Source organism: Dasypus novemcinctus, chromosome 10, assembly GCF_030445035.2.
Source record: "Dasypus novemcinctus isolate mDasNov1 chromosome 10, mDasNov1.1.hap2, whole genome shotgun sequence".
Taxonomy (NCBI): Eukaryota; Metazoa; Chordata; class Mammalia; order Cingulata; family Dasypodidae; genus Dasypus; species Dasypus novemcinctus.
Genome location: NC_080682.1, coordinates 14,808,295 through 14,948,988, shown reverse-complemented (window position 1 = coordinate 14,948,988; position 140,694 = coordinate 14,808,295). Strand labels below are relative to the sequence as shown.

The following is a 140,694-nucleotide window of genomic DNA, read 5'->3' as shown; positions in this document are numbered from 1 at the left end:
AAGGAACAACTAATGAAAGAAGGTCAAACAAAGCTCCTAAGTCAATTCAAAGTGATGAAAGAAAATATGGATATTGAGGTAAAGGATATTAAGAAGACAGTATGTGAATATAAAATTGAATTTTAAAGTTTAAACAGAAATAGTAGGGATGAAAATCACAATAATGGAGATTAAAAATAGCTTAGAGACAAACAACAGCAGGTTTGAAGAGAAAGAAGAAAGAATAAGCTAACTAGAAGACAGAACAAATGAAATCATACAGTCAGAAGAAAAGATACTGAAAAAAAGAAAGAATTCAAGTGTCTCAAGGAATTGAGTGACAGCACAAAATGTACAAACATACATGTTAAGGATGTCAAAGAAAGAGAAGGGAAGGGAAAATGGACAGAAAATATTTGAGGAAATAATTTTCCCAGCCCTTACAAAAGACATATATCCATTCTAGAAGTGGAATGCACTCAAAACAATAAACCCAGTAGACTTACCCTGAGACCTTTACTAATAGAATTTTCAAATTCCAAAGATAAAGAGAGAATTCTGAAAGCAGCAAGAGAAAAATGATTCATCACATACAAGGGATCCTCAGTAAGACCATTTCTATCAGAAACCATGGAAACAAGAAGGGAGTGGTGTGGTGTATTTATGGTCCTGAAAGAGAAAATCTGCCAGCCAAAAATTCTTTACCTAGCAAAACCGTCCTTCAAAAATGGAGAGTCAAAAAATATTTCAGATAAACAAAAACTGAGAGATTTCATTAAAAATTACCTGCCCTGTAAGAACTAATGAAGGGAGTTCTCGAGTTTGAAAGGAAAAGATAGGAAAGAGTGGCTTGGAGTAGTGTGAAGAACTGAAGATCTTCAGTAAAAGGAAATAAAAGGGTAAATGCCAAATAAATTCATACTGTATCCTCAACACATAACTCTACTCTTTAGTACAAAAACAATATAAAGAGTGGAAACAAAGACATAGGAGCAGAGAACATGTAGGCTATTAGGTTAAATTGGTATATTTCAAATTAGCAGTATGTTATAGACATAAGTTATGTAGTACAAACCCCAGGCTAACCAAATTCAGGTAACACATTAGAAAGGTAACAGGCAGATACTTCACAAAACATCAACTATACAGAAAAAGAGGCTGCCAAAAGGAAAGAAGAGGCAAAAAAGTTTGGACATATGAAAACCAAAGGACAAAAATGGCTCAATTAAATACTGCTTTTACAGAAATAACACTGTATGTCAATGGATTAAGATCCCTAGTCAAAAGACACAGACTGGGAGAATGGATAAAAAAGGACTTTCCAACTATGTTTTGTTTACAAGAGATTCATCTTACACCCAAAGACACAAATAGATTGAAAGTGATAGGATAGAAAAAGATAATCCATGCAAATAGAAACCATAAAGAAGAAACAGCAATCGTAAATATTTATGCAGGTAACCAGAGTGCCCCCAAAAGCCATGAGGCAAACATTGGCAAAACTGAAGGGAGAATAGATACATATGTGGGGAATTGTGGGAAGATGGCATCAGAGTAGGTAGGCAGGGCTAAACTCTCACAAAACAATGGAGAAAGAGCAAAAAGCAGTCCAATGGGTCAGCAGACTAGGAGAGTGCTACACAATTCCCAGGAGGGTAAGAGACAGAGAGACAAAGAACCTGAAACAACAAATGTGAGTTACCAAACTCCTACATCAACTAGGAAGGGATCCCCTATGCTACCTCCAAGATATAGAGCTGGGATAAAACACTGAGATCACTAAAGCCCATTGAGAGGAGAACAGACATCTTCTTTCCTATCAGCTATTAAGAGGAAAAGGGAGGGAAAATCAGAGGGCTTTTTTCAGTGAATTCAGTCAGCAGAGTCTGTTTTGAATCTTGGCTCTGGCCAGACAAAACAAAGGAAAAGCAGAGATTAAAATATATCCCTGGAAAGGTGCCAGTCTGGAAATTGCATGGACAAAAACTACTACTGGTTCTCTCTGAACCCTAACTCCAGGGAGAAAATCTGCACCCCATTAATGACTCCCTGACCAATTTTGATAACTTAAGATGGCAATTTTAAATACTTAGTATAACTTGATTGAAATATCAAAGAACAGCTATGGAAAAAAAAAAAAAAACCAATAGGCAAGAGAGAGTAATTGCCCATCAAAGTAAATTCACCAACATATTATAGCAATACTAAGAAACAGGAAGAGATGGCCCAGCCAAAGAAATAAACCAAATATCCTGAAGAGATAAAAATTCAAGACAATCAATGATAATCACAGAACTCACCTAAGTCAATTCAAAGAACTGAAAGAAAATATGACTAAAGAGATAAAGAATATTAAGAAGACAGTGGATGAGCATAAGGAACTATTTGCAAGCCTGCAATGAAAAATAACACTTTATGGAAATGAAAGACATGATGATTGAGATTAAAAATACATTAAAGGCACATAAGAGCAGATTTGAATTACTCAAAGACAGAATTGGCAATTTCAAAGACAGAACATCTGAACAGGAGAAGACAAGAGAACAAAGAGAAGAGAATGGAAAAAATAGAACAAGGTCTCAGGGAACTGAATGACAATGGGAAATGCACAAACATACGCATTATTGGTGTCCCAGAAGGAGAAGAAAATGGAAAATGGACAGAATGAATATTTGAGGAAATAATGACCAAAAACTTCCCAACCCTTATGAAACAAAATATCAATATCCAAGAAGGACAACACACCCCAAACAGAGTAAATCCAAATAGAACTACCCCAAGAACACCTATTATTTAGGAACAAATAACAGAGGTAAAGATAGGATTTTGAAAACAGCAAAGCATCAAATACAAGGGACCTTGATAAGAATAACTGTCAGCCTTTCACCAGACCATGGAGGCAAGAAGAATGCAGTATGGTGTATTTAAGGTAATGAAGGAGAAAAATTGCCAACCACAAATTTTATATCTGGCAAAACTATCCTTCAAAAATGAGGGTGAGTTCAAAGTCTTCAAGACAAACAAAAACTGATAGACTATGTTACCAAAGACCAGAATTACAAGAGTTACTAAGGGAGTGCTGCAGCCTGAAAAGAAAAAACAAGGGTGAGAGACTTGGAGAAGAGTGTAGAAATGAAGATTATTAGGAAGGGTAAGTTCAAGGGTAAATATACAGACAATATATATTTATTTATAATAATAAATTATTTTAAAAAAAGAAAGCCAAAGGACAAAATGGATGAAGAAAGTAATGCCTTTACAGAAATAACATTATTAATGGCTTGAACTCCCCAAACAAAAGACCTAGACTGATAAAATAGTTTAAAATATATATATGACCCTTCTATATGTTGTCTAAAAGAAATTAACCTCAGATGTAAGGACACAACCAGGTTAAAACTGAAAGGTTGGGAAAAAAATATTCCATTAAAATAGTAACCAATAAAGAGCTGGAGTAGTGATATTAATATCAGACAAAATTAGATTTTAAATGCAAAACCGTTATAAGGGATGAATAAGGTCATTACATATCAATAAAAGGGGCAATTCATCAAGAAGAAATAACTATACTACATATTTATGCACCTAACCTGAGTGCCCCAAGATACATGAGGCACATACTGACAAAACTGGAAGGAGAAATAGATGTCCCTACAGTAATAGTTGGCAACTTAAATACACCACTCTCAGTATTGAATAATACATTTTGACAGAGGATAGAGAACTTGAATAATACGAAAAATGAACTAGACCTAACAGACAGCTTTGCACTCCAAAGCAGCAGGATATGCATTCATGTCAAGTGGTCATGATCCTTCTCCAACATAGACCATATGTTGGATCACAAGACAAGCCTCAATAAATTTAAAAAGATTGAAATTATACAAAACAATCTCTGATCATATGGAATGAAGCTGGAAATAAATAACGGGCAAAAAAGGAAATATTCATAAATATATGGAGGTTAAAAGTGCACTGTAAAATAATCCGTGGGTCAAAGAAGAAATTGCAAGAGAATTCAGCAAATATCATAGGACGAATGAAAATGAGACTGCAACATACCAACACCTATGGTACACTGCAGAAGCAGTGCTGAGAGTGAAATTTAGAGGCCACAATGCTTGTAATAAAAAGGATAAAAAGAGCTAAAATTGAAGATCTAACCGCACACCTGGAGAAACTAGAAAAACAACAGAAAACTAATCCAAACCAAGTGGAAAGATAGAAATTGTAAAGATCAGAGCAGAAAAAAAATGAAACCAAGAACAAAAAAAAAGAGAAAGAATCAACAAAACCAAAATTGGTTCTTGGAGAAGATCACCAAAATTGACAAACTCTTCGCTAGACTGAAAAAGAAAAAAGAGAGAAGACACAAATAAAATCAGAAATGAGAGGGGGGCATATTACTACTGACCCCAAAAGAATAAGAAAGATCATAAGAGGATACTATCAACAATTGTATGCCAAAACACTAGACAATGTAGACAAGATGGACAAATTTGTAGAAATATATGACCCAAATATACTGACACTATAAGAAGTAGAAACCTCAATAAACCAATCACAAGTGAAGAGATTGAGACAGTCATCAAAACCTCCCAAAGACGAAAAGCCCAGGACCAGATGGCTTCACAGGTGAATTATACCAGTCATTTAAGATGCTCTGATACCAGCCTTGCTCATGCTCTTCCAAAAAAATTGAACAAGAAAGAAATGAACCAAACTCATTCTATGAAGTCAACATCACCCTAATACCAAAGCCAGATAAACATACTACAAAAAAAGAAAATTACAAACCAATATCTCTAGTGAATATAGATGCAAAAATCCTTAAAAATAATACTTGCAATCCGTATCCAAAAGTACATTAAAAGAATTATACAGTACAATCAAGCATGTTTTAACCCAGGAATGCAAGGGTGGTTCAAGACAAGAAAATCCATTATTGTAATAAAATATATTGATAAGTTGAAGAAACACTACATGATCCTCTCAAGTGATTCAGAAAAGGCATCAGACAAAATACAGTCTCATTCTTGATTTAAAAAAAAAAAAAAACCACTCCAAAAGACAGGAATAGAAGAAACTTTCTCAATATGGTAAAGTGCATATAAGATACACATACAGCTAGCATTGTATCAACAGTGAAAGCTTTCCTGCTGAGATCAAGAACAAGACAAGGATTCCCAATGTCACCATTGTTATTCAATATTGTGCTGGTCCTTGCTAGAGCAAGTAGGCTAGATAAAGAAATAAAAAGCACTCAGATAGGAAAGGAAAAAGTAAAACTTACATTATTTGCTGCTGATATGATCTAATATTTCAAAAATCCTGAAAAATCCACAACAAAGTTACCAGAATTAACAGACAAGTACAGCAAAGTGCAAAAATAAATTGCTTTTGTAAACACTACCGATATGTGATCTGAAGAGGAACTTGGAAAAATATTCCCTATGAGAGTGACTAGGGAAGCGGACTTGACCCATGGTTGGGGCATCCATCTACCACATGGGAGGTCCACATTTCAAACCCCGGGCCTCCTTGACCCATGTGGAGCTGGCCCATGTGCAGTGCTGATGCATGCAAGGAGTGCCGTGCCACTCAGGGGTGTCCCCGCGTAGGGGAGCCCCACGTGCAAGGAGTGCGCCCCATAAGGAGAGCTGCCCAGCGCGAAAGTAAGTTCAGCCTGCCCAGGAGTGGCACCGCACACACAGAGAGCTGACACAGCAAGATGATGCAGCAAAAAGAAACACAGATTCCCATGCCACTGACAACAGAAGCAGACAAAGAAGAACACACAGCAAAAATGGACACAGAGAACAGTCAACTGGGTAGGGGGGAAGGGGAGAGAAATAAATAAAAATAAATCTTTAAAAAACATTAAAAAAAAGTGACTAAAAATTTCAAATATTTTTTATAAATTTAACTGAGGACAAAAAGGACCTGTATTCAGAAAACTACAAAACATTGCTCAAAGAAACTGAAGAAGACTTAAATAAATGGAAGGACATTCCATGTTCATAAACTGAAAGACTAAATATTGTTAAAATGTCAATTCTATCCAAACTAATTTACAGATTCAATACAATCCCAATAAAATCCCAACAGCTTTTTATGCAGAAATGGAAAAGTCAATTATCAAATTTATTCAGATGGGTAAGGGACCCTGAACAGACAAAAATGTCTGAAAAAAGAAAAACAAATTTGGAGGACGCTTACTTTTTTACTTTAAAGCATATTACATAGCTATAGTGGTAAAAACACCATGGTACTGGCATAAAGACAGACAGATTGACCAATGGAACAAAATCAAGAACAGACCCTCTTATCTACAGTCAAGTGATTTTTGACAAGGTTGTTAAGCCCTCCCAGGTGGGCCAAAACATTCTATTCAACAAATGGTGCTGGGAGACCTGGATAACCAAATCCAAAAGAAAGAAAGAGGACCCCTATCTCATACCTTAAACAAAAGTTAACTCAAAATGGATCAAGGACCTAAATATAAAAGCGACGACCATAAAACTCCTAGAAGAAAATGTAGGAAAACATCTTCAAGTTCTTGTGGTAGGTGGTAATTTCTTAAACATTACACCAAAAGCATGAGCAACAAAATAAAAAATAAATAAATGGGACCTCTTCAAAATTAAACACTTTTGCACTTTAAAGGACTTTATCAAAGGAGTGAAAAGGCAGCCAACTCATTAGGAGAAAATATGTGGAAATCATATATCCAATAAGGGTTTAATATCCATAATATATAAAGATCATACAACTGAACAATAAAAAGACAAACTACCCAATTAAAAAATGAACTAAAACTTGAAAAGACAACTGTCAAAGAAGAAATACAAATGGCAAAAAACCCCAAGAAAAAATTTTCAATATCACTAGTGATTTGCATCACCAGAATGCAAATCAAAACTACCGTGAGATATCATTTCACATCTATTAGAATGGCCACAATTAAAAAGTCGGAAAATTGTAAATGTTAGAAAGGGTGTGGAGAGATAGGAACACTTATTCACTTTTGGTGGGAATGTAGAATGGTAAGGCCACTGTGGAGGACTGCTTGGCTGTTCCTAAGGGAGTTAAATATAGACTTGCCATGTGACCCAGCAATACCAATACAGGTATACACCCAGAAGAACTGAGACCAGTGACACAAATAAACATCTGCACACCAATGTTCATAACGTGTCATGATTACCAAAATTTGGAAAGAACCCAGGGGTCCATCAACTGATGAATGGATAAACAAACTGTGGTTTATACATATGATGGAATATTATGCAGTGGTAAGAAGAAATGAACTATGGCAACATGGGTGATCCTGGAGGACATTATGTTAAGTGAACCACGCCAGATTAAAAAGGGCATATACTGTATGATTGTGCTATTATGAACTAAATATATTATGATAAATCATGTAAATAAGAATTAGAATATTGGTCACCAGAAAATAGAATGAGGGTAGAGAATGGAAAGATAAGGATTAATCTATGCAGAATTGGTTTAAAGGTTGTTTTTAAATCTTTGGAAATGAATAGAAATGGTGAGAGCACATCATGGTGCTTGTGACTAGCAGAGTTATTAAATGGATGTGACCGTGGTTGAAAGGGAAAGTCTAAGAACATGAATATTACTAGAAGAGAAGCAAAAAAAAAATGCAACATGGGACTGTGTAACAGTAAAACCTCATGTAAAATACGTATATGGGTAATACTGCATATATAAGATGGTTTTTACAAAATATAAATACAAATAAACTAGAGATAACAAAACAGAATAGCAGCTATGTATGGCAGGGGAAACAGAATACCAGCTATGTACAGCAGATTGAGAGGTGATGGGTTTTTTGGTTTGGTTGGTTGGTATTTGTTTATTATTATTATTACTGTAAAAATGAAAATGCTCTAAAAATGACTGAAGTGATGAATGCACAACTATGTGATTATAGCAATACCATTGACTGTACACTTTGGATGGATTTATGTTTTATTAATATGCATCAATAAAATTGAATTTTTAAAAACATACATGTACAATAATTGTTGGACACTTCAATACACCTCTGTCATTGATAGAACATGAAGACAGATTATCATTAAGGAAAAATAGAACATGTATGATTCTCCATGAAAGACTACATGCAGAGTCACAAAACAAGCCTCAATAAATTTAAAAAGATTGAAATTATACAAAACATCTTCTCTGACCATTATGGAATGAAGTTGGAAATGAAAAACAGGCAGAGAATTGAAAAATCCACAAATACAAGGAAGTTAAATAAAACATTTAATCAGTGGGTCAAAGAAGAAATAGCAATGGAAATCAGTAAATATTTTGAGATGAATGAAAATGATAAAACAACATATCAAAACTTCTGACATGCATCAAAGGGAATTGTGAGAGGGATATTTATAGCCCTAAACATATACATTAATAATATTCTTGTATCAGTGGCAAAGAAGGTACTACATCAATGCTAAGGGTCAACAAGAGAGGGCTATAGAGGGTTATGGAAGTTTTCTTTTTGGAGTGATGATAGTGTTCTAGAATCAACTGGGGTGATGACAGCACAAATAGGTGATGAAACTGAGAGCAACCGAATGTACACTCTGGATGGATTTTACAAGTCATGAGAGTATATATAACATAGAGAACACTGTGGTGGATGATGAACTGTGGTTTACAGTACAAAGTGAGAACATTCTCTCATGAACTAAAATGTACAATACTAATATTAATAACAAGGTGGTTTATGGGAGAAATTCACCAAATGTAAGCTATAGACTATAGGTAGGAATAATATTTTGATAATGTTCTTTCGTCATTTGTAACAAGTGTTCCACAACAATGCAAGGTGCTAGTGGCGGGGTGATTTATGGGAATCTGGTATGTTATGCTTGATTGTTTTATAAGCTCACAACTTTTCTAATAAGAAGAAAAGAGTAAAACCAAAGACTTTACTTCATTCCTGGAACAACTAGAAAAAGAACAGCAAGAAACTCACCTTAACCTAGAGACACAAAGAGGTTGAAAGTGAATGGTTGGAAAACAATTTTACATGCAAACCATAACCAAAAAAGGGTGGGAGTAGCTATACTAATACTGGACAAAATAGACTTTAAATGTAAAACTATTGTAGGACTCAAAGAAGGCCACTATATATTAAAAAGGAATAAACTATCAAGAAGAAAGAATAATCATACACATTTATGCACCTAAACAGGGTACCTCAAAATAAAAGAGGAAAACACTGGAAAAATTAAGTGGAGAAATAGATGCCTCTATCATAATTATATTAGGGGATGTTAATACACCATTATCACCATTAGACAGAACATCTCAACAGAGAATCAATAAAGAAACAAAGACTTTAAATAATACACTAGAGTTTCTGGACTTAATAGACACATACAGAACATTATACCCAAATACAGTGAGATATACATTCTTCTCAAGTGCACATGGATCAGTCTCCAGGATAGATCACATGCTAGGCCAAAGAACAACTCTCAGTGAAATTATAAAGATTGAAATTATACACAGTAACTTCTCTGACTAAATTGGAATGAAGCTAGAAATCAGTAAGGAGGAGAGTACCAGATTAGGCACAAAGTTATTGAAGTTAAACAACACACTCTTAGACAGTGAGTCAAGAAAGAAATTGAAAAGAAATCAGTAACTACCTTGAAACAGATGAAAATGACAACACAATGTATCAAAACCTATGGGATACAGCAAAATCTGTACTGAGAAGAAATTTATAGGCAAAAATGCCTATATTTAAAAAGAAAGAGCTAAAATCAAAGACCTACCTGCACAACTGGAGGAATTAGAAAAAGAACAATAAACTAACCCCCAAAAAGGTGGAAAGAAGGAAATAACAAAGAGCAGAGCTAAATGAAATTGTAAATAAGAAAGCACTAGAAAAAACAAACAAAACCAAAAGCGACTTCTTTGAGAAGATTAATAAAATTGGCAAAACCCTTAGCCAGACTAACAAAGAAAAAAACAGAGAAGATGCAAATACATAATATAAGAAATGAGGGGATATCACCACTGACCCCACAGAAACAATGAGTATCATAAAAGGATACTTTGAAAAATATATGCCAACAAGATGGATAATTTAGAGGAAATGGAAACATTCCTAGAAGCACACAAGCAGCCTACATTGATGAAGGAATAAATTGATGAATTCAACAGACCAATCACAAGTAATGAGGTAGAATTAATCATCAAAAACCTCCCAGCTAAGAAGAGCCCAGGACCAGATGGCTTCACAGGTGAATTCAACCAAATATTTCGGAAGGAAATAACACCAATCCTGCTTAAACTCTTCCAAAACACAGAAGAGGAGGGAACATTGCCTAACTCATTCGATGATGCCAACATCACCCTAATACCAAAGCTAAACAAAGAAGCCACAAATAAGGAAACTATAAACCAATCTCTTTAATGAACCTAGATGCTAAAATCCTTAACAAAATACTTGCTAATCGTATTCAACACCACATCAAACAAATTACACACCATGACCAAGTGGATTTCATCCCTGATAGGCAAGGATGGTTCAACATAAGAAAGTCAATCAATATAATACACCACATAAATAGATCAAAAGAAGAAAATCACATGATAATCTCTATAGATAAAGAAAAAGCATTCAACAAAATACAGCACCCTTTCTTGATAAAAACACTTCAAAAGATAGGAGTAGAAGGAAATTTCCTAAACATGATAAAGGGTATATAGGAAAAAATGCAAAGCTAAGATCATATTCAATGGTAAAATCCTAAAAGCTTTCCCTCTAAGACCTGGAACAAGACAAGGATGCTCACTTTCTCCAATCTTATTTAACATTGTTTTTTAATTACTTCCTCAAGCACTTAGGCAAGAAAAGGATATAAAAGGAATCCAAATTGGAAAGGAAGAAGTAAAAATTTCACTATTTATAGATGACATAATCCTATACATAGAAAGCCCTGAAAAATCTACAACAAAGCTTCTAGAGCTTATAAATGAATTTAGTAAAGTTGCAGGTTATTATAAGACCAATGTGTATTTCTGTACACCAATAATGAGCAAACTTAGGAGGAAATCAAGAAAAAAATCCAATTTATAATAGCAACTAAAAGGATCAAGTACCTAGAAATAAATTTAACTGAAGATGTAAATGACTTAAATGCAGAGAATTATACAACACTGGATAGTTGTAAGTCGAAGAACTAAATAAATGGAAGACTATTCCTTTCTCATAAATAGGAAGACAAAAATCATTAGGATGTTATCCTTATCAAACTGATTTACAGATTTAATTCAATCCCAATAAAAATTACCACAGCATTTTTTACTGAATTGGAAAAGCTAACTATGAAATTTATTTGGAAGGGTAAGAGGCCCCAAATAGCCAAAGATATATTGAAAAAGAAAAATGAAATCAGAGGAATCACACTGCCTGACTTTAAAATATACTACAAAGCTACAGTAGTCAAAACTGCTTGGTATGGGCACAAGAATAGACTTATTGACCAATAGAACCAAATTGAGAGTTCTGATAAAATCCCCACATATACAGACAACTGATATTCAATAAGGCTACCAAGCCCACTCAACTGGGAGAGAATGGCCTGTTCAACAAATGTTGCTTGGAGAACTGGATATCTATATCCAAAAGATTTAGAGAATAATCCCACCTCATACCTTATACAAATATTAACTGAAGATGGATCAAAGATCTAAATATAACAGCCAAGACCACAAAGATCTTGGAAGGTAATGTAGGGAAGCATCTACAGGATCTTGTATTAGGAAATGGTTTCATGAACTTCACACACAAAGCACAAGCAACGAAAGAAAAAAATAAATGGGACTTCCTCAAAATTAAAAACTTCTGCACCTCAAACAAATTTGCCAAGAAAGTGAAAAGGCAGCCTTCTCAATGGGAGAAAATATTTGGTAACCATATATCTGATAGGGGCCTATTATCCAGCATATAAAGAAATCCTACGCCTCAAAAATAGAGACAAACAACCCATTTTTAAAATGGGCAAGTGATTTGAATAGACATTTATCCAAAGAAGAAATGCAAATTGCTAAAAAGTACATGAAAAGATGCTCCACCTCACTAGCTATTAGGGAAATGCCAATCAAAACTACAGGAGCTATCATCTTATACCCACTAGATTGGTGGTGATTAAAAAACAGGACTACAAATGTTGGAGAGAATGGAGGAATGGGAACCCTTATCCACTGCTGATGGGAATACAGAATGGTGCAACCATTGTGGAGGACAGTCTGGCAGTTCCTCAGGCAGTACAGAACCGACTCCTGATCAATATGATCCAGGAATGCCACTGGTGGGTATATACACAGAAGTGAAAGCAAGGACACAAACAGATTTATGCACCCCAATGTTCATGGTGGCATTATTCACCATTGCCAAAAGCTCGAAACAACCCAAATGTCCATCAACAAATAAATGGATAAACAAATTGTGGTATATACATACAATGGAGTATTACTCATCTATAAGAAGGAATGCAGTATTAACACATGGGATAGCATAGATGAATCTTGAAGACCTTATGTTGAATAAAGCAAGCCAGGCACTGAAAGACAAATACTACATGACCTCACTAATATGAATTGAGCTAATTGAACAGGCAGAGCTAGAGACTGGAAGATAGGTGTACAGGAGACAGACAGAGAGAAGAAATTTGTGAGTCAATGCCTAAATGGGCAAAATATATGACAAGATGGAAAGGTACAGTTGTGCAGTGGATGGGCATGACAGTGGTACAGTGATGCTACTGGGTTGGGCATGCTGGTCCATGAGGGTAGTAAGATGGGGAGGGTGGGTTAGGACTGTCCATGGAACTGGGGGGAGATTTGGGAGAGGGTGCAGGTGAACTATGAGGATTTGCAGGTATGTGGTTGAAACTACCACGTTGGAATGTTCTTTTGGCAAATATCTTAGGGGAGGGTTACTACTGGTTTAAGGTGTTAGATGTAGGGGGCATGAGGGACAGGGCACACCTGGGGCAGGCTTCTAGACAGTATGTAGTATTCATCTAGTCATAGTGTTTTACCAGTGGGTGGAGACCCACATAATAAGCGAGAAGGTGTTGGACTCCCATCCTGGAGAGTCCTGCTATTATCTCAAATAGAGGAATGGGAGTATGTTCTCAGCATAGGCAGTACCTAATAGAGGAGGACAGACAGTATGTCAAGCCCTCAATGTTGTTGCAAGTAACTATGAATCTTGTCCTTCAATGAATTAATCTTGGTGGTTACCATGGGTCCTAAGGGGAGAAGGAAGGAGGAATAGAATAGATGGAACATGGGACATTTTTGGTGTGATGGAATTGTTCTACATGATCTTAAAATGATGGATATAGACCATGTTAAACTGCTGCATTCAGCTCACAATAGGTTGGCTCGAAGGGAAGGCAACACAGAAATAAAGGTGGAGACACAAGATGGGAGACAAACCTGGGACCAGGGGACGCACAGCTGCTGGAACTGAGAGCCTCAACCCTAGTTTTCCCATCTCATTTATTGGGAAACTACCAAACAGCTGTTTTGCTATCTGAACTGCAACACCATTTACAATAACAGGGAACAGCTGCAACATCTAACAAACACTACATTCAATGGGTGTAACATTTACAATAACAAACAGGTAAGCCAGTTTCCCACAATATTAAACTTCATCAAAATCTATAAAAGTCTACATTCCAAAAGGTAAATCATAATGTAAATATTGATTATGGTTAACAGCAATGTTTCAATATTTGTACATCAATTGTAACAAATGTACCACTTACTTGTAAAATGTTAGTAATAGGGGAAAGGGGGAAAGGGAGAGTATGTTGGGTAGCTGGGAATCACCTATATTCTGTATATGACTTTTCAGTAGCCTAAAGCTTCTTTGAAGACAAAATGGAAAAAAAATAAGACACCGGGGAAATAAATGGAAGAAAATGTCACTGAACATATAAGACAATAGACCTTACAGTGATGAAAGATAATGTCAAAAAAATTTTATTTATTTCAAACTTTTTAAAAAATTCCTTACATTTTACCTGTTATTTTTAAAACTATCACTAATATATCATTTTCCTATTACTTTTATTCAATTATTTTGTTGGCTTCAATTTTGAGGTTTTGGATCACAGAAGGGTTACAACTGTGGAAGGGGGGATCATTGGTGCAGGGTGTCAGAGATGGGGGATACATGGGAGGAGGTTCACCTAGGGCATATCTATAAGGCCTATGAATGTTTTCAGGTGTTCATGGGGCATTGTCATTGTGGGTGGAGATTCACACAATAATGAAAGGAATATTGAATTCCCATCTTGGGGAGCTCTGCCACATTTTCTAATGGCATAACAAGAATCCCCTGAGTCCTGGGGCAATGACTAGGGAAGGAGGATGGACCACTGATGGGTCCTTGATAGTGATGACTGTACTTATAAACCTTACTTTTTTTTCTTTTTTTTTATTGATTTTGTAAAAATATTACATTAAAAAAATATAAGGTCCCATTCAACGCTACCACTCCCCCCCATCTCTTCCTGCCATTCCCCATACCCATCAGCCACCATGTCCACTTTTCCCACTCCAATGCCACCTTTTCTCTGTGGACCTTGGATTGTATAAACCTTACTTTTGAAACTGAAACTTAGCCTAGTATTATAGAATACCTAAAAGTTACCTCCTGAGAACCTCCTTGTTGCTCAAATGTGGCCTCTCTCTAAGCCAAACTCAGCATATAAATGCATTACCTTCCCCCCCAATATGGAGCATGACTCCCGGGGATAAGACTCCCTGGCACTGGGGGAATACTACCAAGCACCAACTAGCAATGTAACTGGAAAAAGACCTTGACCAAAAAGGGGAAAGGGCAAAGACAAATGAGTTTGTATGGCTAAGAGACTTCAAACTGAGTCCAGAGATCATTCCAGAGGTTACGCTTATGCATGTCTCAGCAGGAACTCATTGATTGCCAAAGTAAATATTCCCTCAAATAGCGGGGCTCCCAAGGGCTCTGGAGACATCTACTACTAACTATAGGTTCAAATATAAGGAGCAGAAGAGCCATATGTAGGGAAACCACTACTGAGTCCAACTCTGTCACACTGGGAAGCTTAAATTCCACAGCAGGGGCATTGGCAGGATGCTAAACTCCTGAGCTGTCAGCCCTGCCTGTAGTGTCTGGATGTCTCCAGAGCCCTCAGGAGCCCTGCTATTTGAGACAATGTTTACTTCGGCAGTCAATGAGATCCTGCTGAGACTTGCCTAAGCATAACCTCTGGAATGACCTTTGAAGTCTCTTAGCCATACAAACTCATTTGTCTTTGCCCTTTCCCCTTTTTGGTCAAGGTCTTTTTCCAGTTGCATTGCTAGTTGGTACTTGGTGGTAATCCCGTGGTGCTAGGGAGGCTCATCCCCAGGAGTCATGTCCCATGCTGAGCGGGGAAGGTAATGCATTTATAAGCTGAGTTTGGCTTAGAGAGAGGCCACATTTGAGCAACAAGGAGGTTCTCAGGAGGTAACTTTAAGGTACCCTATAATACTAGGTTGTTTCAATTTCAGAAGTAAAGGTTCACAAGTATATCCACCAATATCAAGAGCCCATCAGTGGCCCATTCTCTTTCAGTAATCACTGCCCACATAAAGGGGGGATTCTTGTCTCATTAGAGAATGTGGCAGAGCACCCCAAGATGGGAATTCAAGTGGGCATCACTATCCCAGAATGCTCAGGTTTGGGGAATAAATGATAGACTATAACAGACTTACTGTTATTTTACTATAGACTTATTGTGATGTTAGCAATGGAAGATCTTTTATCACTGATGTGGAGGTAGTGCCAACCAGAGGTTCTGAAGGGACGGAGAGGGAAAAAACATAGGTGCAATATGGGACATTTTCAGGACTTGGGAATTGTTCTCAATAGTACTGCAATGACAGACATAGGCCATTTTATATCTTGTCATAACTTACAAAATTGTGTGGGAGGAAGTATAAACTACAATGTAAACTATAATCCACACTTAGTGGTAATGCTTCAAAATGTCTTCATCAATTGTAACAAATGTACCACACCAATGAAGGAAGTTGTTAATGTGGCAAAATGTGGGAATGGTAGGGAGCAGGACATATGGAAATCCCCTATATTTTTTTATGTAACATTTATGTAATCTAAGTATCTTTTTAAAATTTTTAGAAAGTATATTAAAAAAGGGGAGGCATGGGGACTCAGGAACTAATGGCAACTGATTTTTTATTTATGTCACCTAGGGGCATTGGAACTGAAGGAAGACTTGGGGTGGAAGAAGTGCTGGGGGTTGGGACTTTGGCAGGCAGGAGGGGACCAGGAACCAGATAATGACAAAGCCTGTTTTTAGAAACTGCCTATGACCAGATAATCCTTTTTTCTACTCTCAGGTTCTCCTGGGAATAGATTAACTTGGAAAATCATCTGTATTAAAGTACAAATTACTGATAGATAAACCATTGATATGATAGAAGATGGAATAAAAAAAAAACAGAGAAAATTGTGTAATGAAATGGGAGATATACAAGGGATTTTTAGGCATGAGTTTTAAGCTGGGAAAATGAAAGCCATAAACACACTCTTACCAAATGAGACCCAAGACTTTGGGTTTTATTCATAACATATGGTCAGAGGTTGGAAAACGTTTGTCAATAAAATTATTATAACTGGAGGTTAAAATAAAACTTCCCAGAAGGATATTTTTGAAAAGAATAAGCAAAGGGAATAAATAAGGAAATAATTTAACAATAATGTCTCAGTTATTGAGGCACAGCGTCAGGCAACAGTCTGGCTTGCCTCTCTGGCCAGCTCTGGCGCGAAGTAGGTACCGCTTCTGCTAGGGTAAGGGTGGCTGGTACGGGCGCTCCGCCCTCGGCCTGGTACGGGCGTCACCGCCCTCGGCCCACCCTTCGGCCCTCCCACCGCACGTCATCTCATGCCCCCCCCCCTGCTTGCCGAGCCGACCGCCTGACCTTATAAGGGCATTCAGCCCGCCTGGACCAATAGGGAGCCGGGGCCAGCAACAGCCCTCCCTGCTCCGGCCTGCAGCGCCTCAGCTCCCATACCATAGATAGGCAAAAACCCCGTGCTCACCAATCAGCTCTCACCCCGCACCAGCCCCACCCCCGTTCCCTCGGGCTTATATTGTCAAACACTTCCTCAATAAATCGGATCTGCACCATCAGCCAGTCTCCGTGGTCTGTCTCCTCTAGCCGGGCCGCGTCGTCCTCGCCTCCTGCGACCCCACAAAGCCCCGCAGAGGCTTCAAGTTATATTAATCAAATTTTAAATAATTCAAACTATCTGGACAGACATTAAACCTACACATTTTAAGAAAACAAACTGCTTTCAGTCGCTAAAAATTATGAGCAAACCTCTTGAGTATTGACTGAATAATGGAAAACAGATTAATGATAGCAAAGAACAAAAGATGATGGCATCTCCCTGCTTACCCAACTTTATCAGATTCATTCAGAAACACAGTTTTCATCAAATTGTCTTCTTATTGCAATGGGACTTTACCTTAACTGTCCAAGGGGGAAAAGCATGGCATATTTGCAGAATGGCCAGTGGCTTTATAGGGATGAAGTACCATGTCTGTGGAGAGAAGGTGGTAACTGAGGCTATGCAGTTAGACAAGGGCAGATCATGACATCACCTGAGTGACATGCTAAAACACTGGCATTGCATCCTGCAAGTAGAACTATGGGTGGAAGCATGATAGACAATTGCTTAGTTCAGTGTAGCAGGTATGTGGAGGATGGAAGTGAGAAGATGGTTATGCTAAAAGCAATCTGTCTGGGTTAGATCACTGCAGTGTTCCAGGAGCAGGATGATGCCTAAACTGGATTAGTGGGGACATGAAGACAAGAACTCTGAAATGTATTTAGGAAGTTAAAAGAATATGGAGGGGAGTGGGTATAGCTCAGTCACTGAGCACCTGCTTCCATGTACAAGGCCCTGGGTTCAATCCCTAGTACCTCCTCAAAAAATAAAAATAAAAATAAAGATTGGTTAGCTTTGGGAGTGACTCCAGTGCTCTAATTTGGTCAGTTAATTGGATGGTGAAACTGTTAATTGGAATGGGAAAAAAAAGAAAAAAACTTTAAAGGAAAATGATGAGTTCAGATGGGTTACATTTTTATCTGAGGTGCTTTTGGATAATTCATACAGAAACACTTAGTAGAAAGTTGGAAGTAAGAGTCTAGGAATTCAGGAGAGAGTTCTAAGATGGAAATTCAGCTTTAGAGACGATTTATAAGGTCGTAGTGCAAGCTCTACAAGCCAACGGCCCAGAGTCAACAATCCAAGTGTTCACAAGAAACCAGATATAAAACTTTACGAAGTGGTGGCCAGATTAGGTATTTTAGAGAACCCAAGCCCCATCTAAGGGCCCTCTAAATCAGAGTTAAGTCAAATCACAGAATTAGCCAAACAAAAACCCTCCAGGTTAGTAGAATAAATTGATAAGTTTAGTCCAGGGGTTTTTCAAGTAGGGCACACTTTCTCAATTGTACAAAAATAAAATAAAATATCTTTTTATTTTAAGGAACAGGGAAGATAAATATTCTGTCGAACATACCTAATAAAAGTAAGGGCTACAGCCCAATCTTTTGACCAGCGCTCTTCCCTCCACACCTTGCGGGGATTAAAGGTAAACAGACGACTTGGTGATACTAACCTAATAGAAATGCGGCAAGGCAGGCATTTGCTTTATGGAGATGTCTGCTGAGGCTGCCACGGAAGCAGCCCGCGCCCTCCCCCCTCTGGATTTGCCCCGCTCCGCGGACAGAGTATGATGCAGACACAGCCAGGAAAGGGTGGCATCTGTGTGAGCGTCTCTCCGCACCTCTACCCTTCACTCCCGCCCGGAGCCCAGAGCCTCAGCACAGCTCCCAGGCTCTGCAGCTGTCCGCGTGGGTCTCTGCGCGCAGCGCCCCCAGCCGCCGAGCTCCCGCCACAGCCGCGACGTTAGAGCCGCGCGAGCTCCTCACGGCGCGGCTGAGGGAGCAACGCCCACCGGAAAGGTCCGGCAGGTGCTGATGCCGGGCCTCCGGGAGCAGCAAAGTCCGGAACTAAAGGCGCCACCTGCAGGACTGAGCCGCCCGTGTCCTGTGGTCAAGAGAGCGTAAGGTTCCGTGGCCATGTTAGGACCACACTGGGGGCGGGCGTTCCCAACGCCATTCAGTCTTAGTAGAGTTTCAGTTTTATATCAGACCAATACTTGCTCCTCAAAAGAACCGGATGTGTTTTTTCCTTAGGAAGAAACAGACGTGGAAAGATTAGATGATATGGCCAAGACCTAATTGTAACCGGTAAGGGCAAGATTTGAAAGCGGCTGACTCTTTCCACTACATGATTCTCCATTTTCTCAATTTCAAGCATCAGTGGGGCACTCAGAAGTAGTATTCAAAGGGTAAGAATGCATGGGTTATGTAAATTGAGGGAAACGAATGAAGAATTTGAAGACATGATCTTAGACTTCAGATATGGCTATAGATGAGAAGTTTTGAATAAGAAGAAATAAGAATCATCACACCTTGGAGATTCAGGAGAGTATTCGTCAAGGCCTGAGGAGAAAGTTTTTTAAAAAGATGAGGCACTTTATTAATAAATAAAGACTCTGGTTGCAATAAACAGAAACGATCTCTTACTCATTTTAACAAACTGAAGATATATTTCGTATATATAGGTAAGTATCTAGAGAGAGATGTTCAAATAATGTAAAGGTAAGAGGGTAGGCAGGTTTCAGAAAGAAATTGGAACCCCGTCCCTGCATTTCGCTGGGTGACCTCTCTATTCTCATTCTCAACTTATGTTCTTAATAACTCCATCCATTAAGACAGAACATGGCAATGTCACTGTTCGTAAACTCTTACCCCTTCTAAACAAGAAACAAGCCCAAACAATCTGCTAAAGAGTCACCTGGGGGCGGGAATTATTTGCTTACCCTATACCAATCAGGTAGGTTCAAGGAATAATATTAAATAGAAGCTAGGGAAGACTGATATGAGTTATGCAGAAATCCCAAAGGTTATCCACATTCTAATGATAGATATCTGTGAGTTGCAATTATCACATCACTTGAACACTCTCCCTGCATTTTTGTAGGTCCCTAACTTGTGAAGCCCACATATCCAAATTGAATGCATAACACTATTTTCCAGCCTTCACTGCCAATCGTGTAGGAATGTGGCAAAAGCTTTGCCACACAGGCACCCCTGCAACATACTTTAATTTAGAAAGAAACAACAGAAAGAAAGAAAATAAATCATGGCAAACAAGAGTCCCATTTTTTCTGACTCTGTAAATGTGGGGCTATTGGTAATTCCTAGAGAAAAGGGAATTGGTGTGATCAGACTGCCAAAACATACTATTTACTACAGTCTAATTTAAGGTTAGCAAAGGAACAAAACCATTTGAAAAGTAATGATTGGATTTCATTAGAATAGTAATTTCAGTGGTTTGATGTAGAAACATACCTCAGGAGATTGAAAAGTAGTGAAAAATTAGCAACTGTGGAATTAGATGTCCACAAAAATAGTTAATTTGTCTTCATATTTTTCTACAGATAAGAAAAACATTTATCTTTTCATTCCTCTATTGCATCTTTGTGAAAATGCCACGAAGTCCTGTGTGGATGAGAGAGGAAACAAGAATGTTGGGGGTAAGAACTGTGTGCTAATTGAGTAAATAAACAGCTATACTGTTGCAATTTCTAGATATAAATGGAATATACTTATACTCTTCTATTTTGAACTCTCCAAATGGAGGAGGGTTCATGAAAATGTCCTGAAATTGTTATGTGGCATCTGCATTTTCAACTTGCAGCCTGAATATATAAGCTGTAATTCAGGCTAAAATTAAATAAAACAGACATTACAAATCACATTTAAATAATTCAACACCATCACAATCCATTTGTTGTCCCAGAAATGGATAGAAGATCCTTTTTTGGTATTTATAAATTACTTCAAGTTAAGTTGATTGCATGGTCCTAAATGAGTTGGTCAGTTTGTGGACATCTATTCAGGGAGGCTGAACACCATAGAGCTTTGTGGATAGTGGTCATGATAGTTCTGTGCCCTTAACACATTAATACATGCTGCACTTTTTACCACAGTCACTTCCCATCAGATCTCATAAGTTATATCTTTTTGCATTATTCATCCACATTGTTGGATGATGAAGCCAGACATAGAGTCAAACAAGCAGGATTAAAGCTTAGTAAAGGAAAATTCAACATCTCAAGTCAACTGTTACCTCCACTTACTTGAGGTCTACCTGATCCTCTGCCAGGACTATATAAAGACTTAAATAAAGCAAAAGGAGAGGCCAACATTCAGTCTCCTCATTCCCAATACTTTGTTATTAAAGGTGTGTGTTCCCAGCCTGTTTTCCATGTACCTGTTATAAGTATTGGGTAGAAAAATTGAAGCTTGTCTAAGAGCAAATGGGTCTGTTACTGGACACATTACTCTCCTTCTAGTGAGATCCACCATTATCCAAAAACACAAAATGTTTCAGGTCCCATTTCATCCAATAAAACAGTCTGACTTCCAGTTCAGGACAAAATGGAGTAGATATACTTCTCCTTATGCTATCACTAAGTGCAGCTGAAAACTATAGACAAATATAAGATGATTCTGAAAAGCACAGAGAAGGAGGTAGAAGAGTTAGAGACTTGGAACTGAAGGAATGGCACAAGTGGTGAATTTCCTGTTTTGTTTTTGTTTTTGTTTTTTGTTGCTGCTGCTGTTGTTTTTTGCCTCATTTATTCCAAACTGGGTGCTTGGGAAGCCTGCAACCCAGAAATACTAACAGGCACAGGCAAAAAAAAAAAAAAAGTCCCTAAGAAAAATGTATTTTCTCTAGCCATATGCTCATGAAAGGGACAGCCTAGCAAGACTTTTGACAGTAGCACGCTACTCCAGCCAAGCATCAGAGTAAAAACTCAGGCCCCATTCCATGTTATTAAGAAAAGACCATGTGGGGAACCTAGATTCCACCATCATCTGGCTATAAGAATGTACCCAGAGTAATGTCAGGGTAGGCTGAGTGAGAAGTTAAGACTTTCACTACCTCCCAGCAGTAATAAACCCACTAGACCTGTTCCACACTTTCAGTTGAGTCCACATGGTAAATTGGATCAAAGTGAGGTGATGCTTCTCCAACCACCAGGGTGGTATCAAGGCAGAGAGCTAATATAGGGCCTGATGTTCCCCCTAACCCTACAATTATAAGCCCCACCACCACCACACAGGCTGTCCATAGACACTGAGTTAGGAATACAGCCTTCAACCCAGACCCAGCAGTAACAAGGTTGTGACCCCTTGCCCTTGCCATCAGTGCCAAAGAAGACCAAGTGAAATGAAAGATTTAAGTACTATCCTATACCTCATTACATAAAACCCCAAAGGTCCATGATACAACTCATAATCACTCATCATATAAAGAACTAAGTAAATCTCACTTTCATGAAAAAGACAATCCACAGGTTAACACAGAGATGACACAGATGGTAGAATTATCTGAAAAGGATTTGAAAGGAGGCATCAAATAAAGGGTTCAATTATCATACACAAACATGCTTCAAACAATTGAAAAACAGAAAGTCTTAGCAAAGAAATGAAAAATATAAAGAAGAACCAAATGGATATTTTAAAACTGGAAAATAAAATATTTAAAACTCACTGGACAGGTTCAACAACAGAAAGGAGAATCTGGAGGAGAGAATCAGTAAACTTGAATATAAAAACATAAATTACCCATTTGAACAACAGAGACAATAAATTAAAAAATAATAATAATGACAGACCCTCAAGGAGTTATGGAATTCTAACAATTCAGCTAACATTTTTGACAATAGGAACCTAGAAGGAAAGGATAAATAGCAGGACTGAAAAAGTATTCAAAGAAATAATAGATGAAATTTCCCCAAATTTGTCAAAAGACATATATCTACAGATTTAAAATGCGGGGGAGGGAAGTGGACTTGGCCCAATGGATGGGGCATCCGCCTCCCACATGGAAGGTCTGCAGTTAAAACCCCAGGCCTCCTTCACCCGTGTGGAGCTGGCCCATGCGCAGTGCTGATGCACACAAGGAGTGCCCTGCCACGCAGGTGTGTCTCCTGCGTAGGGGAGCCCCACACGCAAGGAGTACGCCCCATAAGGAGAGCCACCCAGCACGAAAGGAAGTACAGCCTGCCCAAGAATAGTGCCACACATATGGAGGGCTAACACAACAAGATGATGCAACAAAAAGGAACATAGATTCCCAGTGCCACTGATAAGGATAGAAGCGGTCACAGAAGAACACACAGCGAAAGGACACAGAGAGCAGACAACTGGGGGGGGAGGGGAAGGGGAGAGAAATAAATAAAAAATAAATCTTTTTTAAAAATGCTGGGGAAAACCCAAACAAGATAAACCCAAACAAATTCATGACAAGACACATCATAATCAAATATCTGTGAACTAAAGGAATAGATAGATCTGGAAAACAATGAAGGAGAAATAACATCTTACCTACAGAGGAAAAACTTTTGAGATGATAGAGATTTCTCATTAGAAACCATGGAGGCCATAATAAAGTAGTTCAACGTTTTTCAAGTGTTGAAAGAAGAAATCTTTCAAACCAGAATCCTATATCTAGTAAAAACATCCTTCAGGAATGAAAGGGAAATCAAGATCTTCTCAGAGGAAGAAAAACTGAAAAAATTTCTTTGTCACCAACAGACCTACTCTGAAAGAATAGCTAAGATCTAGCAATAGAAAGTAAATAATAAAAGATACCTTGGAATGTCAGAAAGGAAAAATTAACAATAGAAATAGTGTAAAAAATGTGGGTAAATACAGCAGACTTTCCTTCTCACCTTGATTTTTTAAAATTATGGTTGACAGTTGAAGCAAAAAATTACAATATTGATGTGGTTCTCAATGATGTAGAGGAAATATAGTATAAAAGGGGAGGTTAAAGGATGTAACTTACCTACACTGTACTCAAACTGATAAAATAACAGTATCAATTGACTTTGATAAGTTTATATAATGTAGTACATAGAACAGCCAAAGAAATTTCACAAAGCTACTCTCTCAAAAACATCATAGATACCAACACCAGTGCCAACCATAGGTTCAGTAAAAGTGACAGAAGAAGCATGTGGAGAGAGGTCACATCTGAGTCCAACTCCATCACACTCAGGAGCACAAATTCCAAAGGGCCCACTGGCAAGGCACTGAACTCCAGAGCCATCTGCCATAACATAGAACCTGTGTGTCTCTGTAGCCCTCAGGAGCATCATACCTGGAGTTGTATCTACTTTGGCTGTCTCTGGGATCCTGCTAAGGCATTTGTAAGCACGATACCTCTGATGACCTCCTGACTCATTTTGAAATCTCTTAGCCATATAAAGTCATCTGTCTTACCATTTCCCCCTTTTATTCAAGGTTTTTTTCTAGTTGCATCACCAGCTGGTGATTGGTAGTAATCCCTTGGTGCCAGGGAGGCTCAACCCCAGCATTTGTGTTCCACGCTGAGGGGGAGGTAATGCATTTACATGCTGAGTTTGGCTTAGAGTGGCCACATTTGAGCAACATGGAGGTTCTCAGGAGGTAACTGTTAGGCACTCTGCAACTGTAGGCCTGGTTGAAATTTCAGGCACACAGGCTCATAAGCATAGTCATCAGTATCAATGGCTCATCACTGGACCATCCTTCTTCCCTGGTCTTTTCCCTTGCACTTAGGGGGTTGTTGCTGTTCATTGGGTAATGTGACAGAGCTCCACTGGCTAGGAACTCAGCACTCCCTCAGTTGTCATTTGTAACTCTACCTACTGTAAATTATAATCCATGAGGTGCAGCAGTGCTCCAAAATATATCACCAAATGCAGTGAATGTGCTGCAATAATGAAAGAGGTTGATGATGTGGGAAGAGTGGGGGGTTGGGATGTGGGTTATATGGGAACCTCTTATATTTTTTAATGTAACACTTTTTGTGATCTATGTTTCTCTAAAAAAGACAATTAAAAATTTTTTTAATTAAAAAAGGCATTATAGGTAAGTAAAAATGAAATTCTAAGAGATGTTCTGGTAACCCAGGACAGACAAGCAAAAGAATATAGAAGAATAAAAAGAAGACAGAATAAACAGAAAACAAACAAAAGCCAGAGTTTAGCCCTAATATAGCAACAATTAAAACAAATAGTCAAAACATACTCATTAAAAGAGAGAGCTTGAGAGTGGATAAATAAATTTTTTAAACTATGACCCAACTACATGCCATTTACAAGAAAGTCATTTTAAGTTTTTTTACTTTCTCTTTTAATCCCCCACTCTATTCTGTTACTTTCTCTCTTCATCATGTCTCTTCTTTATTCTCATTTCTTATCCATATTCCCCTTACCATTTTTCTACTTCAAATGGAATAACTTCATAGTTCTCTCTTTTTAAAGCCACCCACTGATTCACTAATATATAACAATGCTCCTCTAATCATTGTGTCTTTTGTTTTACAATTCAACCAATCACATCAATTCCTTTTTGCCTGTATCTCATACTTTTAATAAAAGAATGGAAAAGGATGTATCATACAGACATTAATTAATAAAAAGCAAGCAGAAATAGCTGTGTTGATATCAGAGAAAGTAGACTTTAGACCAAAGAAAATTATGGGGGACAGTAGGATATTATATAATGTTAAAAGGGTCACTATAACAAGAAGATACAGTAATCCTCAGTGTGTAAATGTGCATGCACCAAACAACAAAGCTGCACACACTATAGAAGCAAAAACTGGTAGAAATAAAAGCAAAAACAGCAAATCAAGAGTCATCATTGAAGACTTCAACACCACTCTCTCAAAAATGTATGTAATAAGTACATAAAAAATTTGCAAGCACATAGATCTCAATAATACCATCAACAAACAGGGTCTGATTAACGTTTATTGAACACGCAACAACAGCAGGATACGTATTCTTTTCATGTGCTTATAGATCATTAACTAAATAGCCCACATCCTGGGCCATAAAAAATGCCTCAGAAAATTTAAAATCATACAGGAAGTGTTCTAAACTAGAAATTCATGAGAAAAAATTTTTGAAAAGTTCCAAAAACATAAAAACTAATTCTCATCTACATAATTTATGGGTCAAAGGGGAAGTATCATTGGAAATTTTTAATTCTATCAACTGAATGAAAATATATCAAACTGATAGCACTAAATGCTTACATTAGAAAAAAAAACTGTCACACCTTAAGAAAGAAAAACAAAAGCAAAGTAAACCCAAAGCAAACAGGAGAAAATAATAATGCTAGAGTAGAAATCAATCAAATTGAAAGCAGAAAGCAGAGAAAATCAGTGAAACAAAGAGTTGATTTTTTTTAAAGTATCACTAAAATGACAAACCTTAGCAAGATTGGAAAGGAAAAAATTGGAGAAGACACATAATATCAGAAATGAAGCAAAGGATACCATTATATATCTTGCAGATCTTAAAATAATAATAACAAACTACAATGACAAGCTCTAAACTCAAATAAGACACCTTAAATAAAATGGACCGATTTCCAAAAAGAAAAAGCCACCAAAACTTGCTTGTAGCAGTTTGATATGGTTATGAATTCCAAAAATAGATATTGGATTATGTTTGTAATCTGGTCTGTACCTGGGCATGATTAAGTTATGATTAGGGCTTTGATTGGGCCACATCATTAGGGCATAGCAGATAAAAGGCACGGCAAAGGACAGAGTTGAGGGTTTTTGATGTTGGATTTTTGATGTTGGAGTTTGATGCTGAAAGCCTTAAGCTGGAGCCCCAGGAAGAAAGGAACCCTAAAGCCTGAAAAGAAGCAAGCCCTGGGAAAAGAGCAACCCTGAACCCAGAGAGAAGCAAGACCCTGGAAGGGAGGAACCCAGGAAGCCTGAACCCTCACAGATGTTGGCAGTCATCTAGCTCCAACACGTGAAAATAGACTTTGGTGAGGAAACTAACTTACGATTTATGCCTGGTATCTGTAAGCTCCTACCCCAAATAAATACCATTTATAAAAACCAATCAGTTTCTGGTATCTTGCATCTCCCCTTTGGCTGACTAATACATTGTTCAATATGAAATAGATAATTAGAATAATTAATTATTAAAGCAGTTGAACTTAACTCCTAAAAGTCAACTAAAGTTGTCCTAAAAGACAACTCTCCAGGGCCCAGATGATTTCACTGGAAAATTCTACTAAACGTTTAAGATTTAACAGCAGATCACAATCTTTTCCAGGAAACAGAAGAGGAGAGAACATTTCCTATCTCAGTTTTATAGGTCGGATACCAAAAGCAGACTAAGGCAGTTAAAATTGAAGAAGCCTACACAATCCATATCCTTCATGCATAAAGATGCAAATATCATTTTTAAAATATTAGCAAATATATTTCAGCAATATATAAAAAGAATTTTGCTCCACAACTCAGTGGGGTATATTCCAGGCATCAAATTTGTTCAATATTTGAGAATCAATAAATGTAATCTACCATATTAATAGACTTAAGAAGAGAAATCATACAATCATGTCAATTAATGAAAAAAAATAACATGTTATTTGACAAATTTCATTGCCCTAATGATAAAACTCTCAGGAAATAAGAATTAAGAGGAACTTCCTCAACTTGATAAGGAACAGCTACAAAAAAATCATATAGCTAACATCATACTTTAAGGTGAAATATTGAATTCTTTCCTAAGATCGGTAATAATGCAAGGATGTCTGCTCACACAACACTTATTAGAAAATACTGAATGTCCTAGCCAGCACAATAAGGAAGAAAAGAAAATAAATAGGACACAGATTAGAAAGGAAGAAATAAAACTTGCAGTTGACATGATGTTCTACATAGAAAGAAATGCAAATGGAGAACATGTTACTGGTGTCCAGGAATTAGCTATAGTTAGTGGGAGAGAAGGTGGTGACTGGGACTATAAAGGCAGATCTTTGCAGTAATGGAGTATCTTGATTGTGGTTGTGGTTACATAAATCTGAACATCTGGTAAACTGGCACAGAAGTATACAAACACATTACTCCAAGGACTAATAATGTACTATAACTTCATAAGATGTAACCATTGGAGAAAATGGGTTCAGGGTATCCAGGACATCTCTGTACTGTTCTTGCAAATTGCTCTGAATCTATAATTATTTGAAAATAAAAAGTTTTCCATTGGCTCCTGCATCCTTCATTAAACTCAGGCTTCAGAGAATGTCAGTGGTTCCCAGGCCCAGCAAGGAGCTAGAACTGTACAGCATGGCAGGAGGGGGCAAAGCCCTATTTGCACAAATCTCCCTTGACGACTACTTCTGCCACACCCTGTGACATTTTGTGGCACGTCACTGTCAGAAGTGCCACAAAATGCATGGTTTAGTATTGACTAGAGGTCACATTAATCTGCAAAGGGGAAGAATTCCACCACCATGTAGCCATTTCAGAAACAGAAGCTCATCATAAACTTCAAGTACAAGTTGCCCTGTTTAAGAAGATATGTGAGAAAAGGGATGTCAGAGTCCCCAGGCACTGTGGAAAAACAGGTTGGAGTAAGGGAAGAGATGCTAGATTCTGATCTCCAATACCTCTCCTTCAGTTTTTCAGACTTACGTGTTTAGTTTAACGGCGGTGGGGGCAGGGTAGGAGAATGAGTGTGGGCAGGGAGGATGAAGCACTTAGCTGTGACTCATGGCAGTAGGAGGCACATCTGAGGAACATCTATCTGAATCTAAATGAAAACCGCTACAATGAGATTTCAGAAGGCTATCAATAGCAAGCTTAGAATTTTCCTTCTCTTATGATGCTGAATTTTCAAAAATGGCTTCACTGGGCAGAAATCACCTGAGACTCCAGACCAGGCAACAGTCCCTGGGAAGAGTTACAGAAAACCAGGGATCCTGAGAGTTCACTATCCTTCTTTCACTCTTTTTTATAAAGGGCCCAACACTGTGATACAAGCCATAGTTAGCTATGGGCATAGTAGCAGGCAGAACCAAAGGAATCAAAGTCCAAATCCCGTATGGGAGGATGAGAAAAGGGAAGGTAGGGTCAGAAACACAAAATCCATAGAACAGAAGAGTTGCATCTGCAGGTAGGGCTTGTTGACCATACAAGCACTGATGAGTCTTGGTAGAGATCAATACTTTCAAGGATCCAGAGTTCATGCTGTCTGACCTCTTGAACCAAGCAGATAAACGGACTCCTCGTACTCTCGTTATATATATAAATAGTCATTGTTCATGAAAACTGTTCCTCATATGAGTTTAGTATTGAGAATCCTGAAATTCTGTTCAGTCATCACCTTCCTTCTCAACCATGGATTTTTCGTTTTTTTTCATTTTCACTTTTTTTTTAAAAGATATATAGATCACACAAAATGTTACATTAAAAAACATAAGAGGTTCCCATATACCTCACTCCCCACATCCCCCACTCCTCCCACATCAACAACTTCTTTTATTAGTGTGGTACATTCATTGCATTTGATGAGTACATTTTAGAGCATTCCTACACAGCATGAATTATAGTTTATGTTGTAGTTTACGCTCTCCCCCAGTCCATTCAGTGGGTTATCGCAGGATATATAATTTCCTGTATCTGTCCCTGCAGTATCATTGAGACAACTCCAAGCCCTGAAAATCCCCCGATATCACACCTCTATTTCCCTCTCCCTGCCTTCAGCAATTCCCATGCCCACTGTCTCCACATGAATGATATAATTTCTTCCATTACTAGAGTTACAATAATTCTATAGTAGAATAGCAGTAAGTCCACTCTAATCCATATTTTATTCCTCCATCCTGAGGACCCTGTGATGGTGATGTCCACTCCACCTCTAAATCAAGAGGGGGCTTAGATATCACATGACTGATGGATGGAATTCTCCTGTTTGCAGTTGTAGGCACTCTCGTTTCCCTGGTGTAGTGGTTGACCATCCTCACCTCCCTATTAGCTGTCCTGGATAGGTCCAACAAACCGGAGAGTAGGTGTTGCAACTCTGCTGAGGCTCAGTGCCCAGCTGGCACATAGACAGTCCAGAGATTCAAGTCTCCTGAGCATACACCATGTGGATTTTTCTTGATGCATGTTCTTTTTAAAGGTTAGACCAAAATAATAATAAGTAATTAATGATTGTGTTCTTTTCTCCCAGGCTTTACAAATAATGATTGGTCTGATTGTTTACTACCTGGGACTGATTTGGATATATTTGTTACTCACACAGTTAATAGCATTTCAAAAAGGCTATATTCCTATCACAATAATGACGGCATACCCATTCTGGTCAGCCATATTTGTGAGTAAATAATCTAATCCTTAATTGTTATTCATTATTTTAGTCATAGCATTTAGTGACTGCTTCTGAGCCAAAGAGTGTGCCAGAGATAGAACACTGAGAATGCATAGCCCCTATTCTCAAAGAACTCATTATTATGTCTAGTTGAAAAGGAATATAAGAATATGAAAAAAATATATTGGATGCTTATAAGTAAAACTCTCTCATTATAAAAGTCTTTAATTAAAGGGTCACTTTGCCATGCTTCTTGAGAATGAGGTACAATGCTAAGATTCACAAAGGCAATTTTGGTAATATAGAAATGTTTGATGATTATTCACCTATTCATAAGGGACAAGCTAGATGTGAGAGAGAAAAAGTGCTGGGGAAAGAGTGAGATATGTAGAACTTGTGAAGGAAAAGAAAAGTGGAATCTTTGAATTCTGTTTGTCTAAAAAGAATTTGTGGGAAATGAACAGAGATTTCTAAAGTAAATTTTATCGTGCCTGATAGTATAGTGGATGATGTGTCATTGTCCTCCATTTTATCCAAAAATCATCAATAAAATCTCTTTATAATAAAAATACACTTGAAGTTCATTTATACAACCAACACTGTTTGAGTCACTAGAAAACAAGCACTTTTCTAGGTGCCTGAGATACATTAGCAAACAAAACAAAGATCTCTACCTATATAGAACTTTTTCCTGATTTGAATCTGATGAATCCAATTAGAAGGATTATGTTTTTTAACTAATCCATTCCTGTGGTTGTGAGTCCCTTTGTTTATATTAGATATAGTTGAGAGATACAACCTTGATTGGATCACTTGATTAGATCTCTTTTGATTGAACCACATCAATGATGTATGGCTCAGTTTGGGTCTATGCCCTCTTACTGGAGCCTTATATAAACAGAGACACAGAGAGAAAGGGGACCGCACAGAGAAAGGAAGCTAACGTTAAGATCCTGCCACATGAGAAAGAGTACAGCAGGACGACAGAGAAGCCCCAAGAGGCTAGAGAGAAGTCCTGGGGAAGCATGGAAAGAGGCCCCCGAGGGACTGGGCCCATATAGCAACTCAAGGCTGAAGAGACAAGCCATATGCCTGATTGCACATGTGGTCTGTGAGATGGTGAACCCAGATGGGAAGGGAGGAAACTTAGCAGAGATGGGCCACCATCTTGCATCAACACGTGGCTGGAAGCTAGGATCACCAGTAGCTGAATTTGGTGTGAAAGCATCTCTGATGGTCCCGTGATCATTTGTATCTCAGTATTGTAAGACTTTTCCCTAATAAAATTCCCATTGGAAAAGCCAATCATTTATGGTACTTTGCATTGGCAGCGCTATGGCAAGCTAAGACAGTGGGTATGTTTTAGAAGATGATAACCCTATAAAGGAAAAAAAGAACAAGATTAGGGTAAGGGGACTGGAATTTCTGGGAAAGACGTGAAAGGATATGATTTAAAATTGCATGGTTGATATAGACCTCATTGAAGAAGTGAATATATTAGTAAGTTATTCCTTATATAAAAATCCATCACAAAACTCAGTGGCATACAACTACAAACAAGCATTTATTTCTCACTCATGCATCTGTGAGTTGGGAGAAATTCAGCTCACCTGTGCTGGGACTAGCCAAGCTTGTTTTCAAGTTCCGTGTCTAGTCCAGATCTGCTCCATTTGTCTCTCATCCTCATTGGTCCAGCAGTTACTGGAGGCATAGTCTTCTCATGATGAAAAGCAGGAATGCAAGAGGGCAAACCCAATTTCACAATAATATTTTAAGCCTTGTTTTGGGTCATGTCTGCTAGCACCCAGGTCAAAGCAAAGTAAAATGGTCAATACCTAAGAGAACAGTCCAACTACTAAGAGACCTTGGCAGGCATATGGTAGTATAATGTTATTACCTGAAAGTAAACAATTTTGACCAATATTTCAAACTATTACAGTAACATTTGAGCAAAGATTTGAATAAGTAAGGATATTGGCCCTGCAGATATGTGGAAGAGGAACTTGCCAGGAAAGGGAACAGCAAGTGCAAAACCTTCAATGTCTGAAGTGTCTCGAGAAAAGTGAGAACAATATTGCTGGAGAAAAGTGAACGAGGAAAGAGTAGTCAACAAGATATCAGGAAATAATGGGTGCATGGGTAGAAAATTTAGTGCTTTGTAAGCCATTATAAGGACTTTGGCTTTTACTGTAAATGAAATGGAGCTATTAGAATGTTTCTGAACAGAGTGAAATAACCAGACTTAAATTTCAAAAAGATCACTTTAGCTGCTATGTTGAGAAGAGAATGAAGGGGGCCAAAGAAACCTTCTAGAAAGCTACTGCTGTTATTCAGGTGAGAAGCAGACAAGGTTGGTAGTAGGGGAAGTGGTGAAAACGTATTATGATTTTAGATATATGATGAGGTGGAGCCAGTTGAATATCCTGATGGATTGGATGTGGATACAAAACAAAAAGAGAAGTCAAGAATAATGCCATGTTTTTAGTTTGAGCTCGTAGAAGGAAGGACTTGATATCAACTGATTCTGGGAAGTCTTTGGGTAGAGCTGATTTTTAGAGGAAGACCATGAGGATTTTGGTTTGTTTTTGCTTTTCTCAGACATGTTGAGTATGAGATATCTATTTAATATTCAACTGGAGATGTCAAATAACCTGTTATATATAGAATCTAGCATTTGGAAGAGGAGCTAGGCCTACAATATGTATTTAGGAGTCATTGACAGAGTGATATTTTTTAATTATGAGACTGAATGAGATCAACAAGGAGTGAGGGGAAAGTATAGAACAGAAATGACCAAGAATTAGAACTGCACTTTCCTTTGTCAGCCGCTAGCCACATGTAGCTATTGAGCACTCAGAATGGGGCTAGACCATACTGAGACAAGTTCTAAATGTAAAGTACATAAGAGATCTCAAGGACATAGTATAAATAAAATGATATTTTAAAATATATCATTAATAATTTTATACTGATTCTATGTTGAAATGATGTTACTAAATATGTGATTAAAATCAATCTTACCTACCTCTTTTAACTTTTCTTAACGTAGTACTGAAAATTTTGAAGTTATATATCCTGTTATTTGCATTATATTTCTATTGAACAGTTTTGGACGAGAGTATTCTGACTGAGGACAGTGGCATGGTTAGATTTGTTTTTAATACCATCACTCTAAGAGTAATAAGAGATTGGATTTTGGAAAGACAGGGAAAGTAGAGGAGGTCACTGCAATAGTTCAGTCAAAAAAAGTGAGGGCCTGAATTCAATTTAGAGCTGCAAAATATATAGGTTCTAAGGAGTTTTCAGAAATTACCAGAAAACTAAAAACACTTAAGTGGAGAATATATGCATCAATTGTATGAATATCTCAAACAATATTCTGATTAAAAACAAGTTTGCCATTGGAAAAATTGTCATATTCTTCATATTTGTGATATGAAAGTAGTATTTGAAACTAGTTAAGGTTTTGTTTGGTTAACTCAGAAAAAATTTCTGAAAGTACTATTTCCTCTGCTTAATACACATTTTGGTTTTTAAAGAAACATTTACCATTTAATTTGCACATAGCACTTTGCTACATGTGAGAATGAAAACAAAACAAAAAACATAAAGCACTTAACTTACAAACTCTACTTCAGACCAGGAGACATTTTAAAATTCATCAACAACAAATGTGTTCTGAGTCCCCTTATATGCAGAAACACTGTGAGGATAAAGGGAGAAAAAGCTTTTAAAGGAATTCCCGGTTGAGAGAATGACATGGATATTATTCAGAATCAAGAATGTTTCAATTTCTCATCTCCTCAAAATATCTTCTTAATCTTCAAGATAGTTTCTGATTTCTTCATAGAAACCTTGATTCTGGTTCTTACATCATGTTGCCAGCATTTTCCATGAACCTTTTCCCAACATGGACAGGAAAGCCTTATAATCCCTAACACAGACATAGTATTATTAAAACATTGAAACAGAATCTTGATAAAAGAAAAAGTCTTAAGTTTTGCCACTCAGTGTAACACAATTCCAGAAGAAAATTGCTGAGAGTGAATTCAATTTGGCACTCTAGCTTACGTATTAAACCTCTAATAATCAAAGGTTATGGAAAAATCTTTGTGAGATAGGTTTTTTTGTTATCCTGTTTTTAAATTTTTATGTTGAAATAAAACACACATATACAAAAGACCAAAATCATAATTGTAAACCTCAATTAACCCCAAATGAATGTATCAGTATTTCTGGTCAAAAAACCCAGAACATTTCTAGCACTTCAGAAGTTCCTCTCATGCTCCCTTCCAATCAATAACTACTTTCTCCTACCCTAACCACTAACCTGACTTCTAACTTCATAAATATAAATAGAATCATTCAGTATGTACTGTTTTATGCCTGGCTTCATTGCTCAACTAATCATTGCAAAATTCTTCTTTTTTATTAATGTAGCTGTAGTTCATTGTTTTTATTACTGATTAATATTCTATTGTATGGCTTTACTACAATTTCTTTATTGAATAGGTGGACATTTGGGTTGCTAACCGTTTGGGGTATTGTAATACTGCCAATGTGCAACATTATGAACCTTCTTGCTCATGCCTTCAGTTTTACATGTGCAGCTGTAACTTTCAGGTTATCTACACAAAAGCAAAATTCCTAGGCCTTAGGTTATGCCCATACTCAACTTTAGTAGATAATTCTAAACTTTTTCAAAATTGTTAAACCAATTTACATCTTCATTAGCAGCTATGACAATTTCTGTTTTTCATATTTGCAACTGTAATTTCTATTGTCAGTCCTCTTAATTTATCCATTCCATTTAGTGTTTTTGGTTTGCATAACCTTAATGACTAGTGAGGTTGAGTATCTTTTCATTAGTTTTTCAGCTATCCGGACATCCTTTTTTGTTAAGGGCTTATACAAGTTTCTTAGACATTTTTATATTGGGTTATCTCTCTTTCTTCTGATATTCTATAGTTCTTTATCTATTCTGATGCAAGACCTTTGTCAGAATATGTGTTCTAAACATCTTTTCTACTCTATGGCTTGCTTATAAGTTCTTAATTTTAGGATTGCCCAATGTAGTACTTTCTTTCTTTTTGGGTAGTGACTTCTGAGTCCAATTTTATAAGTCTTTTCCTACTTTAAGATCACGAAGATATTTTTCTATATTATATAGTAGACAATAAATTGTTTTTACTTTTGGATTTAGATTTTCAATGTACCTAAAACTTGTTTCAGATTTATGGTAAGAGACAAGTTTCATTTGTTTCAATATGGATTTTCAAAAGCACCTTCAATTTAAAATAAAAACAACAAACAAACAAAAAAAAAACCTTCTCATGCCTCTTGTCTGCATGACATTTATTACAAATCAGTGTCTAATTATACTCGTTTTTTGTTTTAATTTTTTATTTTTATTTAAGGAGATACTGGAAATTAAAGCCAGGATCTTGTATATAAGAAGCAGGACTCAACCACTGAGCTACATCCATTCCCCCCAAATTATATTTGAATCCATTTCTGAACTCTTTAACTGCCTATCACTCACTGTACTGGTTTTACACTTCTTTTTTACTATGGCTTTAAGTTTTAATATCAGTAGAGTGAGTCCTACCATCTTGTTTTTCAACAAGTTTGTCTTAGCTATTTTTGCACTGCTTTTCTATATAAATTTTGGAATCTGTTTATAATTCATACACACACCAAATAAACCTGAAGGGCTCATCATTGAAGTTTAATGAGATAGTAGTGTCTTATGGCCTCTATTTTCTGGGGCCTAGTTGAAGATGAACCCTGAAAGCATAAATCAGGAATATGTATGGAATTTATTAAAAGGGATTTTCACACTTTTGTCTAACTCCATTTCTAAAATTCATAACATTATTTAAATTATACTTTCATTTATTCAGTAAATATATTAAACAGCCATTATTTGCAAGACTGCAATAAAAACATAAAACATATATCAAATAAGATAGAAATGGCTCTACTTTCACAGATCTACTTTCTAGTTGAGGAAATAGATCAAACAAGCAAGTAAACATTTAAAATGTTCAAGTTGTAGCTAAGTGTTTAGAAAGTAAACAGCATACTCTCCTGAAGGATAACAGGTGATCCCAGAGTAATTTTATATGGAGCAATGATTCCTCATTCATTGTGCTTCAGGGACCCTAGTCTTTGTTCTATTCCTTAAACACATTGAGGTTGTACTGCTTTAAATGCTTTGCATTTCCTCTCTCTGGAAAATTCTTTCCTCCAGTCTTCAAGACAATGGATCACTCTTGTCATCTGGCCACAGCCATAAGTTACTCTTTCGGAAGTCTTCTTTGTTCCGCCTATTTAAAATGACCCTCAAGTGTTCTCTTGCATATCACCAGCCATGCCTGACGAATGTGAATGTCCTAATGAAGAAAATGAGAATATTAGAAAGCAGTCATATTCCAAAAAATCAAGGTTTTCCTATTGCTCTACCACATCCCATTAACTGGTCTTCGTGTTCTAAACCTTCCTTCAGAGTCCTCCAAAGATTGACCCCTTTGGAACAGGTAATGGTCTCACTCTGTAAATTATTTGGAATACACTGTTGCTTATATACCACTTTGATGTCTTTCATGACTGTGAGTCTGAAATAGAGCTACAAGAAAGAATGACTATGTGCCTCAGCTTCAGCACTTTGTGAGCAGACCTCAGCAACACATAATAAATAACTGTAGAAAATTTTATTTATACTGTGATTTTGCCTGAGACTGAAAGAGAAAAAATGTCATGGTGGGAATCTGTTTTCTTCTTGATAGTTTTGTTTTACGCTTTGATTTCCTGGGAGGCTTTTCTAGAATGAGAAACTCAAGTGGAGGGAGTCCAAGATGCTGTAGAGGAACAGTCTTCTCTTGCTATATGTAGAATGTCTAAGTAAGTAGCTGGGAGACAAAGAACTCATTTTGACCAAAGACCCAGAAAGGATCTCAAATAAGATATGTGGAAGTAGAATATACCAGAGAAACAAAGAAAAATCAATAACATCTGGAATTTTTCCAATTTGGGGCCCTAAGGTAAGGTGATTGTTTTGCTTCAGGGTTTTGTTAATAAAGCAGGACTGCTACACATACAATATTTATGATAATATGAAAATTAGTGTGAGACTGGGAGCTTACACTAAAGTGGGTATTCCTGAGGAAGAGGATATGTGGAAAGCAGACTTGCAGAATGATAAAGAATCACTACATCCTCCTAGCTAAGGCATTGACTTGGATGTACAAGTTGGAAGTTGCAGTTCAATCCAGAAGCTCTAAGTGCCTGGCTATGGTGTTGTAAAGGGAAGATTATGGAGAGATCTGGACACTGATTTCTCTGGGAGCCTCTGCCTCTGTAAGACAAACTGGAATCAGGACAGAGAAAGGGGAGAAAAACAGGTGGCCCGTGTCTGTTTACTACGGCCTTCTCACCAGAATGGTTTCTGCTCTGTCATCTAGACATTGCTTGAGTTTTATCCTTATCAATCGTAACCAAAAATGAGGAAAGTAATTCTGGAAAATGTAGTTCTCAACCTTAGGTGGATGCAGTAGAACCAGGTTGACCATAAGTAATATTGAAAATTGCTTTATATATAATGTATCACAACAGTAGCACAATAAAACACAAGGTAGGACATATTAATCCTCACTTTAACAGTGAGAGTAGCAAAGCTTCATTATAGGTTAAGTCATTTTTCCTGAGCCATACAGAAAGAAAAGTTCTAAGATTTCAAACTCAGATCCTTCTGACTACAAATTGCCATTTCATATTGACATGTTAGAGGGCCCATTTTTCTGGGGAAAGATCTTTCCTTCCCACTTATTAGTCTTTGAGTAGTTTATTTTTAATTCTGCAGGAAATGTTCACACATGCATAAAATTTACAACAATGAGAAAAATAAATTGCTGATAGACTGTAACTAACATCTTTCCAACATATGTCAGGAAATGATGAAAAGTCTCAGTATAAGCTACTCATAGAAGACGTTATGTGACTCATATTTAAATATGTAAGCTGAAGTTCTACTGTATTCTTTTTTTTTTTTTTTTTTTTTAAATAACTAAATATAGAATTTTAATTATAAAATAGTTTCACACATTAAAAACTACATAGAAATTGAAAAACAATGATCTGTATGATACAGTATGAAGGTTTGGTAATTGCATAATTAATTTTATTGATCTAAAAATCCAAATCACTTAATTACTTTAAAAATCTTATAGTTTGGCAGTTTCTTTTTTTTTTTTTTTATTAATTTTTTTATTTTTTATTGACTTTGTAATAATATTACATTAAAAATATATATGTGAGGTCCCATTCAACCCCACCCCCCCACCCCCCCTCTCCCCCCCCCCAACAACACTCGTTCCCATCATCATGACACATCCATTGGATTTGGTAAGTACATCTTTGGGCACCTCTGCACCTCATATACATTGGTTCACATCATGGCCCATACTCTCCTCTATTCCATCATGTAGGCCCTGTGAGGATTTACAATGTCCGGTGATTACCTCTGAAGCACCATCCAGGGCAGCTCCATGTCCCGAAGATGCCTCCACCTCTCATCTCTTCCTGCCTTTCCCCATACCCTTTGTCCATTATGTCCACTTTTCCCAATCCAATGCCACCTCTTCTATGTGGACATTGGATTGGTTGTGTCCATTGCACCTCTATGTCAAGAGGAGGCTCAGATTCCACCTGGATGCTGGATGCAATCCTCCCATTTTCAGTTGTAATCACTTTAGGCTCCATGGTGTGGTGGTTGTCCTTCTTCACCTCCATCTTAGCTGAGTGTGGTAAGTCCAATAAATCAGATTGTAGGTGCTGGAGTCTGTTGAGGCTCAGGATCTGGCTATCACATTGTCAGTCCAGAGATTCAAATCCCCTAAATATATCTTAAACCCCAACATTAACTGCACCTCCAGCACATTAGCATGAAAGTCTTATAAAGGGAGATCCCATCTGAGTCCAGATTCATCACACATAAACACCATTTCCAAAGAGGGGCCATCTGCCCTGGTAGTTAACCCCATCGGCCATGACCATAACTCCCATGGGTCTCTTTAGCCCTCAAAGGAACCAATATCTGGGGGTTGTATCTGCTTTATCTGTCTCTCTGACTCTGCTCAGTTGTGCATGAGGGCAAACCTTCTGCCAGCCTCCAGACTCTTTTTTAGAAACTCGTAGCCATATAAACTGTATTCTTAATGGCATTTTCTGTTAATAAAATATTTTAGTATTATATTAAGTTTACCTATATATGAAATCGCCAGGCTATAACACTGTCTACTGTTAACCTCACTAAGCTATGTGTACCTTAATGTAATTCACCTTATGAGCACGATAAATTATGATTGTTAAAAGAAAAAAAAAGTAAAATTTGTTGCTCCATTTAACCCATGAAGTAACTTCAAGGTGCCCCTGCATTCCATTTCCAATGCATGTGTTACACTATTGTCCATGGACTTTATGGTTTGCCCCACTTCTGTGACAGAGAACCCTTGAACTATTTCCTGAGTTCCCACTAAAGAATGTAGATGAGTTTCCTCATGTTACAGCATTTGAGCTTTTTCATACTCTTTGAGTTTATGTATAAACATAATGAATGGGTATTAAATTAAAGTGACTTTTGTTTCCAGTTTGTCCTCTCAGGAATCCATGCAGTATTACTAGAGAAGAAGCGTTCAAGGAGCTTGGTAAGTCATTATATGGAAAAACTTTAATTTGACAAAAGGCGGAGAATCAATTAGGAGTCAGCATTTTCTCTGAGTCATTAGAAACCTACACAAAATTTTAGAGGATAAATGAAAATATATAAGAAATGTAAGATTCTACTGCCTCATGTCAAAAAAAGAGGATTCACTCCAATGACTAATATTTCTATTAAATTTCATTAGACCTAAGAATAATTTACTATTTATGAGGTTAATCAAGAAGTTAAATTTCTAAATGATAATTGACTCGGTGCTAAATAAAATGTCAGTTATGTCAGTTATGACATGTAAATGGAATGTATGTTAATGTGAATATCTTGAGATGACCCAGAATCTGTTTCTATTGCCTTCTTTTGTTCTTGCTTCCTCACATGCCTAAAATTTTTGATTGTATGGTGAACATTGCATGTGTTGTGTTCTCTTGAGTCTGGATTATATTGTCTTCCTATAAACAGTGTTGGGTTTTGTGTTGATAGGCAGTGAGATAAAAAAATAAAAAATTGGAAAAATGATGAATGCTGATGGCAGGTAATTGAATTCTGGAATAGCAGACTGAGAATCTCCATAAATTCACTTTCCACAAAAGCAAGGAAAGTTCTGACAAAACAACTAAAATTAATCATTTCAGAACAGTGGAAATTAACCATACCCACAAAATGAACTAAAAATCATCTGTCCAAGAGGTACTATTAAACCTCAGAAAGATAGAACATCTGTGATGTTTAAACCTGGGACTTCCCGTCTCCCCTCTGACTAGGAGATAGAATAAGCATTGAGAAAGGGGAGCTGATGCATAATATATGTAGTCATTTTAATGAGGTTGATTGTAAGTGTGTGGAAGGAGATAGAGTTAATGGTAACATTATAGTGAGTATAACTAACACTGCTGAATTATAAATGTGATTATGGCTAACCGAGACAGTCTAGGAACATAAATGTCAACTGAAAGACAGCTCAAGTATAATCTAGGAACTGTTTAACATAGTAAACTCGGTGTTGGATGACATTGTTGTTAATAGTACAAATACAAGAATGCTTTTCTATTAACTAGCACAAATGCACATCACTATTACAAGGAGTTGAGAATATGGTGATACATGGCAAAAAACGTAACTATGTAACATATAAACTATAGTTAATACTAATATTCTTGCATTAATATAAGGAAAGTACAACATCTACACTAAGGTTCAACAATAGGGGTGTATACAAGGATATGGGATTTTTCCTTTTGGAGTAATGAAGATGTTCTAAAATTGACTAAGGTAATGACAGCACAACTCTATGATGAAACTGAGAGCCACTGAGTGTACACTTAGGATGAATTGTGCAAGATATGGGACCACATAACACAGTGAATCCTATGTGGAAAGTGGACTGTGGTTAACAGTACAAATATGAAAATGTTCTTTCATGAACTATAATAAATGTACAATAGTAATACATGGTATTAACAATAAGGTGACTTTGTAAACTATGGAATAAAATTAGTAGTGATATTTGGGGGGGCTTTAAAACATTTATTGATGGTTGATGTGAAATATACATCTTTGTTAATCAAGGCCATTAATCTATTACCATAGATGGTTCACACTAAGTATCTTTCCTGGGCAGACAGCACCTTATTCTTTCCTGCCACACTTTTTTTTTTTGATTGTTCTCTTTTTTATCCTATTTTTAATGAAGATTTAGATTACATAAATGTTACAGCAAAAATACAGGGAATTGGGGAGCAGATGTATTAATAGCTCAACTGGTTAAGCACCTGCTTCCCAAGTACAAGGCCTGGATTCAACCTCTGGTACCTCCTAAAACTGAAACAAAACAAATGAAAACTCCAACTCTTATTAGGAAGTGGATATAGCTCAGCGGTTGAGTGCCTGGTCCCGAGTATTTTTTAAGAAGGTACCAGGGATTGAATATATATATTCTACATGTGTGTATACACACACACACACATATGGAATTCCCATATACTTCACCCCCTCCCACATTTTTCCCCATTAACATCTTCCATTAGTATGGTACATTTGGTACAATTGATGAACACATATTGAAGCATTGCTGCTAACCATGGTCTGTAGTTTAAATTATAGTTTGTGCTTTGCATGGCACAATTTTATAGGTTTTGACAGAATGTATAATGGCCTGTATCTGTCATTGCAATGTCATGCAGGACAATTCCAATGTTCCAAAAATTTCCCATGTTACACCTATTCTTCCCTTTTCCTCCCCTCAGAACCTCTGGTGGCCACTGCCTATATATCAATGATATAAGTTCTTCCACTCCTAGAATAATAATAAGTCTACTTTACTCCATAGTTGCATTCCACCTTGTGTTTGTTCATTCTTCCTCAATCTTGAGGATTTGAGGATGTGATGCCCACTCTGTTTCTGTGAGAGGGGGCTTAGATCCCACGAGGCAGACATATGGGACTGTCTTGCTTGCAGTTGTAGATACTCTGTTTCTTTGGTATGGGTGTTGTCCATCATCATCCTTTTGTTTGTTGTCCTGGGCAAATCCAATGACCTGGAGAGTAGGTGTTGCAGCTCTGCTGAGATTTGAGATTTAGGGCTCAACTGGCATATAAACAGACCAAAGATTTAAGTCTCTGGGACATATATTTAATGAGTATAGTGCTAATTATACTCAAATAAAAAGGGAAGAAGAGCCATGTGTAGGGAAATTATAAATGAGTCTAACTCTGTTACATTGGGGAACATATATTACAAAGTAAGACCCAGTGACAGGATGCCAAATTCCTAGGATTCTCTGCCCTGCCTATAGCATCTAGATGTCTCTAAAGCCCTCAGGAGTCCTGCTGTTTGAGGCACTGTTTATTGTGGCTGTCCATGAGATCCTGCTGAAACATGCATAAGTGTAACCTCTGGAATGACCTCCCAACACATTTTTAAATCTCTTAGCCATAAAAACTCATTTTTATTTAGTATTTCCCCTTTTTGTTCAAAGTCTTTTTCCAAACGCATAGCTAGTTGGTGCTTGGTAATAATCCCTCTGTGCCAGGGAGACTCATCCTTGGGATTCATGTCCCACATCGGGGGATTGCGGGGTGGGAAGATTATGCACTTATATGCTGAGTTTGACTTTAGAGAGAGGCCATATTTGAGCAATAAGGAGGCTTTCAGGAGGTTACTTTCAGGCAATATATAATACTAGAGTAAGTTTCAGTTTCACAAGAAAAGGTTCATAAGTACAGTCATCAATACCAAGATCTAGCATGTTGATTTATCCTCCTTTGCTGAGCACTGCCCATGTACTCAGGAGATTTTTGCTTCTCTATTAGAAAATGTAGCAGGACTTCTCAGGATGGGAATTTAGTATTCTTTCATTTATAGTGTGGGTCTCCACCCACCAAGACAATGCCCCATTACCTCTTGAACATATTCATATGCCATAGAGGTATGCCCCAGGTACACCTCTACCCACACATCCCCTCACCATTGACACCCTGCACCAGTGATCCTCCCCTGCCTCAGTTGTGACCCTTCTCCAATCCAAAACCTCCCCAAAAACAAAGATAAAAAATAAGCAGATGAAAATAAGAAAATAAAATAATAATATGAAATAACAAATAAAATACAAAAATAAAAAATGAAATAATGTTTTCATTGTCTTTCATCACTCTGTAAGATGTTATCTTTTATGTTCAGTGAAAATTTCTTCTATATGGTCCCCCAGTATCTTTTCTTTCCCTTTATCTTCGAAGAAGCTTTAGGTTACAGAAAAGTCACATAAAAAAACAGATTTTAATATACCCAAACCCCTCGTCCTTTCCCACTCTCCCCTATTAATAACATTTTACATATGTATGGCACATTTGTTACAATTGATCTACAAGTATTGAGACATTTCTACTAATCATAATCAATGGTTTACATTATGGTTTACATTTTGCACTGTACATTTTTACAGCTTTTGACAAAATTTAAGTGACCTGTATCCATCATTGCAAAATCATAAAGAACAATTCCAATGCCTTAAAAATGCCCTATGTTGCATCTACTCTATTCTTCCTTCCCCTTCCTTTTGGAACCTATGGCAACCACTAAGTTTCAATTTTTGAAGAATAAGGTTCACAGTTTTATGCAATAATATTGAGGACTTGACATATTGGACTGTTTTCCTTTATTAGGCACTTCCTATGTTCTTGAGAGAGTCTTGTGCCTGTAAATGAGAACACAGCTGGACTCCCCAGGATGGGAGTTTAATATTTTCTTGTTTATTGTGTGAGTCTCCACCCACTGAGATACCACAATATGACAAGATGAACACTTTCATATTCCGTAGAAGCATGCCTCAGGTATGCCTTATCCCGCATACCCCATCACCCTCGATGCCCTACACCAGTAACCTTCCCTGGCCATATGTGCCAAAAGAACATTCCCACCATTGTAGTTTAAACCACAGTCCTATAAATTCCCATAGTTTACCTGCTTCTTCCTCCATCCCTCCCCCCAGTTCCATGGATATTCCAACACAATCCCCTGTACCCTACTCCCCCACTATCAAACATTCCAGCGCTATCAAACCCGATCATATCACTATACCACTATCACCCCCATTTACTGCCCAACCACCTCCTTCCACCTTATCATAGATTTTGCCCATATTGAGCACTGGCTCACCACTCTCAACTCCCTTTCTGTCTCTGAAAACCTATCTTCTAGCTTTGTGAGACTGCTTGGTTTGTTTGCTTAAGTCATATCAGTGAGAACATGTAATATTTGTCTTTCAGTGCCTGGCTTACTTCACTCAAAATAAGGTGTTCAAGCTTCATCCATGGTGTCCAGTGTCTTAAAACTGCATTCCTTCTTATAGTTCAGTAATATTCCATTGTATGTATATAATACAATTTGGTTAACCATTCATCTGTAGATAGACACTTGGGTTGCTTCCAACTTTTGGCAATAGTGAATAATGCTGCTATGAACATTGGTATGCATATATCTGTTTGTGTCTCTGCTTTCAATTCTTTTAAATACATGCCCAGAAATGGGATTGCTGGATCAGATGGCAGTTCTATAATTAGCTTCCTGAAGAACTGTCAAACAGTCCTCTACAGTGGTTGCACCATTCTACATTCCCAACAGCAATGGATGAGTGTTCCCTTTCCTCCACAACCTCTCCAAGACTTGTAGTTCTCTGTTGTTTTAATAGTTGCAAGTCTGATGAGTATAAGATGATATCTTATTGTGGTTTTGATTTGCATTTCCCTAATAGCTAGTGATGTTGAGCATCTTTTCATGTGCTTTTTAGCCATTTGTATTTTTTCTTTGGAGAATATCTATTCAAATCTCCTGCCCATTTTTAAAATGGGATATTTGTCTTTTTATTTTCAAGTTGTGGGATTTCTTCGTGTATGCTGGATATTAGACCCTTATCAGATAAATGGTTACCAAATATTTTCTCCCATTGAGTAGGCTGCCTTTTCACTGACTTGACAAACTCCTTTGAAGTTCAAAAGTTTTTAATTTTGAGGAGTTCCCATTTATTTACTTTATCTTCCGGTGCTCACACTTTGAGTGTAAAGTTTATGAAACTATTTCCTACTACAGGATCTTATAGATGCTTCTCTACATTATTTTCTAGGTGCTTTATGGTTTTGAATCTTATATTTAGATCTTTGATCCATCTTGAGTTAATGTTGTATAGAGTGTGATGTGGTGATCCTCTCTCATTCTTTTGCATATGGATATCCAGTTCTCCAAGCACCATTTGTTGAAGAGGTCATTCTCTCCCATTGAGTGGGCTTGATGGCCTTGTTGAATATCAGTTGACTGTATATGCAAGCATCTATATCAGAACTCTAAGTTTGGTTCTGTTGTACAGTATGTCTATCCTTGTGCCAGTGCCATGCTGTTTTGACCACTGTAGCTTTGTAGTATGCTGTAAAAGTCAGGTAGTGTGATTCCTCCAATTTTTTTTTTCTTTTTCAATGTTTTTGACTATTTAGGGCCCCTAGCCCTTCCAAATAAATTTCATAATTAGCTTTTCCTATTCAGTAAAAAATGCTGTTGTAATTTTTATTGATATTGCATTAAATTTATGAATCAGTGTAGGTAGAAGAGACATCTTAATTAGGTTTAGTCTTCCAATCCATGAGCATGGAATATTCTTCCATTTACTTAGGTCTTCTTTCATTTCCTTTAACAATATTGTGTAGTTTTCTGTGTACAAGTCCTTTACATATTTAGTTAGGTTTATTCCTAGGTATTTGATTCTCTTATTGGTGTACAGAAATGCTACTGATTTTTGTGTATTGATCTTACATCCTGCCACTTTACTGAACTTGTTTATCAGCTCTGGAAGTTTTGTTGTAGATTTCTCAGGGCTTTCTATGTGTAGGATCATGTCATCTGAAAATAGTAAAATTTTTACTTCTTCATTTCCAATTTGGATGCCTTTTATATCACTTTCTTGCCTAAGTGCCTGAGCAAGTCCTTCAAAAATAATGTTAAATATTATTTACATTATATATTGACAGTGGGCATACTTCTCCTGTTCCAGATCTTAGAGGGAAAGCTTTTAGCATTTCATCATTGAATATGAACCATCCTTGCATACCAGGGGTGAAACCCATTTGGTCAAGGTGTATAATTCATTTGATGTGTTGTTGAATATGATTAGCAAATATTTTGTTGAGGATTTTAGCATCCAGTTTCATTAGAGAAATTGGTCTGTAGTTTTCTTTTCTTGTGATATCTTTTTTCAAAAAGATTTTTTAAAATTTATTTCTCTCTCCTTAACTGCCCCCCGCCCAGTTGTCTGCTCTCTGTGTCCATTCGCTCTGTGTTCTTCTGTGTCCGCTTGTATTCTTGTCAGCTGCACCCAGAATCTGTGTCTCGTTTTGTTGCATCATCTTGCTGTGTCAGCTCTCTGTATGTGCAGCACCATTCCTGGGCAAGCTGCACTTTTTTCACACTGGGCAGCTTTCCTTACTGGGCGCGCTCCCTGCACGTGGGGCTCCCCTAAGTAGGGGACAACCCTTCCTGGCGCAGCACTTCTTGCACACATCAGCACTGCGTGTGGGCCAGCTCCACATGGGTCAAGGAGGCCCAGGGTTTGAACCGCGGACCTCCCATGTGGTAGATGGATGCCCTAACCACTGGGCCAAGTCCGCTTCCCTAATCTTCTCAAAGAATCAGCTTTTAGCTTCATTAATTTTTTTCTAGTGTTTTTTAATTTTCCATTTAATCTAGCTCTGCTCTAATCTTTCTTATTTCCTTCTTTCTGCTTGCTTTGGGATTAGTTTGTTGTTCTCGTCTGGTTCCTCCAGGTGTGCAATTAGGTCTTTGGTTTTAACTCTTTCTTCTTTTTTAATTTAGGCATTTATGGCTATAAATTTCTCCCTCAGGCTACAGAGACCCACAGGTTCTATGGTCATGGCAGATGGAGTTCAGTGCCATCTCAGTTGGCCCTACTTTGGAGTTTGTGTTTCTGTGTTATGGAGCTGGACTCAGATGTGATCTTTGTCCATAAGTCTCTCCTGTTACTTTTCCTGGAACTGTAGTTGTTGTTGGGGTTTAATATATATCCAGGGGACCTGAATCTCTGGACTGACCATGTGATGGCCAGGCCCTGAGCCTCAGCAGACTTGCAACTCCTACACTCTGGTTTATTGGACTTACCCCAGTCATCTAACATGGAGGTAAAGAAGGTCAACCACCACACCAGGGAGCCAAGAGTGCCTACAACTGAAAGCAGGAGAATTGTATCCAGCATCCATGTGGAATCTAAGCCCCCTTTTGATATAGATGTGGAGTGGACACAACCATTCTAAGGTCCACAGGATGAAGGAATAGAGTATAGATGAGAGTGGACTTACTGATATTCTATTCATGAACTATTGTGATTAGTAATCAAAGAAAATGTGGCATTGGTGTGGAGAAAGTGGCCATGGTGGCTACTGGGGGTAAGGAGTGGGAGGAAGAGATGTGATGTGGGGGTGTTTTTGGGACTTGACGTTTTCCTGGGTGGTGCTGCAGGTACAGTTACTGGACATTGTATGTCGTCCCATGGCCCACTGGATGGAACGCGGGAGCGTGTGGGCTATGATGTAGACCATTGACCATGAGGTGCAGCGGTGCTCAGAGATGTATTCACCAAATGCAATGAATATCTCATGATGATTGAGGAGGTTGTTGTTATGGGGGGAGAAGTGGGGGGAGGAGGTGGGGGATATATGGGGACCTCATATTTTTTTAATGTAACATTAAAAAAATAAAGACAATTTAAATAAATAAATAAATAAAGTGCCAAAAAACAAAATTTCTCCCTCAGGACTGCTTTTGCTGCATCCCATAGGTTTTGATATGTTGTGTTCTCATTTTCTTCAAGGTTATTACTGAGTTCTTTAACAATTTCCTCCTTGACCCACTGATTTTCTAAGAGTGTGTTTTTTAGCTTCCATATCTTTGTGCCTATTCTGATTCTATGCCCCTTATTGATTTCCAGATTGATTCCATTGTGGTCTAAGAAATTACTTCGTATAATTTCAATCTTTCTGAATTCATTGAGAGTTGCTCTGTGACATAACATGTGTTTTATCCTGGAAAACAATCCATATGTGCTCTAGAAGAATGTATATCCTGCTGTAATTGGGTGTAATGTTCTATATATATTAGGTCCAGATCCTCTAGCATATTATTCAATGTCTCTGTTTCTTTATCAACCCTCTGTTGAGATGTTCTGCCTAAGGGAAATAATGGTGTATTAAACTCCCCCACTATAATTGTAGAGGCATCTATTTCTCCACTAGTTTTTCCAATGTTTGCCTCCTATATTTTGAGGTGACCTGGTTAAGTGCATAAATGTTTATGATTGTTCTTTCTTCTTGATAGATTACCCCTTTTATTAATATATAGTGTCCTTCTTTGTCTCTTAAAATAGTTTTGCATTAAAGTCTATTGTATTTGTCAGGGTTCTCTAGGGAAACAGAATCAACAAGAGATATCTGTCAATAGTATGAGATTTTATAAGAGTCTCTCAGGCAGCCGTGGGGATGCATGAATCCAGGTTCCACAGGCAGGCTGCAACCAGGGGCTCCTATGAAAATCTAGTGAAGGTTCTGGACAAGTTCTGAGAGATGTTGGCTGTCCAAAGATGAACTAGGAAATTCTCTCTCAATGCTAGGATCACTTCCCCCTTTAAGGCATTCAACTGATTGGGTTAAGCACCACTCATTGCTAATGGCAGTCTCCCTGATTGATGTAATTCTAATCAGCTATCTATCATTTACCACTGCAGTAAAGTCAATGGTGACTAAAGTCCATAAATGCCCTTGTATTATAGTTAGCCCAGTGCTTGCTTGACCAAACAACTAGGCACAATTATCTGGCCAAATTGACACAATAGTCTAACCATCACAGTCCACCCCTTGTCAACTTGGCAGACATGCACATTAGCTTAAACCATACTTAGTCCCTAAGTAAAAATAATAACAGACATGCATATACATATATTTCTCCTAACAATATTCAATTCTCCTATGTTCAACCTGAAATGCATTAATTCCATACAAATTGGGTGCAAGTTTTTGGGTAATATTCACTCTCAAACGTGACATCCTCAAATATTATGACATGAAACTGATACAACTTGTTATATGATAAGGAAAAAGTTTGGGGAAGAAGGCAAAGAAATTTGTTTTGTGTTCATATACAACCAATCATCATCATAAAACAAGGAAGAAAGATTCATGACAGTCCTTGTTTCTGTAACTGGTCATGTGGTCAAAGTTCTTATTTATCACTACCTTCTTCTGCTGCCCATTCCATGTTTCCGTTACCTTCAGCAAGCACTTCAGCTGGCCATGGTTCTTTGCCTGGTGGGGTAACCCAAACTTTCATTCCTGAAGATTCTGGGCCATTGTTATTTCGGCTTAGATTTGGTTGTTGCAATTTTCCATTGTCTTTAATCATAGCACATGGCAGTACTAGGATGTGCCCCAGAGGATCTCCTGTGTTCCAGGCAAACTCTTCTTGACTCCCTTATGTAGATGCAGTCCTATTTCCCCTTGATAGTCAGGATCAATCACCACAGCCAGTACAGTAATCCCTTCTTTGACTGTTGATTCAGAGGTAAGAGGAGCCCAAAGTGGCCAGGTGGCAATTTTAACTTCCAGTTCAATGGAATCACCATTGTGTTCCCTGGTGACAGCACTCCTCCTTTTGGGACTAAAACCTGTAGACTAGCAGAGTTTGGGGTTGCCAGGACAGGAAGCAAAAATTTTCCTAGTGGGTCACTAGGGGTAATAGTGAGTGGTGCCACTCCCATTTCCATCCCTTGATTCCTGGACCCATGGATCCTGGTATGGGAGGAACATCACCATAGAGCGGATGCTGATTTAGAGCATACACAGCCTCCATGAGAACATTGCCCCAGCCCTGCAAGGTATTGCCCACTACCTTGACCGTAATTGAGTCATAATTGAGTCTTAAAAGGCCATACTACTGTTCTATCAATCCAGCTGCTTTAGGGTGATGGGGAACACAATAAGACCAGTGAATTCCATGGGCATGTGCCCATTCCCATGCATCATTTGCTGTGAAATGGATTCCTTGATTAGAAGCATTGCTGTGTGGAATGCCATAGCAGTAGATAAGACATTTGGTAAGTCCATGGGTGATAGTTTTGGAAGAAGTATTGCATGCAGGAAATGCAAACTGATATCCAGAGTATGTGTCTATTCCAGTTAACACAAATTGCTGCCCCTTCCATGGTGGAATGGTCCAATGTAGTCAACCTGCCACCAGGTAGCAGGCTGGTCACCTCAAGGAATGGTGCCATATTGGGGGCTGAGTGTGGGTCTCTGCTTCTGGCAGATTGAGCTCTCAGCCATGGCTGTAGCCAAGTTAGCCTTGGTAAGGGGAAGTCTGTGTTGCTGAACCCATGCATAACTTCCATCCCTACCTCCATGGCCACTATGTTCATGAGCTCATTGGGCAATGACAGGAGTGGCTGGGGAAAGAGGCTGAGCATTAGCCACAGAATAGGTCATCTTATCCACTTGATTATTAAAACCTTCCTCTGCTGAAGTTACTCTCTGGTGAGCATTCACATGGGACACAAATATTTTCATGTTTTTTGCCCACTCAAAAAGGTCTATCCATATACATCTTCCCCAGACCTCTTTGTCACCAATTTTCCAATCTTGTTCCTTCCAATTGCTTGTCCATTCAGCCAAACCATTGGCAAGAGCCCATGAATCAGTGTACAAAGGCACCTCTGACCATTTCTTCTTCCAAGCAAAATGAACCATGAGGTGGACTGCCTGAAGTTCTTCCCACTGGAAGGATTTGCCCTCACCACTGTCTTTCAGGGATGTCCCAGAAAGGGGCGGCAGTGCTGCAGCTGTCCATTTAGGGTGGTACCTGCATATCATGAAGAACTATCTGTATACTGGGCTCAAGTTTTCTCTTCCTCAGTCAACTAATTGTAAGGGATTCCCCAAGAGGCCAAAGCTGTGGGCTGGAAAGAGAAGGTAACATGGCAGGGGTGGTGACCATGGGCATTTGAGCTACTTCCTCTTGTAACTTTCTTGTGCCTTCAGAATCCACTTGAGCCCTATCTCGTATATACCTCTTCCACTATATTATGGAGTGCTGCTGTGCACACCCGACTTTATGGTTTGGTGGGTCAAACAATACCCAGCTCATGATAGGCAACTCAGGTGTCATGGTAACTTGATGGCCCATGGTTAAGCATTCAGTCTCCACTAAGGTCCAGTAGAAGGCCAAAAGCTGCTCTCAGAAGGAGTAGTTATCTGCAGAGGATGGCAGGGCTTAGCTCCAAAATCCTAAGATTCTGCATTGTGATTCTCCTATAGAGGCCTGCCAAAGGATCCAGACAGCATCTCTGTTTGCCATGGAAACTTCCAGCACCATTGGTTCTGCTGGATCATATGGCCCAAGTAGTAGTGCAGCTTGCACAGCAGCCTGGATCTGATGCATAGCCTCTTCTTGTTCTGGTCCCTAATCAAAACTAGCAGCTTTTCTGGCCACCCTGTAAAAGGACTGGAGTAGCACACCCAAATGAGGAATGTGCTGTCTCCAAAATCCAAAGAGACCAACTAAGCATTGTGCCTCTTTTTTGCTCATAAGAGGGGCCAGATGCAATAGCTTATCCTTCACCTTAGAAGGGATATCTCAACATGCCCCACACCACTAGACACCTAGAAATTTCACTGAGGTGGAAGGATCTTGAATTTTAATCGGATTTATCTTGTATCCTCTCTCATGAAAATGCCTTACTAATAAGTCTAGAGTCTTTCCTACTTCTTGCTCACTAGATCCTATCAACATGATATCATCAATATAATGAACAGTGTCATGTCTTGTGGGAGGGAGAGATGATCAAGGTCACTGCAGACAATATTACAACATAGGGCTGGAGAGTTGATATACACCTGAGGCAGGACAGTGGAAGTATACTGATGGCCTCACCAGCTGAAAGCAAACTGTTTCTGGTGGTCCTTACTAATAGCAATTGAGAAAAAACCATTTGTCAAATCAACAGCTGCATACCAGGTACCAGGGGACATGTTGATTTGCTCAAGCAATGATACCACATCTGGAACAGCAGGTGCAATTGGAGTCACCACCTGGTTAAGTTTACAATATCTACTGTCATCCTCCAAGATCCATCCATTTTCTGTACAGGCCAAATAGGAGAATTGAATGGGGATATGGTGGGAATTACACCCCTGCATCCTTAAAATCCTTGGTGGTGGCGCTAATCTCTGCAATCCCTCCAGGAATCTGGTATTGCTTTTGGTTTACTAATTTGCTAGGTCGGGGCAGTTCTAGTGGCTTCCATTTGGCCTTTCCAACCATAATAGCCCACACTTCACAAGTCACAGATCCAATGTGGAGATTCTACCAGATACTGAGAGTGTCTATTCCAATTATGCATTCTGGAACTGGGGAAATAACCAAAGAATGGGTCCAGGGACCCACTGGACCAAATGTGAGATGGACCTGAGCTAAAACCCCATTAATCACCTGAATTCCATAAGTCTCTATTCTGACTGGTGGTCCACAGTGACATTTGGGTCTCCTGGAATTAATGTCACTTCTGAGCCAGTGTCTAATAATCCCTGAAATGTCTGATCATTTCCTTTTTCTCAAACATAGTTACTCTGGTAAAAGGCCATAGATCTCCTTGGAGAAAGGTGGGAGGAAGATTGAGAGTATAAAATTTGGGGCAGTTTAACAGGATCCTTCCCCAAGGAGATCCACCCTTCTCCTCATTCAAGGGGCTCTGGGTCTATAAACTGTCTCAAATCTGGGAATTGATTAAGGGGCCATGATTCTCTGCATCTGTAATTTGAGTTAGGGTTTTGTTCACTCAACCTAGACCTCTTCTGTTTATACAGATCCAGAAGAAATTTAATAGACTGCCCATCTACTTCACTGCTAGGTAACCTGTGATGTATTAACCACCGCCATAACTCTATGCGACTCAGATTATTTTGAGTGCTTATTTGAATCTGCCTTTCATTGTGGTAGCCACACCCATCTTGACTTTGGCAATTAACCAGGAATACTTGACTTTTACCAGAGAGATGTCTATCATCCCCATAATATTTAAGGATTCTAATTCCATCACAGCCCTCCCTACAGTAATATCTGGACTACAGAGAAGAGCAACCACAGAGCTCTTCAGGGAAGATGGAGTTAGTCTTACAAATTCATTCCTCACAGTCCTGGTTAAAGGTGTATCCTCTGGACATTCCTTGGTGGGTGAGCAGCTCTCAAATGGTAAATCTATTCTAGTATTCTCATCTCCTTAAGCCTTTGAATTCCCTCTTCTATTGTATACCAGGGCAAATCGGACATCTCAACCTCAAACAAGCTAGGCCATCTTTTGGTCCATATTTCAGTCTGCCACCCCCTCCAAACTGTTAGAGCCCTTTCTAACCCCTCCAGCTACAGCGTTGAATCCAGAATTTCTGCTTAGTGGGCCCATATCAATAAATTCAACCTGATCCAACTTTATATTCCTTGCACCATTATCCCATACCCTTAGTATCCATTCCCACACATATTCCCCTGATTTCTGTCTATATAAGTTGGAAAACCCTTGCAGTTCTTTCAGAGTTTAGCGTACTTCCTCATGGGTCACACTTTGTATTTCACCTTTGGGGGTTTGTGATTTTAGTATAGTAATAGGTCTAAAGACAAGAGAGGTATTGGGGGTGGGTAAGGAGAAGGATTAGAAATGCCTTGCAAGCTACTGACTTCAGGGTATTCCCTGCATTTTCTTCTGGTGAGACAGTATTAATCTCTTCAGGCAGAGGTTGGAAGGCAGTTTCCTCAGGACAGACTGGAGGCTTGGCAGGACAGGCTTCAGTTTGGCTGGTACCCACCTCAGGCTGGAAGTTGTTTCAGACTCTCTAGGGCAGGCTGGAGGCTGGATGATACAAGGTTGACAAGGTGTGGTCTGGACAGGGCAGGCCATGGCAGGCTTATCTGGTAAATTCTCAGCAGAATTCAGGGTTCCAATGTCTCCATCAATATCATCATCATCCCATATGTCTCCATCCCATTTCTCTAGAGTCCACTCTTTTCCAATCAATACCTTCACTTTTACTGCAGAAACCCTGTGGGGTTGAGATTTTAGTTTCCTTTGTAATTCTGCTACTTGTACAATAAGAGTCTGAGTTTGGTTCTCAGATATTTTGAGACTGTGGCTGCAGGAGACAAGATTTTCTTTCAGAGCACAAATAAAAACTTTTGCATGATTCATGCAGGGTTTAAGTTTCAAATTTGAAGGCTTTAACTCATCTCTTTCTTTTGTAACAGTATCCAGAGTATTTAGGAGGAGCCAGCCAACATCATTATACCGCTTGACTCCACAAAACTCTGCTAAGGTGTTGAAAACACTCTCACCCAGATCCTTGCTTCTTATAAGCATGGAAGTAGGGGAATCCAATGATGCTATTTTGTGTATCTTGTTTGCCAACTAGCACCACGGACTGTCGGCAACCTTTCATTACTGGAAAGGAAAGGGAGACATCAGTACCCTTGAGTCCAATTAGAGTAGAGAGCCAATTGCAAAACTCCCAGGACCACCTCAGACACCCCATGTTTAAGACTCTGTTCCTCAAGAACCACTCCTCATATCAAGCTGTATTAGTTCTCTAGGGAAACAGAATCAACAAGAGATATACATCAATAGTATGAGATTTTATAAGTCTCTTATGCAGCCATGGGGATGCACAAGTCCAGGTTCCACAGGCAAGTTTCAACCAGGGGCTCCTATGAAAGTCCATTGAAGGTTCTTGATAAATTCTGGGAGATGTTGGCTGTCCAAAACCAGCTAGGAAATTCTCTCTCAATGCTGGCATCACTTCCCCTTTTAAGGCAGTCAACTGATTGGGTTAAGCATCACTCATTACTGATGACAATCTCCCTGATTGATGAAATTCTAATCAGCTATCTATGATTTACCACTGCAGTAAAGTCAATGGTGACTAAAGTGCATAAATGCCCTTGTATTACAGTTAGCCCAGTGCTTGCTTGACCAAACAGTTGGGCACAATTACCTGGCAAGGATGACACAATAGTCTAACCATCACATTTATTGTGTCCAATATTAGTATAGCTACTTCCATCCTTTTTTGGTTATTGTTTGCATGTAAAATTGTTTTCCAACTACTCACTTGCAACCTCCTTGCATCTCTGGGTGTCAGGTGAGTTTCTTGAATATAGCGTACAGTTGGGTCATATTTCCTTATCCATTTTGCCAACCTGTGTCTCTTGATTGAAGAGTTTATTTGGGAACATTCATTGTTATTACTGTCAAGGCAGTACTCATACTAGCCATATTTTCTTTAGGTTTATATATGTCATATTTTATATTTATTTCTCTTTTTATCATTATAGTTATTCTTACTAATAATCTTCCTTTCTGCTCTCTCCACCAACCCTCTCTCTCCTGTTTTTTTTTTTTTTTTTTTCCTTTCAACCTCCAGAACTGCCTTGAGTATTTCTTGAAGGGCAGACTTCTTGTTGACAGACTCTTAATTTCCATTTATCTGTGACTATTTTGAGCTCTCCCTCATTTTTCAATGCCAGCTTTGCTGTATAAAGAATTCTTCATTGAAAGATTTCTTAATACCTTAACTATGCCATACCACTGCCTTCTCACCTCATGGTTTTATATGTGAAATCAGTGCTTAATATTATCGAGATTCCCTTGTATGTGATGGAATCTCTTTTCTCTTACTGCTTTCAGTATTCTCTCTTTGTCTTGAGCAGTTGACAATTTGTTAAGTTTATGTCTGAGGGTAGGCCTGTTAGGATTAACACTGTTTGGAGTATGCTGCATTTCCTGGACAATGTACATCCATGTACCTCAAAAGATTTGGGAAATTTTCAGCCATTATTTCCTCCAACACTTCTTCTGCCTCCTTTCTCTTCTCTTCTCACTTGGGGATACCTATAATGCATATGTTTGGGTGTTTCATGTTATCATTCAGTTCCCTGAGTCCCTGTTGATTTTTTTCTTTTTAATCTGTCTGATTTCAGATGTCCTATCTTCAACATCAGTAATTCTTTCCTCTGCCTTTTCAAATATGCTGTTATGTGCTTCCAGCATATTTTTTATTTCTTGCATTGTACCATTTATCACCATCAGATCCGTTATCTTTTTTTGTATGTTTACAGTTTCTTCAAAATGTCCCCCCAGTGTCTTCTTAATGTCCTTTAGCTCTTCCTTCACTTCTTTAAGTTGATTCATGATATTTGTTTGGACACCCTTGATTATTTGTTCCAACTTCTGCATCTCCTCCTGTTTTTTAGTTTGTTCATTAGACTGAGCCATGGCTTCCTGTTTCTTATTATGGTTTGTAATTTTTTTGGTGTCTAGGCATCTGTTTATCTTGATGACCTTATTCAGATGGTTAGCTTCTCTTTCTACTCTAGGGGTTTATTCTGTTTTATGTTAAGGTTCCTTTTTGACACTTGGTTCCACTTATTCCGTATCATTGTAGTTGTCTGTGTTCACAGGTTAGGTAGGCTTCTGAAAGCTTATGTGTCTCTCCTACCCCCTTTCCCTCAGGCAATTTGGGCTTCTAACAGTTTTGGGTTCTCTCTCCTGGTTTGCAGGGATGACTAGGTGCCTGTTTCTGCCTACCCCTCACCTAGTTCTTCTCTCTCCCAAGGCATTTTGTTGTAAGAGCCTGCTGATCAGATCTCCCTTCCCGCCTCCCTGAGGCTGCTTCAATGCTGGCTAAGGTTTTTTTTTTTTGAGATTCAAATGGGTCTCAGCTGGCCAAACTCATTGAAGAGAAGCCACTGTCTGCCATCCACCTGATCCCTCTTCCTCCCAGGGAGGAAAAAGCAGTAATATTTTGATGATGTCCTTATATCATGTGTAAACATATTCCTCAACAATGCAAGGTGTTGCTGGTCAGATGATGTACATGAATTCTGTCTCTCATGCATGATTGTTTTGTAAACTCACAACTTCTCTAATAAAAAATACAGTTTATCACAGTATTATATGCCAATTACTGTGCTAAATGTTCTAGATATATTACCTTACAACAAACCCTGTAAATTTAGTACCATTGATATCCTCATTTGACAGGTGAGGAAACTTTGAAATGAGGAATATAAGCACTTTTCCCTAATTCACACAATTAGAAAATGATGGAGCTTGGATTTGACTCATTCAGTATTATTTCAAAACTCAAACACCTAACCACTGAATTAACTTCATAGCAGGTGAACTCATGCTTAGACTGCAGAATACAAGCAGGGATAGGGGAAGATCTTTAATTTCTTTAATTTTAATCAAAATTGACACGGAGCATGTCACCATTTTGGGGATGCAATAAAAACAGGTTGTGAGAGAGAAATGTATATTGCAATGTACTAATATTAAAAAAAGAAAAAAATTTGAATCTGTAATCTAATCTTTTAATAAGAAACAAGAAAAAGCAGAGTAGATTAAATCCAATCAATCTGAAAGAAAATGTTATAAAGGTTAGGTATAAATAAATGAACTTAAAACTGTAGCAGCAATCAGTAAAATCAATGACCAAGGTTAGTCATTTGAAAAATTAGTAAGATTGATATACTTCTAACCAGACTTATCAAAATACAAAGAGACATACATTAGTTGCCAATATCAGGAATGAAAGAGGGAATATCTTATAGACATTTAAAAGATGGATCCTACAGACATTAAAATAATAATAGTATATTACTAATAATAGTAGAGGAATATTTTGAACAACTTTATGCTATAAATATGATGCTTAGGTGTAACAGAAAAATTTCTTGAAATACAAAATCTACCAAAACTCACTCAAGAAGAAATAAGTAAGCTGAAAAAACCTATATCTATCAAATCTTCCCTCAAATCTCTAGGCCTAGATGGCTAGATGGTGTTACTTTTGAATGCCACCAAAAATTTAAGGAAGAAACAATACCAAGTCTATATAAATCTACCCGTAAATAGAAAAGGAGAGATTAATTCCCAAATTGATCTATGAGGCCGGCATTACCCAAACACCAAAACAAATGGTGCTGGAACAATTAGATATCCACATGCAAAATAATGAACCTTGACCCTTATTTCACACCATGTATAATAATTAACTTGACATGGATTATAGACCTAAGTGTAAGAACTAAAACTCTTAAGCTTCTAGAAGAAAATTTAGAATATCTTTGTGACTTAGATTAGACAAGGGTTTCTTAGGGACAAAAAGCATAAACCCTAAAAGAAAACATCTTTTTTTTTTAAGATTTATTTATTTATTTATTTCTCTTCCCCCCCCCCCCCCCCACCCCGCCTCCCCATTTGTCTGTTCTCTGTGTCTATTTGCTGCATCATCTTCTTTGTCCACTTCTGGTGTTGTCAGCAGCACGGGAATCTGTGTTTCTTTTTGGTGCGTCATCTTGTTGTGTCAGCTCTCTGTGTGTGCCGCACCATTCTTGAGCAGGCTGCACTTTCTTTCGCGCTGGGCGGCTCTCCTTACAAGGCGCACTCCTTGCGCATGGGGCTCCTCTGCGCGGGAGACACCCCTTCGTGGCATGGCACTCCTTGAGTGCATCAGCACTGCGCATGGGCCAGCTCCACATGGGTCAAGGAGGCCTGGGGTTTGAACCGCGGACCTCCCATGTGGTAGGTAGACGGATGCCCTAACCACTGAGCCAAGTTTGCTTCCCAGAAAACATAAACTAGATTTCATCAAAATAAAAATAATATAGACAAAACATTGGAACAGAAATTTCATCAAAGAAGATGCACGAATGAAAAATATACCCATTATATCAATATTACTAATTTTTGCTTTATCCACAAACAATAAGGTTGCTTATATAGAAAATCCTAAGAAAAAAATCCCCCAAAAAATCTAGAACTAGTAACTGGCTTTATCAAAGTTGCAAAATACAAGTTGAATAGATTTTAAAAACTGTATTTCTCTGTATTGAAAATGAAATTTTAAAAACACAAGCTAAAATAGCACATAAATATAAAACACTTAGGGAATATTTCCCTAAGTGTTCCTGTGGCAGTTTGATATTATTTATGAATTCTAAAAAGAGATATTGATTATGTTTGTAAACTGGTCTGTTCCTCTGTGTGTGATACCCTTTGATTATATTAGATTAAGCTGAGATTCTTTGATTAAATGAAAATTAGGGCTTTGATTCAACCACATCGGGAGGGTGTAACAGGGCTGAGTCCCTGCCCCCTTGATGGGCTATATAAAGGGACACTCACTCAAGGAGAACACAGAATAAAATACAGAGGAATAGAGAGAACTCCACAGGCATGGAAGAGAAATGAACTTTGATCCTGCAGCCTGGGAAGAGAGATGAGCCTAACAGTCTACAGCTGAGCCCAGAAAGAAACAAGCCCTCCAGCCTACAGCTGAGGTTGGAAAAAGCTGTGCCCATGGAGCCTTAAGAGGAAGAGCAAAGCTGAACCCTCGCAGACATCGCCCACCATCATGCTTCAACAAATGGCAACAGAGTTTGGTGAGGAGTCGAACTCAAAGTTGGACTCTTTAGGACCTTGTAACTGTAAGCTTCCTCACCAAAAAATACCTTTTATGAAAGCCAACAGATTTCTGGTACTTCACATCCGCACCCCTTTGAGTGACTAATACAGAATTTGATACCAGGAGAGTGGGGTGACAATTTAAGATGTCAGTTTTCCCCAAAATTAATTCTGATAGGCTTTTTTCTAGAAATTGATAAGTTGATTCCAAAATTTAAGTGGAAACAGCCAAAAGACTAAATATGTAAGACTAACACTACCTGATTTCAAAATTAACTATTAGCTACTATAATCAAGAACACACATACTACTGGTGTATATGTGTGTGTGTGACTGTGTGTATACACATACATAAACATATATGTACACACACTTTTTATATAAACACTATATATTCATATATACATTGTTATATATTATGTAATATATAGTTCAATATATATTTGTATCAATATACCTATATATTACCCTGCCATGCATAGGTGATCAATTGATTGTTGACAAAGGTGCTAATGTAACTGGCTATGAAATGATAGTTGTTTCAACAAATTGTGCTTTTTCAATATTCATTTGGAAATGATGACACTTGATGTCTACCTCATACCATACACAAAAATTAATTCATTTGAAATGGATCATAAGCCTAAATATTAAAACTAAATTTATAAAATTTCTAGAAGAAACCATAGGAAAAATTACCTATAACCTTGGGATATGAAAAGAACTTCTTAAAAAGGACCTGAAAAGCACAACTCATAAAAGAAAAGTTAATAAAGTGAGCATCAAGATTAAAGCCATCTGATCTTTAAAAGGCACTGTCAAAAAATTTAAAGACAAGCCACAGACTGAGAGAAAATATATAAAATATATGTATCTGAAAAATATACAAAAGGACTCCTTATAACTCAGTAATAAGACAAACAACCGAGGGAAGTGGATGTGGCTCAAGTAACTGAGCTCCCGCCTACTATATGGGAGCTCCCTGGTTTAGTTCCTGGTACCTCCTAAAGAAGACAGCAAGCTGGCGCAACAGACAGATGCAATGGGCTGATGCAGCAAGATGATGCAACAAGTGACACAAGAAAGAAAAACATAATGAGAGACATAACAAAGCATGGATGTAGATGTGGCTCAAGTGATTGAGCTCCTGCCTACCACACGGGAGGTCCCTGGTTCAGTTCCTGGTGCCTCCTAAAGAAACAAGGAAGATGAATAGACACAGCAAGTGCAAACAATGAGGGGGTGGGAAGAAATAGTTAAGAATAAATCTTTTTTTAAAAAGACAACTGAATTAAAAATGGACAAAAGATTTAAACAGACTTCAAAGTGAAGATGTATGAATGACTAATAAACAGGTGAAGTTTCTCCACATTGTTAATCATTATGGAAATACCACTTCATCCACAATAGAGTGACTAAAATTAAAAAGCCTGTCCAAGAGAGAGACTCCGACATTAATAAAAGATCAGAGATTAGAGATTGATATATACTCCTGATAATTGCCAAAAACCAGTTCCTAGCCATTCATAAGGCTGTTCTATGCTTTTATCTGTAAGATGGTCTGGATCTTTAGGTTTGATTGAATTTTTGAGCCAATAAATTTCCAGTTTTGTTTAAAGTAAAAAAAAGCCTGTCCAAACCAAACAAGTATGTGTAACAACTAGGCCCTATATATGTTGCTATTGGAAGTGTAAAATGACACAGTCACCTTATAAAAATATGTGTTCATTCCTAATAAATTTAAATATACTCCTGCCATAGGATCCAATAATCTATTCCTAAGTAATCAATGCCCAAAAATGGAAACATATGTCAAATAAATAAAAGCTAAAACTTGCACTCAAATTTTTACAGCAATTTTGTTCATAATAACTAAAACCTGAAATTGAACTAGATTTTTAGGAAAACCTTATTTGAAATGTTGTAGTTATTATAGATTTTTAAAAACTGGATATCTTTTATAAAAATGAATTGTTATTGGTTTTCAGTGGATGTAATACTTGTATTTCTTAAAATATTCTTTTTACAGCCTCTATTTTTTAAAACTTACTCAAAAAACACGAAACTTTGGGGAAAATATCAGGTCACAGATCATCCGATGCCTCACACCTTTCTACCACCAGACCTGGCTCTCACTAATATCTCTTGACTCTCTTCTTTTTATTAATGGCTTTAATGAAGTATAACAGTAACTGTATATATTTGAAGTGTACAGTTTGATAAATTCTGACATATGTAAACACACATGAAGTCACCAACACAGACAAGACCATGAGCATATCCATCACCCCCAAATGTTTCCTTGTACCTGTTTATAATCCCTCCTTCCAATCCCTCCCAATACTTCCCCTCCACCAGGCAACCATTGATGTGCTTTTTGTCACTATAGATGAATTTTAGTTTTCTAGAGTATTATATAAATTGAATCATGCCATGTACTCCTTCTTGTCTTATTTCTGTCACGCCACATAGTTATTTTGAGATTCATACATGTGCAATAGCTAATTCCTTTTTATTACTCAATAGAATCCACTGTATGGATATAATACAATTTATCCTCTCACCTGCTGGTAGAATTTGCCTTGATTCCAGTTTTGAGCTATTACAAATGAAATTGCTATTAACATTCATGTAAGTCTTTGTGTGGATGTATGCTTTCATTTCCTTGGGTAAATACATGAATCAGATGGTACCTGTATAATTAAATTTTTAAGAAACTACAAAATATTTGCACACTTTTTCAAAGTGGTTGAACAATATTGCATTCCCACCCACAGCGTATGAGTATTCCAGTCTCTCCATACCTTCACTTTCATCTAATGTACCTGCTAACTCAAAGCCAACTTAGGCCAGCAACCAAAGCAAGTGCCTCTGCTTGTCTCATTCAGAAAACTCTTTGCCAGCAAAAGTCTGCTCCAAGTTGCCTTTAGTTCATTTTCTCAACAAAGGTGGCTCTCTTTCTCAATAAAAATTTATTATTGAGGCATAATCATTTGTTGATAAATTCATCAAATACATCCTTTTTCAGATTGAATTCTAATTATATAGTATAGATTGCTAAATAATGTTGATGTTTAGCTTATAAAAATATACTAATGAACATTTTTAATGTGGTTGTCTTTATTTAAGAGAGATTTGCTCCAAATAAATAATTACTGCAAGAGATTTGCTCCAAATTAATTAATTACTGCAAACAATCAACAGCAATTTAGATAAACATAGGCTTTATCCAGTGAAATTGGTTTCAGAATCCAGTAGCTTGACCTTTCATAGATAAGTATCTAATTCATATTAGATAGAAAGAAATCTATTAGGACAATGGAAGACAAGGAAATAAGTATAAAAGAAAGATCTCCTCAAAAAGTACCATTTAACTTTTCATCTCTCTGACCACGTATTTGAACAAAGTGCAATTATGCAACAACGTGATGTATATGTCTTGTCTGGAGAACCTCATCCGACAAGAGTGTGGCATGGAAACAAAGTAGGTGCCTCAAACAATGTACTTCCCTAACATATTCAGTATCATGTCCTATATCTCTAGCTAGACAGTCTGTGTCTCACAAACAAAATGCCCTACAACTCCCCTTCTAGCACCCTAAAACTCCTGGCAGTTTCTTGAACAGATATGCTATCATGCCAGTGAGTGGTAATGTTCAAATCTGAATCCAGGCAATCTTATTTGAAGACCTATGTTCTTTTGAATTCTACTGCTTCCACTACTTTCATTTCCACAAACTCACCACAATGTCTCTGAGCTTCACACATTGCATGTGTTGTGCTTTGGTAGAATGTCTAGTTTACTACCTTGTGCCCAGTCACCAGTCTAACCATTTTATCCCTCTGGTTTCAATAAGCTTGATGTCACAAACTGTGTCCTTGCCCTTCCCACTGGTTTCTACCAGAGACATTTTTGGGTGCTGAGGACCTGAGGCTTATAGCATCTTGGAGATACTTTTCTTAGAAAAGAATACAAAATATGAATTCAGTGTTTCTAGGAACCCTCCCAGAACATTGGAACGGACCTGTGCAAATGAAAGGCCCTGGAACTTATTAGCTTTCTGGAAATCTGACCCTGTATAGTGCAATGGATTTGCCTATATTGTTAAATTTTTTCCCCTGTACTCAATTTAATGTGTACTTGTTTTTCTTCCTTGATAATCTGAAAGCCCCTTGAGTGCAGAGACCACTTCTTGCTCATTATCTACTAACAGTAAATAGATTGCACAGTCCATTATAGGCATTCAATAATTACTTGTTGGTGAAGGAATAAACACATGCCTGCTACATCAACCATTTTATGATCTCCGAAATCTCTCAGTCCTGTTGCGATCTTGACAAATATGCAGTTGAGAGTTGTTTTAATGAATTGTACTGTTACGGAAATATTGGAATTTATATAAACCTACTTGAATATACTTGCCAGTAATGCATATGGATAACTTCATCCCCACCTATTTATATTTCCAATGACCAGGTGATACTTTGTATCTATTCCAGGTGACCTATACTATAGTAATGAACATTATGAGTGCATGCGTAGCAGTGATTGGCATACTTTTGCTATTACTTGAGTTTTTAATATTCTATGTATCTGCAGAAGAACCTATTTGGCCACAGGTAAGTGCCAGGTTCCTATGAGAGTTTCATCAAAATTTTAGAATTACATAGTAAATTCTTTGGAGAGCAGAGTTTTTGAGTATTAGACAGGGTATGGCTGTGACCTTCATCATTAATTTACTCTTTGGTATATACACCTATTACAAATATGATTCAAACTACAGCTATATTCCCAAACTTGGAACCAACTGAAACCTCACATAAGCTAGTGGAAATTATTCTAAATATTAATAGAGCTATTCTGAGTGATAAGGCAACATATTTGATACTGGACCCACCTGGCGGCGATGTATTTTTCTGATGGGCAGCTCAATTATTTCCAGATATTCATATCTCTGAGGCCAGTTCTTCTGGCCTTAAAAGATCAAATGTGTTATAGTAGGCCTTGATCTTTAAAGGAGGAAATAGCATCCTTATATACTTGTGATACTGAGGAATTTCTGCTGAGTGGCAAGGTTTTAGTTTACAAACAGAATAAGGCTGAACTCTGTAAATGTGTGTAATTTGGAACACATGTGTACTCTGATCTGTATGTACCTGACTGGGTAAACATGTTTGCCCTGCTTGCTTTGTGTCTGTTAGTCTGTCTGTCAGGTCGGTGTGAGTCATTTTAAGTGTGTATTGTATTTCAGTATCTAGATATATCTGTGTGTCTCTGTGCACATGTGAATGTGGACATATGTGTATATCTCTATGTATGTTGGTGTGCAAAGAAGGGGATACGACAGCAAGGAGATGGTAGTCAGAGCACAACAGGTTGCTTAATAATTGAAGCCAAAGGAGTCAATGCTTTTTCTATGATTCCTGTCCTTCTGCTCTATTCCATCTGCTCTGGACTTTACAGGTCGAAATAAGCTGGACCTTTGATCAGGACTCAGAAATAAAATTTTCTGAATTGAATCCATTGGATGTTGCCTGTTCTAAAAATTCTGACCTAATTAAAAGCAAGATCTCCTTGGTTAGACATCCCAAACTCCTGGTTAATTAGATTAATCCAAAGCATATATGTCCCTTCATTTTTGCTTGTTTCTCTGTAGCTTTGAAAATGATCTTACACAAAGTAGGATTGTAAAACTTCCTCAAGGAATGATTATATCCCTAATTCAATTAAAGAGCCAAGTTTGGAAGTATTAAGCTACTTGCTCAGAGTCACTAGGAAAGTCACTTTCAGAACATTTCTTCTAATCAAGGGTGGCCTAAATTGCGTGGTCTTTCAGCATGCAAAATTGAGCTCTAAAAAATCAATTCAGTGTCACATCAAAGGACTGTTTTATTGCTGCAGGGGATACCAGTATTTCATGATATATACCCTAAAGGACACCTTAAAGTGATATATGAAATAAATATACATATCAATATGTTGCTTAAGATTATATTTGCATAATAGAAAATGCTTAACTTAAGGGACTGGCATCCAATTATGGCCTTAATGCTTTCATTTTTCCAGTTCTTCTCTTGACCTACCAATGCCCACATTTGCAAAAAAACCAAGGATCTTCCTCTTGAGGCCTCTTCCCCACTGGCTCTCCCAAACTATTCAAGAATATTGGGGAGTTCAAGAGGACACATTGACTCCAGACCCCTAGTTGATAGAATCCTGAAACATATCAGCAGTCCACCAAGCATGCCCATACTTTCCACTGCCATGGCTTCAGTGACTATTAAATGTTACCACCATTGAAAACTGATCCCGTAGCCCATGTAGCCTTCCCGCAGAGGTGCTTTGGGCCCTTCAGGCTTGGGCTTCCATTGTTACAGATTATTTATTCTTGTTCCCAGTCCAATTATCCTTAGAAGACACAGGGCTATTGGGATTATATTGTGAGAGATCCAATCCCAGCAGGAAATTGGCTACCTCTTGGATGTGGAGACCCTTGTATTGAGCCCCAATCACCAATCCAAATATCCTCTGCCTCCAACGTGAGTTCCATCTCAGGGTTCTTGCCCAACAGTAGACCTAATTTTATATGGTTCCCTATTAAGTAAGTTCTATAACAATGAATATCAAGAGGGTCTCAATTCCATCTTCTCCAGAGGTTCATTGGCCTCATAGATAATTTGCTGACCTTATCCCCAACAACAAACAGAAAACATAGTAAATGATTTTCATTATCCATTTGGCAGAAGGCTTTCAGTTTATCATTATCCTCAATAATTAAATTATTATCATATGGTCAAGAAAATTACATAAAAACAAGCATAGTTTTTAAGGGTGGGGAATGTAATAGATCATTTTTGTCTTCTATTTTTCACCTCCTTGAAATTTTATGATACCTTTATTATTTTAAAAGTGTTAATACATAAATATCTGTAAAGATATGTATTTTCTTTTTGGATTCAGGTAAGCGGTAAAATCCTTTCAGATTATTTGTTCATATTCAGCCTTACGGAATTGATGGTGTCAAGCACAGTGACCCATTGGGCATACCAAGCAAAACGTAATCGATAATATACAGTGAGTATCTCATTTCTCCCTGATGAATCCAAAGATATTGGCTTCTGTTATAAACCCAGTACCCAGAACTATGTTGTTGATAAAAATTAAGTGTAGTGTCATCTGTAAACTCTGTGGGAAACTGAAAACACTCTGCACTAACTATATGGATTAGTGCATATATGAGTCTCCATAAATTTAAGGTAATTATATGGGTCTTCATAAATTCAAGGTAAATACTTTTTCCTAAACAAAGATGTTTTGTATTACAGGCTGTTACAGCATATTTTTATGTCCAGACACTCATGAAAGAATAAGGTGAAAAAGTATATCATTCTTTTGTTTCAGTTCCATTTAATTGAACAGATATTTTCCTGGAAACAAAATACTTTGTAGAGATTGTTTACCAGGTACAGATCAGTGGGGTTGCTGATGTCTCAGACCTTTCATTCTCAAATGTTGGGAGACATTTGAGTTTCAAAGTTGAGTTTCAAAGTTCAGGAACTTCAATGCCCTCAGAAATGAAGGTTTTAGAGTAAGTTACTGAGGAGTTTGAAAAGATGGTAAAGCCCTTTGCTGGTGAAACTATTTTCCTACTTCTTCCATACCTACTACTTCCTATCTGAAGGCAAACTTAATCTCAAGGTAACCTCAGCATCATGAATCAGAGTACTTCGGTAAAAGATAAATCCACTGTTGCCTCCCAGGTACCCACTCCCCAGGCCCAAGTTTAAAAGTCAACGTGATCAAAAAAACACTCAGAAGCCCATGGTTATCATGAAGGAGAGAGTAATTTTTCCATATGTTTTAGACCAGATTCACAGATGGATTTAGGAAATAACAAGACAGAATTAGAATGACTGGGACTTGGGAGTCTTGGAGCAAAAGAAAATAAAGCAGAATTGAGAGAAAGGCTAATAAGAGATACTGATAGATCATGTTCTCAAATATTGCCAAGTCTAGGATTTCATGTAAGTGAAATCATTGATACTGAGATAATATTTTCTCCACTTAAAACACCAATTAAGTATACACTTAAAGTAGTACGAGCACTGAAACTCATTCATGCTAAAGTACAAATAACTGAGATCAGGTCAGCCATTCCTTTCATAGGAGAATGGGAATGAGAACCAAATGATAGGAAGCATGTTGAAGTTCAAGGAAATTTGATTCTGAGCTGAGAGCCAGGGTAGGAATGGTATAGGTAAATCGTTTAGCATTTAAAAGCCACACTCTATACAATTGGGTTTTATTCCTAGCAAAAGTATCACTGTGGGATATGGGTGACAAAAATTATAGAACAATATAATAAGGGAAATTTTCCTCAAATGACTTTTTCTTAGGATCTCAAAAAAATAGCAGTGGGGCGGAAAAACCTACAGAAAATTTAGCAAAAGGAAAACAGTGGGAGTGGGGGTGGCTCAGGCCATTGGGTGCCTCTCTCCAACATAGGAGGTCCTGAGTTGGGATCCAAGTGCCTCCTGGAAGGAAGACGAGCACACAGTTAACAGACACAGCAGACAGTGAGCGCAAACAATGAGGGAGTGGCAGGGGAGAGAAATAAATAAATTAAATAAATCTTTTTTAAAAATGGCAATCAGTGATCCAGATATCAGGTCTTCAATACCCCAATTTCTGTGGAATGATATCTAATATACACATGTTTTAAAAGGAAATGCCCTTTGCAATATAAATGCAAAGACAACTGTGAGTATAAAAACAAAGGGAAATTCAAGGAAAGAAGTTTTTTATCTCCTTATTTCCTCTTTCTTCCTAGTTAATTTTATCAGATTATTTCAAAAAAGGGACTATTTAAACAAAAATGCCTGCATATTTATTGAATAGTAAGTAAATTGATATGACTGGAGCACATTGTTTGGGGAATTGAGTCTTGGGAAATGGGGCAAGGGAAGTAAATGGGGGCTGAATTAAGACAGAGCTGAATGCTATGCCAAGTGTTGCCTGTCTATGCTATAATTGTGGGAGATAGAGAAAAGGAGTCCAGAATTCCAATATCTTTAGGAGAGCATATCAAAGATTCTCAGACTGTTTCAGTTTGAGAGTGTTTCTTAACTCTCTGGCCACAGCAATTGGATGGACGGTGGTGTTCTCAAATGGAAGAAAGAAGGAATGACTTTCTTGGTGAGCTGATGAGTTTAGTTTGATATATATTTTATTTTCAGGTGCTTGGGATTATCTGGGTCAAAGCACCTAGTGAGAAGCTGAAAAATTAGTTTAGAACTCAGGAGAGGGGTTGTTGATATTTATCGGCACTGAACCAAGCTGTAGATGTAAATTGTGTTGTCCATGGGGAGACCAAAGAGCTACAGCTGGAAAAGTCAATAAATAGGCCCAAATATAGGCCCAGGAATAAGAAGTGGTGGTCAAGTAGGAAACTGGGGAGCCAGTGTTCCATTTGCGGCATTAAAATTCAAAGATTAAAAAAATAAATCATGTTTATAGCCAAGAGCAGAATACATAAAACACACACATACATACACAGCCTAACTCTTAATTCATCTCTAAATAAAGTGGAAAGAGAAAGAGCATGGCTTGGACATATAATGATGTATAATTTTCTATTCATACTTATGAGTATTCAACACTATTTTTAAGAGTAATGCAATTAATTTGATTAGAAAATTATATGTTCTTATATAATCAGCCCGTGTTTGGGGGACTCCCTATTCATACAACATTGACTTTGGCTTTCAATGTAAAGAAACAAAAAAGAAGGAGTGAAGAAGGGAAGGAAAGGAGGAAGGAAACTAAAAAAGCATTAAAAGCACCTGGTTTGATTTTTAAATCTCAATGATGAGAATATTCCTATTTACATTCTTTCTAAAATACAACACCAAATCCTGTATTTCTTTATTTTAGAGTGTATTAATGATTAACTATTGACACCCAACTTATCTCAGGTTCATGGCAGAGGGATCCTTTTCCTACATATTAAAGAACCATCATGACCTTAGTCAAGGAGGAAAGTGTAGTGGTGAATGAAGAACTTCATTTTGTTCAAGAGGCTTCTTGGAAAATGCATTTTAATTAAGCCCATCTCAGTCTTTCCTTTCCACCATTCCACTAATAAAAAGTAAAATTGATGAGTATGGCTATTTTTTCTGTGTGGGTTGTTGAGCATAAATTTATCTCAGGTTGAATCTGTTCAGCCTGAGTAAATGATTCTTCTGCACAAAAGAAATTCCAAGAATGAGTAAACATTTCTGGAGTCGAATCTAGACCAAATATTGATAGGGTGATGTACTGAATGCGGACTCAAAGATATTTCATTGTGAAAAGAGAAATTAGTGTAGAGTATAAACAGCCCCATTGCCTGTGAAAGCATCTCAAGCAGAATAGCTTTAAAAAACATAACTAATGTTTCTTTCTTACTGGACACTTAAAATTTGCATAGTGCAGAAGTTATATTACAATTAGCCATATCATTATGTTACTGAGACTACATGAATGAATGTCAACAGACTTTTAGTTTTCTAGAAAGTCCAGCTCCCAAAATGTTAACATCTTTTTTGCACCAAGTTTTACTCTATTGTTTATCACATTTTTAATTTTATAAGCATTTTGTGTACATTATCTTATTGTGAATGTTGTTGTATCTATAAGATCAGTTTATTTTTTTATTTCTTTTGATCTCTGTACCCTACTTCCACTTTCTTCCCTCCACAAGAAATTGTTCCATTGTGTATAAGGTGCATACTTTTATTTTTAAGAGTTCCCAGAATACACATGGTGTTGTATTGTAGGTACGTATTTGTAATTAATGGAGATTATACACAGACACACACACACCTTTATCTTCCCAGCAATATGTTTTAAAATCTATCCATTTTGCTCTCATTACAGTTATTGGTTGGTTATTAATGATGGCTAATACTCTGGTGTGTATCCAGCATGTTTTACACATTCACTCTTTCAGGCATGGACATCTAGGGTGCCTACAATTCCTTACTCCCCTTGAATGAATATGCAGTAAATATCGTTGATCCTGAATCCTGATGGAACAGGAGGACTTACTTGGTTTATATACTTAGATGTAATATGAAAAGGTAATATATATATTTATTTGTAATTTGCCTATGTGTTTCCAAATTACTCTCAAGAATCAACAGTGCATGAATGATCTGTCAAAATTGACATTATCCAGCTTTATCATTTTGGCCATTCTTAAAGATGTAAAATGACATCTCATTTTTTCCATTTTCATGTTCTCTGATTACCTGTTACTTTGAACACCTTTTCAAATACTGGTAGGGTTTTGAGTTTTCTCTTCTGTAAATCCCATCCATTTCTATTGCCCATTTTTCTATTTGGCATTGCTATTTTTCTGATTGGCTTGCAGGAGGTCTTTATATGATTTAGAACTCTAGATTTTAAGCCACTCTGCATTTTAAAAATCGCAAATATCTTCCACTGTTTTATCATTTGTAGTTGACTATGTCTTTTATTGCACAGAAACTCTTGATTTTGATATACTAAAATACTTCAAGGTGTTTTGCCTTATGATTTGTTTAAGTTTTGTTTGAGAAATGATTTCCCACTCAAATGCCCAAAGCTATTCTCCTACATTTCCTTTTATTAATATTATAGTTTTACCTTTCACATTTAGATCTCTAATATATCTGAAATCTTCCTTTGTTTTGCTATTATGTAGGGATCTAGTTTTATTTTTCTCCATATAAAAGCTTATTTTCTGAACTCTGTTATCACACAATCCATCCATTTTCCAATGATTTGTAGTACTACCTTTATTCATAGTACGTTTTTGTGTGTCTGTGTATGTCTGTGTGTGTGAGTTTTCTGTCATATTCTACTGTCACTGTTCTTGTGCCAATTCCACATTCTTTTATTACTGCAAGTTTTAATATGTTTTAACATCTGGAGCATATCCCTCCACGATTTCTTCTTTTCATGCTTGATTTAGTATTTGTGGACTTCTAGTTTTTGAATAAATGTTAGTTAATTTAACAAGTCTTAAGAAATTTAACTGAATTTGATTTCCATGGCATTGACTGTATAGATTCATTTGGGCTACGGAAAATTGATATATTTACAATAGTAATTCATGCCAACTAAGAGCATGGGATGCCTCACCATTTATTCACGTTTCTATGCCCTTTAATAGACTGCTAAATTTTTCTACAGATAGAAATGCTATATAATATTGGCTTACTTATCTCTACTTTATGGTTTTGTTGCTAGTGTCAGTGATATCTTTTTTATTCAATTTTGTAGTTGATTATTGCTGACATAGAAATACATTAATGATTTTTGTGAATTGATCTTATGTCTTACAACCTTGCCTGGACTCTTCTCAGTTCAAATAATTGGTATTCTAATTGAATGGTCTTATCATCTGCAAATAATTTTTCCCTCTGCTTACCCATTTTGATTCTCTGTTCTTTATAGGACTATGTGAACAAGAGAAAATTTTCTTCTATTCTTAGTTACTAAAAGTTTTACCTTTGTTTTTATCATAAATGGGTACCTGGACTTACCAGATTTTTTCCACCTATACTGAAACTTTCACATGATTGTTCCTTTTAATAGAAATGATGCATTATCATTGTTAGTCTGTTAAACCCCTCTTTTAGATTATATCTCTATAACTCTTTATCCTGTACCTTGCTCTCATTCCCTTACATCCTCATGGGCAACCATTCTATTTTTTTTTACACTTTTTTATTAAAGTTAATAGATCACAAAGAACATTACATTAAAAAATATTTTAAGGGAAACGGACTTTGGCCCAGTGGTTAGGGCGTCCGTCTACCATATGGGAGGTCCGCGGTTCAAACCCCGGGCTTCCTTGACCCATGTGGAGCTGGCCATGCGCAGTGCTGATGCGCGCAAGGAGTGCCGTGCCACGCAAGGGTGTCCCCCGCGGGGGGGAGCCCCACGCGCAAGGAGTGCGCCCGTGAGGAGAGCTGCCCAGCGTGAAAAGAAAGTGCAGCCTGCCCAGGAATGGCGCCACCCACACTTCCCGTGCAGCTGACGACAACAGAAGCGGACAAAGAAACAAGATGCAGCAAATAGACACCAAGAACAAACAACCAGGGGAGGGGGGAGGGAATTAAATAAAAATAAATAAATCTTTAAAAAAAAAAATTTTTTTAAACGTAAGAGGTTCCCATATACCCTGCTCCCCACCCCCCACCCCATCATTTTTGTAAATTGTATTTTTTTTTAAGATATATACATCACACAAAAAATGTTACATTAAAAAACATGAGTTTCTTGTATACCCCTCATCCCCCCACCCCACTTCTCCCATACCAACAACCTCCTCTATCATTGTGGAATACTCATCACACTTGGTGAACACATTCTGGAGCACTGCTGCACCACATAGATAATAGATTACCCTGGAGTTCACATTCTCCCCCAGTACATTCAGTAGGTTAAGGCAGGATATATAAAGTCCAGCATCTGATCCTGCAATATCATTTAGGACAGCTAAAATCCCCCCAAAAAATGCCCCCACATCACATCTCTTCTCCCCTCTCCCTACCCTCAGCAACTACTGTGGTCACTTTCTCCAACTCAATGCTACAATTTCTTCTATTACTAGTGACAATAGTTTTATAGTAGAATATCAGTACTTCCACTCTAATCCATATTTTATTCTTCCATTCCGTGGACCCTGGGATGGTGATGTCCACTCCACCTCTAGATTAAGAGGGGGCTTAGATTCCACATAGACGATGGATGCAATTCCTCTGCTTGCAGCTGTTGGCACTCTTGATTCCCTGGTGTGGTGTTTGACCATCTTAACCTCCCTGTTAGCTGACCTGGGTAAGTCCAATGAGCCAGAGAGTAAGAGTAGCAACTCTGCTGAGGCTCAGGGCCCAGGTGGCACATGGGCAGTCCAGAGATTCAAGTCCCCTGGGTATGCACCACCCCTAGCACCAACCACAGGTGCAGTAAAAGTGACAAGAGGCATGTGTAGGAAGGTAGGAGGGTCACATCTAAGTCCAGCTCCATCACACTCAGGAAAACAAATTCCAAAGTAGGTCCCTCTGACATGGCATAGAACTCCAAATCCATCTGCCATGATCATATACCCTGTGGATCTCCATAGCCTTCTGGAGAATCAGCACCTAGGGTTGTTTCCACTTTGACTCTCTCTGGGTCCTGCTGAGGTGTGGATAAGCATGACCCCCTCTGATGAACTCCCAACTCTTTTTGGAAAACTCTTAGCCATATAAACTCATTTGTCTTTGCCATTTCCCCCTTTCATTCAAGGTCACAAAGCAGTTTTTAACACTTGATCCAATATGTAGGCTGAGATATTCTGCTGGTCTGAGTTGACCCTTTTATTCGAGGTCTTTTTCTAGTTGCATCACCAGTTAGTGATTGGTAATAATCCCTCGGCACTAGGGAGGCTCATCCCTGGGAGTCATGTCCCACGCTGGGGGGAAGGTAATGCATTTACATGATGAGTTTGGCTTAGAGAGTGGCCACATTTGAGCAACATGGAGGCTTTCAGGAGGTAACTCTTAGGCAACCTGCAGCTCTAGGCCTAGTTCATGTTTCAGGCACACAGGCTCATATGTGCAGTCATCAGTATTATTGGACCATCCATCCTTCCTTGTTGGTCTTTGCCATTGCACTTGGGGGATTATTGTTGTTCCATTGGGGAATGTGACAGAGCTCCCCTGGGTAGGAACTCATCACTCCCTCAGTTGACATTTGAAACTGTAACTACTATAAAAATACCCGACATATATCAGAACATTTTTATGTCCCCTGTATACATGCCCTGGAGAACACCCCCCACCCATGTGCCCCCCCCCATCAATAACACCCCACACCAGTGTTCCTCCCCTGCCATAGTTGAACCTTTCTGTGGTCCAAAACTTCTTCAACAATGAAGCCTAATAGATTGCCAAATTCAATTTATAGGAAATTGAAATATAGTGATGGGTTTAAAGTTTAGAAATAGAATACATAATAATTTAGAAATACTAAAGTAAAAATAAATTGGTGTATTAATAAAATTAAAAATATTATAAAGCTTTGTTTCAAATATTTTGCCTTTCATCACTGTGATAGGTGTTGCTCGGTATGTACAGTGGCAAGCGCTTTCTTTCATTTCTTCGTCAGTGTCTACATCCTTTCTTTTTTCTTTTTCTAATCTTTAATTTTATCTTTGAAAAAGTTTTAGATCACAGTAATTCACATACACAATATAGGGGACTGCCATATATCCAACATCAAAACCTTTTCCGCTTTCCCCAGCAATGATCATTTTACATGTTCATGTTATATTTGCTGCAGCTGATGTACAGATTTTGAAACATAGTTATCAAACATGGTTCCATTTTGGTTTACATTATGGTTTACATTTTAGCTTATAGGCTTTTATACACTTTTTGTGTAGTTAACATGTCCTATCCATTATTGCATGATCTTGTGAAGCACTTCCATTGCCCCCCAGTTGCCCTGCTTCCATCTGTTCTATACCTCTCTCCCCCTCCGCTCAGGGCCGACAGTGACAATCAATCTTCACTACTTGAGGGACCAGATTTGCAGATACTGCAACAATGCTGAGGGCTTGACATACTAGACTGCCCTAACTAATTGGGCAAGAGACACAATTGTCTCAAGAGACACAATTCCCTCTATTTGGGAACATCAGGTCTCCCTAGGATGTGGGTACACCTTCACACTCATTGTGTGGGTCTCCACCCAAAGATATAACACACTATGACAAAATGAGCACTCACACACTCCCTAAAAGCTTGCCCTGTACCAGATGCCCCCCACTCTTAGGCACCTTATACACATAATCCTTCCTTATTATATTTTATTATATTATATTTTCTAAAGAGTTTTCTCAATATTATAGCTTCAAACATATACCTGACATTCTCCCATATTCAACTGTTGCCCCCAGCCCTCCCCCCAATTCCTTGGGCCATTTGACCCATTCTCCCAACCCCAACCCCCTTAAGCCCACAAAGTCCCATACAAACGTATCCCTATACCCCCCATCTTATCCCGTCCCTATACAAATACCTCCAGCTTATCATAGATTTCACCTATGTGTCAGCTTGCAACATTCCTCTCCCCTCCAAGTTCCTTTCATCCTATCTTCCAGACTCTAGCTCTCTGAGACAGCTTGGTTTGCTTGTTTCATGTCAGAGAGGTCATGTAGAATTTTTCTTCAGTGTCTGGCTTGCTTCACTCAACATAAGGTCCTCAAGATTCATCCATGTTCTCACATGTGCTTGTACTGTATTCTGTATAGCGGAGAAGTATTCCATTTTATGTATATTCCACATTTTATTTATCCATTCATCTGTTGATGGGCATTTGGTTGGAATCCAACTTTTGGCAATAGTGAATAATGCTGCTATGAACATGGTGTGCATATATCGGTTTGTGTCCTTATCTTCAGTACTTTTGGGTATATATCCAGCAGTGGAATTGCTGGGTCATATGGCAAATCTATAGCTAACTTTTTGAGAAACCACCAAACTGTCCTCCAGAATGGCTGGATCCTTCTGCATTCCCACCAGCAGTGGATGAGTGTTCCCATTTCTCCACATCCTCTCCAGCACCTGTAGTCTTCTGTTTTTTTTTTTTTTTTGATAGCTGCCAGTCTTATGGGAGTAAGATTGTATCTCATTGTAGTTTTGATTTGCATTTCCCTAATAGCCAGTGATTTTGAGCATCTTTTCATGTGCTTTTTATCCGTTTGTATTTCTTCTTGGAGAAGCATCTGTTCAAATCTTTTTCCCATTTCTTAAATGGGTTGTATGTCTTTTTATTTTCAAGATATAGGAGTTCTTTATATATGCAGGATATAAGTCTCCTGTCAGATATATGGTTAACAAATATTTTCTCCTATTGTGTAGCCTCTCTTCATTTTCTTGACAAACTCCTTTGAGGTGCAAAAGGCTTTCATTCTGAGGAAGTTCCATTTATCTATTTGTTCTTTTCCTGTTCATGCTTTGGGTATGAAGTTCGTGAAGCCATTTCCTATTACAAGGTCCTGTAGATGCTTCCCTACATTGCTTTCCAAGGTCTTTATGGTCTTGGCTCTTACATTTAGGTCTTTGATCCATCTTGGGTTGATTTTTGTATAAGACATGAGATGGTAATCCTCTTTCCTTCTTTTGCATATGGATATCCAATTCTCGAGGCACCATTTGGTTAAGAGGTCATTCTCTCCTAGTTGAGTGGGCTTAATGGCCTTGTTGAATATCAGATGACTGTACATATGAGAATCTATATCAGAACTCTCAATTTGGTTCCATTGGTCAGTTTATCTATTCTTGTGCTAATACCATGCCATTTTCACTACTGTAACTTTGTAGTATGTTTTAAAGTCCAGTAGTGTGATTCCTCCAGTTTCATTTTTCTTTTTCAATATGTCTTTGGCTATTTGAGGTCTTTCCTTTCCAAATAAATGTCATAGTTAGTTTTTCTAGTTCATTAAAAAATGCTGTGTTGATTTTTATTGGGATTGCATCGAATCTGTAGATCAGTTTTGGAAAGATAGACATCTTAATAATATTTAGTCTTCCTATCCATGAACAGGGAATGTTCTTCCATGTATTTAGATATTTGATTTCCTTGAACAGTGTTGTGTAGTTTTCTGTGTATAAGTCCTTTACATCTTTAGTTAAATTTATTCCTAGGTATTTTATTTTTTAATTTACTATTGTGAATGGTATTTGTTTCTTGATTTCCTCCTCAGATTGCTCATCATTGGTGTACAGAAATGCTACTGATTTTTGTGCATTGATCTTATATCCTGTGACTTTACTGAATTCATTTATAAGTTCTAGAAGCTTTGTTGTAGACTTCTCAGGGCTTTCTGTGTATAGGATCATGTCATCTGCAAATAGTGAAATTTTGACTTCTTCCCTTCCTATTTCGATCCCTTTTGTATCTGGGTCTTGCCTCAGTGCTCAAGCAAGTACTTCTAATGCAATGTTAGATAGAAGAGGTGATAGTGGGCATCCTTGTCTCATTCCTGATCTTAGAGGGAAAGATTTTAGGATTTCACCATTGTAAATGATGTTAGTTGTAGGTTTTTCATATATACCCTTTATCATGTTTAGAAAGTTTCCTTCTATTCCTATCTTTTGCAGTGTTTTTATCAAGGAAGGATGCCATATTTTGTCAAATGCTTTTTCTGCATCTATAGATATGATCATGTGATTTTTTCCCTCAATTGGTTTATGTGCTGTATTACATTAATTGATTTTCTTATATTGAACCATCCTTGTGTAGCAGGAACGAAACCCACTTGATCATGGTGTGTAATTCATTTAATGTGTTGTTGAATATGATTAGCAAGTATTTTGTTGAGGATTTTCCCATCTAGATTCATTAGAGAGATTGGTCTGCAAATTTCCTTTCTCGTGGTGTCTTTGTTTGGCTCTGACATTAGGGTAATGTTGGCATCATTAAATGAGTTAGGCAATGTTCCTGCTATTTTGACTTTTTTTTTTTATTGACTTTGTAATAATATTACATTAAAAATATATATGTGAGGTCCCATTCAGCCCCACCCCCCACCCCCCCTCTCCCCCCCCCAACAACACTCGTTCCCATCATCATGACACATCCATTGGATTTGGTAAGTACATCTTTGGGTACCTCTGCACCTCATAGTCAATGGTCCACATCATGGCCCATACTCTCCTCCATTCCATCCAGTGGGCCCTGTGAGGATTTACAATGTCCGGTGATTACCTCTGAAGCACCATCCAGGGCAGCTCCATGTCCCAAAGATGCCTCCACCTCTCATCTCTTCCTGCCTTTCCCCATACCCATCGTCCACCATGTCCACTTTTCCCAATCCAATGCCACCTCTTCTATGTGGACATTGGATTGGTTGTGTCCATTGCACCTCTATGTCAAGAGGAGGCTCAGATTCCACATGGATGCTGGATGCAATCCTCCCATTTTCAGTTGTAATCACTCTAGGCTCCATGGTGTGGTGGTTGTCCTTCTTCAACTCCATCTTAGCTGAGTGTGGTAAGTCCAATAGATCAGATTGTAGGTGCTGGAGTCTGTTGAGGCTCAGGACCTGGCTATCACATTGTCAGTCCAGAGATTCAAATCCCCTAAATATATCTTAAACCCCAACATTAACTGCACCTCCAGCACATTAGCATGAAAGTCTTATGAAGGGAGATCCCATCTGAGTCCAGATTCATCACACATAAACACCATTTCCAAAGAGGGGCCATCTGCCCTGGTAGTTGACCCCATTGGCCATGACCATAACTCCCATGGGTCTCTTTAGCCCTCACAGGAACCAATATCTGGGGGTTGTATCTGCTTTATCTGTCTCTCTGACTCTGCTTAGTTGTGCATGAGGGCAATCCTTCTGCCAGCCTCCAGACTCTTTTTTAGAAACTCGTAGCCATATAAACTCATTTCTCCTTTCCATTTCCCCCTTACTTTAGGTCAAACAGCATTTTAAAGTCATGGTATTTTATGTAGACATGGATATTCTGCCGATCCGCATTAGGTCATTTTCCAGTTGCATCATCAGTTGGTAGTTGATAGTGGTCCCTCGTTGCCAGGGAGGCTCATCCCCAGGTGTCATGTCCCACGCTGGGGGGAAGGCATTGCATTTACATGCTGAGTTTGGCTTCGAGACTGGCCACATTTGAGTAACATGAAGGCTGACAGGAGAGAATTCCCAGGCACAATGTTGCTCTAGGCCTTGTTCTTATTTTAGGTTTATCAGCTCACAAGTATAGTCATTAGCATCAGGGGCTCACTGTTGAACACTCACTCCCTCCCGGTCCCTGCCACTGTACCTGGGAGACTGTCGCTGCTCCCCTAGGGACCACAACAGAGCACCACTGGCCAGGAACCCAGTACCCCCCCCTACTGTGGTTTTTAATTGTTGCCACTATGAGTATATCCATACATTACCATGCACCCTGGACATATGTTCTGTACAGCTCCCTGTCAGCCATATATCACCTGTCATTGGTATCCCATACCAGTATCCCTCCATTGCCATTGTTGAAACACTCTGTGATCCAGAACTCCCCGAAATTTGAAGCCCAATATAATGTCATGGTCACTTACTAGGGAATGGCATATAGCGATGGGTTTAAAGGATAGATAAAGAACTTGGATAAAGTTAGATAAAGAACTTAGATAAAGAATGTTGACTTGAAAAAATTCCACATCCTATCTTTTTCTTTTTTTTTTCTTCCCCCCCCCCCCCCCAATTATTCAGCTTTTCTTCACAGGAGTCCTAGACCACAGCAATGTATATATATAATATACAGCACTCCCACACATCCACCAGAAAACCTTTTCCCTTCCACAGTGATACTCTTACGCCCTATTCATATCATATTTACTTAAGGTGATGTACAGAGTCTGAGACATTAGCTTTCTAACAAGGTGACATCTGTGCTTACATTGTGGTGCATACTTTAGGATACACAGTTCTTTACATTTTTAGTTATCCTATGTTTTACATTATGGTTTACATTATCAGTCTGTCATCTCCTATATGTTATGGTGTAATATTACATGTTTTATATCCATCCTTGTGTACTCTCAAGAAACTCCTCTCTTACCCCCTATTTACTTTGGTTCCACACATTTAACGTCCATTTTCCCTTCCACCTTGGTGCCCACAGTGACAGCCAACCTCCGTTTCTTGAGGAGCCACTTCCAGAGATAGATGGAATAGTGTTCAGGGCCTAACTTGCTCAACTGCCCCAATGCCCTGGGAGCCACCCTTTCTCTCGAGGGATACAGTTCCCTCTATTTGATGGCATTAGTCCTCCCCAGGATGTGGGTCCACCCCCACTCTCACTACTTGGGTTTCTACCCCATGGTGTCACCCACTCTGGCAGAATGAGCATTTAGACATTCCCCAGGAGCCCGTCCTGCATCAGACCCTCCCCTCCGAGCATTCTAAACAGGTAACCCTCTTTATTATATTTTAATATGATTTTCTCGGCATTTTACTCTCCACCAACACCTGACCCTCTCCTGTGTTCATATGCTACCCCTCCCTCCCCCCACTTTTGGGCAACGTTACCCATCCGTCCCTCCCCAGCCACCCTCAAACCCGCAAAGCCCCAACCAAAGGCAACCCCTTGCCCCCCTTTTATCTCTTCTTTGTGTTCATACTTACCACCATCTCGTCTTAAATTCCACCCCTGCAGACATCAGCTCATATCCTTCCTCCACCCTCCGATTTCCTGTAAGCCTATCGTTCAGTCTCTTGCTATCTAGGGCAGCTTGTTTATTTCATATCATTGAGGTCATGTAGTATTTGTCCTTCAATGTCTGGGTTGCTTCACTCAACATAAGGTTCTCAAGATTCATCCATGTTATCACATGAGTTTGTAGTGTGTTTGTTCTTACAGCCGAGTAGTATTCCATTGTGTGTATATACCACATTTTATTGATCCACTCGTCTGTTGATGGGCATTTGGGTTGATTCCAACTTTTGGCAATAGTGAACAATGCTGCTATGAACATTGGTGTACATATATCGGTTTGTGTCCTTGTTTTCAGTTCTACTGGGTATATACCCAGCAGTGGTATTGCTGGGTCATATGGCAAATCTATGGCTAGTTTTTTGAGGAACCGCCATACTGTTCTCCAGAATGGTTGGATCCTTCTGCATTCCCACCAGCAGTGGATGAGTGTTCCCCTTCCTTCACATCCTCTCCAGCACTTGTATTCTTCTGTTTTTTTCATAGCTGCCAATCTTATGGGAGTAAGATGGTATCTCATTGTAGTTTTGATTTGCATTTCCCTGATAGCTAGAGATTTGGAACATTTTTTCATGTGCTTTCTTGCCATTTGTATTTCTTCTTCGGAGAAGTGTCTGTTTAAGTCTTTTTCCCATTTTTTAAATGGGTTGTTTATCTTTTTATTTTCAAGATATAGGAGTTCTTTGTATATGCAAGTTATAAGTTTCTTATCAGATATATGATTGTCAAATATTTTCTCCCACTGTGTGGGCTCCCTTTTTACTTTCTTGACAAACTCCTTTGAGGTGCAGAAGGCTTTACTTTTGAGGAAGTCCCATTTATCTATTAGTTCTTTTGCTGCTCGTGCTTTTGGTGAGATATTCATAAATCCATTTCCTATTACAAGGTCCTGTAGATGTTTCCCTACACTGCTTTCTAAGGTTTTTATGGTCTTGGTTCTTATATTTAGGTCTTTGATCCATCTTGAGTTGATCTTTGTATAAGGTGTGAGATGGTAATCCTCTTTCATTCTTCTATATATGGCTATCCAGTTCTCCAGACACCATTTGTTGAATAGGCCCCTCTCTCCCAGTTGAGAGGGTTTGGTGGCTTTATCGAATATTATGTGGTTGTATATGTGAGGTTCTATATCAAAGCTTTCAATTCGATTCCATTGGTCTATGTGTCTCTCCTTATGCCGATACCATGCTGTTTTCACCACCGTAGCTTTATAGTATGTTTGAAGTCAGGTAGTGTGATTCCTCCAATTTCATTTTTCTTTTTCAGTATGTCTTTGGCTATTCAGGGTCTCTTTCCTTTCCAAATAAATTTCATAGTTAGTTTTTCTAGTTCCTTAAAGAAGGCTGCATTGATTTTTATTGGGATTGCATTGAATGTGTAGATCAGTTTTGGTAGGATAGACATCTTAATAATGTTCAGTCTTCCTATCCATGAACAAGGAATAGTCTTCCATTTATTTAGGTCTTCTTTGATTTCCTTGAACAATCTTGTATAGTTCTCGGTGTATAAGTTCTTTACCTCTTTAGTTAAATTTATTCCTAAGTATTTGATTTTTTTAATTACTATTGTGAATGGTATTTGTTTCTTGATTTCCTCCTGATCTTGCTCATTATTGGTGTACAGAAATGCTACTGATTTTTGCGCATTGATCTTATAACCTGCGAATTTACTAAACTCATTTATGAGTTCTAGAATCTTCGTTGTAGATCTCTCAGGGTTTTCTATGTATAGGATCATGTCATCTGCAAATAATGAAATTTTGACTTCTTCCTTTCCAATTTGAATGCCTTTTATTTCTGGTTCTTGCCTCAGTGCTCGAGCAAGTACTTCTAAGACAATGTTAAATAGGAGCGGAGACAGTGGGCATCCTTGTCTTGTTCCTGAGTTTAGAGGGAAGGAGTCTAGGATTTCTCCATTGTAAACAATATTGGCTTTAGGTTTTTCATATATACTCTTTATCATGTTCAAAAAATTCCCTTGTATTCCAATCTTTTGGAGTGTTTTTATCAAGAAAGGGTGCTGTATTTTGTCAAATGCTTTTTCTGCATCAATAGATATAATCATGTGATTTTTTTCCTTCAATCTGTTTATATGGTGTATTACGTTGATTGATTTTCTTATGTTGAACCATCCTTGCATACCTGGGATGAATCCCACTTGGTCGTGGTGTATAATACGTTTAATGTGTTGTTGAATACGATTAGCAAGTATTTTGTTAAGTATTTTTGCGTCTAGGTTCATTAGAGAAATTGGTCTGTAATTTTCCTTTCTTGTGATGTCTTTGTTTGGCTTTGGTACTAGGGTAATGTTGGCATCATAGAAGGAGTTGGGTAATGTTCTATCTGTTTTGATGTTTTGGAATAGTTTCAGCAGGATTGGTGTCAGTTCTTTCCGGAATGTTTTGTAGAATTCACCTGTGAAGCCATTTGGCCCTGGGCTCTTCTTAGTTGGGAGATTTTTAATAACTGATTCTATCTCTCTGCTTGTGATTGGTTTGTTAAGATCATCAATTTCTTCTTTTGTCAATATGGGCTGCTTATGTGTTTCTAGGAATTTGTCCATTTCCTCTAGATTGTCATTTTTGTTGGAATATAGTTTTTCAAAATATCCTCTTATGATAGTCTTTATTTCTGTGGGGTGAGTAGTGATATTGCCTTTCTCATTTCTTATTTTGTGTATTTGCATCTTCTCTCTTTTTTTCTTTGTTAGTGTTGCTAAAGGTTTGTCAATTTTGTTAATCTTCTCAAAAAACCAGCTCTTGGTCTTGTTTATCTGTTCAAGTGCTTTCTTATTTTCTATTTCATTTAGTTCTGCTCTTATCTTTGTTATTTCCTTCCTTCTTCTTCCTGTTGGGTTACTTTGTTGTTGTTTTTCCAATTCCTTCAAATGTGCAGTTAGTTCTTCAATTTTTGCTCTTTCTTCTTTTTTGATATATGAATTTATGGCTATAAACTTCCCTCTCAGTACTGCTTTTGCTGCATCCCATAAATTTTGGTATGTTGTGTTATCATTATCATTTGTTTCAAGGTAGTCATTGATTTCTTTTGAGATTTCCTCTTTGACCCACTGTTTTTCTAAGAGTGTGCTGTTTAATTTCCAAATCGTGGTGTGAAATCTGGGCTTCTGTCCCTTGCGAATCTCCAGCTTGACTCCACTGTGGTCAGAGATAATGTTTTGTATGATTTCAATCTTTCTGAATTCGTTCAGCCTTTCTTTGTGGCCTAGCATATGATCTATCTTGGAGAATGATCCATGTGCGCTTGAGAAAAATGTATATCCTGCTGTGTTTGGGTGTAGCGATCTATATATGTCTATTAGATCCAGCTCCTCTAATATACTATTCAGATGTCTTGTTTCTTTGGTGATTCTCTTTTGAGATGTTCTGTCCAGAGTTGATAGTGGTGTATTAAAATCCCCCACTATAATTGTAGATGTATCTATTCTTTCACTTAGTTTTTCCAGCGTTTGCCTGACGTATTTAGAGGCACCCTTGTTAGGGGCATAGATATTTATGATTGTTCGATCTTCTTGACAGATTTTCCCTTTCACTAAAATGTAGTATCCTTCTTTGTCTCTCACAATTGTTTCACATTTAAAGTCTATTTTGTCTGATATTAATATAGCTACTCCTGCCTTTTTTTGGTTATTGTTAGCTTGTATGATTGTTTTCCAGCCATTCACTTTCAATCTCCATGCGTCTCTGGGTCTAAGATGTGTCTCTTGTAGACAGCATATGGATGGGTCATATTTCCTTATCCAATGTCCCAGTCTGAATCTTTTGATAGGTGAGTTTAATCCGTTGACATTTAGTGTTATTACTATCAAGGAATTATTTGTGTTAGCCATATTTTGATTGGATTTGTGTTTGTCATATTTTGTTTGTATATTTTTTTTTGTCTTTTTTGTTGTTGTTGTTGGTCTTATACTCTCCTCCAACTTTGCCTTTCCTGTTTTTTCCTTTCTTCCTGCAGAACTCCCTTTAGAATTTCTTGAAGGGGAGGTTTCTTGTTGGTATACTCTTTCAGTTTCTGTTGGTCTGCGAATATTTTGAACTCTCCGTCATGTTTGAATGCTAGTTTAGCCGGATAGAGTATTCTTGGTTGGAAATTTTTTTCCTTTAGTACCTTGACTATATCATACCACTGCCTTCTTGCTTCCATGGTTTCAGAAGAGAAATCAGCACTTAATCTAATTGAGCTTCCCTTGTATATGATGGTTTTCTTTTCTCTTGCTGCTTTTAGGATTTTCTCTTTGTCTTGAGCATTGGATAATTTGACAAGTATATGTCTTGGGGTGGGCCTGTTGGGGTTTATGACTTGTGGAGTGCGCTGTGCTTCTTGGATATGTACATCTGTCTCTTTCAGTAGATTTGGGAAGTTTTCAGCCATTATTTCCTGCAACACTCCTTCTGACCCCTTTCCCTTCTCTTCACCTTCTGGAATGCCTATAATACATATGTTTGAGTGTTTTGCATTGTCATTCAGGTCCCTAAATCCTAATTGGATTTTTTCTATCTTCTTATTGACCCCTTCTACTATCTGTTTGATTTCTGATGTACTGTCTTCCACATCACTAATTCTCTGCTCTGTCTCTTCTAGTCTGCTGATATTTGCTGCAAGTGTATTTTTGATTTCTTGAACTGTGGTGTTCATTCCCATCATATCTGTTATGTTTTTGCGTATGTCTGCAATTTCCCCTCCAAGTGATGTCTTCATGTTGTTAACCTCTTTCATTACTGCATCAAATTTGTCGGTGATAAATGTTCTGAGATCTTTCATTGCTTGTGCCAAGTTTTGCTCCCCTTCGTGATTATTGGTTTGTTGATTGGATTCAGCCATGTTTTCCTGATTATTGGTTTGGTTTGTAGATTTTTGTTGCTTTCTGGTCATCTCTTTATTTTGACGAATTTAATCAGTTCCTTAGCTTCTTTGTCTGCTCTTAGAGGTTAATTAGTTGTTATTTTTGCATAGGTGTTATCTCTTCTCTTTGTCACTTTTTTCTTCTTATTCTAGTTACTTGTTGTTGGTTAAGTTCACTTTAGAGGAAAGTATTAGTGTTGGGGAAAGGCAATTGTGTAAGCAAGGGAAAAGTGTAAAGTAGTATTGGTGATGTATGTTAACAAAGCAAGAATATGAGATCTGGGAGGATGGAGGTTAGATTCATGTAGATTGTATAGAGTTATTGCTGTAGGTAGAGTACCTTTTATGAAGTAGATGACTGAATATGGGAGGAATATGGTATGAACTACAAAGCTATTGTTTTCATGAGAGAGGGAAAAAGAAAAGAAAGGTAATAGTTTCAAGAGTGGATAACAGACAGAAAACAGAACAAAGGTATTAGAAATTAAGAGTTAGACACTTTGTGGATCAAAGAACGGGAGGTGGGGGGTGGAATATAGGAGAGACAGTAGATGATAGTGGATAACAAGATGCAGGGAAAGGGGGATAGTGTAGGTAGCCTAAATCAGTTCACACAGAAATGAGGCAGTGGAGGATGGGAAAACCCAGCAAATGTGAGGTGTTCCCTGTATCACCTATTGTATACTTGAATTAAAATAAAATAAGGGGAAGATGAGGGACAAGAGGGAAAGAGAAAACCGAAAAAAAAACTAATTATAATAAAGAAAAAAAAGAAATACAAGAAGAAAGGAAGAAAGAAAAAGCGGATGGGCAAACGGTGGGGAACGGATAGGGGGAAGAGAGATACAGGTATACACGTGTCACAATTGCAACACTATCTAAAACAACAACTTCCCCCCGCTTTGCCCTAAAACCCCCGTCTGTCTGCCCAAATGGGTCTGCAAGCACCTCCCTTCCCACAAACCCCCAGTAGGCCGCCCAGGGCCCACGAACTCCCCAGTACTGCAGATGCTCCAAAAAAAAAAAAAAAAAAAAAAAATTAAGTAAAATAAATAAAAAAAAAAAAAAAAAAAAAAAACACAAAGAACAGAAACCCCTCCGCAGGCCCGGCTCCGCCCGCTGCGGAGGCCTGGACCGGCTCTGCCCGGCTCCTTACGCCGCCACGGCCTGGCCTGGCTTCGCCCGGCTCCGCTCGCTACAGCGGCCCAGCCGGCTCCCGTGTCCACCTCCTGCCGCCGCGGCCTGGACCGGCTCTGCCCGGCTCCTTACGCCACCGCGGCCTGGCCTGGCTCCGCCTGGCTCCGCTCGCTACAGCAGCCCGGCCCAGCTCCGGCATCCGCCTCTCGCCGCCGCGGCCTGACCCGGCTCCGCCTGGCTCCACTCGCTACAGCAGCCCAGCCGGCTGCCGCGGCCTGGACCGGCCCCGCCCGGCTCCGTACGCCGCCGCGGCCTAACCCGGCTCTGCCTGGCTCCGCTCGCTACAGCGGCCCGGCCCAGCTCCGGCGTCTGCCTCTCGCCGCCGCGGCCTGCACCGGCCCCGCCCGGCTCCGTACGCCACCGCGGCCCGGCCCGGCTACGCCCGGCTCCGCTCGCTACAGCGGCCCGGCCCGGCTCCGGCTTCCGCCTGTCACCGCCGCGTCCTGGACCGGCCCCGCCCGGCTCCGTAGGCCGCCGCGGCCCGGCCCGGCTACGCCCGGCTCCGCTCGCTACAGCGGCCCAGGCCCGGCTCCGGCGTCCGCCGCCCACCGCCGCGGCCTGAACCGGCCCCGCCTGGCTCCGCACGCCGCCGCTGCCCGGCTCGGCCCGGCTCGGCCCCGCCCGGCCCCGCTCGCCGCCGGCGCAGCCCGGCCTGGCTCCGGCATCCGCCGCTGCGGCCCGGCCTGGCTCAGCCCCACCGAGCGGGGCTAGATGCCTCGTCTCCGCCTACCCAAGGAGGGAATCCTCTACAGGTAGCTGGGATCTCCGTGTATATTTCACAGACGGATCCTCTCTGTTACCTTCCCTCCAAATCAATGTCCAGACACCTCCGGACCAGCAAAAATCCCGAAACAATCCGGTCCCAAAGAGTCTCCAACGCCGCCCAGCCGATTCCCTGCAGAGGACCCTAACAGGGATGTTCACTCAGCCGCCATCTTGCCCCCTCCATCTATTTTGACTTTTTGGAAGAGTTTAAGCAAGATTGGTTTTGGTTCATTCCAGAATGTTTGGTAGCATTCACCTGTGAAGCCACCTGGCCCAGGGCTCTTCTTAGTTGGGAGGTTTTTAATGACTGATTCTATCTCTTTACTTGTGATTGGCTTGTTGAGGTCATTGATTTCTTCTTTCATCAATGTAGGCTGCTTATATGTTTCTAGGAATTTGTCCATTTCCTATAAATTGTCGTTCTTGTTGAAATATAGTTTTTCAGGGTATCTTCTTATGATAGTCTTTATTTCAGTGGGGTCAGTGGTGATTTCCCCTTTCTCATTTCTTATTTTGTGTATTTGCATCTTCTCTCTTTTTTTCTTTGTTAGTCTAGCTAAGGGTTTGTCAATTTTATTGCTCTTCTCAAAGAACCAGCTCTTTATTCTGTTGATTTTTTCAAGTGTTTTCTTATTTTCCATTTCATTTAGTTCTGCTCTTATCTTTGTTATTTCTTTCTTTTTTCTTTCTTTGGGATCAGTTTGTTGTTTTTTAACTAATTCCTCCAATTGTACAGTTAGTGCTTCAATCTTAGCTCTTTCTGCTTTTTTGATGTATGAATTTATGGCTGTGAATTTCCCTCCCAGTACAGCTTTTGCTGCATCCCATAAATTTTGATATGTTGTGTTAGCATTTTCATTAGTTTCAAGGAGAAACTTCTCCTTGACCCATTGTTTTTCTAAGAGTGTGTTTAACTTCCATATCTTGGTATCAAATCTAGGTCTTTGGCCCTTGCAGATTTCCAGCTTCATTCCACTGTGGTCAGAGAAATTATTTTGTATGATTTCAATCTTTCTGAATTAATTGAGACTTTTTTTGTGGCCTAGTGTGTGGTCTACCTTGGAGAATGATCCACGTGCACTGAAGAAGAATGTATATCCTACATTTGGGTGTAATGTTCTGTATATGTCTTTAAGTTACAGCTCCTCTAATTTATTGTTCAAAGTCTTTGTTTCTTTATTGATTCTCTTTTAAGATGTCTGTCCAAAGTTAATAGTGGTGTGTTAAATTCCTCCACTATAATTGTAGAGGCATCTATTCCTTCACTTAATTTCTCCAGTGTTTGCCTCCCATATTTGGAGGCATCCTTGTTAGGGGCATAAATGTTTTTGATTGTTCTTTCTTCTTGAAACATTATCCCTTTCACTAATATGTAGTATCCATCTTTGTCTCTCACAATAGTTTTGCATTTAAAGTCTATTTCGTCTGATATTAATATAACTACATCTGCCCTTTTTTTTGGTTATTGTTTGCCTGTAAGATTGTTTTCCAGCCATTTACTTTCAATCTCCTTGAATCCCTGGGTCTAAGATGTGTTTCTTGTAGACAGCATATAGATGGGTCATATTTCCTTATCCAATCTTCCAATCTGTGTCTCTTAACAGGTAAGTTTAATCCATTGACATTCAGTGTTATCACTTTCAAGGAATTACTTATTTTAGCCATATTTTCTTTGGATTTGTGTTTGTCATATGTTGTTTGGTTTGTGTGTTTTTTTCTCTTTTTGTCATGTTAGTTCATCTTACACTCTCCTCCAACTCTGTCTCTCCTGTTTTTTTCTTTCCTCCTGCAGAACTCCCTTTAGTATTTCCTGAAGGGCAGGTTTATTGTTGGCATACTCTCTTAGTTTCTGTTTATCTGTGAATATTTTCAACTCTCCATCATTTTTCAAGGCTAGCTTTGCTGGATAGAGTATTCTTGGTTGGAAATTCTTTTCTTTTAGTACCTTGACTATGTCATACCCCTGCCTTCTTGCCTTCATGGTTTCAGATGAGAGATCAGCACTTAATCTTATGGAGACTCCCTTGTATGTGGTGGTTCTCTTTTCTCTTTGTCCTGTGCATTGGATAATTTGACAAGTATATGTCTTGGGGTAGGCCTGTTGGGATTTATGCTGTTTGGGGTGTGTTGTGATTCCTGGACATGTACATGCATCTCCCTCAATAGGTTTGAGAAGTTTTCAGCCATTATTTCCTCCAACTCCCCTTCGTCCCCTTTCCCTTCTCTTCTCCTTCTAGGATGCCTATGACGCTTATGTTTGTGTGTTTCCCATTGTCATTCAGGTCCCTAAGTCCCTACTGTATTTTTTCTATCTTTTTATCGATCAATTCTACTATCTGTTTGATTTCAGATGTACCGTCTTCCTCATCAATAATTCTTTCCTCTGCCTCTTCAAATCTGCTGTTATTTGCTGAGAGTGTATTTTTTATTTCTTGGATTGTGCTGTTGATCCCCATTATATCCGTTATATTTTTGTGCATGATTACAATTTCTTTTGTATGCTTTCCAAGTGTTTTCTTAATATGTTTAATCTCTTCCTTCACTTCATTGAATTGGTCTATGATACATGTTTTGAGAGCTTTGATTATTTGTTCAATGTTCTGCTCCTCTTCCTGGTTTTTAGTTTGCTTATTGGATTGGGCCATGTTTTCCTGATTATTGGTATAGTCTGTAGTTTTTTGTTGCTGTCTGGTCATCATTTTATCTTGTTTGATTTATTCAGTTGATTAACTTCATCATCTCAGGGTTTAATTAGTTGTTGCTTTTGTGTGCATGTTAAGTCTTCTCTTTGTCACTTTGTTCTTCTCTTCTATTTTCTTGTCGTTGGCTAAGTTCCCTTCCCACAGCTTCTGAATTCAGTGTTGGAAACCCACCATTCTACCTTGAGCAAGCACTAATTCTGCTACAGTCTCTCCATATCAATGTCCATACATTTCCTGCCCTGTAGGTTCCCAAAACAGCTCACTCCACCAGAGTTCCATCACCACACAGCCAGTTCTTTGTGAGAGAGATGACGATGGTATACTTACTCAGACACCATCTTGCCCCACTCTCCCATTCTATTTTGTTTAATGTATATTGATTTTGTTTTTATGTGTTCTTAACAATCAGGCATTTTTGCCTTTACACATGTATTTTAAGTTATGTAGATGGTACATCATTCTGTATTACATCACTGCCACCTTAATGTGAACCATTTTTATCACCCCAAAGCAAAACCCTGAGCTTATTAGGAATCAAACTGACTCCTGATCTACTAACCCTCATTTCCAAGGAACCACAATTTACTGAATGTATCCATGGATTTGCCTCTTCAAGATATTTCATATCTTTTGTGACTAACTTCTTTCACTTAGCATAATATTTTCAAGGTAATCCATAGTGTGGCATGAATCAGCACTTCATCATTTTTATTGTCAAACAATATTCCATTTTATGGATATACTATATTTTGTTTATCCATTTATAGGTTGATGGACATTTGGGTTGATTCTATTTTGGGGCTATCATAAACAGTGCTACTGAGTCTGGAGGCTGGCAGAAGGATTGCCCTCATGCACAACTAAGCAGAGTCAGAGAGACAGATAAAGCAGATACAACCCCCAGATATTGGTTCCTGTGAGGGCTAAAGAGACCCATGGGAGTTATGGTCATGGCCAATGGGGTCAACTACCAGGGCAGATGGCCCCTCTTTGGAAATGGTGTTTATGTGTGATGAATCTGGACTCAGATGGGATCTCCCTTCATAAGACTTTCATGCTAATGTGCTGGAGGTGCAGTTAATGTTGGGGTTTAAGATATATTTAGGGGATTTGAATCTCTGGACTGACAATGTGATAGCCAGGTCCTGAGCCTCAACAGACTCCAGCACCTACAATCTGATCTATTGGACTTACCACACTCAGCTAAGATGGAGTTGAAGAAGGACAACCACCACACCATGGAGCCTAGAGTGATTACAACTGAAAATGGGAGGATTGCATCCAGCATCCATGTGGAATCTGAGCCTTCTCTTGACATAGAGGTGCAATGGACACAACCAATCCAATGTCCACATAGAAGAGGTGGCATTGGATTGGGAAAAGTGGACATGGTGGACGATGGGTATGGGGAAAGGCAGGAAGAGATGAGAGGTGGAGGCGTCTTTGGGACATGGAGCTGCCCTGGATGGTGCTTCAGAGGTAATCACCGGACATTGTAAATCCTCACAGGGCCCACTGGATGGAATGGAGGAGAGTATGGGCCATGATGTGGACCATTGACTATGAGGTGCAGAGGTACCCAAAGATGTACTTACCAAATCCAATGGATGTGTCATGATGATGGGAACGAGTGTTGTTGGGGGGGGGGGGAGAGGGGGGTGGGGGGTGGGGCTGAATGGGACCTCACATATATATTTTTAATGTAATATTATTACAAAGTCAATAAAAAATAAATAAAAAAATAAAAAAAAAACAGAAAAATGAATACCTAAGTATCAGAGAATTGCGGGTGATTTTCTTTCCCCTTTTTATTATTTGTACAATAAATTCTAAGTCATAAAATAAAAAAAAATAAAATAAACAGTGCTACTATAAATATTCACATAAAATTTTGTGTGCTTATATGTTTTCATTTATCTTGAGTATGTATGCAAGAGTGGAATTGCTGGGCCATATGGTAACACTATGTTTAACATTTTGAAGAACTGCGTAACTGTTTTCCAAAGTGGCTGCACCAGTCTACATTATCATCATCAATATTTTAGGGTTTCATTTTCTCCACCAATACATGTTATTGTCTGTCTTTTTAATTATAACTGTTCTAGGAGTTATGAAGTGGTGTTTCATTGAAGTTTTGGTTTGCATTTCCTAATATCTAATAATTTTGAGCATATTTTCATGTGCCATTGGCCATTTACACCTCTTATTTAGAGAAATGTCTATTCGGATCCTTTGCCAATTTTTTAATTGGGTTGTTTGTCTTTTTATTATTTTATTTTTATTTATATTATATTAAATTTATATTTTTTATTTATATTATATTATATTTATATATTTATATTATATTTATATATTTATATTATTATTTTATCATTATTATTATTATTATTATTGGGCTTTAAAAGTTCTTTTTATATTCTAAATACAAGACCCTTATCTGATATATGATTTGCAAATACTTTCTCCCATTCCATGAGTTGTCTTTTCAGTGTCTTGATGGTGTCTTTTGATGCAAAATTTATTTTCATTTTGATGAAGTCGAATTTATTTTTTCTTTTGTCACTTGTGCATTTGTTGGCGTATCTAAGAAACTATTAACCAATTCAATGTCATGCACATTTGTAGCTATGCTTTCATCTAAGTGTTTTATAGCTTTTTCTCTATACTTAGATTCACGATTGATTGTAGTTTAAATTGTGTATATGGTGTGAGATAGAGATCCAACTTCATTCTTTTACATCTGAATATCCAATTGTCCCAAGACCATTTGTTGAAAAGATTATTCCTTCCTCCAATTAAATTGACCTGGCAACCTTGTAGAAATCAATCAATCACAAATGCAAAGGCTTACTCTCTAAACTCTCAATTCCTTTCCATAGATTTTTATGTCTTTCACCAATACCACATTTGTCTTGAATACTGTAGCTTTGTAAGTAAGTTTTGAAATCAGAAAGTATGAGTCTTCCAACTTTGTTCTTCTTGTTCATAATTGTTTGGGATATTCAGTGTCCCTTGTATTCCTCTTGATTTAGAATCTTCTTGTCAATTTCTATAAGGAAAACCAGCAAGGATTTTGATAAGGACTGTGTTGAATCTGTAAAATTGGAAAGGATTGCCATCTTAACAATATTAAGTCTTCCTGACCCATGAGCATGGGATGGCTTTCTATTTATTTAGATCTTTAGTTTCTTTCAAAAATGTTTTGCATCCTTCCATGTAGAAGTCTTGTACTTTTTTCTTAAATTTATTCCTAAGTATTTTATTCTTTTCGATGCTATTTTAAATATTTTCTTAATTTCATTGTTTTTCATTATTAGTACATAGAAATGCAGTTAATTTTTTATGTAGTGATCTCATATTCTGCCACCTTGCTGAACTTGTTTATTAATTTTACTAATTTTTGTAAATTATTTAGGATTTTGTGCATGCAATATAATGACATCTGCAAACAGAGATAGTTTTACTTCTTTCTTGACCCATCTGAATACATTTTCTTTCTTTTTATTGCCTAATTGCTCTAGCTAGGACCTCCAGTACAATGCTGAATAGAAGAGCGGCAAGTGGAAATTTATGTCTTGGTCCTGATCTTAGGGAGAAACCATTTGGTCTTTCTCCATTAAGCAAAATGTTGGTTGTGGATTTTTCATCAATATCCTTTATCAGGTTGAGGAATGTTCCCTTCTATTCCAAATTTATTGAGTGTTTTAATTGTGATATGCTATTGGATTTTGTCAAATACTTTTTCTGTTGAGATTATCATATTGTTTTTGGCCTTTCGTCTATTAACTGGTGCATTACATTGATTTATTTTCAGATATTAAATCTATCTTGTGTTCCTGGGATAAGTCCCATTTGACCCATGGCATCTAATGCTTCTATATGTTTTGCTAGTATTTTGTTGAGGATTTATCTCTGTATTCATAAGGCATATTGATTTGTTGCTTTATTTTTATAGATCTTTGTTTGGTTTTGGTATCCTGATAATACTGATAATCCTGATAATATAGAATGAATTGGGAGTGTCTTACTCTTAATTATTGCTTTATGCAATTGTCATTTAAATCTGTTAGGAGAAGAAAAGAGTAAAAGGCAAAATACATGTATATTGACTTTTATATTTACTTATGTACAATAGTTACCTTTATCAATACTCTTTATTTCTCCTTGTGGAATCATTGTACTGTGTATTGTTTTTCATTTCATCCTGAAGGACTCCCTTCAGTGTTTCTTTAGAGCCAGTTGGCTAGCAACTTAATCTCTCAGTTTTTATTTATCTGAGAATTACTTAATTTTGCCTTCATTTCTGAAATTACTTTTGCTGGATATAGAATTCTTGGTTGACAGTATTTTTCTTTCAGCACTTTGAAGATCCCATCCCAGCCATCTTCTGCTCTCCATTGGTTATGATGAGAAGTCAGCTGTTAATCTTAATGAGAGTACCTGCTATGTGATAACTCATTTATTTCTTGCTGCTTTCAGGATTCATTATTTTTATTTCACTTTCAATATTTTGACTTTGAAGTGGCTAGATATAGGTAACTTTGAATTTATCATACTTGGAATTTGTTAAGCTTCTTGGATGTGTAATGTTTTTCATTAAATTTGGGAAGGTTTGGGCCATACTTTATCAAATATTCTTCCTGACCCTTCCTCTCCTTCTCTCCTCTCTATCTAGGATTTCCATTATGCCTATGTTGGTATGCTAGTTGGTGTCCCACAAGTTTCCAAAATTCTATTCATTTATCTTCATTTCTTTTCTTTCTGTTCCTCAAATTAAATAACTTCAACTGTCCTTTCTCCAAGCTTTTTATTCTTTTGTCTGCCAACTCAAACATGCTGGTGTGTCCCTCTAGTGAATTTTTCACTTTATGTTATTTTACTTTTCAATTCCAGAATTTCTATTTGGTTCTATTTTTTATTATTTCAGTCTTTTGTTGATAGTCTTTACTTGGTAACACATTGCTCTCATACTTTTTAATTATTATTTAGAGATGGTTTTCTTTAGATCTTTGAACATATTTGTAATAGCTGATTTAAAGTCTTTTTCTAGTAAGTTTAACACTTGGGCTTCCTTGGGGACGCTTTCTTTTGACTACATTTTTTCCTTTATGTGGGTCATATTTTCTTGGTTCTTTTCATGTTTCGTAATTTCTTGTTGAAAACTGGACTTTTTAAATATAAAGTGGCAACTTTGGAAATTAGATTCCCAGGGTATTTTGTTGTTACTGTTTGTTCTGGTTTTTCTTTGTTACTATTTCTTTAGTGACTTCTGCACTAATTATGTAAATTCTATATTTTTGTGATGAATGGCCATTGAAGTCTCCAACTGATTTAGGGGTCAGCTAATGATTGGCCTGAGATACACTTAAGTGCCTTAACCAGTAAGTACTTCACCCTTTACTGAAGGGATCTATATATGTGTTTGAGGCATGCGTTCACTGCTTTGACAGCTTAAGGCTCTGCCTTAGCCTTCACTTACTGTTTAAACAGTACCTCAAGGTGAGCCAAAATTGAGAAATTAGGTCTTCTCAGGTCTTTCCTTGGCATATGCACAGCCCTGTACATGTATAAGGTCTGCCAGCTACCCAGGAATATGTCAGAGGTTTCAAAGCCCTCATGGACATATCATTCTCCAGATTTTCCTTTTAAATTTTTTGGTCAGACTCTTTTTTGTGCCAAGTGGTACTGCTGCCTCCAGCAACTGGCAGCTGTGATTTCAAACAATTGCCACAGATTGATTTCCTCAAACATCCTAGGGATAGGTCTTTTCTCATTGAGTGAGTTCTGAGTCAAGTCGAATAAACAGAAACCTTGTGAATGAGCCTTTTCCAAGGAGGTGCCAAACAAGTAAAATAGTGACAATTCTCTGGAGTTGGGGCTTTGTGGGGGAGTTCTAAAACACTTCTTCCTTCTCTGGTGGCTGCTAGGCTGCTGGTTTTGAAAGCTACCAGCAAGCTGGAGAAAGGAGGATGGCAAGTTAAAATGCTGCATATCTACTGTTCTTATAAAAATTCAGCCATTTTGTTGATTAAACATTTCTATGATTGTTTCAAGCTTTTGATCAATTTTCCAAGTTCTGAAAAGTTGACTTTGACCATTTTTTTTTTCAGTTTTAGAGCTTTTATGGAGATTTTTGTGCAGATTTTTTGAGGTCCTTAATTGCCATTCCAGGGTGCTTCTATTCTACCTTTCTTATACAGACTAAATTTTTTGTGGAATAAAAATAAATTAAATTGAATTAATTTTTTTATTAGAGAAGTTGTGAGTTTACAAAGCAATTGTGCATAAAATACAGGATTCTTGTCACCAGCTCAACAATACCTTACTTTGTTGTGGAACATTGTTAAAATTGATGATAGTATTTTTTAAAATAATTGTACAATTTTTAAATTTTTGTACTATTTTTAACAGTAGTTATGTTTGTTACAATTGAGGAAAGATTATTCAAATAGTACTATTTATAGTCTGTTAAAAATAAAGATTAAAAAAATTTTGAGGGAAAAAATATTCCTCAACAGAAGTTATTCTTTTCATAAGAATTCTAGCCAGTAATTGATGAAACAATAGAATTAAGAAAATTGCCATTGTGCAATCCCCAATGGTATGGGTCTAAGTAAAGATCATCAATGGATTCTAAGATTCATTAGGAGAAAGGTTCATGAGAAAAATTGTAATGGATGGTTCACAACAAAATCTAAGTGCACTGAACAATTTTAATAGCACTAAAACAGGGCAGCTGTCATCAAGGGCCTCTCAACATGATGCAATTGGAATTAGAGCCAACCATGAAGTATTTTTGCCAGAAAATCCAAGCCTAAATCTAATCAAGCCTCTACTCTAAATATGACCACTAGGTTACAGGTCATATGAGGCATAAAGAAACAAGTTAAATGATTCCACACAGAAGCAATTAGATAAAGTTAGAATGTAGGAAATTATAAGAGACAAATCACCTAGTTTCCTCAGCAAATATATGACATTTTTAAAAGAAGTAAAACTGTTATTAGATTTAAAACACTTAAGAGATATCAACCAAGTGCAATAAGTCGACCTTGTTTGAATCCTGATTCAACCAAGCCAACTACAAAAAGACACTTTTGGAACAATCAGGAAATTTAAATAAGGATTCAATATTGGATAAGATTAAGGAATTATTGTTAATTTTATTATGTATAGTAGTAACATTGTTTAAAAAGTAAAATAAAAACCTCTTTCCTTATGTGTTGGAACACATACTGAAATATTTACAGGTGAAATATGTTACCTGGTACAGAAAAAAAAATAATAAAGGTACGACAAGAAAAAGGATAATTAGTGAAATGAATTGCAAAGTGTAATTGTTGGAGCTGGGTGATGACTATACATGGGATTTGCCTAATTTTCACTGCACGTTTTAAATTCTCATGATAAAAAGTTAAACAAAAATCTTCAATAGCATTTCATCTTACAGTTAAAGACGAAGTCCTGACAAGGCGCTGTATGATCTGGCTCTGCATCACCTCCCTGGCATCATCATCTCTCTCCCTGCTCCAGTTCTACCCTTCTCCTTGAATATCCTCAGATGCTGTCCAGCTGCTTGTTCCCCACAAAGTTCTCTTCTTCAGCTTCTCTGGACCTTTGATAAGTTGTCCTTTTTCCAGTGCAGACTTTCCTGGCTGCCCTCATTTACACTTCCATCCCCACACATACCCCAGTCCCTTCCATATTTTATTTACTTTCTTGCTATTATCATTCTTAGCATACAATAAATTTTATGCATAGATCTTTGTGTTTATTGGTCTCCCTCTTTCACTATGAACCCCAAGAGGAAAGGGCTTTTCATCTGTTTTCTTTGCGCCCAAAATAATGCCTGGCATGCATTGACACTCAATGAAAAGTTAATGAATTAATCAATGAATTGGCAAAACACCAAATATAAAGACCTAAATAAATACCAGTCCCATCCACTATTGCTAATTAGTCATCTGATGCAAGTGATTTAACCATTTAGACCATGCTTTGCAGTCATTCATTTGCAGTCATTCATACCATATGTTGGGGACCACCTGACACTATTTGGTATAGGAAGGAGACTGGCAAGTTCCACATGCAGGAAAGTGTAACTGATTGTAGCAGTATTTGTAAACAGCTTTGGTTTTCAAAGTACTGTAGCATGAGCTTGGGAGGTACCTGAGCAGGTATTACCACCACTCTACAGAAGAATAAGGACCAGAGAAGTTAACCATTCTGCTCAGTGCTGTCGTTATCCCAGCCCCCACCCCCACCCCCACATCTTGAAGATTCTGGGTAGCAGGAAGCTTCCCAAGGTGCCGCTTCTTCGGAGGGGAGTCTGCAGAGCCAGCCAAGTGGCCGCCACGGAATCAGCCCGCCGTGGAGTCAGGAGCTGCCTCTTTCCCGGGTGTGCCCACTTCCGCAGACTGGGTATGATGCCGACACAGCCAGGAAAAGGCGGCATGGCTGTCAGTCGGGCCGCCACCCTCGTCCTGGGAGCCCTCAGGCTCGGCAGAGCTGCGCCGGTGCCCGCGTGGGTGCCTGCGTGGGTGCCCGCGTGGGTGCCCGCGCGCAGCGCCCCAGCCGCCAAGCTCTTGACCACAACCGCAGCGTTGGAGCCGCGCGAGGGGAGATGAGGGGCTCGGCGGAAGGAGCAGCGTCCACCGGGCTCCTCGGCCTGGGAGACCTGGGAGACCGCGAACCGAGGACGCCTCCTGCGGGCCCACGCCCCGCTGCTCCTCTGCCCGGGGCATGACGTGAGTGTAGTGAGCCTTGGCCGCTTGCCCCTGGTGCTAGCAACAGGACTCCGCTGGGGGCAGGCGTTCCCAACGACCCCCTCGGCCAGAGTGTGTCGCAAGCCGCTTACAATTGGGAAGTGCCAATTAATACATCGTGATACTTTTTACTTAATCCTTCCAATACCCTTTCTTCTCTCTTCATGTGAGAAGCGGCTCTTCTGAAAATCACCTCCTGCAATTGGAAATTCAGTGTGACCCTCAACATCAAAACCAGAGTTTATTTTCTTTTCCCGAGGCTTCTTAGTCCTTGCCACCTTTCCGGGTCAGCCTGTCCTTTTGGATTCAGTTGTGGTGAAAAATGTGTCTTTGTGGTATCCTCCAGAGCTGTGTCTTTGTATGTGTCTTTGTGGTATCCTCCAGAGCTGCTCAAAATTAGTTCATGAGTGAGAGCCTCTGCTTTACATCTGACCTCCCCAAACATGTATTACATGATCTGTGCAAACAAATCTTGTACAAATGTACCCATTTAAAGGCAATGTAGTCACAAACGAAACAATTAATTTCAGTTATCCAGTTGATTCAACAAACAACTATTGAATTCCACCAATTTGTAATACATCACTAGAGCCAGACACCCAGCGGCACCGTGTGAGGTTTTACAGCAGCAAAGATGTATATAGGTAGGTGCTTTAAAAATATGGCTGTCCTGAAAATGTCAGTGGTCTGAAATGAGTGTGGTGCTATGTGGGGGACCGGGCTAGAAAAGGTGGTGGAGGTGCCAAGCTCTCACGAGAGCATTGTAGCCTAAGCAGGAGCTTGACACATAATGATTTCCAGTTTTGGAAATTTCACTCTGGTCATAATGTACAGACTGAATTTAAGGCTTTTGGCTTCTCTGCTGTGGTTATTGGGTCATTGTTTTGTATTTTGCTATTCTGGAGCAAGTTAAAGTCAGGGAGCATCTTCAGTTTTGACTGTCTAGTGACTGGAGTTGTGCAACGGCTGCAGTTGCACTGAAGGCTCAGAAGAAGCACCCAGAGCTCATTATTGCTGAAGTTATAGAGCAGCCCTGGACAGACCAAGTCTTCCAGCTTCATGGATCTATTGAGACAGCAGCAACCACTTATGTTATTTGGTTAACTGATCTCCAGACAGTTTTCTGTGAAGGGGATTAGTGTCGGAACACAGTAGAATTGCTGCTGCATTAATAAATTCCTGAAGACCAAAACTAAACTCAAGGGAATATTTCAAAGGAATGTCACAAAAGAACGAATGAGCCTGTTTCTTGTAAAATGCAGAAATCAAACAAACAAAAAGCATCAAAACTGTGGAAGAAATCCTGGTAATTAGGTAATTGGAAAAAGGTTAAGGGGAATTAGGAAAGAAGTATTTGCCTCTCAAAACAATTTTGAGGATAAGAAATCAAAGTCTCTGAAAGATTAAGGCCTAGGTCAAATAGTAATTGGTATAAAGATTTGAACTCTCTCATTCTACAACATTATGTTCCACTTTCTGTTTCTCATATCACTGAGACATCCATTCATTAATTGGCCCTTGAAAATGGAGGTTGCTGTATATCGGAAAGGAAATTAGTATAAGTGAAGATTTTGAAACCAAGGACTTAGACTTCAAAATTGGTTATTGGCAAAAGGTTGAGGGGAAAAAAAATCTAAGCCAGAGAAAAAATGAGGATCCACCTGACTCTGAAGGACCAAAAGAGTAAATTCTCTAAGCCACAAGACAAGAGTTATAAGAAAGACAAAGAAAAAAAATTATTTGCAGAAACAGAAAACAATTCATGCTAGCTTAAGCAAAACAAAGGGAATGTTTATTTTAAGTACACAGGTATGTTTCCAAAAATCCAAAGGCAGAAAGACAGAAAAGAATTGGAACTAGGAAACTGAAAGTCATCAGGAACCCCAGGAATTCTTTTTCACTTTCTCATCTCTGACTTTTCTGGATGTCTTCATTGCCCACATGATAGAACATGGCAATGCTCTTTGTTTCAAGATTTTATAACTTCTTATCAAGCAATAAGACCAAACTAAGATAAATTTTTAGATATATGTATTTTTAGATATATATATATATATTTATTTAGAACAATATCTTAGTTCTAAATATACATTCTGGAAAAGGGACATTGATGGGTCCAGCTTGAGACAGATTATCCACCTCTCGTCCAATTAGGTATGATCAAAGAGAAACTGCTAGGGACAAAAAGCATGAAACTGGGATATGTGGACACATACTCAGGGTGTCCACAATGTAGAAGTATGGAGTTGAGATCAGTCATTCATGGCTACTTGTATCTTTTGAACATATTCCTTACTTTGGTCCCTAAATTATGAAGAGTATCTTTCCCAAAGTTAAATCCAAAAAAAATTACATTTCCCAACCTCCCCTGCAGTCAGGGTGCAGGCATTTGATCTAGGTTCTGCCAAAAAAATACCCATACACTAAAGTTCGATTTGAAAGGAAACAACAAAAGGGACCCTAACCTGGGCATCAAGTCGTTGGGCAAAGGTCATGGCTAGAGGGCAGGAAAGGTCTGACCAGCAGGCCAGTTATGCAGCAGAGTTCTAGGGGAGGAAGTGGCAAGGATATTTCCTCAGGCCAGGGCAGTGGTTGGGCTCTGGGCATTGCTCTGAGCTCACTAATAACTTTTTTTCCTGCTTAAATGAGCCAGATTAGATTCTGTTGTCGTCATTTAAGAATCTTAATGACTTCACTGAGTGTCATTTAAAGTTGGTAGGAGATGGGTAAAATCTAAAGACAAATTGCTAAGAGATCATTAGCTATGTCCAAGAGAGTATATCAATGGATTGATATTTGGAAAACATTGCAAGGAATTGTTTCCTTGTGAAAAATCAGGGAAAAAAATAATAACATTACTTGGTGACTTTTAGGTGTCTTACCTGAGAAAATCATGTTTCTTTTCTATACTTTCTTTCAGAAATAGATTCCATTCATTCTCGCTAATGTCTATGCCATACTTTGTACAAGATGCCATCATTCCACATTGTGTTGAAAAAAGAAACTAGAATGTTGGGGGTAAGGACTAAGTGCTACTTGAGTGAATAAATGACTTTGGTGTTGCAAGTTCTAAATATTTAAGGAAGAAGACAATGACTACCTCAAATACCCAGTGGAAGAGAATTGAATGAGTCCCAGCAAATAGGCCCAGGCAATCCTAATCCTGTGATATCCCCTTTATCTATGTATTTCCATAAAGAGTTTGAAGTAAATCTGAAACTGTGAGTTCTAATAGAGATAATGAGGTCAGGGGTTTATAGTCAAGAGATAATCTAAACACTGATCATCTCATAGCACTATGATCTTGATACTCTTCCTCTACATTCATCTCAGGGAGGTGAATGGGTCACTATTCCTACTCCTTTATTCCAATCAAACCTAGCATACTACATCTTTCTTCGTCATCCACCCTGATTAGTGGGTTCTTGAGGAAGATCAAAATTCATGAGTATAATATAAATTGTGGTTCAGGAAAGAACTCGAGATCACTTGGGCCAAAATACCAGGATTTGTCAAACTCGTGGCAAATGAGTCTTCCCACCCCATGGTGTTAAGAGTCAAAATTGCTATCAGTTGAATTCATGGTCCCACTGGTTGAGGGGGGTAGAAATAATGGAAATGTGTCAGAGAAAAGAAACTTGTTGGTGGCCACACTCAGCCCCCTCAGAGATGCTAAGGGACTTGCACCAGCTCCTCCTGCAGAACTTTCTTGAGTCCTTCACTGAACTAAGCCTGCAGAGACAGGTAGCTAGATTCTAGTTCCCACAGGGTTTTGATCCCCAGTCTAGCTTCCACAACACTAGTTGTGTTATAATATTGCTGGGAATTGGGGAAATAGGGCTGTGGAATTGTGAGTTTTGGTACTGATTTGACTGTGAAGAACTGATTAGGGAAAGGGCTCTGAAAATCACATTATGTACATTGCAGTTGAAAGACCCTGCCATGAAAAGTTGAAGCCCTGACATTGTAATTCCAGGAGTTTATTCTTACAGTGGCCTAAAAATTGGGCAACATAATGCACCTATAAGCCAGGGCTATAGATAAGGCTTGAGCATCAAGCCTCCACTAAAACACACAAAAATATTTACTGAATGACAGAATCAATAAATGAAGAGTTCCAAAATAATGGGGGACTTAGGGATTCACTGTCCTGTCTTCACTCCTATTCAAACAAAACTGAGGGCTATGTCCAGACAAGGGTTACAGAAGTCAGCACTGACTTAAGGAGTGTACAAAGCAAAGGGAAATTAAAAGACCAAGTTCTAGACAGAGATGGATGAAAGAATGGAGGTAAAATCAGAAGCTTAAAGTTAAATTGGCAGGGGAGAGCAAGTGCTGCATCTGTGGGTAGCATTGGCCATCCTCAACCGATAAGAAGAAGCAGGGCAGAAGGCACCAGCAGAGACCACAGCTCTTCTCTTGGAGCTGGAGGACTCCATTTGTGTGTTCATGACCTGGCCCATAAAAAGAAGCCCCTAGATACCTTCATTTTCCTGAAAGCAACCAGTCCTCTCCAACTTGCTGGAAACCCCCATGAATAATCTCTATTTGGGCCACCTATGGTGATTCTGAGCCCTTTTATGGCTGCTACCTTCCTCCATCCCTTTGACTTCCCAGTTTTCAATAATTTCAAGGGCTGATCAAAGAATGGTAGCAGAGACCCCTTTGCTTCAGAACACCAAAAGTTGTGCTCATCCATGCCCTTTCTGTCACCCAATTTGTACTCTCGAGTTATGAATTATGATATGTCTTATGTAATTGATTATGACATACTTTCCTTACAGGCTGCCCAAGTAATGATTGGTCTGATTCACTGTGCTCTGGGACACATCTGGATTCAGTTATATATTTCGCAATCGAATCCACTTTTAATGGTCTACCTGCCTATAGTCTTGCTAACAGGATATCCATTTTGGGCAGCCTTATTTGTGAGTAAATTATCTCATTGCTGATAGTTGTCCCTTCACTTATCCAACATATTTAGTGACATTTGTGTGGCTAAGCAATATGCTAGAGATACTATTGTGAAAATGTACAATCTCTGCTGTCAAGAAATTCATTCCTGTATTTTACAATGATAAACTTATCTATAAAATTCTCCCATCTAAAAAGCCTGTTTAGGTGAGTGAGCAGCAAGGAATGGTGAGATTCCCAAAGAATATTTTAGACAAATAGTAAGTGGAAGGTGACTGCTCAGCCTGCCTATAAGGCTGTTGTTTGCCAGTTATAGGGGTAAACAGAACCAGAGAATAATTGCTGGGGCAATGGAGAGAAAAGAAGAGAGATCTGGAGATATTGGCCCAAGCACAATTTGAAAGAATTCATCAGGATTTCTAAAATAATTTATATTCTATCTTACAGCAACATGTAAAATATTCCACCTTCCTCTATCTTCCCACAAACTATTCAGTAATAGTAATATCTGACTGACTATTCAGTAATATCTCAGTAAGTATTTTTACTTACTGAGTACCTAGTATGTGCCAGGCTCCATTCTAAGTGCTTCAGATACAGCACTGAACAAAACACACAAGTCTCTAACCTTGTAAAACTTACCTTCTACCAGAGAGAGAGTATGTGGTAAGATGAAATGACTATAAATAAGAATAAAATGTAGAGGAGAGTAAGGACATATGAGGGTGGGAGTGCAGGTGTAATTTTTTATAGAATGATCAAGCCTCATTAAGAAAGAGGCATTTGAGCAAAGACCTGAAGGAACTCAAGTGATATGCCACAGGAATATCTGGAGGTAGAGGAGGTAAGAAAGCGAGGAGACCCTAGGCTCAGAGCAAGTCTGAGATGGTAATTGAACAAGGAGACTGTTTTGCCTAGAGCAAATTGAGCTGTAAGATGATGAAGAGGAAAAGGGGGGTCAACTATATGACAGGAGGCAAAATAATCTAGGAACTTGTCATCATTGTGTATACTTCTTGCTCTGAATATCAACGAGCCATTGTAAGATGTTAAGCACAAGAGTGACATGACCTGACTTAAATAGTAAAGGATTGTTAAAATATCACAAAGGAGACAGGCAAATGCAGTGAGATCTCCTGCAAGCTGATTAAATTTTCCAGTGAGAGATGATTATGGCTCAAACTAAGGAGGTAGCAAAAGAAGTTTTGAAAAGTAGTTGACCCTAGATATATTTTGATAATAGAGCCCCTGGGATTTTCTGATCAATTGGATGTGGGATGTGACAGGGGAAAAAGAAATAAAGAAGACTCCAAGATTTTGCCTTAAGCAATTAGAAGCATGGACTTGCCACTTTTTTTCTTTTTTTTCTTTTTTTTTAATTAAAATTATTTATTTTTAAAAATTACATTCAAAAAATATGAGGTCCCAATCAACCCCACCGCCCCCACCCCCCACTCCCCCCACAGCAACACTCTCTCCCATCATTGTGACACATCCATTGCACCCGGTAAGTACATCTCTGAACATCACTGCACCCGTAGTCAATGGTCCACATCATAGCCCACACTCTCCCACGTTCCATCCAGTGGGCCCTGGGGGGATCTACAATGTCCTGTAATTGTCCGTGAAGCACCACCCAGGACAACTCCACGTCCCGAAAACGCCTTCACATCTCATCTCTTCCTCCCATTCCCCAAACCCAGCAGCCACCATGGCTACCCTTCCCACACCCATTCCACATTTTCTCTGTGGACATTGGATTGGTTGTGTCCATTGCACATCTATGTCAAGTGGGGGCTTAGATTCCACATGGATACTGGATGCACTCCTCCTGCTTTCAGTTGTAGACACTCTAGGCTCCATGGTGTGGTGGTTGACCTTCTTCAACTCCATGTTAGCTGAGTGGGGTAAGTCCAATAAATCAAAGTGTAGGAGCTGAAGTCTGTTGAGGCTCTGGGCCTGGGTGTAGAAGCATGGACTTGCCACTTACTGAGACTGAATTGAGCTGGTTTGAAGTGGGGTATTTCAAGAGTTAGATCTGGGGCATATTGGGTTTGAAACCTCTTTTGGACAACAGGCAGAGATGTTAAGTATCCTACTCAAATATTTGAGTATGGAGTTTGGGAGAGAAGTATAAATCCGAGGTCATTGGAATATGCATGGTATTTAATGCTGTGAGACAATGAAATTACTCAGAAGTGATCTCATCTTGAGTAGATGGAGAAGAGGACCAAGACCTCAGTCCTGGGCCTCTAACATTAAGAGTTCAGATTAAAAAGGAAGGGCCAGCAAGGAAAGTTGATAATAAAAAACAAAACAAAACAAGGAGTGCTCCATCCTGGAAGCGAAGTGAAGAAAGCAGGGTCAAGGAGGAGGGTGCAATCGATTCTCAAAGACTACAAATAGGTGAATGAGATGAGACTAGATCTAAATTTGTCCATTCGGGTCATGAGATAATCTTGACAAGAGCAGTTTGGTGATTGGAGTGGTTTAAGAAAAAAATTGAAAAAGAAGACAAAGTTTAGTCAACTTTTTTACTCTTTCATTGAGTTTTTCTGCAAAGAGAAGAAAAATAGTGTGGCAGAAGCTGACCAAGCAAATACAGTATATGTATTCATTCTGATATAGTGATTAACTGAGTCTGGCCTTAAAGTTATGGTGGGACTCTAGTCGGAGATTGAGTGGAATGGTTACCCAATGTAGATAAACCACACTTGGTTACATATATCTATGTGCCATGTTATTATTACATTAATTGGACAGTAAGCTACTGATATAGCCTGTGCATAAATTCAAAATTGTTTCTAAGTGTACCTAGTCCCCAAAATGGCCAAATAAGTAATATAGGCCCTACAATCTTTGAATGTTCAGAAAGGATGTAAGACTGAATGTGTATTCAGAGTTGCCTCCAGATGGAATGTGGAAGACATGCTAATCCAAGCTGGCTTGGATGTGGAGAATATGTAACTCACCTGGAGGAAATAACCTATCTGATACTAAGATCAAACACTGAAGAACCTAACCAAAAGTCTGTTTGCATACCATCACCGTTAGTCTCCCTAATCCTATATCCTCTGTATGAAAGGTCTGAAAAAGGCTATTCGGGGCGCGGTTTTTATTAGGACAAGAGTCCACCGAGCCCGGCCGGTCAAAATAAACCAACTTCCTTCTCGATACTCTCGTATCCTGGCCTTCGATACCGCGCACACCCTATTTCTCTACAACACTACCAGTAACCTCAGAGTCAAAAGTGAAGATCAGTTCTATCCAGTTCCTTCATTTGTTCAGGGACCCACATTGCAATGGATCAAAATTCACTTTACCATGGTCCCAGCTGGTTATTTTCCCTAGTGTCTTTACTTATTTTTTTTTTTAAGATTTTTTATTTTTTATTTATTTCTCTCCCTCCCCGCCCCGCCCCCCGCAGTTGTCTGCTATTTTACTCATTATTTTTGTTCGTTAATTTTTAAACCTAACGTACACACTTGTGCAAGCCATCTCAGTTCCATTTTGCATTAAGGGGGTGTAAATAAAGAGGCAAATAAATGTATGTATAAACTTGTTCAGTGTATTTGAGTGTTATTATGGTAACATGGATAATGAATGCCTGCAGGAACTGGCTCCCACAACTGGGAGAAATGAGGGAGGATTCCAGAGGGAGGTACACTGGTACTGAGGTTTAGGGCCTTTGCAGTAGCAGTTTCCTCTCTCTGAGATGCTCATCCCTTGGGTCTTTATAAATTCAATACCTTTCTTTAAGCAGGTCTCAGCTTAAATGTTATCTCTGAAAGGGTTAGACATTTGCCCTCAGGGTATACTCTTCTCATATCACCCAGTTTTATTTTCTTCATATTTTAGTATGACCTGACATTATCTTCTCCATATGTGTTTATTGACTATTTAGTTGTTTATTATCTGTCTCAGTCACTCCATTTGTTAAGATTTATTGGAGGCCCCCCTCATTACAAGCCATGGATTATCTTTTTTTTAATGCCACATAAAAGTTATTTGCACATAAACAGCTTACATCAATGAAAAAAGTCAATTCTTTATGCACCAGAAACACTGTTCCAGCCAGTGCCAGGAAATAGTGAAATACTCATCAGGATAGGCTGTTTTTGGAGGCAATATATGATTTGTACGTTTCAAAAAAAAAACAAAACTGCAGATTAAATGTTTTTAAGTACTGTTTCTGTTGGTAAAATATTTTTCAATACATTTTATTAAACCTACTTACAAGTGGGATCCCTAAATTATAACAGTGTATATGTTCGTTTTCTCATAATAAAACTCATGGATTCAATAAGAAGTAAAATTTTATTTACCGTGCATGCCATGAAGTCATGTTAAAAATATCCTTTAATCCATCCCAAATACAAATGTCACATTAATTTGGTAATTGTTCCTCTCATCTCTATAATGGAAACCCATTGGATTTATTACTGAGTGATTTTTCCTGGGACTACCACAGAGCTGCAATGGGGATTTTGAGATTACAGCCAAATTCCTCCCCAAATTCACTTATTCTTTCAATGGTCTTTAAGAATGTTACTGAAATTGTAAGAAGAATCTCTTGGGTGATAACTTAATGAAAAGATATTTATCTGTGCCCCTTTTTGTTCCTAGTTTATCCTGTCAGGATATTTGGCAATAACAACAGAGAAGAGGCCTTCCAAAAATTTGGTAAGACTGAACAGTTAGAGCAACTTCAGAGATAAAAATTTAATTTGACAAAAAACAAGGTTATCAGTAAGGAGGAGATATCATTGCCTCTAAAACAGTGAAAATCTACCCAATACTGAAATATAAAATATTTTTATAAAACTTTTTATTTAAAAAGTGGATGTACTCTACAGAATTATCTATTAATATCATAAGACATCAAAATCATTCAGAATGCATGAGCAAATCAGAAACTCAGAAGTGAAAATTTAAACAATATGCCATCCATTGCAATTTTTTTTCTATTTCTTTTTTAATATTACATTCAAAAAATATGAGGTCCTCCTATACCCCCCACCCCTCTCACCACATTCCTCCCACATTAACAACCTCTTTCGTCATTGTGGGACATTCATTGCATTTGGTGAATACATTTTGGAGCACTGCTGCACCACATGGATAATGGTTTACATTGTAGTTTACACTCTCCCCCTGTCCACCTAGTGGGCCAGGGTAGGACATACAATGTCCAGCATCTGTCCCTGCAGTACCACCCAGGACAACTCCAAGTCCTGAAAATGCCCCCACATCATATCTCTTCTTCCCTCTCCCTACCCTCAGCAGCTACCATGGCCACTTTCTCCACATCAATGCTACAATTTCTTCCATTACTAATCACAATAGTTCCATAGTAGAATATCAGTTAAGTCCACTCTAATCCATGCTCTATTCCTCCATCCTGTGGACCCTGGGATGGTTATGTCCATTCCACCTCTATATCAAGAGGGGGCTTAGATTCCACATGGATAATGGATGCAATTCTCCTGCTTGCAGTTGTAGGCACTTTTGGCTCCCTGGTGTGGTGGCTGACCTTCACCTCCTTGTTAACTGGCCAGGGTAAGTCCAATAAACCAGAGGGTAGGAGTTGCAAGTCTGCTGAGGCTAAGGGCCTGGCTGTCACATGAACAGTCCAGAGATTCGGCTCTCCTTAGTATATACCAACCCCAGTGCCAACCACAGGTCTGGTAAAAGCAACAGAAGAGGCATGTATAGAAATGTCACGATAGAAAATATGGGTATATGGATACCTTGAAGCAGTGAAAGAGAAATATGTGTGATAATATGTGATGTGTGAGAGAAATAGTGATTTTAATAATAATAGGTTTAGATTTATAGAATGGCTTCTATGTGCCAGGTACCTTACTAAAGGATTTTGCATATTATCTTAAAACAAACTCTAGTGGTTGGATAATGCTCCTGTAATAAACCCATTACATAGATAAGGAAATGTGATAGACCAAGAATATAAACAGTATCTCTAGATCACTTAATTTGTAAGTAATAGAGCTAAACTTTGAACCCAGACAACTTGACTCCAGAACCCAAACACTTAACCATTGCTTAGGCAATATGGAAAGAGGAACAGGGCTTAGCCTAGGAAGGCTGGGACAAAAATCACAAGGGAGAGTGCTAGCCAGCAGGCCTGGTTGAGGATAAGATAGGATCTAGGTATTCTATAAATCCAACAAAACAAAGTAATGTGACACATTTAAATTTACCCACATATTACCTGTACTTTTTCTCTCCATTTCTTCCTGCATTTCAGCATTTCAACCAGGATCTCTTTCCCTCTGGCTAAAAAACTCCCTCAGTGTTTCTTTTAGCACAAATTTGCTGAACAATAGAGTCTCTCACCTTGTATTAGTCTAAAAACCATTTTATATTGTCTTTGTTTTTGAAAGATTCCTTAGCTGGATAGAGAATTCTAGATTGCCAATAATTTGATTTCAGCAGCTTGACAACTTTGGAGGTTGGGGAACACTTTAATTCTGGAAAGATGAGAATATAGCAAATTATGGCAAATCATCAACTTAAATATGATTGCTGGTAATGCAAACTGGCAACTTCATCCCAAGTTGTTTGTTCCACATATGACTAGTTGATGTTTTGTGTCTGTTCCAGCTGATGTACACCATAAGGACGAACATCCAGAGTATTGCCCTTGCAACAATTGGTCTACTTTTCATTGTCATGGAGTTTGTATTCTTTTTACTGAAACAAGGACATGTTCTTTGGCTCCATGTAAGTGCAAGGTTTTATAATAATTTTTCACACAATTATAGGCTTACACTTTAAATTGGTTGGTAAATGATCAATCAGAGAGTATTTTGATGTTGGACACATGTGGTGACCCAAATTATTGATCCATATTTTCTGTGGCTACAAATATGGATCCTAAACCACTGAATAAATCTTTCAATCTGTAACCACCAAAAGCCTCAAGAAATCAAATGAAGATTATTAGGTCAAATAAAATAATATTCAAATTATTGGGATTCAGATGAAGGATGCTGGTGGGAATACAAAAGCTATAAATACATATAAACATCTTTTCAAAATAAGTATAGAGCTGAGGTTGGCAGGTTCACTAACTTAATATAATTATGTTCTGATCATCTTTGTCTGCCCTATACCTATTATAGTGCCTGGAACTTAATAGGTGTCTAGTAAATGTTTATTGACTAAAAGAATGGATGAACTTGATTAAACATCCCTCTGATAGCATCCCTAGATTAAGTATATAAAATACTCATGAGAATCGGTAACTAGACTCTCTCTGGACATAATAGACAAGTCTCAAGTTGCCTAAATATGCCATAAACTCCCTTTTCTTGACACAGCACTAGCCATTTTGTTTTAAACTTAATAAACAGGATGTGGACATTGAAATAGAAGAAAGGTGAACATTTTGCTCATTGGTTAACTATGCTTAGGGTTCCCCATTTCTTTAAGTTATGGAGGCCTGTATATTGCCAGGGAGCTACACTTAACCACTTCAGGATTTCAAAGACCTGGTGGAATTAGGACAAAGAAAGGAAATTTAATTCTATTACAGCAAATTGTCAAGCTGACAGGACAGTCAGAGCACAATCAAGGTGTTTTACTATTATAAACATTATGGGTATTTTTGTCATTTTAGGACTATACACATTTTATCGCACTGCTTATATGGTCCACCTTATGGAGAAGAAGGAAAGCTTTAAGAATTCTGAGATCTATCAAGTATTCATATTTCTTTTTTGGTGTCCTGTTTAAGATTTATTGTTGAGACGGTTCAGTACATATGTGCAGGTTCTGTTTTTATAAATTATAGTAATAAATAAGAACACTTTAAATAATTGATTGAGCAACCATCTGATAGGTCTCTGAAGATATGACTCACACATGCGCAAACCCGAAAGGTACAGGGAAAAGGTCTAAGGAATCACAGCACATTCAAAGGTCAGCCTGCCACACTCCCTAAAGGTTCATTTTGTTATACATTGTGATTGAATGTTATCAAAAAAATTTAACGAAGAGAATGTTCTAAAGAAAAATGGCTTTCAGTGCCTACAGTTGTTAATGAGATTATAAGAACTGAAGTTCTGTAAGGGGAAATAAATATAGAAAGAAAGTTTTACTATAGTAAACTTTCTGGTTTTAATGCCTAAAAACCTTTCTCTATGATGAATACTGGAACATGCCACAGTGAAATTCATACTCCATATTCTTATTTGCTAGAATCCTCATTTGTGCATAATAGATTCGTTCCCAAATGCCAGAAATCTGAGGCTTAGTAAAGATGCTGCCCAGGGCTGGTGAGGCAAACAGGAAAAGTTCTGAGGCTGGGAACAACCACAGCCTTTTCCTGATAGTAGAACAGTTTTAGAATTACAGGGTCTCGGTTCCTTTCTTCCCAGGAGACTTCTTGGCCTCTATGAAAATTTGCTCACGTTATCCCCAACAACCAGATCTGTTTACCAAAAGCTACCAGAAAGGGCAGGCTTTGTCAGGCACTGGGCACCTGTTCTAAAGAAGCCATTCAATTGTTCAGGAAAGAATCAGAAAATATCTGCTCCATGTAATTTTCTGAATATTTCTAGATTCATTGTTGAAAAATAGTTTGTCTTCTTTCTCCACATGCATACTGTCACATATGTTTAAGTACCTAGAATAATGTTTTTATAATAAATATTGACTGAAGATATATAGAATGAATTGCTGAAGATAAATATATAGAATGAATTAATGAATTGTGATTCCTTTTTAATATTCTACCTCATCCCACATAGGTACTTAATATATATAAAATAAATTTAATAAATAAATGTTGGAGAAAATATATATTAACCTACATTTTTCTTAGTATATAGTATAGCTATATGTATTAGGTTAAACTGTATGAAATTGGTATGAGACTATTTTGACTCACAAAATATAAGTATTGTATGGTTAATCTAATATATTAAATTATTCCACTATTTGCAATTTGGAATCTTTTCTTTGTGAAATCATGAGAAAAAATATAATGTAGATTTTATGATCCTATGGATTACCAAAATTGAGTCCATTTTTGCTCTAAGTTTCCTGGTAGGCAAAGTGAAAAGGAAAACCCAACCATTACATGAGTATAATAATTGTCTATTAGAAAATTTTAGTTCATCATGGATGAAGAGCCTCTTTTAATGATTCTTTGCTCCAAAATCAATTGCTCATACAGAGTTCAGTATAATAGATACTGAGTCATGAGGTAGACTACCAGTTGAACTACTTGAAGACTGATTTTGTCTGCTTCACATAATGGTATATCCCAAGCATCTAGGACAGTACTCCGTTCAGAAGATGTACTCCTTATAAATATATTGACTATTCACTGACTGTGAATAGCAACATTCCTTCAGCAAATGCTAGAGCAGCTCCTATAAATCTATTTCTTAAAAATACTTTTTTTTTTGGTGTGAAAGCTTTCGATTTTATTTATTTTTGTCTTTATTTTTTAATGTTACATTAAAAAAAAAGAGGTCCCCATATATGCCCCACCCCCCTCGCCTCACTCCTCCCATAACAACAACCTCCTCCATCATCATGGGACATTCATTTCACTTGGTGAGTACATCTCTGAGCACTGCTGCAACATATGGTCAATGGTCCACATTATAGTTTACACTCTCCCCCAGTCCACCCAGTGGGCCATGGGAGGACATCCAATGTCTAGTAACTGTCCCTGCAGTACCACCCAGGACAACTCCAAGTCCTGAAAATGCCCCCACATCACAACTCTTCTTCCCACTCCCTACCCTCAGCAGCTACCGTGGCCACTTTCTCCACGTCCAAGCTACATTTACTTCCATTACTAATCACAATAGTTCCAGAATAAAATATCAGTATCCACTGTAATTCATACTCTATTCCTCCATTCTGTGGACCCTGGGATGGTTATGTCCACTCCACCTCTATATCGAGAGGGTGCTTAGATTTCACTTGGATGATGGATGCACTTCTCCTGCTTGCAGTTGTAGGCACTCTTGGCTCCCTGGTGTGGTGGTTGACCTTCTTCACCTCCCTGTTAGCTGACTGGGTTAAGTCCAATAAACCAGAGGGTAGAGGTTGCAATTCTGTTGAGGCTCAGGGCCTGGCTATCACATGGACAGTCCAGAGATTCAGGTCCCCTGGGTATACACTAAACCCCAGCGCCAAGCACAGGTCTGGTAAAAGTAATAGGAGAGGCTTGTGAACAAAGATCACATCTGAGTCCAACTCCATCACACTCAGGAATACAAACTCCAAAGCAGGGCCAATTGACATGGCACTGAACTCCATCTGCCATGACCATAGAACCTGTGGGTCTCTGTAGCCCTCAGAAGAATCAATACCTGGGGTTGTATCTACTTTAGCTGTCTCTGGGACTCTGCTAAGGTGTGCATAAGGGCAACCCCTCTAATGATCTCCTGGCTCTTTTTTGGAGACTCATAGCCATATAAACTCATTTGTCCTTTCCATTTCCTCCTTTTATTCAAGGTCAAAAAGCATTTTTAACTCCTGATATTACATGTAGGCTGAGATATTCTTCTGGTCTGAGTTGACCATTTTATTCAAGGTCATTTTCTAGTTACGTCATCAGCTGGTACTTGGTAGTAATTCCTTGGCACCTGGGAGGCTCATGTCCTGCTAAGGAGTCATGTCCTACTAAGGAAACCCTGTAAGAACCAGTTCTATGAATAGCAAAGAAATTGACCAAGAATGGTGCTTCTTAATGGTCTGATTTGATAAAGGGATAAAGCATAAATAGCTAAGGAATTAATGAGGTTGCATTACTTCAAATAATAGTTCATAAATAATTCTCGGGTCCTTGGTAATAATTGGTTATCAAACCATTCTCAGGTGTATGTATGTTTTCTAGCATGATTTGTTTCTGTGGGGTTGGTAGTAATGGCCTCCTTTTCATTTTTTATTTTAGTTATTTCTGTCCTTTTTATTTTCTTTGTCACTCTAGCTAAAGGTTTGTCAATTTTATTGATCTTTTCAAAGAAACAACTTTTAGTTTTGTTGATTCTATTTGTTTTAATCTTCTATTTCATTTACTTCCATTCTAATCTTCTTTATTTCTTTCCTTCTGCTTGCTTTGCATTTAGTTTGCTCTTTTTTTTCCAAGATCCTCCAGTTTTAAGGGTAGGTCTCTGATTTGACGTCTTCCTTCTTTTTTAATGCAAGCATTTAGAGCTATAAATTTGCCTCTTAACATTGCCTTTCCTGCATAAGTTTTGGAAAGTTTCATTTTCATTCACCTCAAAATATTTCTTAATTTCCCTTGTGATTCCTTTTTTGACCCATTTGTTGTATGAGTGCATTGTTTAAGTTCTGCATATTTGTGAAATTTCTATTTCTTCCTCTCTTAATTGATTTCTAGCTTCATTCCATTATGGCCAGAGAAGATATATGGTATGATTTCAATATTTTTTAACTTACTGAGATTTATTTTGTGCCCTAACACATGGTCTATCCGGAAGAATGATCCATGTGAACTGGAGAAGAATGTGCCCTCTGCTGCTCTGGGGTGAAGTATTCCATATATATCTGTTAGGTCTTCCTGGTTTAAAATATTATTCTCGTCTGTTTCCTTATTGATCTACTGTCTAGATGTTCTATCCATTATTGAAATGGTGTAGTGAAATCTACTTTTTTTTTAGATTTATTTATTTTTTTCCTACCCCCCACCACCACTTGTGCTTACCATCTGCTCTCTGTGTCCATTTGCTGTGTGTCCTTCTGGGTCTGCTGGTCTTCTCTTCTTGTCTTACCTTTAGAAGGCACCAGGAACCAATCCTGGGACCTTCCAACATGAGGAAGAGGCACTCAATCACTTGAGCCACCTTAGCTCCCTGGTTTGTTGTGTCTCTCACTGTCTCGCCTCTGTGTCCTTTTTGTTGTTGTTGTTTTGTCATCTTCTTGTGCCAGCTCTCTGTGAGGGCCAGCTCACTTTCACCAGGAGACCCCAGGAACTGAACCCAGGACCCTCCATATGGTAGATGGGAGCCCAAATGCTTGAGTCCCATCAGCTTCCCAAAATCTCCTACTTTTAATGTAAAAATGTCTGTTTCTCTATTTCTCCTTTCAAATATCAATATTTGCTTCATATATTTAGGGGCTCTACTGTTAGGTGCATATATATTCGTAATTATTATGTCTTCATATTGAATTGACTCCTTTATCAGTACATAATGACTGTCTTTGTCCCTTGTAAAAGTTTTTACTTAAAGTCTATTTTATCTGATATTAGTGTAGTTACCCAACCTCTCTTTGGTTTCTATTTGTGTGGTATGTTTTACTTTGAACCTAGGTTAAGTCTTTGAATTCAAGCAGCATAAAATTAGGTCATGCTTTTTTATCCATTCTGCCAATCTCTGCCTTTTGACTGGAGAGTTTAATCCATGTACATTTATAGTAACTATTGATAATATGGTACTTTCTCTGTGTGTGTTTACTTCCCAGGGCTCCAACATTAAAACTCTACTTTCTCTTCTGCCATGTCGTTTTCTCTGTGAACCCCCACCCACCAAGGGGATGGGGATGCAGTGTCCTACTGATGTGGTCCAATCAAAAACCCAATCCTTATTTAATAAAGTAAAAGTGAAACCTTTGAATCCAGCACATTCCAATATACCCAGAGGAAAAGACTAGTTCACAAACATAATTCAACATCCACTTATGGAATTCATAAACAATATCAAACTTCCAATATGCAGGGAATGAAAAGAAGTCATAATTAGCCCTCTTGTGTGTTGATACTAACAATGCAAAGTGTCAAAATGCATATGGGAAACAATTTAGCAGTGTTTACCAAGCAACAGATTTCTCGAAATCCGTTTTAATCATCCAAAAGATTAAAGGACCTGTACAAATAAAAAATATGTAGTATACTTAAATTATTGTGTTTCCACTTAAATATAATATACCTTTTAAGTATTACCATTATAAAGAGTCTATTGAAATGTAAAATACTGATTAGGGCATGATTTTAAATGAAGAGAATGGGATCTATAACTACTGCTATAGTTAAACTATAATAATATCCGTGTATGAGAATGTATGAGAAAGCAGAAATCATAGACTTGGAGTCTGTCAGACCTGGGATGGAGAGTACCCAAGGGGAACAGTGTAGAGAAGGGAGCCTGGAACAAAATTCTGAGCAACTCCAACATTCAATAATACTAACTTAGTTACTTTGACCTTTCCACATGACTTTGCCTTGACTCTAACATCAGAATAATAATGCTTCCTACCACAAGGGGTTGTTGAGGGAACTCAATGAGATAATACGAGTAAAGCATTTAGCACAAATGCCTCGCACATCTAGTGAGGCCCAATAAATGTCTGTTATTACAATTTTATTATCATGTAAATAGACAAACATCATCACAGTTATATTAAAACAGTGGGATAGTATAGGCAAGTTTCCTATTTTCTAAACTTTTTGTTATTTCATTTTACCTGTATGATTTTGAAAATTTTAGAAATGCAAAGATCTGTGAGGAATATAGGTTTTCTTTTTGTATTTAGAAATCTGGAATCATCCTTTCAGTGTATTTGGGGATATTCTCCACCTTAGAGCTGTTGCTGGCAAAGAAAGTGGTCAAATGGGGGATCGAAGCAAATCATCGTAGCATCTTTGCATATAATGTAAGTATTTCATTTCTCTGACTAATTAGGAAGTATTGGCTTCTGTTATGAACCCATGCTAAGGGATTAAGGTTTCATGGGAATTGTGTGGAATTAGTGTTGCATCTAAACACTAACTGTGGACCAAAACAGTCTATTCTAAACTATATGTGTTTGTATACAAATGAAGACAATTCTTCTTGGATGAAACTGTCTAATTAAAAGGTTTTGTTTTATGCCCATGTCCTCATGAGAAAATACTATAGGTGATGTATCATTTTCTGGTCAGGTCTATCTCATTTGAAAGGTACTCATTCCACTGGGCCTGTGGCTTCTAATTATCAAGTAAAGTCAGAACCCCTGGCACCTGGGAGCCTTGGAACAGAAGGGCACTAAAGCATGATGGGAAGAGGAAGGGAACATGCAATGACAGATCCTGTTATCACACACTGCTGGTCCTGGGTAAAACCAGTGATGCTTGGTTCATTTATATCTAATTCCTATCTCCACTCTAAGCATCTCCTGGGCATAGGCCAGCAGCAGCCCTAGTGTTCAAACTCATTCACAACTGACGAAAAGTGGGTCAACCTTTGATCTGATAGGAGAACAGGAATGAAAATAAGGATCCCATTTGTGTGAGGAAATAAGGGAAGCACAAGAGAACCTCAGATCAGAGCTGTGGACTGGTAATTTGGAAAAGGAAGCCCCAGTTATTCAGCATTTACCAAATCTTACCCACGACTTCTGGGGTATGAATGATAGATACTAAAATAACCTGAAATAAAGGAAAACTTCTCAAAGGGTCATTTAACGTGACTGGAAAAAACTATCAATAGTAAAGATAAAGATTTAAATAACTTAATTCAAAAGTTATCAGTGATCCAGAAATCAGGTTCTCAAAACTCCTAATTCTCTGGAATGAAATCCAATCCACACATTTTGAGAAAAGAAAATATATTTTCACTGTGTAAATGAAGATGTATCCTCAGAACATCAAGGCAGCCTGAGAAGTATCTGAGTCTCAGCCCAAGAAAACAAATATACTGTTTGATCATTTCATTCCCTACCACCACCACCACCAAATGTATTGGGTTAATTCAAAGTGATTTTTAATTTAACTTAAAAATCTTCATAATGAGAGGAAAATCTAAACAAAGTAAGGGGCTCGATAAGGCTGGTGCAATTTGAGGAGCCAAATGATGGGAAATGAACTAAGGAGCTGAATGCTATGCTAGGGTACCAGGCTCTCATGCTATGGTGACACCTGCCTAAGCTAGAATTGTACAGGATGGAGAAAAGGAGGAAAGAATTGAAATACATTTAAGAGATCATATCTAAAGGATTTTCACATTGTTTCAATTTGAGAGAGGCTCTCAACTGGTGGTAGTAATCTTAACTGGAAAGGAAAAGAGAACAGTTTTGGGCTAGATAAATTCAATCTGGGACTTGTTTTAGCTGAGGTATTTTGGAGTTAAAACATCTAGTGTAAAGTTGTATATATGAGCCTAGAGATCAGTAAGGAGATCTAACATTGAGAGTCAGCTCTGGGAGTTGTAAATTTATAGGTGGTAGACAAAGCTCTAGCTACAAAAGGCATTGCCCATGGGAGATATTCTGGAACCATAGTTGCAAAAACCAAGGGACATATTGCTGACATAAATGGTATAAGAACATGAGCATAAAACCTGGACAAAGGACCAGATGTGTGACATAAGGAAGTAGTGACCAAGTAGTAAACTGGGGAGCCCAAGTTCTAGCTAAAGTTACTCAAACAGTTTAAAACAGAAATAATAGTTGGTCCTGGTCAAAAGCAAATCTAACATACCACAGCAGACCACCAGAATCAGCAGGCTAATTTCAGCTCCTTAGTTTCTAAGTTTTGACCCTCTTCTGGAGCACCTGCAGAAAGTTGATCTTATTGGAAGAAAATAGTCAATGGAGAATCGAATGTTGGGAAACAAGGGAGAAGAAAGTCATCTGGAAAGCTTTGGTCTTAATCACAGCACAGTATATGGGAAGCCTGCCTTTTTTAAATGCATGGTTCTTCAGTAAACCCACAATTTCACTAATAAAGAAAAAAGTAAAGAAAAAAAACTTTGACTGTTAAATTGTTTCATGTATTGATTATAGTTACACCCTAATAGATGGCACTGACTAAAATAAAATCTCATATTATCTATAATGAATTAATGAACTGCATTCCATTTATTCTAAATTCTTATAACTGCATAATAACCATTAAGCATAGCATTAAATTCTTACCAGTTTAAATTTGATGACTTTGACTAGAAAACTAAATACTCATGTAAGTTCAAGCTACATTTTCAGTATTTATAAAGCATGGTTATTAGTTTCTAACCTAAAAAGAAAGAAAAGAAAGTAAAACATCAAAAATCAATGTGTTGGTTTCTATGCAAAATGATATTGTAACAAGACATGAGAATGAGGGAGACAATTGTTAAATCTCTCCCCTCACACATGGGGCCACAATCTGCTTTTTGGAGTTCTTTTCCCTGCAAAGAATAAACTACTGCAGGAGCAAAAAAAAAAAAAAAAAAAAAAAAACCAATGTGTTCATTAACAGGAAGTAAAAATCCCCAATGGTGAGAATATTCCCATTAACATCCCTTCCAAAGTGACCGCCAAACATCCTGAACCGGACAATCCTCTCTAATCAGCTTTTCAGACGTGACTCAACACCCCAGGGAAATATGAAATAGAGGACTTGAGAAGAAGCTTGTAGCCTCTCAGAGTCCAGCTATGAGTTAATCTCACACTGAGAAGAATAATGGGTATGTTAATGTGATTGTGTACTTTATCTGAGTCCCTTCATGTTTTGTCTCCAACTTACCAGGTCAGAATAATATTTAAATGAAAACAATTTGAAAAGTCCTTCATGAGATGATTCAGTGATTTAGAATAAGTCTTTTCTAGACTGTATTAACGATCAATTTACTAACATTCTACTTACCTCAGGTTCATGGCTCAAGGAGGTACTTTTCACACAAAACAAAGAACGGAACCATCATGACCCCAGTCCAAGATGGAAAAGTTAATAATAAATGAAGAAAGAATGTCATCCTTTTGTTCAAGAAGCTTTCTAGGAAAAGCCCACCCCACTGTTCCCTTTTCCCCATTCTACAAATAAAAATTAAAATGGATGACAATGGTTATATTTTCTGCTTGGGGAATATTGAGTATAAAGTTTTCTAAGTTTGGATCTGGTTGTCTTGACTTGGGGGGATTATTTCCTTCCAGAAAATCTCCAGCAATGGGTATAGGTTCTTCCAAAGTAGGCATAATTATAAGCAGGATAGAAGTGGAGAGGAAGCATAATGTTGATGATTGATACTTTAAATCCTGACTCAAGGATATCATTATTTCATTATTGAGTAAAAGCATAAATCATAACCATCCCCATAGCATATAGTCTTCTCTGCATCAACAATTGTTCTAAGCATATTGCACTTTAGGTACAGTCCTGCTGAATCATTTTTTCCCTAGTGAACCCTGTTGAAATACACAGCTTGCCCTTGGGGGAAAGAGGTGTTACATTATCCATATCCTTAATAGGTTGAGACTGAATGAATTAATTCATGCTAGATTAGCACCAAATGCTCTTAGTTTTCCAGAAGGTCCAACTTCCAAAGAATTACAATATCCTTTTCTCTTAATTCCCTACCTAAAAATAATGGTACTGTATAGTTGTATCACTGTATTAATTGTGTAAAACATTTTATTACTATTATCTCAATAGGTCTGTGAAATTCCTCCCCTATTTTTATTAAATATTTCCTTTTATCTCTGCCCTCCTTCTCAATTATCTCCTCTCAGGAAACATTATTCCCTTGTGTTTAATGTGTATGGTTTTGTTTGAAAGTATTTCAAAAAATGCACTGTGCTCTTTTGTGTGCATATATTTAAATTGTATGGATGGTATAGTCACATAGTATGTGTATAAATATGGGTATTTCTGTGAGTTAGCATCATATTTTAAGACCCATTCATGTTGCCTATAATATATCTAAAGTGTTAACTCTAAATGTTACATAATACTCCATGGGGTGCACTTTCCCTATGCACTCTCTCAATGATGAACATCTAGGTTGCCTCCAACTCCCTGGTCCCTGAACAACCTCAATGAAATGTATTATACATCTTATGGAAAATTCTCTATGTGGGTTAACTAATTTACATAAATTCAATTTAATTAAGTAGTGCCACAGGACTCTTCCAGAAAAGCTGCTACAGTTTATATTCCCCAAAAAGTAAGCCTGTGCAATCCAAACCCCACATCCTTGTCAACTCTTAGAATTACCCAGCTCTATAATTTTTGACAGTCTAATAGATGTAAGGTGTTGCATCTTCTCAATTTGTATTTTTCTGATTACTGATGATTTTGACAATCTCTTCATGTGATTTTTAGCTTTTTAATTTTTCAACTTATTTTGCGGGAATCAACTATCAAATTTTTTACTTATAGTTAAGAGGTTAAAATTCCAAGAAGTTCTTTTGATGTCCCTAGAATGAAAAGAAATATTCTCATATATTTCCTTCTATTAATGTTAGAGTCTTGCCTTTCACATGTAGGTCTCCTGTCCATCTAGAATCCACCTTGTATGTGATGATAGGTAGTAATCTAGTTTTTTTGTTTTTATCTCTACTTAGCAAGATGGTTTTCCCAACAATATCTACTAAACAATCATCCCTTGCCATTAAATTTTAGGTACCTTTATCATGTTAGGTTCCCACATATACATCTTTAATAACTTGTAGAGCAAAATCCAACCCGTCTTTACTCTTCTAAGATAACCTTTGTATTCATGAAACTTTATTCTTCACACAAATTTTAAAAATAATTTACCAAGTGTTTAAAACTCCAGCTGAAATTTTGCATTGAATTAATATATTAATTTTGGGACAATTGACATCTTTATAATATTAAGTTATCCCACTCAAGAGCATCAAATGTCTCTCAGTCAGATCAACTTGGTCATATTCTCTGTAATATATTAGAGTGTTAATGTTTTCTCCATAAAGTTTTAATATACACTTTGTTTACACTAAAATACTTCGTAGTTTTTCTTACTATGGATGTTGCTTTACTTTTATTTAATTTTGTGGTTGGTTACAACTGGTATAGAAAAATGCTATTGATTTTTGTAGGTTGATTTTCTTCCAATATTTTGGGGAGCAGATTCCATTGACTTTTTTTTTAACATTTATTTTTTATGTATTTCTCTCCCCTTCCCCCCTACCCCTTCCCCCCTACCCCCCAGTTATCTGCTCTCTGTGTCCATTTGCTGCATCCTCTTCTGTGACTGCTTCTATCCTTATCTGCAGCACCGGGAATCTGTGTTTCTTTTTGTTGCATCATCTTGTGTCAGCTCTCTGTGTGTGTGGTGCCATTCTTGGGTAGGCTGCACTTTCTTTCGCGCTGGGCAGCTCTCCTTGTGGGGCGCACTCCTTGCGCATGGGGCTCCACTACACAGGGGACACCCCGCGTGGCAGGGCACTCCTTGCACACATCAGCACTGCACATGGGCCAGCTCCACATGGGTCAAGGATGCCTAGGGTTTGAACCGTGGACCTCCCATGTGGTAGGCGGACACCCTAACCACTGGGCCAAGTCCACTTCCCCTCAATTGACTTTTCTCAGTAAATGATTCTGTTGTATCATTTTATCTTTTTCTCTCCAAACCTTACATTACTTGTTTTTCCTTACTTTTTGCATTGGCCAGTTAAATGATTAAATTTAAAATAGAAAAATAAAACAGTAATAATGGGCATCTTTAGTTTCTCCCAATTTGAAAGGGAATGAATCTCAAATTTCCCCATAATATCTAATATTTGCTGTAGATTTTGATTTATAATTTTTGCCAAGTTAAAGAAGTTTCCTTTAGACTGAATCAGTTTGTATTGGGAGGAGGCCAGAGAACATGTATAGGAGAAGATTCTGGAAATAAAGGAATCCTTCAGGTCAAGTTCATTGGCAAAGATGCACTTATCCAGGATTTATAATTTAATGTTCAAGTGTCTATGAGTACTGTTAATGGTCTACTGATTACTAACCAGAGTCTGGTTTATAGTTAATGTTATCTAACATTTCAGAATGTCCCTTGTATATGTTAGAAGAAGGAATCTGAAGATTCAGGGAAATGGGGCTATTGGAATGAATCTATTAGATGCAATGGTCTCAGCCACACCCAAATTATATTCTCTTGGAGATTTCAGAAGCACCAACTTCACCTAGGCACTGAACCCTGCCTTGGTGAGAGGGCAGGGCATCCCAAAGAGCTTTGTGGTGCCTGTCCTTTGTAAGCCAGAAATTACAGTGGGTGATGCAGCAATGGAATCAAGGTCCTGATCTCAGTGGGAATTATAGGATCCCAAAGCTGTAGAGGACTGGTGTTGGCACTTAACTATCAGAGACAAGTGTGTGAGATTAGAATCCCCTTCCATGTTCCCCAGACTCATGCAGACTGACACAGTCTTATAGTTCTTTAGTGAACAGAATAACCAAAACCAGAAAGATGAGAATGATAAATAAGAGAAAATCTTGGGATGGTGATGGCCACTCCACCTCTAAATCGAGAGGAGGCTTAGATCCCACATGGCTGATGGATGCAACTCTCCTGCTTGCAGTTGCAGGCACTCACTCTCAGTTCCCTGCTGTGGTGATGACCATTTTCACCTCCCTGTTAGCTGACCTAGGTAAGTCCAATGAACCAATGAGTAGGTGTTGCAACTCTGCTGAGGCTCAGGGCCCAGCTGGCACACAGCCAGTCCAGAGATTCAAGTCTCCTGAGCATACACCAACCACAGGTTCAGCAAAAGTGACATAAGAGGCATGTGTAGAAAGGTCGCATCTGAGTCCAACTCCATCATACTCAGGAACAAATTCCAAAGTAGGGCCCACTGACAAGGCACTGAACTTTAGAGCCATCTGCTGTGACCATAGAACCGGCATGTCTCTGTAGCCCTCAGGAGCACCAGTACCTGGGGTTGTATCTACTTTGGCTGGGATCCTGCTGAGACGTGAGTAAGCATAACCCCTCTAATGACGTGCTGCCTCATTTTAAAGTCTCTTAGCCATAAAAAAAAACTCATTTGTCTTTACCATTTCCCCCTTTTATTCAAGATCTTTTCATAGTTGCATCAGCTGGTGATTGGTAGTAATCCCATGGCGCCAGGGAGGCTCATTCCTGGGAGTCATGTTCCACACTGGGAGGAAGGTAATGCATTTACATGCTGAGTTTGGCTTAGAGGGTGGCCACATTTGCGCACCATGGAGGCCCTCAGGAGGTAACTCTTAGGCACCCTGCAGCTCTAGGCCTAGTTAAAATTTCAGGCACACAGGCTCATAAGCATAGTCATCAGTATCAAGGGTTCATCATTAGACCATCCTTCACTGGTCTTTGCCCTTGCAGTTGGGGGACTGTTGCTATCCATTGGGGAATGTGACAGAGCTCTTCTGGCTAGGAACTCAGCACTCCCTCAGTTTCGTTTGTAACTCTACCTACTCTGACAATACCCAATGAATATCTGAACATTTTTATATATCCTATATACATGCCCTGGAGAACTCCTTCCCAACCATGTTTCCCCATGAATAACACCCCACACCAGTCTTCCTCCCCTGCCATAGTTGAACCCCTCTGTGATCCAAAACATCTTCAAAAATGAAGCCTAATATATTGCCAAATTTGATTAGTAGGAAAATGAAATCATAATGACAGGATTAAAGATTAGAAATAGAATATATACTAATTTAGAAAAACTAAAAGTAAAAAAATTAATTGGGGTATTAAAAAATAAAAAACACCATGAAACTTTGTTTTTGGTGTTTTGCCTTTCATCACAGTAATAAGTGTTGCCCTGTATGTACAGTGGCAAGGCAATCTCATTCCTTCCTCAGTGTCTACATCCTTTTTTTTAATTTTTAATTTTGTCTTCAAAAAAGTTTTCTTCCCCAGCAATGATCTTTTTACATGTTCATGTCATATTTCATAGAGCTGATTCACAGACATTGAAAACATAGCTAGTAACCATGGTTCCATTTTGGTTTACATTATGCTTTATATTTTAGACTGTACACTTTTCTAAATTTTGGGTATATTATGGTTTACATTTTAGACTAAACACTTTTATAAATTTTTGGTGAAATTAAACATGTCCTGTATCTATCATTGTACAATCTTATGGAACAGTTCCATTGTCCCCCAGTTACTCCCACTTCCATCTATTCTATTCCTCTCCCCCCTCCCCTCAGGGCCCACAGTAACAACCAAGCTTCACTGCTTGAAGGACCAGATTCATAGATACTTGCAATAATGCTGAGGGCTGGACACACTAGACTGTCCACCCCCATTGGGAGCTACCAATACTCTCAAGAGACACCCTTCCCTCTATTTGAGAACATCAGGCCTCCCCGGGATGGGGGTACACCTTCCCACTCATTGTATGGGTCTCCACCCATGATATAACACACTATGACAAGATTTGCAATCATACTCCGTAGAAGCCTGCCCTTGTGCCAGATGCCTCCCATTAAGCACCTTAAACAAATAACCCTTCCTTATTATATTTTCTAAAGAGTTTTCTCAACATTATAGATTTAACCACATATCTGACAATCTCCCACGTTCATCTGAACCCCCTAACCCTCTCCCCAATTCCTTGGGCCATCTGACCCATCCACCCAATCCTAGCCTCCCTCAAGCCTGCAAAACCTCACCCAATAGTATCCCTATGCCCCTGTCTTATCCCTTCCCATCACCATCCCAGAATCCTCAGGATGGAGGAATAAAATATGGATTAGAGCGGACTTACTGTACTCTATTATAGAACTATTGTGACTCTAGCAATGGAAGAAATTATATCATTGATGTGGAGACAGTGGCCACAGTGGTTGCTGAGGGCAGGGAGAGGGAAGAAGAGATGTGATGTGGGGCCATTTTCAGGACTTAAAATTGTCCTAAATTATATCCAGATTCTGGACATTATATATCCTACCATAACCCACTGAAATGAACTGGGGGAGAATGAACTGAATGAACTGGGGGAGAGTGTAAACTACCATGTAAACTATAATCCATGCGGAGCAGCAGTGCTTCAAAATGTATTCACCAAATGCAATGAATGTGCCACAATGATGAAAGAGGCTGTCGATGTGGGAGGAGTGGGGGGGCGGGGGCGGGTTTCATGGGAATCTCATATTTTTTAATGTAACATTTTTTGTGTGATCTATGTATTTGTAAGAAAAAAGACAAAAAATTTAAAAATTCACAAAAAAAAATTTTAAGAGACAATCTTGTGTTCCACACTAAGATACTGTGCTGCCATTATTTTTTCAAAATCTGAACTTGCAAGTTTTAGACCTGTAATTACTCTGTTTAATAAAAAATATGTATTTATATAACATTTATTGAGCATTTACAATGTGCCAGGCCCAGTTCTGTATAAATGCTTTACCTGCTTACATTCTTTTCTTTTTTTAAGGATTTATTTTTTATTTATTTCTCTCTCCTTCCCACGCCCCCCCCTCCAGGTGTCTGCTCTCTGTGTCCATTCACTCTGTGCATTCTTTTGTGTCTGCTTGTATTCTTGTCAGTGGCACAGGGAATCTGTGTCTCTTTTTGTTGTGTCATCTTTCCATGTGTGCAGTGCCATTCCTGGACAGGCCCTGTACATTTTTTTTGCATGTGGCAGCTCTCCTTATGGGGCACACTCCTTGTGCGTGGGGCTCCCCTACACCAGGGACATCCCTGCATGGCATGGCACTCCTTGTGCACATCAACACTGTGCATGGGCCAGCTCACCATATGGGTCAGGAGGCCCTGGATTTGAACCGTGGACCTCTGATGTGGTAGGTGGACACTCTATCAGTTGAGCCAAATTCGCTTCCCAATGCATTCTTTCCATTCTTTGTTTTCTTGGAAAATTATGCATTTACTCATGCTATCCCACCCACCCCCCCCCCCCCAAAAAAATCTGTACTTGGTCAACTTTCTCTCCCCTGCATCTATACTAGGGTATTCTAGAATGCACAGGACCTAAGGCTATATCCCATTATACTGATATAGATTCCAGAGGAGGTCTTTTGGTTGTGCCCATCTTAGACCAATCACAAACTTGGACTGAAGCACTAAATGGGTCACATTCTGATCAATGAATCAAGGCACTTGACAAGCTTCAGGGTGGCTTCCCTATATGCATTCCCACTCCTTCCAACACTTTCTAACCACGCTATCTCTACCAATCCCTCCCACGTGGAAATTCCAGAGCCTGTCCTGTTTTCTCCTAAGCCTTTTCGTCTTTAAAATACACTGCAAGTCCTGTCCCACCCTGCCCATGAAGAGCCTCTACATCATCTTTCTATTTTTTTCTGCTTTTATTTTTTTAATTTCTGAAGAAGCTTTAGGTTACATAAATGTTATATCAAAAATATAAGGGAGGTGATGGATTTGGCCCAGTGGTTAGGGGGTCCATATACCACATGGGAGGTCCGCGGTTCAAACCACGGGCCTCCTTGACCTATGTAGAGCTGGCCCATGCGGAGTGCTGATGTGGGCAAGGAGTGCCGCGCCACGCAGGGGTGGTGTCTCCCGTGCAGGGGAGCCCCATGCACAAGGAGTGCACCCCATAAGGAGAGCCACCCAGTGCGAAAAAGTGCAGCCTGCCCAAGAACAGCACCGCCCACACGGAGAGCTGACACAACAAGATGACATAACAAAAAGAAACACAGATTCCCGTGCCTATGACAACAACAGAAGTGGACAAAGAAGACGCAGCAAATAGACACAGAGAATATATAACCGGGGGGGGGGGGGAGGGAGAAAAATAAATAAATAAATAAATAAATCTTTTTAAAAAGATATATATAAGGGAAACATTTTTTGTGATCTATGTATCTTCAAAAAAATATGAAAAATTATATATATATATATATATGGGATTCCCTATATCCCCTCCCCCATATAGGAGATTCCCTATATCCCCTCCCCCTCCCACACTTTTCCCCATTAATATCTTTCATTAGTGTGGTACATTTGTTACGATTGATGAACACCTATTGAAGTATTGCTACTAGCCATGCTCAATAGTTTACATTATTTACACCTTGCCCCATGTAATTTTATAGGTTTTGACAAAATGTATCATGGCCTGTATCCATCATTGCATTGTCATGCAGAACAATTTCAATGTCCTGAAAATGTCCCCATGTTACACTTATTCTTCCCTCTCCCTGCCCTCAGAACCTCTGTGTTTTAAATTCCTTACTGGTAAACGCTTTTGATGGATTTCTGATTTATGGTTGTTTTGAAAAGTCCTTGTCAATTGCATTACTCCCAAACTCCTCTTTGACTTCACAAGACCTGGGAGGCTGTGTTTGCATGAGCTTTGCCCTAGGACTGTATCCTTTCTTTCTAGATGTCTGGAAGGCTCTAACCTTTACCTCCTTCAAGCCTTCACTCAAATATCACATCCTAAAGGATGCCTTCCTTATCAACATCATTTAAAAAGGCAACCACACACTCACATGCACACTCCATACCCTTCTCCCGTTTTATCCTCCACCCTAGCACTTACTGTAGGTTTCATTTAGAGATCTTACTTAAGTTCATCCCCTTCTGGAATGTAAGCTGGACTGAGAGCAGGGATTTTCATTTATTTTCTCCACTGCTGAATTCCCAGTACCAAGAACAGGACCTGATGCATGTAAATACCCTATAAATATGTTGATTAACTAATTAATATGCAAAGCACAGCAAATCCCTAACAAGCTTATGTTTCTAATAGTCATATGATGCAAGACATTTAGCCTTGCAGGACAGGGCAGGGTATAGAAAGAGAATAAAACACAAATGATGGCTATTTGATCCATTCTTTCAGTCACTCTCACTCTAAGCCAGATATCGTAGTGCTGTCCAGTGATAAAGAGGTCATACAGAGTCTCTATCCTCATTAAAATTACCATCAAGGAGGATTCTAAATATTTAATCCAAAAATAAAATAACAGTACCTGATTGCAGCGGTTTGTATTTGTGTAACACCTTTGTTTTCAAAATTCTGTGGCATGGGCCTGTGAGGGACCTGAGCAGATATTACCTCCACTTTACAGAAGAATAAACTAAGGACCAGAAAAGTTAACCATTCTGCTCAGTACTGTGGTCGTCCCCCCACCCCCACCCCCACCCCCACATCTTGAAGATTCTGGGTAGCAGGGAGCTTCCCAAGGTGCTGCTTTTTCGGAGGGGAGTCGGCAGAGCCAGCCAAGCGGCCGCCACGGAATCAGCCCGCCGTGGAGTCAGGAGCTGACTCTTTCCCAGGTGTGCCCACAGGTGTGCCCCGCAGACGGGGTATGATGCCGACAGAGCCAGGAAAAGGTGGCATGGCCGTCAGTCGGGCCGCCACCCTCGTCCTGGGAGACCTCAGGCTCGGTTGAGCTGCGCCGGTGCCCGCGTGGCTGTCCGCGTGGCTGCCCGCGTGGGTGCCCGCGCGCAGCGCCCCGGGCCGCCAAGCTCTTGGCCACAGTCGCGGCGTTGGAGCGGCGCGAGGGGAGATGAAGCCTTTTATGGGTCGGAGCTGGGAACCCCTGAACTGAGGGTGCCTCCTGCGGGATCACGCCCCACTCTCCCTGGGCTCGGGGCACGACGTGAGTGGGGGGAGCTTTGGGCGGCTGCTGCTAGGGCTCGACCCGGGTCTCACTGGGCCTCCACCCTGATGCCCGCACTACAGCCTCCTGGACTCTCCCCATCTCTCAGAAGGTGTCAGTGGTAACAGTTGTTGAGTTGAGACTGAGCAGGCTTGCCCGTTTTCCTGCACCACTCAGCTGTCTAGGAGGCGTGCCTGGCACCGCCTAGGAGATGTTTAAGTAAAAAAGGCCTGCCCTGAGTTTAGCCATGTGAACTGCAACAGCATCACCAACCAAGGCCTGCAGTTCCCAGCATGTATGCGGTTTGGGTTACTGTTTGAAACTACTGCTTGATTTTCTTCTCATCCTCATTCTTCAGAACTCCATATGAGATCCTACTGAACCTGGATTTCAGCTAAGATAAAGAGTAAGTTCACTCTTTATCACCATGAGGTGTCCCTGCAAGACCCCACAGGGGATTGTATATATTTCCCTTGCCTTGATTCTAAGTCATTTCATTCCAGGCATACCATCCAAATGTGATGAAAGCTCTCTGGGGTTTCAGCTTGCTCTTTAGGACAACAATAATGATAATGAACTCTGGCTGGCATTTACTGCACACTTACCATGTACCAAGCACTTTTCTAATGTCCTTCTCTTTTACTACTATTTCATGAATTCCATGAGCCCACATAGTAAGACCACACCCCCAACTCTAATAGTAAGCCAGTCCAATTATATTTGCAGGCTGCAGTAACAGAAATTTTATTATATTTGTACAGTTATTCAATGATCATGAAGCTCCAAGTATATGCCACACAGTGCTTAGAGACTGTGGTTACAGAGATGAAAATGACACAAGCATACCGAAAACTATGGTATATTGGTGGAACCCAAAGTGATTAAAAGTGGCTGGAATGTGGTGTGAGAAATTAGGCTTGAGAAGAAGCCAGAGAGCACATCCTGGTAGACTCTTCTCTGTTTGCACATTATTCAAAAGACAGTGGGGAGCCTCTCAAGTGACATAATCAGATTCGAAAGGTTGCCACAATTGAGATGTGGCAAATGGACTAAGGGGACACGGAAAGGGGCAATGAGATACTGGCGGAAAGAAAAACGAATAAGAGAACTTCATAATAATCCAAGCAAGAAATGAATTCCATGTCAACTCAGCCATTGACCTTTTATTTTTGTCACCCATTTCTAGCTTTGCACCTGTCATACAGTCTCAGCGGGATGAGGTAGATCTTCTCAAGAAGAGGGAGAAATCGAACCAGGGACCTCGTCTATGCAAGGTAGGAATTATCCCACTGAGCTAAGCTGTCTGCCTAGGTTCCTTAGCATTCCAGAAGACCATCCACCCCCTTTCCCTCGGGCAGGTTAGCTTCCTTGCAGTTTGCCAGAGTCCTGCTGATTAGGTGCGTGTCTGTCCCTGCCGCCTCTGTAATCTAATTCCTTTGGGGTACAGCAGACCAGGACACTGCTTCACAACACCCAGGAGAGTGAGGGACAGAGAAACGAAGAAGCCAAAACAACTAATCCTGAGTTATTAAACCTCCCAGCTTCTGGGAAGGGCTCCTCCCCTACCCCGAAATATTAAGTGATGGTAAAACTCTTGGCAAATTACATCTAACTGACAGGAGAGCCGACGACTTCCTCCTGGTCAGCTGCTTTGGATATATAGAGAACAAGAAGGTGTTCTGAGTCATCTAGGAGGGAACTGGAAAGATACAGAAGCCAAAGGAAAACCAGGAGTTGCTCACCCCTGTGGCTGGAAGAGGCACACATATCCTGCCCTCAGGGCAAATAGTGTGGGTGGCGCCACTGGCTCCCAGCTCTGAACAGTGTGAGGTGGATTCCCTGGGAGCAAGAGGGGTCTGGAGGGTAGAGAGTGGTTTCTTTGTGGTTTCTTTTTGGCCAGCTGAGCCCTCCCTGAATATTGGAGGAGAACCCCATTCGACAGGGAGAGGTGAGGGGGATCTCCTCAGGGAGGCTGTCACGCCCAGTTCCCCACGTAAAGAGAGGAAGTAAATCAGAGAGGGGGCAGGAACAGACAGGTGCCTAGTCAGCAGGACTCTTAACAAACTGCAAGGAATCTAACCTGCCTGAAGAAAAGGGGGTGGATAGCCTTCTGAAACACTAAATAACCTAAGGAGACAGCTTAGCTCAGTGGGGGAGTTCCTGCCTTGCATATATGAGGTCCCTGGGACAGTTCCTGGCTCTTCATAGAGCATTGATCCACTGGGTTATCAAGCATATAGCTGTGACTGTATGACAGGGAACATATAGACGTTCCCTTTGTATTAGCTTTTCTGGGATCTCTTTTTTTTTTTTTTTTTTTTAAGGCTCCTTATTTCTTTTTTTCTTTTCCTTATTTTACTCACTAAAATCCAGTTCAAAACCTGCAGAGGGGAGGCTGCAGGGTGATTGATGAACACCAGCAGCCTGAGAAGAACCTTAGGAATCTAAGGGATCTAAGAGGGAAGGCTGCTATTTTTGGTTTTTTGTTTTTTGTTTTTCTCTCTCTTTCTCTTTTTTTTTTGAATGAGTTGCTGCTGTCTTGTTTGTTGTTTGCTGTGTTCCCCTTCCTTTGTTTTCCGTTTTTGCTTTGTTTTGTTTTCCTTACCCATTTTTGCTATCTATGCTATTTCTTTTTTCTCCTTCATCTTTCTATCTTCTGTTTTCAGTGGTTATTCTTTCATTTCACCTCTTTTTGTTTGGTCTTCTATTTTTCTTGTTTTTATTTCTCTCTCTTTCCTTTTTTCTCTGTTTTCTTTCTTTCCTACTTTTTTCTTTTCTTTTCTTTTTTCTTTTCCTCTCTTCTCATCATTCCAGTCTTTTAATTCATCATATACATATAAATTTTTTAAATTATTAAGTGATCATTTTTATTTATTTATTTTTATTTTTTCCTTCTTTATTTTTTTTTAAATGTTACATTCAGAAAATGAGGTCCCCATATACCCCCCAACTCCCTCACCCCACTCCTCCCTCATCAACAACATCTTTCATCACCATGGCACATTCATTGCATTTGGTGAATACATTTTGGAGCACTGCTGCACCACATGGATAGTGGTTACATTGTAGTTTATACTCTTCCCCAGTCCACCCAGTGGGCTATGGCTATTCTGTGTCTCATTTCACTGTTCCACTTTTTTAATCTTATCCCTCTGTACTTCTTATGTGTGTTAATTATTCACTTTCTTAGGTCATGTATGGTTTCTCTCCTACCTTTTACTATTATTATTACTATATTCTTTTTCTCTTCATATCTCTTCACTTTTCTCTGGTACTAATTTTTTTTTCAAGGAAACATAGACAACAGCAAGGAAATAGACTAAGAGAAACAAAGTGTCATAGTGAAACCTTACCACACATACAAAAACAACAGCAAAATAAAACCCTAGAATAAAGAGAGAAACTAATCAATTGAATAAACTCATCAATATAAACAGATGCTTAGACACCAACAAAAAATTACAAGCCAAAGAAATAAAAAGAAATGACCCAGTCCAACAAATAAACTAAAAACCAAGAGGAGATGCAGAACATGGAACAACTAATCAGATGTCCAAACAGATGTCATGAATCAAATTAAAGAAGTGAAGGAAGAGATTAAGAAGACACTGGGGGAAGTGGCTGTGGCTCAAGCAATTGAGCTCCCATTTACCATACAGAAGACCCAGGTTCAATTCCCAGGACCTCCTGGAAAAAAAAGAAAGAAAGAAAAAAGTTATCCCAGACCTGTGTAGTGAGGTGCAGGCCCCCATATGACACAGAGATAGGCACAGGACCATGTGCGGTGAAATGATGCACCAAAAAAGACAATGACTCAACCAGAGGGGGAAAGAAAAAAGAAAACACTGGGAAAACATATCGAAAAATTGTAAACATATATAAAAAATAACAGATATGATGATGATGAATGACACAATCCAAGAAATAAAAAAATACACTGGAAACACATAACAGCAGATTTGAACTGGGAGAGAAAATAATCAGTGATGTGAAAGACAGTACATCTGTAATCAAACAGATAGTAGAACAGATAGATAAGAAGATAGAAAAAATCCAGCAGACTTAGGGATTTTAATGACAACATGAAATGCACAAACACATTATAGGTATGTGAGAGGGAGAAGAAAAGGAAAGGGGACAGAATGTGTATTGGAAGAAATAATGGCTGAAAACTTCCCACCCTTATTGAGGGAGATGGGTATACATGTCCAGGAAGTGCAGGGCACCTCAAACAGTATAAATCCTAACAGGCCTACTTCAAGACATGTACTTTTCAAATTGCCCAATGCTCAAGGCAAAGAGAAAATATTGAAAGCAGCAAGAGAATAGAGAGCCATCACATACAAAGGAAGCTCGATAAGATTAAGTGCTGATTTCCCATCAGAAACCACAGAGGCAAGAAGGCAGTGATATAACATAGTTAAGGTACTGTAGCAGTTTGATGTGCTTATGAATTCCAAAAATAGATATTAGATTATGTTTGTAATCTGGTCTGTACCTGGGCATGATTAAGTTATGATTAGGGTTTTGATTGGGCCACGTCATTAGGGCTTTGAGTCCCCTTGGTGGATGAGGACTCACAGATAAAAGGCATGGCAAAGGACAGAGATGGGGGTTTTTGATGTTGGAGTTTGATGCTGAAGCCTTAAACTGGAGCCCTGGGAAGTAAGCTCACAGAGGAAAGAGAAGCAAGCCCCAGGAAGAGAGGAACCTGAGCCCAGGAAGAAGCAAGCCCTGGAAAGAGAGGAACCCTGAACCCAGAGAGAAGGAAGACTCCAGAAAGGAGGGACCCAGGAAAGCCCGAACCCTTGCAGACATTGGCAGACATCTTGCTCCAACATGTGAAAATAAACTTTGGCGAGGGAAGTAACTTATGCTTTATGGCCTGGTATCTGTAAGCTCCTACCCCAAATAAATACCCTTTATAAAAACCAACCACTTTCTGGTATTTTGCATCAGTACCCTTTCTGCTGACTAATACAGGTACTAAAAGAAAAAACTTCCAGCCAAGAATTCTCTATCCAGCAAAGCTGGCATTAAATATGAAGGAGATGGGAAGCGGACTTGGCCCAGTGGATGGGGCATCTGTCTACCACATGGTCTGCAGTTCAAACCCCAGGCCTCCTTGACCTGTGTGCAGCTGGCCCACGTGCAGTGCTGATGCGCACAAGGAGTGCCATGCCACAAAGGGGTGTCCCCCACGTAGGGGAGCCCCACGTGCAAGGAGTGTGCCCTGTAAGGAGAACCACCCAGCATGAAAGAAAATGCAGCCTGCCCAAGAATGGCACCGCACACAGGGAGAGCTGACTCAGCAAGACGACACAACAAAAAGAGACACAGATTCCCGGTACTGTTGACAACAACAGAAGTGGACAAAAGAAGAACATGCAGCAAATGGACATAGAGAACAGACAACTGGGGTGGGAGGGGGAAGGGGAGAGAAATTTAAATAAATAAATAAATAAATAAATAAATAAATAAATAAATCTTTTTTAAAAATGAGGGAGAGTTCAAAATACAGATAAACAGAAACTAAGAGAGTATGTCAATAAGAAACCTGCCCTTCAAGAAATACTAAAAGGGATTCTGCAGGTCAAAAGGAAAAACAGGACAGAGTTGGAGGAGAGTGTAAGAACAACTAAAAAGATAAAAAGAGAAATCATAAGGCACACATAAACCTAAAGATAATATGACTAATAAAAGTAATTCCCTGACAATAATAACATTGAATGTTAATAGATTAATATCACTAGTCAGGAGACTCATATTGGCAAAATGGATAAGGAAATATGACCCATCTATATATTGTCTACAAGAAAACCACCTTAGACCCTGGGGTGCAAGGAGGCTGAAAGTGAATGGTTGGAAAACAATTTTACAAGCAAACAATAATCAAAAAAGGGCAGGAGTAGCTATACTAATATTGGACAAAATAGACTTTAAATGCAAAACTATTGTAAGAGACAAAGAAAGACATTATATATTTTTAAAAGGGGTAATCTCTCAAGAAGAAAGAACAATCATACACATTTATGCTCCTAACCAGGGTGCCTCAAAATACATGAGGCAAACATTGGAAAAACTAAGTGGAGAAATAGGTGCCTCTACAATTATAATGGTGGACATTAATACACCATTATTACCATTAGGCAGAACATCTCAACAGAGAATCAATAAAGAAACAAAAACTTTGAATAATACATTAGAGGATCTGGACCTAATGGAGACATACTGAACATTATATCCAAATAGAGCAGGATATACATTCTTCTAGAGTGCACATGGATCATTCTCCATGATAGACCACATGCTAGGCCAAAGAACAACTCACAATGAATTCAGAAAGATTAAAATCATACAAAATAATTTCTCTGACCACAATGATATGAAGCTGGTAATCAGTAAGAGGCAGAGAACCAGATTAGTCACAAAGATATGAAAGTTAAACAACACACTCTTTGACAAACATTGGTTCAAGAAGGAAATTGCAAAAGAAATCAGTAGCTACCTTGAAATGAATGAAAATGACAACACAACATATCAAAACCTATGGGGTGCAGCAAAAGCTATGCTGAGAGAGAAATTTATAGTCATAAATGCCTATATTTTAAAAAGAAGAAAGAGCTAAAATCAAAGACCTAACTGCAGACCAGGAGGAATTAGAAAAAGAACAACAAACCCCAAAGGAAGTAGAAAGAAGGAAATAACAGAGCAGAGCAAAATGAAATTGAAAATAAGAAAGCAATAGAAAAAAGTTAAAAAAAAACAAAAGCTGGTTCTCTGAGAAGACTAATAAAATTGACAAGCCCTTAGCTAGAATAAGAGAAAAAAAAGAGAGATAATGGAAATACATGAAATACAAATGAAAAAGGAGATATCACCACTGGCCATACAGAAATAAGGAGTATCATAAGAGATACTTTGAAAAATTGTATGCCAACAAGATGGATAATTTAGAGGAAATTTACAAATTCCTAGAAAGACAAGCAGACTACATTGATGAAAGAAGAAATTAAGTCAACAGACCAATCACAAGTAATGAGATAGAATTAGTCATCAAAAACTAATGCTCAAAAGTGGCATCTCTCTAAGTCAAACTCAGCATTTAAATATATTACCTCCCCCCAGCATGGGACATGACTTCCGGGGATAAGCTTCCCTGGCACTGAGGGATTACTATCAAGCACCAACTAGCAATGCAACTGGAAAAAGACCTTGACCAAAAAGGAGGAAATGTAAAGACAGATGAGTTTATATGGCTAAGAGACTTCAAAGTGAGTCAGGAGGTCATTTCAGAGGTTGCACTTATGCATGCCTCAGAAGGATCTCTTTGATTGCCAAAGTACATACTATCCCAAATAGTGGGGCTCCTGAGGGCTCCAGAAACACCCAGGTGCTATGGTCATGGCAGATAGCTCTGGAGTCTGGTGCCTTGCCAGTGGGCCCTTCTTTGGAGTTTGTGCTTCCCAGTGTGACAGAGTTGGACGCAGTTGTGACTTCTTTACACGTGCCTCTTCTGTCCCTTCTATTTGATCCTATAATTTGTACTAGAATTGGTAGTTGTAGGTCCAAGAGACTTAAATCTTTGGGCTGTCCATGTGCCAGCTGGGCCCTGAATCTCAATGGAATTGCAATACCTACTCTCCAGCTCATTGGTCTCACCCACAACAACTAACATGGAAATGATGATGGACAACTACCATACCAAGGAACTGAGAGTGTACAACTCAAGCAAGAGAGTTCCATCCATCAGCCCTACGGGATCACAGTGCCCTCTCAATTACAGGTGGAGTGAACATCACCATCCCAGAATCCTCAGAATTGGGGAATGAATGATGAACTCAAGTAGATTTACTAGTATTCTACTATAGACTTACTGTGATTCTAACAATGGAAGAAATTATATCAGTGCTGTGAAGGCAGTGGCCACTGGAGGTTCTGACTGCAGGGAGAGGGAAAAATAGGTGAAATATGGGGGCATTTTCAGGACTTGGGAATTGTCCTGAATGACATTACAATGACAAATACAGGTCATTACATACCTGCCTTAGCCTACAAAATTGTACAAGAGAGAGCGTAAACTGCAATGTGAACTATAATCCATGCTTAGTGGCAATGCTCCAAAATGTTTTCATCAATTGAAATGAATGTACCACATTAATGAAGGATATTGTTAATGTATACAAATGTGGGAGATGTAGGGAGCAGGGCATATGGGAAGACTTCTATTTTTATGTAACATTTATGCAATCTAAATATCCTTTTTGAAAAAATAGAAAATATGTTAAAAATAAAGTATGTTAACATCATTAAAAAAACTAAGTTGAAAACCAAACTCAATTGCTATAAATTAATATTAATTGTAATCCCCAGGCAATAATTAATAAAATAACTACAAAATATATATATAGTAAAAGAAAAGGCAAGGGAATCAAAGTGATACATTAGAAAATATTTAATGTCAAAAGGAAGTAATGGGAAAAATAAGGCATGGAAAGAATATAATGCATAAAAAACAAATAGCCAAATGGAAGAACTAAGTCCTGCCTTCTCCAAATTTACTATAAATGTGAATAGTTTAAACTCTCCAAATAAAGGCAGAGATTGGCATAATGGATTTTGAAAATAGGATTCAACCATATGCTATCTAAAAGACTCTCACTGAAGATTGAAATACACAAATAGGTTGAAAGTGAATGGATGAAAAAAGATATTCCATATAAACAGTAACCCAAAGACAGTTTTACTATTATTGTTACCATTATTATTATTACTATACTCTAAGTGGCTATACTAATATCAGATAAAATAAACTTTAAGACAAAAATTAATATGAAACAAAGAAGGACATTATATAATGATAAAAGGGTCAATCTGTCAGGAAGACATAACAATTAAAAGCATTTATACATAACATCTAATAATAATATATGAAGCAAAAAACTGAGAAACTTGGAAACAAAGAGAATTAGAAGAGAATATTATGAACAATTGTATGCCAACAAACTAGATAAACTAGAAGCAATGAATATTTTCCAGAAATACATCAATTACCCAAATTGACACAAGAAGAAACAGAAAAAAATCAACAAACTTACAACAAAGACAGAGATCAAATCAATAATCAAAAACTTTCTCTGGTGTATTCTACAAACATTTAAGACAAGTTAATACCAATCCTTCTCAAACTCTTCTGAATTATTCAAGAGGAGGGAACACTTCCTAATTCATTATATAAGATCAGCATTACTCTTATACCAAAGCCTGGTAAAGACATTATAAGAAAAGAAAATTTCAAACAAATTTCCTTATAAATATTAATGAAAATGAAAAGCTCCTCAACAGATAAACCCAGCGGCATATTAAAAACATTATGTACCGTGATTAAGTGGGATTTATCCCAGGCATGTAAGTGTGTTTTAACATAAGAAAATTAATTAATATAATATACCACATTAATAGAACACAAGAAAAAGCACATAATCATCTCAATTGATGCAGATGGTATTTCACAGAATCCAGCACCCCTTCTTGGTAAAAACACTTTCAAAACTAGGAATAGAAGGAAACTTCCTAAACATGATAAATCGCATATATGAAAAACCCACAGCTAACATCATTCTTTTTTTTTTAAAGATTTATTTTTATTTATTTCTCCCCCCACCCCAGTTGTCTGTTCTCTGTGTCTATTCGCTGTGTGTTCTTCTTTGTCTGCTTCTGTTGTTGTCAGCAGCACGGGAATCTGTGTTTCTTTCTGTTGCATCA

At 38.4% G+C, this 140,694-nt stretch overlaps 2 protein-coding genes across 7 annotated transcripts; both read left to right on the top strand.

Moving 5' to 3' along the window:
- Nucleotides 1-19,027: 19,027 nt before the first annotated feature.
- LOC131280002 (membrane-spanning 4-domains subfamily A member 12-like) lies at nt 19,028-70,292 on the top strand. Of its 6 annotated transcripts, none has more exons than XM_058305384.2 (8): nt 19,028-19,175; nt 19,309-19,362; nt 20,619-20,714; nt 30,231-30,374; nt 40,016-40,072; nt 64,635-64,754; nt 67,096-67,209; nt 70,110-70,292. In XM_058305384.2, the coding sequence occupies exons 3-7, from the start codon at nt 20,667-20,669 to the stop codon at nt 67,201-67,203; spliced, it is 477 nt and encodes a 158-aa protein (XP_058161367.1). In that variant the 5' UTR covers nt 19,028-19,175; nt 19,309-19,362; nt 20,619-20,666; the 3' UTR covers nt 67,204-67,209; nt 70,110-70,292. The 6 variants fall into 6 exon arrangements, 5 of the variants coding, with proteins under 5 accessions (XP_058161367.1, XP_071074098.1, XP_071074099.1 ...); XM_071217997.1 differs by having other exon boundaries at nt 19,309-19,739; XM_071217998.1 differs by having other exon boundaries at nt 19,028-19,180; nt 19,309-19,739.
- A 29,282-nt stretch (nt 70,293-99,574) lies between these two features.
- Nucleotides 99,575-121,432, top strand: LOC131280001 (membrane-spanning 4-domains subfamily A member 12-like). The gene is made up of 8 exons (XM_058305380.2): nt 99,575-99,701; nt 100,250-100,363; nt 102,640-102,737; nt 104,504-104,647; nt 109,260-109,316; nt 111,258-111,377; nt 118,173-118,292; nt 121,248-121,432. The coding sequence occupies exons 3-8, from the start codon at nt 102,690-102,692 to the stop codon at nt 121,335-121,337; spliced, it is 579 nt and encodes a 192-aa protein (XP_058161363.1). The 5' UTR covers nt 99,575-99,701; nt 100,250-100,363; nt 102,640-102,689; the 3' UTR covers nt 121,338-121,432.
- The last annotated feature ends 19,262 nt before the right edge of the window (nt 121,433-140,694 follow it).

Bases quoted from the DNA above. Each gene is read 5' to 3' on its own strand.
- LOC131280002 (XM_058305384.2), top strand. From the start codon at position 20,667: ATGCCACGAAGTCCTGTGTGGATGAGAGAGGAAACAAGAATGTTGGGG. The intron at 20,715-30,230 runs GTAAGAACTGTG...CTTTTCTCCCAG, and splicing joins AGGAAACAAGAATGTTGGGG to GCTTTACAAATAATGATTGG. The intron at 64,755-67,095 runs GTAAGTGCCAGG...TTTTGGATTCAG, and splicing joins AAGAACCTATTTGGCCACAG to GTAAGCGGTAAAATCCTTTC.
- LOC131280001 (XM_058305380.2), top strand. From the start codon at position 102,690: ATGCCATCATTCCACATTGTGTTGAAAAAAGAAACTAGAATGTTGGGG. The intron at 109,317-111,257 runs GTAAGACTGAAC...TGTCTGTTCCAG, and splicing joins AGAGGCCTTCCAAAAATTTG to CTGATGTACACCATAAGGAC. The intron at 118,293-121,247 runs GTAAGTATTTCA...TACTTACCTCAG, and splicing joins GTAGCATCTTTGCATATAAT to GTTCATGGCTCAAGGAGGTA.